A 144,179-nucleotide genomic window follows, 5' to 3' on the forward strand; every position below is an offset into this window, starting at 1 on the left:
TCTCTTGGGTTTTAATCCGTTAGAGAGTTAACCTTGCTCTGATACCAATTGTTAGGATCTAGAGCACTAAGAGGGGGGGGTGAATTAGTGCAGCGGAAATCTTACAGCAATTTAAAACCGAAAGGTACGTTCGTTCAATAAAATCTATTATGATGCAAAAGCCGATTCACAGTTTGTATTTAAGCGCAGTTTGCGTCTAAGCGCAGATTGCGTCTAAGAGCAGTTTACGTCTAAACGCAGTTTGAGTCTAAACGCAGTTTTACGTCTAAACTCAGTTTTACGTCTAAACGCAGTTTTACGTCTAAATGCAGTTTTACGTCTAAATGCAGTTTTACGTCTAAACGTAGTTTTACGTCTAAATGCAGTTTTGCGTCTGAACGCAGTTTTACATCTGAACGCAATTTTCCGTCTGAACGCAGTTTTGCGTCTGAACGCAGTTTTGCGTCTGAACGCAGTTTTGCGTCTAAACGTGGTTTTACGTCTAAACACAGTTTTGCGTCTAAACGCAGTTTTACGTCTAAACGCAGAAACTGAACTTTGAAAATCTTTTTGTGAATGTGTAGAAAGCAGTTCGCAGTTATGAATGGAATCAAAGCGTAAGCGTAAACTGCGATGTAAAGATCGTACGAAAACAACGATTTACGTCTCAATGAAGATTCGGAAAGATCTGAACTTAGAGAATCGTTCGTAAAAGCACAGAGGGCAGTAGCTATGTAGGAGGTTTGCAGTAATGATAAAGTGCTCAAAAATAAACGCAAACCAGAGATTTAGAGTGGTTCGGTCAGTCTTGACATACTCCACTTTTGGCTTCCTCCACCGATGAGGTTGCCGACGTCAACTAGAGGCCTTCCTTCAATAGGCGAAGGCCAACTGCCCTTTTACAGTTTCTCTCCTTTTGACAGGCTCAGAAGACAACCTTTACAAATCCTTTCTCTCCTCTCCTTACAACTCAAGACTTTGAAGAACAGAAAGAGGAGAACTTTTGGACTTTACACAATTTTGAGCTCTTAGAATCACAGAAAAGATCAAGAATTCGGAGTGGATCTGTATCTCTTCTGTGCTGAATGGGTGGGGTATTTATAGGCCCCAACCCAGTTCAATTTTGGAGCTCAAAACGATCAAATCCCGGAATTCCGGGATCAGGCGGTTGCACCTCTTGACTAAAGAGGTTGCACCGCCTGGCAGAGCTCGAAGACTGAGCTCAGGCGGATGCACCTCTCTGTCAGGGGTGGTTGCACCTTTCTGCTAGAGCTCGAAGACCGAGCTCAGGCGGTGCATCTCCTGACCAGAGAGGTTGCACCTTTCTACCAGAGGTGGTTGCACCTCTCTGCCAGAGGTGGTTGCACCTCTCTGCCAGAGGTGGTTGCACCTCTCTGCCAGAGCTCGAAGACCGAGCTCGGTGGTTGCACCTCTTGGCAGAGCTCGAAACTTGAGCTATGGCGGTGCTGCCTCTTGACAGAGGAGGTTGCACCGCCCAGTCTCGCTTGGAGACTGAGCCCTGGGCGGTTGCACCTCTTGGCTGGGGCGGTTGCACCACCCAGTCTCGCTGGGAGACATAGCCTGGGCGGTTGCACCTCTTGGCTGGGGCGGTTGCACCGCCCACAGCAACTTGGGTCCGAATGGGTTGAACCATTCGACCCAATCTGAGTTCTTCAGGGGCCCAATTGCCCCAGGATTAAGCTAATGGGATCACCTCCCATTTCTAACTTAATCAACGTGCTAACTACGATTAAATCTAAGACAATTTCTGCAGCTTTGCTTCGGTACATCAATCGCTTCTTCCGGCGAGTTTCCGGCAAACTTCCGTCGATCATCCGATGAACCCTCGGTGATGCTTCTGCGGACTTCCGGCAAACTCCTGGATTTTGCGACGATCCACTTGGCGAGTTCCGACGAGCTTCGCTTGGCAAGCTTCCGGACTTCTCGGATCTGTTCTCGCAAAACCTCCGATGACTGTCCGAACTTCCGTCGAACTCTCGAACTCCCAATGTGATCATGATCTTGACTCCGGCGCAACTCCTGCTGCTTGTCTGACTTTCATCGTAGTTAATCCTGCACACTTATCTCAACACATAGATTTGACAACAAATGACAATTGACTTCATCATCAAAATCCGAGATTCAACAAACCTCCCCTGACAAGAGGTAGCACCGCCTGAGCTCGGTCTTCGAGCTCTGGTCGGCGGTGCAACCGCCCCAATCAGGAGGTGCAACCGCCTGAGCTCAATCTTCGAGCTCTAGCAGGAGGTGCAACCACCCCTGACAGGAGGTGGCACCGCCCATAGGCTCAGTCTTCGAGCTCTACCAAGCGGTGCAAACGCTCTAGTTAGGAGGTGCAACCGCCTGATCCCGGAATTCCGGGAATTGATAGTTTTGAGCTCCAAATTTGAACTGGGTTGGGGCCTATAAATACCCCACTCATTCAGCACTGAAAGAGCATGAACTAACACCGAAATCTTGATCCTTTCTGTGATTCTTAGAGCTCAAAATTGTTGTAAAGGCCAAAAGTTCTTCTCCCTCTGTTCTTCCAAGTTCTAAGTTGTAAAGAGAGGAGAGAAAATTTCTGTAAGGGTTGTCTCCTAAGCCCATCAAAAGGAGGGAAACTGTAAAAGGGTGGTTAGCCTTCGCCTATTGATGGAAGGCCTCTAGTTGACGTCGGTGACCTCGTCGGTGGAGGAAGCCAAAAGTGGAGTAGGTCAAGATTGACCGAACCACTCTAAATCTCGGTTTTCATTTACTTTGAGCATATTATCTTTACTGCAAACCTCCTCTGAAGCTTACTGCTTTCTGCGCATATACGATCGGGTTTCAAGCCTTTCACTTTCCGAATCAGTGTTTAGACGTAAATCTATTTTTTCGAACGATCATCATATTTCAGATTGCGTTTATGTTTTGAGCTCTACCATAACTGCAAAATGCCTTTATACTCTTGCTTAAACTACATCTTGCATAATCAAGTGATTTACGAATCAGCATTTAGACGTAAATCAGTTTCTTCGTACGAACGTCGTATTTCAGTTTGCGCCTATATTCTGGTTTTCATCATAGCTGCAAACCACCTTCATAGATTGACTTTAACATCATCTTGCTTAGAATCGACTTTCACACAGAAATCGTTTTTATCATTTGAACGCAGTTTCGTTTTAATCGCAGAAAGTTTTCCGCTGCACTAATTCACCCCCCCCCCCCCCCCCCCCCTCTTAGTGCTCTTAATCCAAACAATTTGTATCAGAGCCCGGTATTTCTCATTTCGGATTTACATCCGAGAGAAATGGCTATTCATGGCTTTCAAGAGGGCTTATCAGTTTTTCATCCACCGTTGTTTAACGGATTGGACTACACTTATTGGAAAACTCGAATGAGAGTTTTCTTGATTTCTATGAATTTGGACTTATGGAATATCATTGAAAATGGCTTTCAACTTCCCTCTAAACCGATGAACGAATGGTCGGATTTGGAGAAGAAGTATTTTTCTTTAAACGCAAAGGCTATGAATGTCTTATTTTGCGCTTTGGACAAAAATGAGTTCAATCGGATTTCTATGTGCGAAACGGCTTTTGACATTTGGCGAACACTTGAAATCACGCACGAGGGAACTAGTAGAGTTAAAGACTCGAAAGTTAACATTTTATTGCATGATTTTGAGCTTTTTCGAATGCAACTAAGCGAGACTATAGGCGACATGTACACCCGTTTCACGGATGTCGTCAATAGTATAAGAGCTCTTGGAAAATGTTTTTCGGATTTTGAACTCGTAAATAAGATTTTGCATTCGCTTTCTAAGAAGTGGGATTTGAAAATAACTACAATACAAGAAGCTAAAAACCTAAACAACTTACCACTTGAAGAACTAATTGGTTCGTTGATGACATATGAAATTGTGCACAATGCACATAATGAACATGTTGAACAAAATCACCTTCCAAAGAACAGGAAGGATTTGGAACTCTGGACAAATGAATACCACTTGAGCGATGACTCAAGTGATGAGGACAATGATGAACTTGAACTTCGAACACTAAATCGTAATAAGTTTATTAAACAAAAATCTAAAATAAACAATCAACTTGAACGAAGGAAGAGGCCCAAGAAGAAGAACATAAAGTGGGATGAATCGAGCTCCTCCGAAGACGAGGAGAAAATCAAGAAAGGCGAGGTGGCAAACTACGACTTAACGACATTCAACGATGAGGTAATCAAAACCCCCTTAATTTATTTCGAAATTACATGATGCTCTTCATAATGCATTTTTTTTTTTAGTATAGAATTAAGTTTCCTAAAAATTACATGTTAAAAAAAAATTATGATGAAAATGCAAAATTTATGATCATGCTAGTAGTTCTGAAAATAATCATGAAAAATACATATTTTATGATAAACAAATAAAATGATTTTGATTGAAAATATAAAATCATGCTTGATGATATAATGATGTTTTGATACCATGATTTTATTCTATGCATGAGATTTTAAAAATCGTGTTTATTGGTTTTATAATTATGGATGATGAATCTTGCGATTTTCGATTTTCACGATAATGAAAGTGCCTTATTGATCTTTGTCATAATAAAACTTGCACTTTCGATTTTAAAACATGCTACATGTTTGGCATAGATGAAATAAAATCATATGAATTAAAACAACTAAAAAGAGAAAAGTATTTTTCTTGAAAATTTATTTTTCTCTACCTTATTGACTTTTTCACTAAGAGATTAATAAAATTATCTATGCCATTTTGAATCTCTTGAAAGTAATGTTGAGATTTTGATGATTTGAATTTAATGGGTTTTATCGAAATCATGATCTTAATTTCACATGATTTATAACTTGAAATCATTTATGAATCAAGATCACCTACTTTGTGTTCTTATTGAAATTTATCGAAATGAATCGTGATTTCTTGGAATTATAACTTGAGAATTCTTTTTATAAATCAAAATAACTTACTATGATTCTTTCTTTTTGCTATTTGAGTTATCTAAAAAAGAATCATAATATGTCTCTTAATATTCATAATTTGTCTACATGATTCGTAAATCTCATTACCAATTCTTCTTGATATTCCTTATGTGATGATATGAATACATGAAATATTCATTAATTTATTTTGATGAAAAGTTATGATCATGGTAGGATATAATTTGACAAAATTGATACCATCATGATATGAAACATTTATGATTTGCAATAATGCACGCAATACTTGAGCTTTTTAATTATGATGTGATGTATTGCATATGATGTGAATCATGATTTAAAATGCTATGAGTTGTTGCTAAAATGAAATATTCATGATAAATGATGATAATGTCATGAATGCTCTAAATGATGAATGTTTGGTATCATGATCAAAATGAAGTGATAAATACTTTAAAAATAAATGTTTGTATCATGTTAGATGGTTTGACATATTGTGCATGATAAGCTATAAAGATGATTGAAATAATAGGAATGATGATTTGAAATCATATAATAATGAGTTTATATGTTTTAAAAATATATATGATGATAATGATGCATGTAAAGATGAAATATTCATGATAAAATAATTGTTTTGACATTCAAGACTTGAATTTTCATCAATGCTATTTACCTTTGTCATAATTTAGAAATTAATGTAAAAGGTCTTCCCTTCTTTTTGATAATGACAAAGGGGGAGCAAAACATGCTTGAAAGCTAATTTGCTAGCTCATATAATTCAAAAAGAAAGGAGAAAGAAAATAATTACACTTCTCAAAAGAAAAGGAATTGCTATCTTGAACATCACCAAGAAGTGCTATCTTACAAATCTCAAGATGCACAAATGCAAACATGCAAATTTTGTAATTTTGCACATCATTAAAATTTATGATGCTTTGGTAATTATGCATGTTCTAAAATGTTATAAGATTCACTAGCTTGCATGATGTAGAACTTGCTATATTGAACATCACCAAGGAATGATATCTTGCAGAAGCAAAAAGTTAACTTGCACATGTAGCAAAACTTATATTTCAAGAAGCAAGAGTTGCTTTCTTGAACATCTCAAAATTACTAGCTTGCGTGTCTTAAAATTGTAAACTTGCCATCGTACTACCATGTTGATGAGCATGCCTTATCTTCATGATTGTATTTGAAAAACTATGGCAAAAATACGTCCTAATGATTGAACGTGTTAAAATTATTTTTTGATTAAATGATCAAATCACTTGATTGGCATAATGATTTTACACAATTACATGTTGGAAATTATGTGCTTGAATACAAAACTTCCATAATAACAAGCATGCTTTACCTTCATGATTGTAATTGAATATCTATTGCAAAACCTTGTCTGAATGCAAGAAAGAGTCAAATTTCATTTTTGGATTCTCGTGATCCTAACATATCAAGTTTACTCTCTTCCGAACTTAACAAGCATATGTCATATCAAGTTTAATTCATATCATTGATTTTTGACATATGTAATCAACTAGCAAATACATCTCTCATACACATATCATGTGAAAAATATTTTTTTTGAGAAATGGATTTGATGAATATGGATGAAAGTGTTTTTACTTGCAAGGATTTGTTTCACATACATATCTTGATCCTTGTAAAAATGAAGCATGATTTAATCTCTCATCGATTCTAACTTTATTCGAGTAAGCTCAGAAATAGCTTTCCTCCGTCATGCAAAAAGAAAATAACAAATAAAATGGAAGTAGTTTTCAAAGCTATCTCCATGCCATGTTTTCCTTGAAATGTTTGAATATTTAGTATCTTATCACTTTTTGTTGAAAAATGACATGAACCTGGTTATGGCATCGCACTTATATTTAAAATTTGCTTATATCGTTCTCCTTTTTGTTGACGACAACGGGGGAGAAATATATGAATTGATGCTATGAACACTGATGCTATGATTGCCAAATTTGCATTATGCCATGTCTGCATCATGTGTTAAGATGTCAAGAACTTGTATCGTAATTTTACGCGTTGATATCTTACCATGTGATGAAATGCTACAATTGATAAACACTTGAAATGTTTGCGTTATGATATCACAAGCTTACATCACAATTTTACATGTTGATATTTGATAATAGCAAACTTGCATGATGATAAAACTTGATATTATGTTTTTCATGCAATGAGTTAAACCAATATCACAAACGCTTGATTGTGGTACTTCTCCTTTTTGTTGATGACAAAGGGGGAGAAGTATGATGTTATGCATAAGTTCATCATGACGTGTTGCAAGTATTCATGATGAATATTGCAATGACTTGAATTCAATTTGAATTCAAGGTTTTATCAATATGGCATATTGATAGGGGGAGTTTGTTTAAACTCCGGGAGTTAAGTTTAACTCCGTCATCAAGTGGTTGTCATCATCAAAAAGGGGGAGATTGTTGAATCTCATATTTTGATGATGAAACTACTTGATATATGTTTATGATTTAATCTGCGTTTTGAGTGATGCAGGATGCCTCGATCAGGATAAGACAATTAAAGCAGGAAAATCATGTTATGCCGGAGGAACATGTTAGAAGATTGGACGTCGGGCCAGTCGATCGGTCGACGTATCGACAGAAGGCTTCGGGCCGTGGACTCGGGCATCGGGCCAAGAAGAGCGGGTATTGTGCCAAGGATATCGGAGTTACGGAGCCAACTGGCCGATTGGGCAATAGGCCGCAGGAAAGGACGATGCGCCGAAGAATCGGACGAAGCATCGAGGGACCAATGACATGCCGGACAACTTGGTTAATAGCTTAGGATTAATTGTCTCGATCGAAGTTTTGTTTTACATGTGCAGGATTAACTACGATGAAAGTTAGACATGCAGCAGGAGTTGCGCCGGAGTTAAGACAATGATCACGTTGGGAGTTCGAGAGTTCGACGGAAGTTTGGACAATCGTCGGAGGTTCTGCGGGAACAAATCCGAGAAGTCTATAAGCTTGCCAAAAGATGCTCGTCAGAACTCACCAAGTGGATCGTCACAAGTCCAGGAGTTTACCGGAAGTCCGCAGGAGCATCACTGAGGGTTCATCGGATGATCGACGGACGTTCGCCGGAAGAAGCGATTGACGCACCGGAGCAAGCTGCAGAAATTGTCCTAGGATTTATCGTAGTTAGCACAATGATTAAGTTGGAAATGGGAGGTGATCCCATTAGCTTAATCTTGGGGCAATTGGGCCCCTGAAAAACCCAAATTGGGCCGAATGGATCTACCCATTCGGACCCTGATTGCAGTGGGAGGTGCAACCGCCCAAGCCAGGAGGTAGCACCGCTTGGGCTAAGTCTCCCAGGGAGACTGGGCGGTGTAACCGCCCCAGCCAGGAGGTAGCACCGCCTGGGCTCAGTCTCCAAGCGAGACTGGGTGGTGCAACCTCCCCTGACAGGAGGTAGCACCGCCTGAGCTCGGTCTTCGAGCTCTAGCAAGCGGTGCAACCGGCCCAGTCAAGAGGTGCAACCGCCTGAGCTCAGTCTTCGAGCTCTGGCAGGAGGTGCAACCGCCCCTGACAGGAGGTGGCACCGCCTAGAGGCTCAGTCTTCGAGCTCTGCCAGGCGGTGCAACCGCTCCAATCAGGAGGTGCAACCGCCTGATCCCGGAATTCCGGGAATTGACAGTTTTGAGCTCCAAATTTGAACTAGGTTGGGGCCTATAAATACCCCACCCATTCAGCACTGAAAGAGCATGAACTAACACCGAAATCTTGATCCTTTCTGTGATTCTTAGAGCTCAAAATTGTTGTAAAGGCCAAAAGTTCTTCTCCCTCTATTCTTCCAAGTTTTGAGTTGTAAAGAGAGGAGAGAAAATTTCTGTAAGGGTTGTCTCCTAAGCCCGTCAAAAGGAGTGAAACTGTAAAAGGGCGGTTGGCCTTTGCCTATTGAAGGAAGGCCTCTAGTTGACGTCGGTGACCTCGTCGGTGGAGAAAGCCAAAAGTGGAGTAGGTCAAGATTGACCGAACCACTCTAAATCTCGGTTTGCATTTACTTTGAGCATATTATCTTTACTGCAAACCTCCTCTGAAGCTTACTGCTTTCTGCGCATATACGATCGGGTTTCAAGCCTTTCACTTTCCGAATCAGTGTTTAGACGTAAATCTGTTTTTTTGAACGATCATCATATTTCAGATTGCGTTTACGTTTTGAGCTCTACCATAACTGCAAACTGCCTTTATACTCTTGCTTAAACTGCATCTTGCCTAATCAAGTGATTTATGAATCAGCATTTAGACGTAAATCAATTTCTTCATACGAACGTTGTATTTCAGTTTGCGCCTATATTCTGGTTTTCATCATAGTTGCAAACCGCCTTCATAGATTGACTTTAACATCATCTTGCTTAGAATCGGCTTTCACACAGAAATCGTTTTTATCATTCGAACACAGTTTCATTTTAATCGCATAAAGTTTTCCACTGCATTAATTCACCCCCCCCCCCCCTCTTAGTGCTCTTAATCCTAACAATTGTCACTGTCCTCATCACTTGATGTTCCTTTTAAGTGGTCTTCTTGTGATTTGAGTGTCATATCCTTCATGTTCTTTCGAAGGGGGTTCTCGAGCTCGTCATGAGCTTGACATGTCATTTCGTAGGTCATTAGAGACCCAATGAGTTCTTCAAGAGGGAATGTTTTAAGGTCTTTGGCCTCTTGAATGGCCGTAACTTTTGGATCCCAACTTTTAGGGAGGGATCTTAAGATTTTAGTTACTAGTTCAAAGTTAGTAAAATCTTTACCAAGAGCTTTGAGTCCTTTGATGACATCCGTAAATCGGGTGTACATGTCTCCGATGGAATCACTTGGTTTCATTCAGAAAAGTTCGTAAGAGTGCACAAGGATGTTGATTTTGGACTCTTTCACTCGACTAGTGCCTTCATGAGTGACCTCAAGAGTTCTCCAAATATCAAAAGCCGAATCACAAATTGAAACACGATTAAATTTATTTTTGTCTAGTGCACAAAATAAGGCATTCATAGCCTTTGCATTTAAGGCAAAAACCTTCTTCTCCGATTCATTCCATTCACTCATCGGAAGAGAAGATTTTTGAAATCCGTTTTCAACAATAGTCCGAAGCTCGAAATCCATGGAAATGAGGAAGATCCTCATACGAGTCTTCCAATAAGTATAATCCGACCCATTAAATAAGGGTGGACGTGTGATAGAATGACCCTCATATATGCCGGAGTAAGCTATCTCTCTTGGGTATCAAACCAAATATGAGAGTGAGCGTAGCTCTGATGCCAATTGTTATGATCGGAGCGGCACTAAGAGAGGGGGGGTGAATTAGTGCAGCGGTAAAGTGTGATAAACTTTTGACGATTTAAACACTTTCGGAAACTTCGTACGATAAAAGTAACGTTTTCGTTTGAAACCGTTTCGATTGCATTTTAACTTGAAGAGATAAGTACGACGGAGACAAAGAAATAGAGCATTAAAGTGCAAATGGTTTGCAGTAATGTAAATGACAATAAGTAAATGCAAACCAGAGATCACGCCGATTTTACAATGGTTTGGTCAAATGACCTACATCCACTTGCGAGGCCCCTCTTCGATGAGGCTCCCACCTTCCACTAGCAAATCTCTTGAAGGGGAAGGGTAAATACCCCTCTTACAACTTTTTACAAGTGGTTCACTCTCTTACAGATTTTCAGCAAGAAAGAATGAGGTGAACACTAGCAAATTGAAAACAAGACTAGCAAAGACATTTCTAAGATTTTTCTCTCTAACAATTGCTGCTCAAAAAGTTGTAATCTCAGCTGAGATTTGAAGGGTATTTATAGGCCTCAAGAGGATTCAAATTTGGGCTCCAAAATTTGAATTCTCTTTGGGTTCCCGATGCTGGCGGTGCCACCGCCTGTCAGTGGCGGTGCCACCGCCTGTTACTATCAGACATTGATAGTGCTGGGCGGTGCCACCACCCAGCTCTCGGGTGCTGGGCGATGCTACCGCCAGACCCTTCGGTTGACTTGTTGGGCTTCAATTTAGCCCAAACCAAGTCTAATTTTGGGCCCAGTTAGCCCCTAACCAGGATATAGGATTATCTCTTAATCCTAATCCTAATTACAAGTGAACTATATAACAAAAAAAACATCCTAAGCAAGTTTTCAACTGTGAACGTCGAGTCTTGTTCCGGCGAGCTTTCCGACGGACTTCTTATGACGGACTTCCAGCAAGCTCCCGAACTTGTGATGAATTTATCGAGTAGCCGAGCCTTCTCGGTGATCTCCGTGAACCTCCAACGATCTCTTCGGCGAACTTCCGAAAATTCCGACAGGTTCCCGATTTCTTCTCGGTTGGTTCCGGTAGCATCTCCGACGATTCTTCGGACTCTTAAACGTCCATCGAACTTGACTCCGGTATTCTTGCTTTGTGTTTTCTGGTTATCGTAGTTAATCCTGCACACTTAACTCAATAATATGAATTAGATCAATTAACCCATCAATTGATTTTATCATCAAAATCCGAGATTCAACACTTCCTTCTTTTGTATGAAAGCCATGCGGTTTTAAATGAATGATGAATTTTTTAAATATGATGAATTTCGAATGAATGCTGATTTCTTTCTACTAAAATGAATTTTGGATTCTGTTTAATAAGCTGAAATTTTGTATAATCTTATGAATGCCGAATGTTCAATCTTCATGGTGAATTTTCAATCACAAATTGTATACTTCAAAGTCTCATCTCCTTTTTGTTGATGACAAAGGGGGAGAAGAATGTGCAAAAGATTGATGACTTGTGCAATATATGAATATGTTGTGTAATGCAAATGTCTTATATGCATCGCAAATGTGAAAGCAAGATTTATATGAATTGCAAAAGCTTGTGTAATGCAAATGTCTTATATGCATCGCAAATGTGATAGCATGACTTATATGAATTGCAAAAGCTAATATGTTGTGTAATGCAAATGTCTTATATGCATCGCAAAACATTTTGAGAATATCGCAATATGAAAGATTTTAGATTGGTTGTCGTTTCATCTCATGATCATATGAAATCATGCCTTACATTTATATCATGAGATTTATGTTGAAAGTTCATATCTCTTGTCGAAATGATAATTTTCTTTTATCATTTGACTTAAAAATAATTTTCATAGCTTGAAATCATGAGAAATACGAAGTTTCGTATTTGCTTATGCTTATAGAAAATAACGATAAGTTCAACAGATAGAACTTATCGATTTGGGCTTGAATTCAAAGAAACTGAATTCAAGAGTTTTTATCTTCTCATTATATGGCATGTAGATAGGGGGAGTTATGTTTAACTCCATCATCAATTGATTGTCATCATAAAAAAGGGGGAGATTGTTGAATCTCGAATTTTGATAATGAAATCAATTGATGGGTTAATTGATCTAATCCATATTATTGAGTTAAGTGTGCAGGATTAACTACGATAGCTTAAAGACATAAAGCAAGTCTACCGGAGTCAAGTTCGATAGGTGTTTGAGAGTCCGCCGAAAGTCCGAAGATTCGTCGGAAGTGCTGCCGGAACTAACCGAGAAGGAATCGGGGACTTGTCGAAATTTTAAGAACTCCGCCGGAGAGATTGTCGAAGGTTCGCGGAGATCACCGAGAAGGTTTGGCTACTTGCCAAAGACTCACAAAACTCACCACAAGACTGGGAGCCTGCTGAGAGTCCGCCGGAAGATATTCGAGGGTGTATCGGAAGTCGGCCGGAAGTTCGCCGGAAAGCTCGCCAGAAGGAAACTCGACGTTGCCGGTTAAAAACCTACTTAGAGCTATCTTAATTTCATAGTTTGTATGTAATTAGGGTTAGAATTAAGAGTTAATCCTATAATCTAGTTACGAGCCAACTAGGCCCAAATTTGGACTGGTTTGGGCCAAGTTTGGAGCCCAACCAGTGATCTGAAAAGTCTAGGCGGTGGCACCGTTGGACTGGGCGGTGGCACCGCCCAGCACCCGAGAGGTCTAACGGTGGCACCACTGGACTGGGCGATGGCACCACCAGTACACTGTCAATGTCAGACACTGATAGGCGATAACACCACCACTGACTGGCGGTGGCACCGCCAGCACTGGGAAACCCAAAAACAATTCAAATTTGGAGCCTAAATTTGAATCCTCTTGGGGCCTATAAATACCCCTCAATTCTCAGTAGAGAATACAACTTTTTGAGAAGCAATAGATTGAGATAAAAACCTTAGTAAAGTCTTTAGCAAGCCTTGTTTTTCAATTGCTTGAGTGTTCACCTCCTTCCTTTTTATTAAAAATTAATAAGAGTGTGAACCACTTATAAAAGGTTGTAAAATGGGTATTTGTCCTTCCTCTTCAAAGTAATTTGCTAGTGAAAGTTGGGAGCCTCATCGAAGAAGGCTTCGCAAGTGGATGTTGGTCATTTGACCGAACCACTTTAAATTGGTGTGTTCCTTGAATATGTGAGTACGTACCTTTCTGAAATTGTTATTTACACTGCAGCAAGCTTTCGTTTTCATCTTCTCACTTTACTCAAGTTACTGTCGAATCAAAATCTCCTCGTATTTACGAATTCATTTTCAAACTTACAAGTTTTAATCCACTGCACTAATTCACCCCCCCCCCCCCCCCCCCCCTCTTAGTGCCGCTCCGATCCTAACAATTGGTATAAGACCCAAAAGAGCAATGCTTACTCTCATATTTGGTTTAAGACCCAAAAGAGATGGCTTACTCCAGCATGCAAGAGGGTCACTCTATTACACGTCCGCCTATTTTCAATGGGTCAGATTACACGTATTGGAAGACTTGTATGAGGATCTTCCTTATTTCCATGGATTTTGAGCTTTGGAATATTGTCGAAAATGGATTTCAAAAATCTTCTATTCCGATAAGCGAATAGGATGAATTGGAGAAGAAGGTTTTTGCTTTAAATGCAAAGGCTATGAATGCCTTGTTTTGTGCACTTGACAAAAATGAATTTAATCACGTTTCGATTTGTGATTCGACTTTTGATATTTGGAGAACTCTTGAGGTCAGTCATGAAGGCACTAGCCGAGTGAAAGAGTCCAAAATCAACATTCTTGTGCATTCTTACGAACTTTTCCGGATGAAACCAAGTGAGTCCATCGGAGACATGTACACCCGTTTCACGGATGTCATCAATGGACTCAAAGCTCTTGGTAAAAGATTTTCTAACTTTGAACTAGTAAATAAAATTTTAAGATCCCTTCCAAAGAGTTGGGATTCAAAAGTTACGGTCATTCAAGAGGCCAAGGACCTTAAAACATTTTCTCTTGAAGAACTTATTGGGTCTCTTATGACCTACGAAATGACGTGTCATGCTCATGAAGAGCTCGAGAACCCCCTTCCAAAGAACAGGAAGGATATGAAACTTAGAACACAAGAAGACCACTTGAAAGGAACATCAAGTGATGAGGACAGTGACGATGACATTGCACTTTTAACTGTTAAGACCCTTTTTCTAAGCTTTTAAATAATGTTTATTGAGTCTGTTTAATCCAATTATTTATTGAGTCGGTTTGGTTCAGTTAGAGTCAATTAAAGGTTTATTTAATATTTATTTATTATTAGAGTTCAAGTCCTGATGGACTCTGGGTGGAACTCTATAAATAGGGATATAACTACTTCTTTTCAGTTATCTATGAAAAATGCTATTATGTCTTTTGACAAAACCTAGGAGGTCGATCCCCTCGAAGTGATCAAGGAGGGCCGATCCCCTCGAAGCGATCAAGGAGGCCAATCCCCTCGAAGTGATTATCCCCTTTCTCTTCTTTTTTACGATAAGACTTTAGGGTCTTATCATTTGGTATCAGAGCGACGATAAGACTTTAGGGTCTTATCATTTAGTATCAAAGCAGCGATCCTCGGCGTTCTCGCTATAGTTTGTCATCTCAAAAAAAAAAAAAAATTGTGAGGGCGAAACCGGTAGCCACGCACGCTGTTCCTTCTCAACCAAGAAGGAACATTTGCTTCCTAGCGTCGACCACCCTTGCTTTCCTTCTCCTCCACCACCGGCGCTGCTTCTTGGTCGGCGACCACCGCCGCCGCTGCTCCCCGGCCAATGCCCACCGCTGCCGCTGTGCCCCGGCCAGCAACCTTCTCACCTCGCCTCCTCGCTCGAGCGAGAAGGGCCTCGACCATCGTTTCCTAGCCAGCGGACCACCCATCGTCGCTTCTACCGTTGGCGACGCTACCCTAGCAGCACCGCCATCACTACCTTCCCTTGGTTGCAGCTTCGGCCGTGCGATCTGTCGGCGTCGCTGTTTCTATGGTGCGATAGAAATAGAGCAACCGCCGGTCCCTCTACTGCCGCAGGCGCCGGTTGCCTCTACCACCACCGCTGTTTCTCGGCCACTTCAACGCCAACCCTCTCCTTCGTTGCCGAGCCACCACTGCTGTCAGCCACCGTGCGACGACCGTCGCATGCCTCCCCGCAGTTGATCCTCCTTGCTCTGCATCCGTAGTGCCAGAAACAAGCGCAACTCACCGACAATAAGACTTTAGGGTCTTACCATTTGGTATCAGAGCGACGATAAGACATTAAGGTCTTATCATTAACTCAAAAATTTTAAAAATTTATAAGAACGAATAAAATTAAAAATGACACCAAAAATAAACTTGAACATAAAAAGGACCAAGTAATATGTTACGAATGCAAGAAGCCGGGGCACTTAAAAAATGAATGCTCCCAAGCCAAGAAGAAGCAACCGAAGAAGAAGAAAGCTTTGAAAGCGACTTGGGATGACTCAAGTGATTCCGAGAATGATGAAGCTAGCAACAAAGAGGAGGCAAACTTCACGCTGATGGCTTTAGGAGGAGAGGTATGTGATTTAATTAATGAAGATTTATCTTTCGATGAACTTTCTATCACTTTTCACGAATTATTTGATGAGTGTAGAACTATTAGTAAGAAATTCAATCTATTAAAGAAAGAGCATGCCTTACTACAAAATAAGCTTGATAATCTTCAAACTCCTCTATGCTCTAAGTGTAAACACTTAGAAGCAATAAAAAATGAGAATTTACTACTTAAAGAGACCTTAAACAAGTTTAAGGTCGGTAGCAAAGGCTTGGACATGATCCTTGCAAATAAGGGTCACGTCGCAAATAGAAGTGGAATTAGTTTTGAGAGAGGATCTCACCAAAATCCTACCACCTTCATTAAAGGACTCACATTACATGTTTCACCTCATTTGAAATGCTACTTTTGTTGTAAATCCTGACATATTGTTTACAAATGTCCATTTAAGAAAATTAGCCCACATAAGTTGATATAGGTTCCTAAAGGAACTATAAATAATTCTATGATGAATAACAAATACATGATTAGGGAGCTTTAGTTAATTTTAAACCATAGAGAGCTTTAGTTAATTTAAATACATGATTAGGGAGGCTATTATTTTCAAATCTGGGAGGTTGTTCAACATAAACTTCTTCAGAAATAAAGCCATTAAGAAAAGCGTTTTTAACATCCATTTGAAACAACTTAAAATTATTATTACTAGCATAGGCAAGGAGCATCCTTATGGCTTTTAATCTAGCCACAGGAGCGAAGGTTTCTTCGTAATTGATACCTTCTTCTTGGTTGAAACCTTTGGCCACTAATCTAGCCTTGTTTCTAACTACTATACCATATTCATCTTGCTTGTTTCTAAAGACCCATTTAGTACCAATAACTAAATGGTCATTTGGCCTAGGAACAAGCTTCCATACCTCATTTCTCTCAAATTGATTTAACTCGTCTTGCATTGCGATAATCCATGAATCATCTTTCATGGCTTTGTCAATACATTTAGGTTCAATTTGGGAGAGAAAAGCGGCGTTGAAACAAAAAAATTTAAGAGAAGAACGTGTTTGAACCCCCTTAGATGTGTCTCCTAGGATTAGCTCCTTAGGATGAGCATCTACATACTTCCAATCCTTGGGTAAGGGTGTTTCGGAAGTGGATGCATCTAAGTTGCTAGTTGGAGAAGGGGTTTCATTTAAATTCAAAGAATCAAAATTAACATCATCATCAAAATCATTTTTCTTGATTTCGAAAATCTCATTGAAAACAACATGAATTGATTCTTCTATAATTAAAGTTCTTTTATTGAAGATACAAAAAGCTTTAGAAACCGAAGAATAACCAAGAAAAATTCCTTCATCGGATTTAGCATCAAATTTTCCTAAGGCATCTTTTTCATTCAAGATAAAACACTTAAACCCAAAAACTTTAAAATATGAAACATTGGTTTTTTATTATTCCACAACTCATAGGGAGTTTTGGTGAGTAAGGGTCTTACTATAACTCTATTCAAAATATAGCATGTAGTGTTTACGACTTTGGCCCAAAAATATTTGGGTAGGCTATGTTCATTCAACATGGTTCTTACCATTTCTTGTAAATTTCTATTCTTTCTTTCTACTACTCCATTTTTTTGAGGATTTCTTGGAGTAGAGAAGTTATGGTTATATCCATTAGATTCATAAAATTCTTGTAAATCATGGTTTTGAAATTCACCACCGTGATCACTTCGAATTGATGAAATCATAAAACTCTTTTCATTTTGAACAAGTTTACAAAACTTGGTGAAATATCTAAAGCATTCATTTTTGTGTTTCAAGAAATAAGTCCATGTGTATCTACTATAGTCATCTACAATGACGATGGCGTATTTGCTACCTCCTAGGCTTGATGTAGAGATTGGTTCGAACAAGTCCATATGGATCAATTGTAAGGGCCTAGAGGTGCTTATTTGATTCTTAGATTTGAAACTACCCTTAATTTGTTTTTCTAATTGACAAGCATTACGCACATTATCTTTGATGAACTTAATATGAGGAATTCCTCATACAAGTTCTTTGGATAATATTTGAGTGATTAGTTTCATTCTAGCATGACCTAATCTCGTATGCCTAAACCAAGCATCCTCATTCAAAACCGAGAAACACATTTTATTGCAAAGATCATTGATGTCAATAGTGTATACGTTATTCAGTTTTAATGCAATCATAGATGTGTTTTTGTGTGGTTTTACAATTATGCAACCATTATATTCAAATTTGACGATATATCCTTTATGACATAATTGACTAATACTCAAGAGGTTATGTTTTAAACCATCAACTAACAAAACATTTTTAATAAAGAAGTTGGATTTGTTACCTATGGTTCCTTTGCCAATGATTTTACCCTTGTTGTTGTCTCCGAAGGTGACATAACCTTTGTCTATTCTAGTGAGCTTAGAGAATTGAGATGGATCTCCGGTCATATGCCTTGAGCATCCACTATCAAGGTACCATCTCTTGCTCCTAGCTTGTGATGGTGTATGTCTCTACAAGAAAGGATAATTTTTAGGTACTCATTTGCTTTTGGGTGCCTCAAAAATTGATCTACATTGTTTATCATGTTGCATAGAGTTTATCATGGTTCCTTTATGAACCCAAATTAATTTGTTCGGACTAATTTTCTTGAATGGACACTGATGTATTTTGTGTCCATGTTTGCAACAAAAGTTGCATTTGCTTTGGTGTCGAACATGTAAGATGGGGCCTTTTATGAAGGTGGTTGGATTTTGGTGAGGACTTCTCATAAATCTGATTCCACTTCTTTAGGGAACGTGACCCTTGTTTGCAAGGATCATGTTCAAAGACTTGCTACGAATTTCTTCAAGGTGTCCTTAAGTAGTAAGTTTTCCTTTTAGAGAGTTTCTAGATCATGGCATTTTTCACATTGAGCTAAACTATCATGATATTCAGTTTTTAATTTATCAAAATTGCTAACAAGACTATCATGCTTATTTTTCAATAATTTATATTTTCTACTAATTGTTTTGCATTCATCAAATAAGTCATGGAAGGCATTTAATAATTCATCAAATGATAAATCTGCATCAATTAAATTTGTTACCTCTTCTCCGATGGCCATTAAGGCGCAATGAGCAACTTGCTCGGTGTTGGACTCCTCTTCTTCGGACGCGCTCGAGTCATCCCACATTGCTTTAAGCGCCTTCTTCTTTTATGTTCTCTTCTTGGCTTGGGGACAATCACTTTTGTAGTGTCCCGGCTTTGTGCAATCGTAGTAAATAACTTGGTCATTTTTGGGTTCAAGTTTATTTTTTGTGTCACTTTTAAACTTATTTCTCTTAATGAATTTTTTGAATTTCCTTGTTAGAAGTGCCAAGTCATCGTTACAGTCCTCATCACTTGAGTTTTCTCTCAAGTGGTCATCTAAAGTTCTAAGTGTCATATCCTTCCTGTTCTTTGGAAGGATGTCTTCTTGCTCTTCATGAGCCTTACAAGTCATTTCATAGGTCATTAATGACCCGATTAGTTCTTCAAGAGGGAAGTTGTTTAAATTTTTAGCCTCTTGAATAGCAGTGACTTTAGGATCCCAACTCTTAGGAAGGGATCTTAGAATCTTATTTACGAGCTCAAAATCCGAAAAACTTTTGTCGAGTCCTTTTAGACCAATGACGACATCCATGAAATGGGTGTACATGTCGCCAATAGTCTCGCTCGGTTTCATTCGAAAAAATTCAAAAGAATGTATCAAAAGATTGATTTTTAACTCTTTCACTCTTCTTATGCCTTCGTGAGTCACTTCGAGTGTATGCCAAATATCAAATGCAGTTTCATAAACCGAAACACGATTGAACTCATTTTTATCAAGCGCACAAAATAAGGCATTCATAGCCTTCGCATTAAGAGCCAAAGTCTTCTTCTCCAATTCATTCCAATTGATCATTGGAAGAGAAGACTTCGAAAATCCATTTTCGACAAGATTCCAAAGTTCAAAATCCATTGAAATGAGGAAGATCCTCATTCGGGTCTTCCAATAGGTGTAGTCCATCCCATTGAACATAGGTGGACGTGTAATAGAGTGGCCCTCTTGGTTTCCGGCGTATGCCATCTCTCTTGGGTTTTAATCTGTTTGAGAGTTAACCCCGCTCTGATACCAATTGTTAGGATCAAGAGCACTAAGAGGGGGGGGGGGTGAATTAGTGCAGCGGAAAACTTTCGACGATTAAAACTGCATTCGTATGATAAAATTGATTTTGGTAAGAAAGTCGATTTGTAAATCACTTTAACTTGTGATCAAGCGAGATGTAGTTAAAGCAAATATATAGAGGCAGTTTGTAGTTTAAGATAGACAACAGAATGTAATAGAAAATTGGAATATGACGTTCGTACGATAAAAGCGATTTCGGTATAAAAGCCGATTCGTAAATCACTTTAACTTGTGATCAAGCGAGATGCAGTTAAAGCAAAGATATAAAGGCAGTTTGCAGTTATGATGGAAATCAGAATGTAAGCACAAACTGAAATATGATGTTCGCATGATAAAACTGATTTCCGTCTTAACGCCGATTCAGAAAATACTTAACTATGAAATACGTTCGTAAATGAGTAGAAGGCAGTAAGCTACTGAGGAGGTTTGCAGTAAAGATAAGATGCTCAAAGTAAATGCAAACCGAGATTTAGAGTGGTTCAGTCAATCTTGACCTACATCCACTTTTGGCTTCCTCCACCGACAAGGTCACCGATGTCCACTAGAGGCCTTCCTTCAATAGGTGAAGGCCAACCACCCTTTTACAGTTTCACTCCTTTTGATGGGCTTAGGAGACAACTCTTACAAACTTTTCTCTCCTCTCTTGAAAGATCAAAACTTATAAGAAAAGAGGGATGAGAAGTTCTAGCCTTTGCAACACTTTTGAGCTCTAAAAATCACATAGTAAGATTGGATTTTCGGTGCCCTTTCATGCAGGAAAGGGTGGGGTATATATGGGCCCCAAACTGGTTTGAATTTGGATATCAAAAATGTCTTTTCCCATATTTCCGGGGTCTTGGCGGTACTACCTATTGACTAGGGCAGTACAACCGTGGTAGCTTAGAGACTAAGCCTCTGGGCGGTGCCACCGCCCAGCTTTCCTAGGAGACCATCTCCTGGGCGGTGCCACCGCCGACCCTGGTAGTGCTACCGCCTGGCAGGAATTCTGGTCTGAATGGGTTGATCCATTCGGCCCAATTTGGGTCTATCAATGGCCCAATTGCCCCCAGATTAAGTTAATGGGATCACCTCTCATTCCTAACTTAATCTACATGTAACTACGATATTTCTTAAGACTTTTACTGCAACTTGCTCTGGTGCGTCAATCGCTTCTTCTGACGAGCTTCCGGCGAACATCCGACGAACCTTCGGCGATGCTCCAGCGGACTTTCGGCAAACTCCTAGACTTGCAATGATCCACTTGGCGAGTTCCGACGAGCTTCTTTAGCAAGCTCCTGGACTTTTCGAATTTGTTCCCACAGAACCTCCGACGACCGTTCGGAGTTCCGTCAAACTCTCGAACTCCCAACGTGATCATAGTCTTGACTCTGGCGCAACTCCTGTCTTTCTTTCATCGTAGTTTATCCTGCACACTTATCTCAACATATGGATTAGATAACAAATGACAATTTACTTCATCATCAAAATCCGAGATTCAACAATCTCCCCCTTTTTTATGATGACAATCAATTGATAACGGAGTTAACCTTAACTCCCCCTATCTATATGCTATAATTGAGATAAGTCATTCTTGAATTCAAAGCCTTTGAATTCAAGAGACATATTGATAAGTTAAGATCGTTTAACCTTATCAATACTCCCATCATGATTCCTATCATGATGTATTTCTTTGAAAATTATGTCAAGGCTTGACACCCATTTTCAGGTTTTATATTTCAAATATGAAAGATAGCAATCGTAGCAATTCAACATATGGTAAGATATCAACATGTAAGACTGCGTTGTAAGTTCTTGATATCTTAACATAATACAAACGTTTCAAGGGTTTAGCAATCATAGCATTTCATCACATATCAATTTGTAAAATTGCGATATATGCTCTAGATATCTTAACATAGTGCAAATATGGCATAGTGCAAATATGGCAATCATAGCAATTCAATCACCAATTTATCATATATTTTGATGCAAGATTTTGATACCTTAACATAATTCAAATTCAAATATGGCATTCATAGCATCAATTTATACAGCATTAAATTCAAATATGGCACTCATCAATTCATATATTTCTCATTCAAATATGGCACTCATAGCATCAATTCATATATTTCTCCCCTTTTGTCATCAACAAAAAGCAGAACAATATTAGCAAATTTTAACTAGGTTTATGTCATTTTTCAATAATGAGTGATAAGATACCAGTTATACAAACATCTCAAGGAAAACATGACATGGAGATGATTTTTATTGCTTCTTCCTCTTTATTTGTTATTATCTTTTTGCATGAAGGAGGAAAGTCATTTAAGAGCTTACTCGAATGAAGTTAAAATTGATAAGATCTTAAAGCACACTTCATTTTTACAAGAATCAAGATATGTGTGTGAATCAAATCCTTATACGTAAAACTATTTCTCAAAGGATATATGAAGGAATCATCAAATCCATTTCGCGAAAGATATTTTTCACATGATAAGTCTATGAGAGATGCATTTGCTAGTTGATTCCATATGTCAAAAATAAATGATGTGAATCCAAAACTCGATATGACATTTGTTTAGAAAGTCCGAAAGAGAATAATGTATTGAGAAAATCCGATTGTTAGGATCACGAGAATCCAAAAAATGAAATTTAACACATTCATGCATTCGGACGAGGTTTTGCTATAGATTTTCAAATTCAATCATAAAGTTAAAACATGCTTATATCATGAAAAATTTTTGTATCTAAAACAAATAATTTCCAGCATGTAATTAAGGCATGTAATTATGTAAAATCATCATGGTAATTAAGTGATTTGATCAAAAAAAAATCCGAAAAATAATCTTAACAAGTTCATGCATTCGAACACAATTTTGTAGTGCTCAAGGATTAATAATTCGATGTATGAATCTTCTCAAATCACAATGAGAGTAGAACATGCTCATCATGGAAATCAAGGCACAAGATTTTCAACTTATAAAGTAAGCATGTTATAGAAGCATTCAATCTCAACGTGAAACTTAAGTGATCAAGAAAATTTTGAAAACGAGTAGCGTAAAGAGATTTAAGGAAAATCCGAAAACGATGTTCAATCTACATTAATACTCCTAACTCTGCATATACTCACCAAATAATACATTAAGCAAAATATATCAAGGATTAGTAGTTATCAAGGCAAGGGGCATTGTGATCAAGGTGAGTAGCATAAAGAGTTTACAACAACATAATTATTACAACAAGACAAGAAGAAATTGTGATCACATTTATATATACAAGCTTATTCAGGAGGTGAAAAATTAAAATGTCTAAATAAAGAGTCAAATTGTCGATGAATTTACTGCAGCTCAGATAGCATTTGATCTTGTCGATGTTCAAGCCGATCTTGTCTTTGTTAAAATCGATCTTGTCTTTGTTCAAATCAGTCCATTCGAATCCCTATGTCTTTGATAGATGATGTAAGAGCTTGCTCAAATGGATGTGTTTCCTCAAAGGGATAGATCGGAGGAGATTGAGTACCACTAAAGATTGTTGTTTCTAGTTCAGGTTCAGGTTGAGGGAGATCGGTTCTTCTAGGCATTCTAACCCAATTACTGTTTCTATAAAGACATCTCAATCGGTGAAGTAGATTTTTATTTATTGTGTTAAACCTATCTACTTTTATTACCTCTTCATCGGGTGGTATTGGAATATCGTAGGCATTAAGTATTCTAGTAATTATACCACCATATGAAAGCATCATATCTTTCTTAGATATTTTTATCATGTTCTGTTGGATAAGGTAACCAAAACAAATGTTATGTCCTTTAATGATCCAATACATGGTTCATAACTTTTATCATGATAGTATTGTTTAGGGAGAATGATGCTAGTTAGAATATAATGAAGTACTTTAGTATTTAGTGGTAGTAGATGCTCACAGCTTTTAGGAACTATCACTAAGTTGGGATTACCGAAAATTGTTCCTAAGGCTTCGATGTAGGTTGTCCCAAATGTTTCATCATCCCACAATCCTCTAAAATAAATACCTTTATCTTTTACGGGAATGTCTATTATGTTGCAATCTATCCGTAATAGAAATGTGTTGTCCGAAGAGATAGGTAGACACTCTTTCTTCTTCATCTACTTGTAGATTGTTGTAAAACAACCTAACAAATCTTGGGTAGATGGGTTCACTAATTTGTAGTATTGGGAATAGATCTAAATTTACAAACCATTGAATTGTCTCTAAATTACTTAGTTCATTTAGATCAACATACTTTCCCTTATGGACATTTCTAAATTCTATGGAAACAAATTTTTGGGCATAAGGTTATGAATCGAAAAGGGTGGAATCAAAGTCTTCTTCTAATCTCCTCTTCCCTTTGTCCCAAGAGGATCTTCTAGAGCCCATAACTACTACTATTTAAGAAGATAGTAATGAGCAAGAGTAAACAGAAATCAAAAGCTTCTTAGAGAATACCTTAAGTGAGATCTTCAAGAGAATGAGAGATTATTGATCTTTGCTTTGAAATGGGCAGTATTTGGGCAGCTAAAGAGAAGAAATGGAGGTGGAGAAGTGTTGGAGCTACTAGAAGGAGAGGGGAGCAAGTTGGGGTTGGTTCTACTAGTCATAGGTGCCCAGCAAGCCAATCACGTGAGTGATGGCACGTGTGACTTGATACAGAATCTGTTTGCTTATTATATTTAGGCGCATATCACTTTATAACTATTGCATAAATGCATATATATATATATATATATATATATATATATATATATATATATATATATATATATATATATATATATATATATATATATATATATATATATATATATATTGTGATGTCCTTGGATTTGTGCAATGGGAATCGGATCGTGATAAGTTCACGATAATGAGATCGATTCACCTTTAAACACATATCCTAAATAATCCCGGTCATAGGTTACTCGAGAGAGACATCGTGATAACCGGACAGACTGGTGTGCTGTATACCCGTCCATATGATGGATGCAGTTGGTCTCATAGCTGCTCATGTAGGGACACTAGGGATACAGTACAGGTGCTCATTGGAGAATGAGTTCACTGATTGATCCGCTTACGGAATGCTGGATGGTTGATGATGCCTTATTGTCAGACAGTGATTCCGTAGTCCTAGTGGTGTATCTGGTCCTTAGACTTGAGACACCAAGGATATCCTGTATGAGTGCTCCACTCTTTGATACCAGACTTATAGGTTTGGCTGTCCCAGATCTAGTACAGCTGGTCATTGGAAGTGGTAGTCGACCTTACGAGGGCTATTGAGTGTTGATAGAGGATCATCCACTCTCGGCATCATGAGAGGAATATCCCATGTATTCTTGCTCAAACAAATCTCTGGCCAGGGTCATTCGGGTTGAGAGAGAAATGTTGGGAAATCTTGGGGGCGACATCACAAGCGCAGCGGAAGATCCCCGATTCCCAAAAAGATGTTCGTCGTCGTGCGAAGATTGGTGCACAAAATCCGCGAAACTTAAAACTACGTATAGAGTAGGTTGTGTAACCTAGGGAGATCGTATATCCCTGTTTCCTTCCAAATCCTTAGGAGAGGGTGAAGGAGGTCAAGCGTCCTCCTCTCTAGCGGTGATCCACACAACAGGGTTGCGACAACGCTCCTCAAAACTCCAAGCCTGCTCTGAGGTGGAGAGGAAGAGGAGAATAGGAAAGGTAAGCAAAGGCTCTAGCCTATGAGGCTGTGAATCCCTCCTATTTATAGAGGTCCCCTATCAAACCCTAATGGGTCCTCCCCTAGTGGGTATTGGATCTGCAACCAATAAGACAAAGGCTCCGTCAGATATCTCATATCCGAACCTCAACTCATCGCAATGCCTACCATATGTGTGTGACCCTCTAGGCCCAATTTCAAGCTGGCCATGAGTCATACCTGTCAGAACTCCTTCTAACTCAGTGAATTATTATCTCTGTAATAATTCACTTGACTCATCGATTACGGACGTACTAGACCACTACGCCGTAATCCCTAGACGATACAAGGGAATCCAATCCATTGGACCTGTCTGTCCTCAGTTACAGTGTACCTATAGACCCTCATCTATCTAATATCCCAGAGACCGTATATCGAGCATGGTGTTGTCAGACCCATACGATTTCTACTCGAGTCTCGCTCTAATCGGATTCTCCCGGAGAACTCTTTCTCTCTCAACCCGAATGACCCTGGCCAGGGATTTGTCTGAGTAAGAACACATGGGATATTCCTCTCATGACGCCGAGAGTGGATGATCCTCTATCGACACTCAATAGCCCTCATAAGGTCGACTATCACTCCCAATGACCAGCTGTACTAGATCTGGGACAGCCAAACCTATAAGTCTGATATCAAAGAGTGGAGCACTCATATAGGACATCCTTGGTGTCTCAAGTCTAAGGACCAGATACACCACTAGGACTACGGAATCGTTGTCTGACAATAAGGCATCATCAACCATCCAGCATTCCGTAAGCGGATCAATCAGTGAACTCATTCTCCAATGAGCACCTGTACTGTATCCCTAGTGTCCCTCCATGAGCAGCTATGAGACCAGCTGCATCCATCATAAGGACGGGTATACAGCACACCAGTCTGTCCGGTTATCACGATGTCCCTCTCGAGTAACCTATGACCGGGATTATTTAGGATATGTGTTTAAAGGTGAATCGATCTCATTATCGTGATCTCATCATGATCCGATTCCCATTGCACAAATCCAAGGACATCACAATATATATATATATATATATATATATATATATATATATATATATATATATATGCATTTATGCAATAGTTATAAAGTGATATGCGCCAAAATATAATAAGCAAATAGATTCTGTATCAAGTCACACGTGCCATCACTCACGTGATTGGCTTGTTGGGCACCTATGACTAGCAATCTCCCCCTTGACCTAAAGCCAATCACCTATGTGTCTGATCCCCATCAGACCCCTGTGACGCTCAAAGACAATCTGAGACAACGGCTTTGTCAATGGATCTACAATGTTATCTTCAGATGAAACTCTTTCCACTACTACATCTCCTCGGGTTACGATCTCTCTGATAAGTTGGAACCTCCTCAAAACACTTCTAATGAGACCCGGGTTCCCTTATTTGAGTAATCGCCCCATAGTTGTCGCAATATAAGGAAGTCGACTTCTCACTATCCGGAACGACTCCCAAATCTGTAATGAACTTCTTCAACCAGACTCCCTCCTTTGCTGCATCTGATGCAGCAATGTACTCCGCCTTTGTGGTCGAGTCAGCAATGGTATCTTGCTTGGAACTCTTCCAGCACACTGCTCCTTCATTCAAGTTGTACACATACCCTGAATTCGACTTACTATCATCGACATCAGACTGAAAACTTGAGTCTATGTAGCCTTCAACCTTAAGGCTACTACCTCCATATACTAGTAAAAGATCCTTAGTCCTTCTCAAGTACTTAAGGATGCACTTTACTGCTTTCCAGTGCTCCAAGCCTGGATCCGCCTAATACCTGCTCGTGACACTCAGAGCATGCGCTATATCAAGCCTGGTACATAGCATGGCATACATGATAGACCCTAGTGCTGAGGTATAAGGTATCATATCCATGTTCGCCCTTTCTTGGAATTTTTCATGCCAAACCTTTTGACAATGGTTTCTATGTACCTGGATTGGGACAAGCCAAGCATCCTCTTGGATCTATCTCTATAGATTCTAATCCCCAAGATATAGGATGCTTCCCCTAAATCCTTCATGGAGAAGTGTCTAGATAACCAAGCCTTTACTGTGGATAGCATTCCTACGTCGTTCCCAATGATGAGGATGTCATCCACATATAACACCAAAAAGGTGATAGCGCTCTCACTTACCTTCCTATACACAGAAGGCTCATCTTCGTTCTTAACGAAGTCATAAGATCTGATTGCCTCATCAAATCTTATATTCCAACTTCGAGAAGCTTGCTTTAGTCCATAAATGGATCTAAGCAACCTACACACCTTATTTGGGCAGTTCTTGGACATGAATCCATCAGGTTGCATCATATACACCTCCTCCTCGAGGTTCCAGGAATGTGGTTTTCATATCCATCTGCCAGATCTCATAATCATAATGTGCTGTAATAGCCAATAGAATTCTGATGGATTTTAGCATTGCTACGGGTGAGAAGGTTTCGTCATAGTCAACACCTTGCCTTTGACGATACCCCTTAGCCACTAGCCTTGCTTTATAGGTCTCTACCTTTTCATCTACTCCGATCTTTTTCTTAAAGATCCACTTGCAACCGATGGGTACAATACCTTCGGGCGCATCAACTAGGTTCCAAACCTTATTAGAGTACATAGAATCCATCTCAGAATTCATGGCTTTTTGCCACTTCTCGGGTGTCTATATTCATAATAGCCTCCTCGTAGGTCTGAGGATCAATATCCTCAGCATCCTCTCCTCTAATATGTCTCATATATCTCTCAAGAGGATGGGATACTCTATCAGACCTGCGTAAAGTTAAAACTTGTATATTAGATACCTGAACATACTCGGGCTGTAGAGTGGTGCTTGAGCTTGGTTCTCCAACCTCGCTCAACTCTATCATTCTCCCACTATCTCTGCCAAGAATATATTCCTTCTTAAGGAACACTGTTCTCTTAGCTACAAAGATATTTTGGTTCTCGATATGATAGAAATAATACCCATAAGTTTCCTTAGGGTATCCCACAAATTTGCATCGCTCTGTCCTTGATTCTAACTTATCAAGGTTGTGTCTTTTAACGTGGGCAGGGCAGCCCCAAATCTTAACAACCTTAATATCAGGCTTCTTCCCTTTCTATATCTCATATGGTGTAAACACTACCGACTTAGTTGGAACTCTGTTCAGAAGGTAAGCTGCGGTCTCTAGGGCATATCCCTAGAATAAGATGGGTAGGTCAGCGAAACTCATCATGGACCGTACCATGTCTAATAGCATACGATTCCTCCTTCTAGAGACACCATTGAGCTGAGGTGTATAAGGTGGTGTCCATTGGGATAATATCCCATGGTCCTTGAGGAACTGAGTAAACTATGTACTTAAGTACTCACCTCCTCGATTTGATCGAAGAGTTTTGATACTCTTTCCAGTCTGGTTCTCCACCTCATTCTTATACTCTCTGAATTTCTTAAAGGCCTCAGACTTGTACTTCATTATGTACACATATCCATACATTGAGAAATCATTAGTAAAGGTAATGAAGTAGGAGTAACCACCAATGGCATGAGTTGACATGAGTCCACATACATCACTATGTATGAGTTCCAACAGCTTAGTGGCTCTCTCTCCAGTTTCACTAAATGGAGAGTTGGTTAGTTTTCCACGAAAGCAAGACTCGCAAGTTGCATATGACACATAGTCGAATTGATCTAGATATCCATCATTTAGCAATACTGTTCACCTCATCTCGTTTCCTCTTAGACACTTACAATCATGATATATGGAGTAGTGTCTTGCATAAACAAACCTTTATGCAATATTTTTCTCGTCAATCTCCCCTCAGCTTTGCTAGAATTTACAATAAATTGTAGATGTGATAAGCAATACTGGTATCCAATACCAATGCACTATCACAAAAATCTGACAATTGGAGATTGATCATGAATGTACCTGAAGCTTCTCCAAGCTTCTATTTCGCCCTTTCTGCAATGTACTCTTTGCAGTTCCTCTTCTAGTGCCCATCTTTGCCATAGTGGAAGCACTGGCCTTTGTCCTTTGCTGGGTCTTTCTTAGCAACCTTTGTTTTACCTGGTTTGCCCTTGCCCTTTCCCTTCTTAAGGGACCTTTCTGCTTTCCTTTTCTTTCTGGTCTTACCAGTGTAGAGAACTGGCTTCTCTTTCTTAATAGTACTCTCTGCCTCCCTCAACATATTGAGGAGCTCTCGGAGAGTCACCTCAAGCTTTTTCATATTAAAATTCATTATGAACTGTGAAAAGGAATCTGATAGGGACTGAAGCACAATGTCCACACACAAGTTATCCTCTAGGACCATTCCTAGACCTGTGAGTTTCTCTATCCACTCAATCATCTTTAGGACATGGTTCTGAACCGGTGTCCTCTCAGTCATCCTAGTGCGGAAGAGGCTCTTGGATATCTCATATCGCTGAGTCCTTCCCTGTTCCTCAAACAATTTACGGACATATAGGAGAATGGATCTAGCATCCATCTTTTCATGTTATCTCTATAACTCAGGAGTCATAGAGCCCAATATATAGCACTGAGCAAGAGTGGAGTCATCAATGTACTTCACGTAACGAGCGATCTCATCCTTATTTGCCCCTTCTTTGGGCTTAGGCATCACTGTATCAAGGACGTACACGATTTTCTCTGCTGTGAGAACAATTCTCAAGTTACGGAGCCAATCCGTATAATTTGGACCAGTGAGGCGGTTGACATCAAGTATGTCACGTAAGGGATTTGAAAGCGACATTTTCTAAAAATAAAGATGCAGTAGAAATGAATAACATGCAGATTTTGCAAGAAATAAACTATCAAGATATGGACTTCTATCTTAATATGCTCCCACTATTTTACTAACGAGTCACGCGACACCCTCAGCACGTGAAACGGAAGTCTCCGGCAGACTTCTAGTGGGGATCAGGATCCAATCAGCGTCTTAGTGTAACCTCGAGGGACTCGACCAATCACACTAAGCCTAAAAGGTAGGCAACTCTTGCCGATCACAACTCCTTGTGATTCCCATCCTGTTCGGCCTCCGAATCACCATGGCCTCGAGGGACTCGACCAACCATGATGCTCAGTTAAGTCAACACCTTCGTTACAAGATGAGTCTGATTTGATGATATACCCTCAAGGGACTCGACCAAGCATACCATGCCCTCAAGTCACTGGTGACATCTCTATGTCGTAAGCAAGATAGCGAATCGCGATATAGGTGAGTCTCAAGGGACTCGACCAACTCAACCTACACCGGGAATCGGTTCCTACTCATAACGATGGAAGGCCACGTGGGTCAATCTAATTGCCTCATGTTTACCGACTTAATATTATCGAGAGATATTTCTATAATTTAGTCTCCTAATATGACATGTCACATATATACATATTTAATATATATCTACATCGCATGCAAATATATATACATATCTAGTATGTGTATAAGCAATCACATCAGATGATCATGGACCACAACCTAATATGATTAGGCCCGAGCCAGTAGGCCTAATCACTCACATCAAGATCTATGTGTGCAACGGTGCATCTCCATGCCTTGTGATCGTCCATCTCGTCCTCGTCGGTTCCGTCGACATCTTGATGCATCTCCATGCATCACGATCGTCCGTCTCGTGGGTCCCGCTATCGCATCCACGCTCCCGCTGCACCTCCTCATGTGATTACAACTTAATCATAGGCACGCAGGCCCGACAATAAACGAGAAATATAATGGAGGTTCGGATACCTCAATAATAATAATCACAAGTACACACATCACACGGTCCATGATCATCCGTCCACACATCATACATCACAAGTATAAATAATCATCATCATGTAGGACTACTAGATAATAATAAAAAATAATAATCAACTAAACTTTTTAATTAATTAATATTTTTCTGAAATCAGGGACATGTAGGGAATTTCTCAATTCCTAAGGGTATTTTCGTAATTTGGACAAAAGACGGAAATTGGAATTTCTTAAATTTCGAGGGGCAAAACTGTCTTTTGCCCAGAAAATCCTAATACCCTTTCCCCTTTTCGCTGCTGCCGCCGCCGCCACCCTGCCAGCGGCGGCCTGTGAGGCGGGGCGAGGGCACTGCCCTCGCCTGCAGGCGGCACGCCCGCTGGCGACGATGCCGCTGCGGGTGGGTGCCCCCTTCGGGCACCGATGCCTCCGCAGACGGTGCTGTACCGCCGGGCGGCCGCCCCTGTGGGGGGGGTTATGCCCGCGGGAGCAGCGGCGGCAAGCGCCGCTGCCCTGTGACGCCTCTGCCCGTGGGCTGCCAGCCCGGCCAGCAGCAACCCTGCTGCAAGCAGACCGCCGGCCGGCTGTTGCAGGCACAGCGCTTGCGCATGCGCCGGCGCTGTGCTACCTGGCTGCGGCTGCGGCTGCCGCTGCAGGTGGCTGCAGGCATGCAGATCGAGGGCAGCAACTGTTGCTGCCCTTCCTCGCTTTTGCGTCAACGATTTTGACGTCAATATTCTTCCTAAACACAACACACGCAGTTCAAAACCAATCATTCGCACGAACAACCTGGCTCTGATACCATTGTTGGGAAATCATTGGGGGCGACATCATATGCGCAGCGGAAGAACAAGAAAACAAAAATCCCCGATTCCCAAAAAGATGTTTGTCGTCGTGCGAAGATTGGTGCGCAAAAATCCGCAAAACACAAAACTACGTATAGAGATTGTGTTACCTAGGGAGATCGTATATCCCTGTTTTCTTGCAGATCCTTAGGAGAGGGTGAAGGAGGTCAAGCGTCCTCCTCTCTAGCGGTAATCCACACAGCAGGGTTGCGACGACGCTCCTCAAAACTCCAGGCCTACTCTGAGGTGGAGAGGGAGAGGAGAATAGGAAGGGCAAGCAAAGACTCGAGCCTATGAGGCTGTGAATCCCTCTTATTTATAGAGATCCCGTGTCAAACCCTAATGGGTCCTTCCCTAGTGGGTATTGGATCTGCATCCAATAAGACAAGGGCTCCATCGGATATCTCATATCCGAACCTCTACTCATCGCAATGCCTACCATATGTGTGTGACCCTCTAGGCCCAATATCGAGCTGGCCGTGAGTCATACCTGTCAGAACTCCTTCTAACTTAGTGAATTATTATCTCTGTAATAATTCACTCGACTCATCGACTACGGACGTACTAGGCCACTACGCCGTAGTCCCCAAACGATATAGGGGAATCCAATCCATTGGACCTGTCTGTCCTCAGTTACCATGTACCTATAGTCCCTCATCCATCTAATATCCCAGAGACCGTATATCGAGCATGGTGCTGTCAGACCCATACGGTTTCTACTCAAGTCTCGCTCTAATCGGATTCTCCCGGAGAACTCTTTCTCTCTCAACCCGAATGACCCTGGCCAGGGATTTGTCTGAGCAAGAACACATGGGATATTCCTCTCATGACGCCGAGAGTGGATGATCCTCTGTCGACACTCAATAGCCCTTGTAAGGTCGACTACCACTCCCAATGACCAGCTGTACTAGATCTGGGACAGCCAAACCTATAAGTCTGGTATCAAAGAGTGGAGCACTCATACAGGACATCCTTGGTGTCTCAAGTCTAAGGACCAGATACACCACTAGGACTACGGAATCGCTGTCTGACAATAAGGCATCATCAACCATCTAGCATTCCGTAAGCGGATCAATCAGTGAACTCATTCTCCAATAAGCACCTGTACTGTATCCCTAGTGTCCCTACATGAGCAGCTATGAGACCAGCTGCATCCATCATATGGACGGGTATACAGCACACCAGTCTATCCGGTTATCACGATGTCCCTCTCGAGTAACCTATGACCGGGATTAATTAGGATATGTGTTTAAAGGTGAATCGATCTCATTATCGTGATCTCATCACGATCCGATTCCCATTGCAGAAATCCAAGGACATCACAATATATATATGCATTTATGCAATAGTTATAAAGTGATATACGCCAAAATATAATAAGCAAAAAGATTCTGTATCAAGTCACTTGTACCATCACTCACGTGATTGGCTTGTTGGGCACCTATGACTAGCAGTTGTACTGCCTAGTCTCGCTCGGAGACTGAGCCCAAGCGGTGCCACCGCTTGACCTAGGCGGTTGCACCGCCCAGCTTTCCTGGGAGACCATCTCCTCGGCGGTGCCACCGCCTAGCAGGAATTCTGGTCTGAATGGGTTGATCCATTCAGCCCAATTTGGGTCTATCAAGGGTCCAATTGCCCCCAGATTAAGTTAATGGGATCACCTCCCATTCCTAACTTAATCTACGTGCTAACTATGATATTTCTTAAGACTTTTACTACAACTTGCTCTAGTGCGTCAATTGCTTCTTCCGACGAGCTTCCGGCGAACTTCCGACGAACCTTCGGCGATGCTCTAGTGGACTTCGAGCAAACTTCTGGGCTTGTGATGATCCACTTGGCGAGTTCCGACGAGCTTCTTTGGCAAGCTCCTGGACTTCTCGGATTTGTTCCCGCAGAACCTCCGACGACCGTCTGGACTTCCGTCGAACTCTCGAACTCCCAACGTGATCATAGCCTTGACTCCGGCGTAACTCCTGCTGCATGTCTTTCTTTCATCATAGTTAATCCTGCACACTTATCTCAACATATGGATTAGATAACAAATGACAATTAACTTCATCATCAAAATCCAAGATTCAACAGATAGAATCTTAGAGACTGGGCTCTGAAGGTACCATCGCTTGATAAGGCGATACCATCGCCTGACATCATTAATTGTCAATGGCACCACCACCCAATCTAAGCAATACCATCGCCCAAACCACCTAGGAGGCAAAGCCTCAAAGTGGCTGAATGAGCCATTCAATTAGCCTAATTCAGTCATGTTTTGGGCCTAATTAGCCCCTAATCGAGTTAGTAGGAATTCTCCCAAAACTAATTCCAATTAAAGTCCTAACTACGATAGTTAAAGCTAAAACAATTACGATACAATCAATCTAAATTATCCAACACGTCAATGGTTCAACAAAACTCTCGGTGAATTTCCAATGATCTTCCAGCGAGTTTTAGGCGAACTCCCGACGTGTTAGGATCGGAGCGGCACTAAGAGGGGGGGGTGAATTAGTGCAGTGGATTAAAACGTCGGTTTTGGAAAATCTTTCGTACGATAAAAATCAAACTTGAAAAGCTTAACTTGAACGCGTGTTCGTAAAGGTGTGCAGCAAAGGTAACGAGGAAATAAAGCACGTAAGAAGGTTTGCAGTAATGTAAATAGCAATAAGAAAAATGCAAACCAGAGATCACGCCAATTTTAAAGTGGTTCGGTCAAATGACCAACATCCACTTGCGAGGCCATCTTCGATGAGGCTCCCACCTTCCACTAGCAAATCTCTTGAAGGGGAAGGACAAATACCCCTCTTACAACCTTTTACAAGCGGTTCACACTCTTATAAATTTTCAGCAAGAAAGAAGGAGGTGAACACTCTAACAAATTGAAAACAAGACTTGCTAAGACTTTTCTAAGACCTTTTTCTCAATCTATTGCTTCTCAAAAAGTTATTATCTCAGCTGAGAATTGAGGGGTATTTATAGGTCTCAAGAGGATTCAAATTTGGGCTCCAAAATTTGAATTCTCTTTGGTTCCCGATGCTGGCGGTGCCACCGCCTATCAGTGTCTAACATTGACAGTGTACTGGCGGTGCCACCGCCGGACCTCTCGGGTGCTAGGCGGTGCCATCGCTCAGTCTAACGGTGCCACCGCTTGGTTCTCGGGTTCTAGACGGTGCCACCGCCTAATCTGGCTATGCCACCGCTTACACTATTTCAGCTCACTGGTTGGGCTCCAAACTTGGCCCGAACCGGTCCGAACTCGGGCCCAATTGGCCCCTACTTGAGTTATAGGATTAACACCTAATCCTAACCCTAATTATCATGCTAACTACGAATTTAAAGATATTTTCTAAGCTATTACAAAGTCCGCAAGTCAAGACTTTTTCCGGCGAGCTTCCAGCGAACTTCCGACGGTCTTCCGACGAACTCTCGGAAACCATTCTACGGACTCCCGGCAAGCTCTTAGACTTCACGATTTGATCTTGGCGAGTTCCACTGAGCTTCTTCGGCAAGCTCTGTGAACTTCCAACGAACCTTCCGGCGAGCTTCCGAAAAACCCTTCGGTAAGCTCCCTACTCATTCTCGGCTAGTTCCAGCAGCATTCCCGACGAACCTTCGGACTTTCATCGAACTCTCAAACTCACAACAAATCCTTCGCGCTTGACTCCAACACTTTGTTTTGCTTTATGTCTTCATCATTATTGTAGTCAAGGTTCGCCGTACCGTACCGTACCGGCGTTTCGACCCGGGCTCGGTACCGGTACGGTACGGTATACCGCTCGGTACACCCAGATGTACCGAGCGGTACACTCACGCGTACCGAGCACTGTACACTGCTACAGTGTTACTGTACACTGCTATAGTGTCGGTACGGTACGGAGCGGTCCGCGTACCGCTGGCCTGTCGGACCGGTACGTACCGCCCGTACCGGGCGGTACAGTCCGGTACGGCAAACCTTGATTGTAGTTAATCCTGCACACACAAGCCAAAACTCTACTCCGATCTAGACAATTATTACAAAGCAAATTGACATTCCGTTGCCCGGCACATCATTGGTTGGTGCTTCGTCCGATTCTTCGGTGCATCGTCCTCTCTTGCGGCTTGTTGCCCAATCGGCTATTGACCTCCGTAACCCCGATATCCTTGGCGCAATTCCGCTCTTGGCCCGATGCTCGACGTCCGAAGCCTTCTGCCATCCAATATCCTAACGTGATCTCCTCCGGCGCAACGTCAATTCCTTCTGCGTTAACTGTCTAATCCTGATCGAGTAGACCTGCGTTACTCAAAATGCAGTTAAACATCTAAACATAATCAATTAGTTTCATCATCAAAATCCGAGATTTAATATGACGAACCTTCGACGAACTTTTAGGGAACTCCCGATGAACTTCTAGCGAGCTTTCACTACATTGTTTGATCCTTCGGTATGTCCCCCGATTCATCCGACTCGATGCCCGATCATTGACTTCGGCTCAACATTCGATTCTTTTTTAGTTATTTTACTTTTTTAATGATTGTAGTTAGTTCTACATCACTTATCTCAACACATGGATTAGATCATCAATTCATCGAATGATTTCATCATTAAAATTCGAGATTCAACGTAGTTCATTTTTATCCATAAATATAAAATTTTTCATGAAATGTTGAAGATATAATTAAGCCATAATTGATTATTTTTTTTTTCTATTTTTGGGCTGAAAAAATATATATTTTCAGTTAATTCATAATTTTAATGTTGAAATTACAATTTTTTTCCCAAAAAGTTTTATGGAACCTTGAAAATGTCTTATGAAGTCCTAAATGATTATTTTTCATTTTTAGACTTTTAAAATACATAGTTTTAGTTAATTTAACCCTTAAAATGCTGATTTTTTAATTTTTGGTCAATCTAAGGTTAATTTAGAAAAAAATTGTTCACAAAATCACTTCTACATTATTAGAGAAACTTTTCTAAAATTCAATACCAAAATAATATTTTTTGGTCTCTCTGTATTATAATGCTTTTGAATGGGTTATACTGTATTTCGTTCCCATTCAAAAATAATATGACTTAGTTCTACTTTTATCCAAAACACTAAAATTTTTATTAAACCTTCATAAAGTCAAATGAAGTCCTAATTGACAAAATTTTCTATTTTTGAACCATTAAAAGACCTATTTTCAGTTAATTTTATTATAAAAAAACTGAAATTTTTATTGTTTTACTTTTTTTGCTAATTTAATTTGAAATTAAATAGTCTTTTGAGCAAATTTTCATGAAACCTTGAAATGTCTAATGAAGCTTGAGTGACCATTATTTTCTATTATTGGAGCATTAAAGGACCAAATTTCAATTAATTAAGCACCTAAAATGCTAAAATTTTCTATTTTTAATTTTTGGCCAAAAGTTTCATGAAACCTAGAAAAATCCAGTGAAGCTCTAAATGATCATTTTTTGGCCTTTAAAATATATTTTTGAGTTATTCAACCCAAAAATAAAAGGCTATTTAAGGTTATTTTAGAATATATTTGGCCTTTAAAATAAAAGGCTAAATTTATTTTCTTATTTTTGGTCGATTTAAGGTTATTTTAGAATATATTTGGTCACAAAATCAATTCTAAGTTATCAGAGAAACTTTTATAAAGTTTTGAGATTATTATCTTTTGGCATCTAAGTTACAATATTTTTTCATCGGGTTACACTGTTTTTAGGTCCTTAAAAAATAGTATAAAACTCATTTTAAAATTAGTGTAATTAATGACTATTTTTAATAAAAAACTTGCGAATATATTTAAGCCTTAGTTGACTATTACTTTTATTTTTGAGTCAATAAAAGATATATTTTAGATTAATTTAGTTATTTAAAGATTGAAATTTTCTAATTCTTTCATTTTTTGGCTAATTTTAGCTGAAATTAAAAGGTCTTTGGATCAAAATTTTCATGTTACCTTGGAAATAACTGTGAAGCCTAAATGATCACTGTTTTATATTTTGGACCTTGAAAGTATCTATCTTCAGTTAATTAAGCACTTAAAAGTTTAAAAATTTTATTTTTTTCATTTTTGACCAATTTGAGGTGAAATTCCAATGTTTTTTACCCCAAAGTTTCATAAAACCTTGTAAATGTCTAATGAAGCTCTGAATGACTACATTTTTCTTTTTATTCCTTTAAAAGAACTATTTTTATTCATTCAACCCTTAGAAGGCTGAAAGTTCTTTATTTTACTTTTTTTTTTGCCAATTTAAGGTGAATTTAAAACAAATTTGCTCATAAAAATCACCTCTATTTTTAACTTTATCCAATTTAAGTTAAAATAACTAGGTCTTTTGACAAAAAAATTTCTTTAGGAAATATCTTACAAGCCCTAAATGATAATTTTTTCTATTTTTAGGCCTTCAAAAGCTATATTTCAGTTAATTTAACCCTTAAAAGTTGATTTTTTATTTTTATTTTTGACCAATTTAAGGTGAATTTAGAACAAATTTGACCATAAAATCACTTCCACATTATAAGATATTTTTCCGAAATTTGAGATAAAAAAACTTTTTTTTGGCTCCTAATTTATGATATATATATATATATATATATAAAAGCTTTTCCCTGAAAAAAACCTCATTTTGGGTTTTTCTCAGTGCCTTCAATTTTAGTATTTTTCAAATAGTGCTCCTAATTCATGAAACATGCAAAATACCTCCCATCACATATTCTTGTCAAAATTTTTTGTTAGTTTTCTCGTTATTTTTTAACTGTTATTAGTGTTTTCATTTGACTCATTTATAATATTTTTAATAAATAAAAACACTATGTAATTATTAAAAAATATTGTAAGTAACATCATATTATATTTTTTAATTATCATAGCTTATGGATGGTTACGATATAATATTTTTAGACATATACTTGATTTGATTGGGGTTATGAGTCCATTTAGATTGTTTAAAAATTTTAAAATAGGCTTTATAATATTTTTTATTATGATGGCTAAAATATTATAATAAACTAATTTTTATTCTTATTTAATTGATTTTATACTTAAATTATTATAAATACTTATCTGAATCCTAATATGATATATCAAAAAGTTTCTACTGTGTCTTGATTTTATTGGACTCATACATAATGCTTTTAAGTAGATTTTATAGTAATTTTATTGTGATGAACAAAATATTATAACCAGCAAAAAAAAAAAAAAGGTCAAAACACTTTGATGGACAGAAAAAATATACTCATTTTTTGAGTAATTGTTTGAGTATTTTTAGAATAGGATGTATTACTTAGGATAACAGAAACGATGTTTTAGAAAAATGGGGGTCTCGGAAAATCTCATATATATAAAATCTTAATTTTTCTTAGCCGTAAGTGATTGCACCTGAGCAAGTTTGCATCAAGGTTGCTTTGAGATGCGTGCCAGGGCGCAGTGTGGCGGCTTGGGCCGCAACCTCGACGGCCAGCCGGTGCCGGAGAGTGGGAAGAGTAAATAAATGGCCTCCCACGCCCGCCAAATATTGTCCTCCTCGACCTCTTTCGCCGCGTTCCCCGACTCCTCTCGACTTGTGTCTCTCTCTTTTTCTCTTTCTCTCTAGGGTTTTCTTGCCTCCACCGCTTCCCTGTGCGACTGGGATCCGCCGCTCGCAATGGTGGCTTCGTGCTCGAGGCCCTGGATTTTCGCCGGAGGCGCTGCGAAAGCATCGGATCCGAGTGGAATGTTGCCTCGATTTCCGGCGGTGACGAAGCGTTCTTTGTCACTTGATCGGGGCGCTGTTGCTTGGAGGGACCTGGCTCTAGGCTGTAGGTCCGATCGGCATTCCGGGAATGGATCCGCCGACGAGACCTCCGGCGGCGCGGAGGAAAATGAGCGGTTCGTCGGATGGTTTCGGCAGGCCTGGCCTTACATAAGAGGTCACAGGGGAAGCACGTTCGTGGTGGTGATATCGGGGGAGGTCGTGGACAGCTCTCACTTGGATAGCATTCTTCAGGTACTCGGTGGTTCTTTTTCTTCTTGATGTCCTCTTTTTGATTTCTTTTTGATGACTAACTTTGGGATGAATGAGAATTTTTTTCGTGAAATTTCTCAAAGCACTTATTTCAGTATCACAGCCTAAGCAATTGGATGCTTAGTTGTTATAGTTTTCATAGTGAACTTGATTTCTTTTTCTGTATATTGAATTTTTAAGATTAATTTAGTGAGATCAGGTAGCAGATACCTTAACAAATCTCAACCTGATTGGATTATTGAATGATCTATTATCTTGCTATTTACGTTTTCTTGATAATTATGGAATGCTTAGTTTTTGAATGCTTTAGAAGCGTTAGGCCCAGTAAAGCATGCAGCATTGCATGCCAGTTACATGAGGTAAGAGTAAGTTGGCATTAATAGAAGAAAAAATTTCAACGTGTATTGTATTGGTCTTATTCTGTTTCTTTTACTGTTCATGATCAGTACATTATAATCCTATGCTTCTGTTGCAGGATATTTCACTCCTTCATGGTCTTGGGATCAAATTTGTCCTTGTTCCTGGAACCCATTGCCAGATTGATAAGCTCTTGACAGAAAGAGGTAGGACACTTCTACAATTTTTTTTACACAGATTTTAGTTGGTCTTATTTCTATGGATTGGCTTTAACTCTTTTGATGATCCTTGTTCCTTTGGTTTCTTATGACACCACTATCTCTTCCTTTATGCATATACATAATGTGAGATTTATCTCTTTCTTTACTTAATACATGTTCCTTTTCAAACACTGTTAATGGTCTTCTATCACATAATATTACAACTATTTATTCAAAATTTCCAGCTCTGGCTCAATCTTTTGTTTTGCTAGCAAACTCCATTGCAAGTAGGGTGGATGATTTATTGCATGAATTGGATTTTTTTTTTTGTTTCTTCTGATAGAAATTTAGAGCTAGGGACCTTGCCCACTATGACAACGGCTATTTGCCCAGAGAGTTTGTTATACATGATTAAATGTTTTTTGTGCTTGCTTCCTCAGAAATTATATGATAAAATATTTTGAAATGTGTCCAAATATGACAATATCCTCAATCAAAATTTAACTTATTGACAACACACCAGATACAATAACTGATTATGATCATATGGTCTTATGTTGTACAAGTTGAATATGTGCATGTGCACCTGACTTGGATAACTTGAGTTTCAGATATGTGCATGTTTTACTTAGGACATTATATCTATGCTTAGATGGATAACCTTTTCTATCTATGCCTAGATTGTCATGCATATTTTGACTTCTTATTTTAGGAAGCAAGGGCAGGTATGTTGGTCGATATCGAATTACTGATACCAAGTCACTAGAGGCTGCAATGGAAGCAGCTGGAAGAATTCGACTGATAATAGAAGCAAAACTTTCTCCGGGACCACCTATATTAAGTCTCCGCCGACATGGTGATAATGATCGTTGGCATGAACTTGGCGTTAGTGTGGCAAGTGGTAACTTCCTTGCAGCTAAGGTATTTTTGCATGAAAAAATTTAAAGTGGTTTCTTATCTTTCATCTGTTGTTCCATTATTGAGCACAAAAACAATATTTGATATTAATAGATAAGGTTCGCTATACCGTACCGTACCGGTATTTCGACTCGGGCTCGGTACGGTACCAGTGTACCAGGCGGTACATCAGGGCGTATCGAGCGGTACACCCTGGTGTACCGAACAATTTTTTATTTTTTTTCATATTGTAGCAGTACTACAGTATAGTACTATAGCATTGTAGCGGTACCGGACGATCCACGTACCGATAACCTGTCGGACCGGTACGTACCGCCCGGTACGGGCGGTACGCTTCGGTATGACAGACCTTAAGAAACAATGCACTAAATAGAAGAAACTTAAGAAATGTCAGGAAAATTTAATTTGAGAATGTAAAGATAAAACACAAATCATTTGAGCCAAAGAGTGGATGTTCATTTTTCTTCTGTAAGGTAACTAGGAGATGCTGTTAAGATATCTTTGTAAGCAAGCAATTTAACTACAAAAGTTAGAAGTATCTGAGTAACGAAGCTGTTCAACTCATAGTTATATGGTTTTTCAATGTTGATTTATCCTTATTATTTGGAGAAAGACATATAATGATAGCAAAATGGAGAAGATAGGAGCATGAAGCCACCAAGGCCTTATGACTAATATAATAAAAAAATTCATACACAATGGGTTCAAAGATATTCCCTTGCTTTAAGCTTATTTATGAAGATATGTGAGTGTTAGTCCCTTAAGTTGGCATATGGACCTCGAAGTTGATAAGCTGTATGGGTCAACCTCCATTTCAAAACAGTTGGACTGCCAGAAACCCAATTATTTAATTAAACAAAGGCACTTGGGTACTTAACTATATTATAATGTTCTCTATTAAGAATAAAAGTTCACTGAATATGTTGAGTTACTTGAATCCATGAAGCTATGTTCAGTTTTTTGCTTTATTCTTTTTGAAACAATATCATCTTTTCCAAATTACAATATGAGTAGCTTTGGTAGACCTAGTGCCATGAGGTTAAGAATAAAAGGAAGTGAGACTCAGTATTCAAAAGACAGGATATATTCCTCTCTTTTAAGAGAATTAGCGGGTAGTATAGAAGGTACCTCTCTTGCCTAATTCTAGAGGGACAATGAGTTCTATATAGGTTGACTAGGTGGCTGGGATACTTCTTGGCATAGATGAGTTCTGAGGTCAGAATGTCACGAACGGTCGTCGCGTACCCATAACGACTTTGTTCAATGAATCGTTCGTCGTTTTTGCATACTTGTACAGATGCTTAGCAGCATGTTTTGCCTTGGTTTTGTATGTTTTTGCTTGTAAAAATGTAAGCTCGAACAATTTGCAGTGCTGCAGTGCGACCGCTCGCCACGCTAGGCAAAATTACCCTAAAATGGCTTCGTTTTCACGAGCCATGACCTGTTTTTTACAGACCATAGTTGTATGCGAAACGTCAGCCTTCTCAGCACTTTGGAACCCTTCGGGTGGCACTAGGGGGCATGGGGCTTCGCGGTAGTGTCGGGCGTTGAACACTCTTCACAAGTTCGTATATTAACTTGATGGGAACTTGCCTTTGTGCTCGACACCCAGTGAGCAGTTGTTTGCGGACTTGCAATTGTTCGTTCAACCTTCTAAAGTCTTTGTTTTCTCCTTCTTCTCTTTTCTCTCTTGCACTCAAGGTGCTTGCTGAATTGCTTGTAAAGCTTCCTCTTCGCGAGACGTCGTGACTTGTCCGTCGCTCATTTTCAAATTAATCAACTTGCTATTTTACAGGTCCTTCGGGACCTACACGAGGTTATAACTAGGTTGACCCTTTGCGGATGCATATATCGCAAGGACGCCTCATGGCTTAGGTAATCCCAGCTAAGTCCGAGAAGTTGGCGCAAGGGTGTTTCACGACTTAGGCAACTTCAGCTAAGTCCGTGACAATTACCGCAAGGGTGCCTCACGTCTTAGGTAATTCCAACTAAGTCCGTGACAGTGTGGTATTAGAGCGGGCAAGCAATTTGAGCAAGCAGCGAAGAAACTTTGCAATCTCGCCATAGCAAAGCATCGTGGTGAATCAAGCAAGACGGGGCAAGCTGGACCATTGCCCCAAGTAGTCGCAAGTGGGCTGTAAGTGCAAACTTGCTCTCATGCTGTTGGAGCCGCTCAAGAGGAGTGCGACAACGAACATGATGAGCGAGAAGTTGGCTACTCTCTGCGAGTGGAGGAGGTGTAATCTGAAGCGCCAACCGAGAAAAAGAGCCACAAAAAGAGACTCACTGCGGCAGAAACCCGCCTGGATGTTCTTAAAGTGAGCTTGGAGGAACTTTACTAAGGCCAACAAAGGCTTCTTGGGGTAGAGAGCTTAGAAAAAGAAGCTGAATCTCGAATCGACAAGGTTGAGTCCCTAGTCGATCGACTGACGGAAGACACCAAAGACTCCGTGCAACATCTACACGAAGTCGTGGCAGAACTCACTTATAGAGTGATATTGCTCACAAGGGCACTAAATACGGGAGAGAGCAACACCCGCGTCGCGTTGTCACAAAACTTGAGGGCACCTGAGCATCATTGCTATGGGGGTGCCAGGGACGTAAAGGAGCTCGAGAATTTCTTTTTTGACATAGAGCAATATTTTCGAGCTATAAGGCTCGATTATGAAGATACCAAAGTTTCAATAGCAACAATGTATTTGAATGGGGATGCAAAACTTTAGTGGCGAACCTGTTAGGAGGAGATCCAACAAGGTCAGTGTCGAGTGGACACATGGGAGGACTTGAAGCAGGAGTTGAGAACTTAGTTCTTACCCGAGAACACAGAGTTCATTGCTAGGAGGAAGCTGAGACAACTTTGCCAAAGCCATAGGCACAACAGAAATTGCATCGAAGGAATATCACCGATGTGATCGGGGCGATTGTAGCCACGGAAAGGCTCACTAACTTTGTTTCCTTGGAGGACTCGGGGAAAAAGAAATAATCTTTAGGAAATTGCCCACCGAAATATTCTCAAGTGAAGGAGTGCGGGGGCGAACAGAGGAAGAAGAGTTCCCACAAAGGGCCAAGCTTAAAAGGCAAGCCCCCAAAACCTGGCAGATGTTTTTTGTGCAGAGGATCGCACATGGTTAGGGAGTGCCCATAGAAATAAGCACTCAACACTTTAATAGCTTCAATCCAACCCCCCAAATCAGACAAGGGCAAGGCCGTCGCTCTTAGTTCGAGTAGTTCGGAATCCAGCAGTGACGATGAGGAGTCGCAAGGACCCCGGATGAGAGCAATGCGTTTGTTGAATGCTTTGTGGGGTCAAGTGGGGGAGAACATGAAGGTAAATGATAGAACTCCAGAGGAATTCTATGTAGATTGATCTTTGAGGGAGATCACTCCTTAGAACGCTATAGGGGTTTCACCCTCCTAGAAGTCGGCCAAATGACTGCAATTGTTGATAGATCTTATTCTCAAAGAGATGGAAGCTACATGCTTATATAAGGCTCCAAACCCTAGCCCTAGGGGCTGCTTCTTAAGTGAGTTACCCCTTTTGCCCTCAACCTAACCAACCAACCCAGTAAAAGGGGGCGACGGTTAGGAAGCCCAAAGGCTCAAATATAAACCCTAGCCACTCTTCTTTATAGGATAGAGGTGGCTAGGTGGGGTTTATTACAATCTCATAGGGTTTTATTAGCTGCTTCTTGGTTGAGTAGGACCTAACCTTGCTAGGGTCCTATCAAGCTTGCCCTCTCCAAATCAGCCTTGTCCTCAAGGCTGATGTTCTATGAACTCAGGGAATCGGGTCTTCAGCTCCTCATGTGATTCCTATGTGGCGTCTTCAAGTGGTAAATTATTCCAATGCACTAGTACTTCAATAGAGGGACGTCGGCGACACATCACAATTCTACGACCGAGGATGGCTTGTGGTTGGGCTTGAATATCTCTATCATTAGTGGTGTTGGGCAGTTGGATCTGAGGTGACTCGTGTTCTCCCAACTTGGGCTTCAAGCATGACACGTGGAAGACAGGGTGAATTTTGGCATCCTCAAGCAATTTAAGTCTGTACGCCACGACTCTAATACGCTCTGTGATCTGATAGGGCCCATAAAAACATGGGGATAGCTTCATGGAGGCTCGTATGTCGATGGAGAGTTACTTGTATAGTTGTAGGCGAAGATAAACCCAATCTTCTACTGAAAATTCTCTTTCACTTCTGCGTGTGTCGACTTGCTGCTTCATTCTGGCTTGAGCGATAGAGAGATTATCCTTTAGCAGCTATAGGAGTTTGTCCCTGTCAATCAATTCTTGGTCGACCTAATCTACCTTGGCCGAGCCAATTACATACTTTGGAATCACAAGGGTCGGTCGACCATACAGTACTTCATAACGGGCACATTTTGTAGATGAATGATATGTAGTATTATACCACCATTCAGCCTAGGGAAGCCATTTCGCCCACTCCTTTGGTCGGCCATTGGCGAAACACCGAAGGTACGTCTCTAAACACCTGTTCACCACCTCTGTTTGGCTGTCAGTTTGTGGATGATATGTTGTACTCATCTTGAGTTTGATGCCCTGTAACTGAAATAACTCGGTCCAAAATTTACTGGTGGAGATCCTGTCATGATCACTTACAATGGACCTTGGCATCCCATGCATTTTAACAATATTTTCTATGAAAATTTGGGCAATGCTAGTAGTAGTGTAGGGATTTTGCACAGCACAAAGATGAGCATATTTCGTAAGTCGATCAACCACTACGAGAATTATGCTTTTACCTTTGGAAGGTGGCAGCCCTTTGATGAAGTCCATGGAGATGTTAGTCCACATCGAGTCTGGTATGAATAGTGGTTATAGCTTCCCTGGACTTGCCACTATTTCACCCTTGTGCTGTTGACACACATCACAATGTGCCACATATTCAAAAATAATTTTTTTCATCCCTCTCAAATAAAAATTTTGCTTCACTCTTTTGTAGGTTCTCAGGAATCCGAAGTGCCCTACTGAAGGTGTGGAGTGCATTTCATGCAGGATGATTTTGATGAAAGGGGAGTCGGGTATAAGCACAATGCGACCTTTGTAGCTTAGATCCCTCGAATCCCAAGTGTAGCAGTGGGTTATTGCACTTGGATCCTCCTCCAATTTTTTTATGATATTGCTGATCTTTGGATCCTTCTTCCATTCTTCCCTAATGTCCTTGAGGAAGCTGGTGGTAGGAAGGGAGATGACTAAAAATTTAGCTTGCTTAGGTAGTCGTTAGAGTGCATCTGCAACAACGTTTTCTTTCCCCTTTTTGTAAATAATTTCATAATAAAATCCTAGAAGTTCAGTTACCCATTTCTGCTGTTCAAGGGATGATATCTTCTACTCCAAAAAGTAATTGAGACTTCTATGGTCAGTTTTAATTTGAAATCGCTCGCCGATCAAGTAGGGTCTCCACCTAGTTACTGCGTACACAATGGCGAGCATCTCCTTATCATATATTAACATGTTTTGATGGGAGGGAGACAATGCCTTGTTGGTGTATGCGAGTGGTCGACCCTCTTGCATGAGAACGACTCCAATTCCGACTCCAGATGCGTCGGCCTCAATGATGAAGGGTCGGTTAAAATATAGTAGCGCTAGCACTGGCATCGTCGTCATGGCTGCTTTAAGTTTGTCGAAGGCTGCGGAGGCTTTGTCCGACTATTGGAAAGCGTCTTTTTTCAGTAAAGAAGTGAGGGGTGCACTGATCTTCCTATAGTCCTTGACAAATTTTCGGTAGTAGCCCGTTAGTCCAAGGAACCCGCGTAGTAATTTCACGTTTGTAGGTTTCGGCCAGCCTTGCATTGCTTCAATTTTTGTTGGGTTTACCGCCACTCCTTCTGATATTATGTGCCCAAGGTACTCTACTTTTTGCTGGAGAAAGCTGCATTTTGGCTGTTTAACAGAAAGTGTATTCTCTCGAAGGATCGTCAAAACAACCCGTAAATGCTGAAAGTGAGTCTCAAGAGAAGGGCTGTAAATGAGAATATCATCGAAAAATACCAGCACAAATTTACGAAGAAAGCTCCGAAAAGTATCGTTCATGAGACTTTGGAAGGTTGAACGAGCATTAGTGAGTCCAAAAGGCATTACTAAGAATTCATAATGGCCGTCATGTGTGCGGAATGTAGTTTTTAGAATGTCGTCTTCACATACCCGAATTTGGTGGTAACCAGATCGGAGGTCCAATTTCGTGAAGACTCCTCGAGCTCCTTTTAACTCATCAAGAAGTTCATCCATCACTGGTATTGAGTACTTGTCCTTGACGGTGATGCCATTTAAAGCTCGGTAGTCGATGCACATCCGCCAAGTTCCGTCTTTCTTGCGTACAAGTAGTACCGATGAGGAATAGGGGCTGCAACTTGGTTGAATCACCCCTGTTTCAAGCATCTCCTTTACAATCTTTTCAATTTCATCCTTCTGGAGGTGAGGATAACGGTATGGCCGAGTGTTCGCTGGTGATTTGCCCGGAAGGATTGGAATCCGATGGTTATGTTGCCGAGTAGGAGGAAGACCGTGCGGCTCAACAAAAATGTCGGCAAATTCAGCAAGCAATTGGACGAGATTTTGATCTTCAATTTCTATTTTCTTCCCCTTTGGTTGCTGTTGGAGATGTATCAAAAAGCCACCATTTACCTTGTGTAAAACTTTCTCCATTCGTTGGGTTAAAACGGTGGTTACGTTGCTTTCGCGCTTCCCGCGTAGGATGATCTGTTTGCCTTTGCAGTAGAATTTCATAATTAATTTGGAGAAGTTCTAAGAGACATCACCTGGCATAGTCAGCCATTCTATGCCAAGCACGGCCTCATAGTTATCAGTTTGTAGGAGGAAGAAGTCGGTGATAATTTCTTGGTCTTGCAGTAATAGTTTCACCTGCGGCATCTTTGGTCGCACTTTAGGATTCTGCTGTTGGCGACCTTTACATCGAACTTGCTGCAACCTTCGATGTGGAGCGCCATCCGAGCAGCAACCTTACTGTTTAAGAAGTTATTAGTGCTGCCCGTGTCGATGAGAACAATGATTGGTTGTTGTTTGATAAGGCCTCTAACTTTCATCGTTTGCGGGTTTGAGTAGCCGGCTAGCGCATGTACCATAAAGTCAGTCGGTTGTGGCTCTTCTTCCGCATCTTTTTCTTTATATTCAAGGCTCTCTTCTGGATGTTCAATGATCTCTTCTTCTACTGGTTCAATCACAAGAAGTCTCCCTTTCTTACAGCGATGCTCGCGGCTCCACGACTCGTCGTAATGCCAACATAACCCCTTCGCAGATCGCTCTCGAAGCTCTTCTCTTATCAACCTTTTTGGTCCAGGGGTGTTGGAATTAAACTTGTTTAAGTATCATAAAGAGATTCATTTCATCAAAAGAAAGGTTCATTGCATCAAGAGGAAGATTCATTATATCAAGAAGAAATATATTAAAAGTCTATGGAAGGATAAGTCAAATTGGTTATTGGTTTTTGAAAGGGTTTCTTGAAAGAGAATGATTCATCTTGAATACAATTAATGTAATGTATCTTTGAGGACTATATAAACCTCATATGTTGGGTTATGAAATAGATAGAGTTTCTGAATTTGTCAAGAGTTTTCTTGAGAGAAATATAGAAGATTGAAGCTTGTTCTACTCTTCCTCTGTTTGATATCTCTATCCCTTCTTCCTATCAAGATCAACATTTGGTATCAGAGCATAGGTTAAGCTATGACCTCTTCCTCAAGTACCATCCAACTCTAAATCCCCAGATTGACAAAAGAAAATTATGACATATGGTGCATCCAAATGAAGGTTCTTCTAGGCTCCCAAGATGTATGAGAGTTTGTAGAAGATAGATTTGTTGAACCAAGTCCAACAAAAGGAGCAATGAATGCAGAAGGAAGAAAACAACTCAAAGAAAGAAGGAAGAAGGAGAAAAATACTTTGTTCACGATCTATCAAGGGCTTGATGATACAATGTTCGAGATCATCGCTCCACCAAATACTTCAAAGGAGGCTTGGGAAATGCTTCAAAAAGCATTCGGTGGTGTTGATAAGGTAAAGAAACTTTGTCTACAAGTTTTACGAGCCGAGTTTGAAAAATTACAACAAGGTACTTCTGAAACTATTTCTGATTACTTATCAAAAATTATTTCTATTGTTCATCATATGAGACGAAATGGTGAACAAATAAATGATCAGAGTAATAGAAAAAATACTGAGATCTCTAGATCCAAAATTTGATTTTATTACTGTTGCGATTGAAGAATCTAAAGATTTGAAAAAAATGTCTTTAGAAAAACTTATGGGTTCCCTTCAAGTTAATGAATAAAGGATTACAAAAAGAGGAGAAGACAAAACTATGGAGCAAGCACTATAAACGAAGCTTACTCTTAAAAATAAAGGAGAATCAAATTCTTAAAGAGGAAGAGGACGAGGACAAAGAGGAAGAGGAGGCAGAAATCAGACCAATCAAGAATCTCTAAACAATGAAGGTGGTGGAGAAAATTCTAGCCAAACAGGCCGAGGTTATGGCCAAGGACGTGGCCGAGGCCGTGGATGTGGTAGAGATTATAAAAGGTCTGAAATTCAATGTTATGTTTGCAAAAGGTACGAACATTACTCTTATGAATGTTATTATAATCCTAACAATCAAGGTGATAAGGCAAATTTTGTTGAGGAAGAAAAGAATGAAAATCAAGTTTTATTGATGAGTTATGATCATTTGAAAGAGGATTAATCTATAACATGGTATCTAGATACAGGAGCCTCAAATCACATGTGTGACATCAAAGAGTTATTTTCAGAAATGGATACAAGTTATTTTGGGAACATTACATTTGGTGATTTGTCTCAAAGACCAGTAAAAGGCAAAGGTAAAATTCTCCTTGAACTTAATAATAGCAAAGAATTATGTATTTCAGATGTTTATTATGTTCCTGATATGAAAAATAATATTCTAAGCTTGGGACAATTACTTGAAAAAGGTTTTGATATTGAGATGAAAGATATGGCTCTCTCAATTCGTGACAAGAATAAAACATTGATATCATATGTGAAAATGACAAAGAATATAATGTTTCCTCTGCATTTAAGTATTTTTGATCAATCAAATTGTTTTAAAGTTGATATTGAGAATATTTTTACACTTTGGCATCTTAGATATGCTCACTTAAATTTTGAGGCTTTGAAACTTCTAGAGAAGTATAATATGGTGACAGGAATGCCAAAAATTGATCGCCCAACAAAATTATGTGAAGTATGTGTCATGAGTAAACAAGAAAGAAAGTATTTCAAAATGAGAAGAACAAAAAGAGCATGGCATCGACTTGATCTAGTGCACTTAGATGTTTGTGGCCCTATAAATCTAGTATCACTTGGAGGAAGCAGGTATTTTCTTACCTTCACTGATGATCATAGTGGCAAAACTTAGGTTTACGTGTTAAAAGAAAAGAAGTTATAAGTAAATTCAAAGAATTTAAGGATTTGGTTGAAAAACAAAGTTGTTGTAAGATTAAATGTTTAAGAACAGATAGGGGTGGTGAATATATATCAAATGAATTTGAAAGTTTTTGTAGAAATAATGTAATTCTACATCAATTCACCATGCCATATACACCTCAACAAAATGGTGTCTCAGAAAGAAAAAATAGGACTATCTTTAATATGGTCCGATGCATGTTAAAGGAAAGAAAAATTCCCAAAGAATTTTGGGGAGATGCTGTTGCTTGTGCAGTTTATTTGCTTAACAGGTTTCCGACAAAATGAATTGGTAATGTTACACCAGAAGAAGCATGGAGCTTACAAAACCAAGAGTTGATCATTTGAGGATTTTTGAAAGTGTTGCATTTGCCAAGATACCAGAAGAAAAGGGAACAAAATTGGAGGATAAAAGTCAAAAATGCATTTTACCAGGTTATCCACAAAATTCCAGTGGTTACAAACTCTACAATCCTATCACAAATAAAGTTGTGATGTCAAGAGATGTTGAGTTTGATGAACAACAGATTTGGAACTGGAAAAGTGATGAGCAACATAAGAAGGCTGTAGCTTCAGAAGAAGATGATATAATACAAGCAAGCACCGAAGTGGCTTTGCTAGAATCATCACCTAGATTGGCTAGGTCATATGAGTCAAAAGTCCAATTATAAGAAGGACAAGACCAATTTAGGAGCTATATGATATGACTCGAAGGATTGATACTAATAATGATGAACTTTTTTTATTTTGTCTTTTTGCAAGATATGATCCATTAATCTTCGAAGAAGCTTATAGAGATGAAAAATGGTGACAAGCTATGAATGAAGAGATTCATGCCATTAACAAAAATAATACATGGGAGCTTACTACACTTCCAGAAGACCACCAAGCTATCGGTTTTAAGTGGATCTACAAAACGAAAAGAAATGCAAAAGGAGAGGTGGAGAAATACAAGGTCAGATTAGTTGCAAAGGGATATAAACAACAATATGGGATTGATTATGAAGAAGTATTTGCACCAGTTGCTCGATTGGAGACAGTAAGATTACTTATCTCTCTAGTAGCTCAAATGAAATGGAAAATTTTACAAATGGATGTCAAATCAGCATTTCTTAATGGAGTTCTTGAAGAAGAGGTATATATTCAACAACTTCGAAAGAAACTTGGTATGTTAGATGGAACAAGTTTAAGGGAGGAGAATGTTGGAATCAAACTTGTTTAAGTGTCATAAAGAAGTCCATTTCATCAAAAGAAAGGTTCACTGCATCAAGAGGAAGATTCATTATATCAAGAAGAAATAGATTAAAAGTCTATGGAAGGATAAGTCAAATTGGTTATTGGTTATTGAAAGGGTTTCTTGAAAGAGAATGATTCATCTTGAATACAATTAATGTAATGTATCTTTGGGGACTATATAAACCCTATATGTTGGGTCATGAAATAAATAGAGTTTTTGAATTTGTAAAGAGTTTTCTTGAGAGAAATATAGAAGATTGAAGCTTGTCTACTCTTCCTCTGTTTGATAATTCTATCTCTTATTCCTATCAAGATCAACAAGGGGCTCGGTTGACAATAGGGGGAGCTGAGGGCTTCAATATTGCTGGTCGGGGAGCGACCATAGTCCTCCGGGCTTTATGGTTCAAGCGCTCCTCTTGAAGTCGTGCGAAAGAGATGACTGCCATAAGCGTATACGGTTGTCGCGCTTTAACTTCTCCTCGGATCTCCGGCTTCGAGCCCTCAATGAAGGTCCCCAATAGCTGTTTTTCTGATCAATCACGAGTTTGATTAGATAACCTTTCAAACCTGGTTTGGTACTCCTGAATGGTAGAGGTTTGTCGGATCTTTTCTAGTTGTCCGTCAATGTTCTCTTAATCGGTTGGTCCGAAGCGGATCAGTAGTCCTTCTTTGAATTGTTTCCATGAGAGGACTCCATGAGTGTGTTCAAACCGGTCAAACCACTGTATGACATCCCCTTCAAGATGTATAGCTGCAATTTCCACCATAGATGCGTCAGCAGTTTTGTGGTACCGAAAATATCGCTCCATGCACGAGATCCAACCAATCGGGTCTCCTTCTTCCCATCTAGGGAAGTCCACCCTCATGCGTGGATAGTAGAGATCAGTCATAGAGCCTCCCCTCTCTTGGAAGTCATCTCTTTGGGCTTGGTGTGATTGGTCAAAGCTCTCTCCTTGATGTGATTTCTTCGGACTTGGTGGTCGGCCCAAACTAAGTTCGGTAAAAGAGTCCGAATCTTATTCTCCATTCGCACCTCGAAGGCTTCGAATTTAGCATTGATTGCCTCCTCAGATGCCATAGTATATGCCTCCAAATCTGTAATGTTAAGATCTCTCTTTTGTTGTCGGGTTAAAGGCATGTATAGGTTGAGAGAAGTGGTGGTCGAAAGGATTGGTGGATGTAGGCTGTGGTTTAGGCTTGTTTTGTGGCTGTTTTGGGTGTAGTTTGAGGTTGTGGTTTAGTGGAGTTTTAGGGCTGTGATGGTAGTGGATGAAGGTGAAAAAAAGTTTTAGATCTGTGGTAGATGGCAGCAAAGGTTTGATAGAAATCAGTGGAAGTTGTTGCAGATATGTGTTGTCTTGTAAGAGCAGAATTGTCGTCGAAGAAACAACAGTTTCTCGACGAAATTTCCAGCAAAAACCGAGAGATTTGAGGAGGGAATTTGACAGCAAAATCTCGGTTTAGATTACAGCAATGATGACTAATTTAATCAAGAAAATTTCAGCAGTATAACAGCAAGGAAATTGGTGCAAGTTGTGATAGCAGAATTCTCGTCGAAAAATTCTAGCGGTTTGCGACGAAAGTTTGCAGCAACACAAGAATGTTTTTAGAGATGAATTCCTCAATAGATCAATCTTAGATGGAAGCCAAGATGATCTATGAAGCGTATAAGAAATTTCGTTCAAAAAAGATTGCAAATAGATTCGGTTAAAGGCAACAATATGCGGCTGAAATTTTCTATAGCAATCCTTCGTTCGCAAAGATGGTAACTTTTGCGACGAAAGGAATTCGCAGCACGGGATAGATAAGAAGACTTCTTCTTGGTATTTTGAATGGAAAATTGTAGTTGTAAAATGTATTAGTGATAAGAGAATACCAGATCTTTGATGCAATTGGAGGTGACGTCAGTAGATTGATTTGATCTACGACATAAGATGATGGTGGAGATGGCGACGTCAAGAGCAATTGTTGGAATTGCTTGGCCGGTGGTGGGTGACAGGGATGGCAGCAAAAGCAGCAAGATCGCTGCTCTGATACCAGATAATAGAACCCCAGAGGAATTCTATGTAGATTAATATTTGAGGGAGATCACTCCTTGGAACGCTATAGGGGTTCCACCCTCCTAGAAGTCGGCCAAATGGCTGCAATTGTAGATATATCTTATTCTCAAAGAGATGGAAGCTTCATGCTTATATAAGGCTCCAAACCCTAGCCCTAGGGGCTGCTTCCTAAGTGAGTTAACCCTTTTGCCCTCAGCCCTAACCAACCAGCCCAGTAAAAGGGGGCGGCGACTAGGAAGCCCAAAGGCCCAAATATAAACCCTAGCCACTCTTCTTTATAGGATAGAGGCGGCTAGGTGGGGTTTATTACAATCTCATAGGGTTTTATTAGCTGTTTCTTGGTTGAGTAAGACCCAACCCTGCTAGGGTCCTATTAGTAAAGCCACAGAAAGCAGGGAGCAACGAGTTGATGTACGTGGACATCAAGCTCAATAGCCAAACAACCTATGCAATGGCGGACATGGGTACTACCTACAACTTTATTGCCGATCGAGAAGCAAAGTGACTTGGGCTGATCTTGGAGAAGAACTCAAGTGGGATGAAGGCGGTGAACTCGGAAACCAAGCGAATCTCCGGGCTAGCAAAGGAAGTCCCCATCAAGAACGGAACATGAAGTATAAGCACAAACAAAGGTATACAATTTCGAATGATACCGCTCGGTATGGGCGGTACATATCGGTTTGATAGTAAATCGGTACGTGGACCACTTGCTACCGGACGGTATTACATATATATATAAAGGCGACGTCGCCTCGCCTGGGGAGAAGAGAGGCGACGTCGCACATTTTTTAATATAAATATAAATATATAAATAATAGATATATAAATAAAAGATTATATATATATATATATATATATATGTATGGAGTCGTTGCTCGTACAATAAAGGTCGTGGGAGAGCATTTCCTTAGATTTCATATAAAGCTTATCGGTAGTAGGGGGATTCAGATCAATACTCGTGGTAGTTGATCGATTTTCAAAATATGCAACGTTCATTGCTGCACCCCTACAATATTCAGTGATCGAGTCACGCACAATATTCCCGCATAATATCATTAGTGATCGAGACGCTTGGTTCCTGGGACGATTATGAACTGAGCTATTCAAATTGTTGGGGTCTAAGTTATACTTCTCTACAAGCCTCCACCCTCAGACGGATAGCCAAACTGAAAGAATAAACTCGTTCCTTGAGCAATATCTTCGGCACTACGTGAGTGCCAACCAACGAGATTGGATGAAGTTGTTGGACATAGCCCAATTCTTCTACAACTTGTAGCGGAGCTCTACGTCCAGTAAGAGCTCCTTCGAGATCATTATACGTCAACAACCGTCGACTCACACCTTGGCTATCGGTTATACTAGGACTAGTCCGTCAGCATATCACTTTACAAAAAAATAGCACCGAAATACAGATATTACGCGAGCTTACTTGGAGAAGGCATCCAAAAAGATGAAGTGGGCAGACTTGGGAAGGTGACCGCATGAGTTCAAAGTTGGTGATTTGATATTGGTGAAGCTCCAACCAACATCACTCCAGTTCTTTAGGCACAAAGTGCACAAAGGATTGGTGCGCAAGTATGAAGGGCCCTTCCCAATTATCACAAAGGATTGCTCGCTGAATTGCTTATAAAGCTTCCTCTTCATGAGATGTTGGGACTTGTCCGTCGCTCGTTTTCAAACTAATCATCTTGCTGTTTTACAGGTCCTTCGGGACCTTCACGAGGTTGTAATTAGACTGACCCTTTACGGACGCATATATCACAAGGGTGCCTCATGGCTTAGGCAATCTTAGCTAAGTTCGAGAAGTTGGCACAAGGGTGCTTCACGACTTAGGCAACTCCAGCTAAGTCCGTGATAATTGCCACAAAGGTGCCTCACAACTTAGGCAATTCTAGCTAAGTCCGTGACAGGAAGGTAAGGGGTTTCAATATCAAGGAAGCAAAAGGCAATTGCTTCAATTTTGTAACTGAGAAGATACAGTTTCTAAGTGAATGGTCATTTTTAAGCAGTGAGAGTCTCTTTAATATGAATTCTTTTTCTAATAAGCAGTTACAAAGTTCAAAGGTCTTTGCAATGGAAGGGATCACGAAGCCAGTTCATTCTTTGATATTTCACCTCTTTATGTTTGCTTTGCTTTTTTTTTTTTTCTGCTTGCTATTCTTTTCTGTTTCTTTCTCCTGATCCATCTTCTAGCATTTGTAGTTGTCAAAATGTGATTGCTCATTTGTTGTTAAAACTTGAGATGTCTTTGGTGCTTTGATATATTTAATTGGTGCAACCTGAAGATTCTGGGGTTTTGTTTATGGATTCAGTTGGTTCTAGCAGTCCCCTTTCTGGCTTAAGTAGATTTTTGTTGCTTTGACTGCGATGAGAGCTTAAGTAACTTTTTATTTCTCTTTTATAATTAATATTTAAGAAAAAAACCAAGAGCAGTTCTGGTTATCCAAGTATTCTCACATACCTCTGGATGCTAATGCTACAAAAAAAATGAAATTCTTTCACTAAACATGCTTTTATTCTATGAATTGTTTCTCTTTCCTTTGGGAAATTGGAGGGTAGTTTTCTTTTCAGAATTCTTCTTTTTTCTCATCTTTCCACTAAGTTGGGTAACTTGATCTCCTTCTCACATGGCAGAGAAGAGGAGTAGTTGATGGTATTGACTTTGGATCAACTGGTGAGGTGAAAAAGATAGATGTTCCACGTATACGGGAATGGCTTGACAAAGAATGTATAGTCATAGTGAGCAATCTGGGTTACTCTAGTGCAGGAGGAGTTTTGAATTGCAAGTATGACGATTTATTCTCTCTTTTTCTGAATGGATTTCGATTTCATTTTTGTTTATCTATGCACCTGCATTCCAAACCATGAATATTAACATGTTGGATGCTATACTTTGTCAGATATAATATCTTTTTTCATTCTATTGATCACAAGTCATTTTTTAAAGGTTTATGGTAAACCCCCTCCTTGTGTGCCACATGTGGGAGAAATAATGTGCTTTATAATATCTAGACAGGTGATGTCATATGTATAGTTGATTCATGCTATGTGCTCCTTTAAAACCAAGTCCAACAAGTATCCTTTTTTTATGTATAAGAATGGTACTTATTAGTATTCTAGTAATGATGTGACATCTGGGCCTTGTATTCCCTTTGTAGCTGGTATAAACCTTCTTGGAATCCACTTTTCTATGGTAACTTGTTCGGTATTATGTGTTATAAGCACATGAATTTTGTGATTTCTTTTGATTTTGGGCCAGCTGACCTAAACCTAATTGAGTGCTCATAAAAGGACCTGTGCTAGCTCCATCTAAACCTAAACCTATTTTTCTGACAAAGGTAAGGGACAAAGACGAGATTGATTTGATCCTAGGACCTTTGCTCTCAATTCCTAATTGAGTGCTCATAAAACCAATGCCATCCATCTATATGTTCACTTTTCTTTCATTTTTCTAACAAAGGTAACTGACAAAGACGAGATGCAGGACCTTTGTTATCAAAAATAAAGATTTTTATCAGTTAGGCTTGCCAACATCTTGAAAAATTTATTAGGTGAAATTTTGAACCCCAACCATTGATGCATATCAGCACCAGAACAATGCTAGAATAATGTTTTGAATACAATTCATCAGATGAGCATTCTTTCTTTTTTTTTGATAAATGTGGTTGGTACATGACCACTTATTTAAGTATAATTTAATGGATGTTTCCAAACTCCGAATCAAGAGAGGTCAAGATATTCACACTAGTTTCTTAGCTTTCTTATAAATAAGAATTTTAATACATATTTCAATATTAATTCCAAGGTAAATTTTGATTCATTTATGACTTGGATTATACATTATTAGAAAGCTTATCGAGTTAAAAATGCATGACATTTTACAGAACCTAATTTGACTTTTTTTAGAGCTTATTTCTCTCTATAAAAGTTGTGATGACTTCTATCAAGATTGAAAGAAAGTTCTCACTTTTGGAGTTTAAAGATGGCTTTTAGTTAATCTATGAGCCTTTAATTAGTTTTCATTTATTTTAAATAATTCTAAGATGACTTTTAGTTATTCTATGAGTCTTTAATTAATTTTTATTTATTTTAAATCTTGAAAATAGTGAAGAATTGATTATCTGTGGAGGGTTGTTCTAAGCCTATCAATGTATATATCTCATGTCTTGTAAGCCTCTTAGAGGCATAAAGTATTTTGAATATGTCTCCCAAATTCTTGAGAGGTGTTTTTCTCATACAACTTTATATCTTTTGGTGGATTCCTTGTAGTTTTTCTTAAAGTGGTGAGTTCCTATGCACTCTATCCCTAGTTAGACGACTTGGATGACGTTGTTTGTATTCTTTGGGTGTTGTACTTGGGTGGTGACTTTGTTTATCTACCATTTAGTCTATTTCACTTATTTTCCTCTCCATCTGATCCATCCCGGCATCAAATTGGTATTAGAACAAAGATTATCATGGTTGATCGTTGCCAATGTGCTCCCAATGTCGAAGAACATGTCTCTTATAAAAGAGATCATTGACACATTGAAATTGATGAGTTGAGGAGGCATATACAACAAGTCCAATAACGTTTGGATCAATATGAGTTTTTTCAGTATAACAATTCAAACCATGTTTCTGAAGTTGAAGAAGAGTATATTAATTCTTTTTATTAAAGTCACCCTTCTAGAGATGATTTCATTCCCTCTCCTTGTATACGAAGAAATCATGATTTTGTTTGTGACTTTAATATTAAAATCGATATTATGAAGTTTGAATGATGAATGTAACAAAATGAGTTTCATAATTGGCTTTATGCTATTGAAAGCAATGATTTGAATACCGTATCGTATCGCTCGGTACGGGATGGTACATATTGGTCCACCAACAAACAAGCAAGTGGACCACCCGCTATCGAGCGGTATCAAGTATTTGGCCTTGTATCGGGCGATATGGGGTTATACCAGGTGGTAACGATCAAAATCGACCGTTATCGAATGGTAACAGTGTTCTAACGGTCAATTTCACCGTTGTAGGTCTCCTCAAGGGTTTTTAAACCCTTTCCTCTCTCCTATTTCAATCCATTTCACTAACACTCTTAAACTCTTTTAAACTCATTTGTTCTCACATTCTCTGATCTTCACTCTCCTAAACTCAACAAAGCAACGAATTGTGGATTGAATCCAAGGTATATAGTTTCGAATAATACCGTCCGTATCGGGTGGTAAATACCGGTTTGTCAACTGACCGGTACACGGATCGCTCGTTACTAGACGGTATATATATATATATATATTTTTTTTTTTTTTTAAAAGATGACATCGCGTCGCCTCGGTGATGTCGTCGAAAAAGGCGACGTCGCCTAGAGAAGGAAAAAAAAAAAAAGAAAAAGAAAAAAAAAAAAAAATATATATATATATATATATATATATATTATTAAAGGCGACGCCGCCCGGAGAAGGAAAAAAAAAATATTTTAAAGGTGACGTTGCGTCGCCTCGGTTAACGATCATCTTTCCAATAAGTGAAGATTAACTACTTTTTTACAATATTTTCCTTTACAAGGCTTAAGTGAGAACCTTATATTCAATATTTTATACTAAACTCTCACCTTCTACTACTTAAAATCGCAACGTAACTCAACAAGGACAACTTAACAAAGTAGAGGAGACTTAAAGAAGACTCAAAGAGGGAGTTACAATACTTGCAAACTTAAGAAATGGATTACTTCATTAGCCAAGCCCGAATGTGTTATTTATAGCCCCAAAAGCTTTAAAAGTGGAGCCAAAAAATTTAAATTTCCATGATTTTACGTACGGACTGTCACGGCCTTAGCTGGAATTGCCTAAGGCGTGAGGCACCCTTGCGGCCAAGACGCGAACTTAGCTTGCGTTGCCTATGTCGCGCTTCGCCCTTGCGATATTGCTCCGCAAAGATCAGCCCACTTGTAACCTCTCGCTGGTCCCGAAGGACCTATAAAAGAGAAAGTTGATTAGTTCGAAAGAACGAACGACGGACAAGTCCCGACGTCTGGCGAAAAGAGGGGAAGCTTTATAAGCAATTCAACGAGCACCGTGCGTGCACAAGAGAAAAGAGGGAGAGGGGGAAAACAAGGGCTTTAGCAGGTTGAACGAACAACTGCAAGCCCACAAACAACTGCTCAACGAGTCCCGGGCGCGACAACAAGTTCCCGTCAAAGCGAACGTACGAACTTGCGAATGAGTGTTTAACGCCCGGTACTATACCGAAGTCCCATCCAGCCCTGTGCCACTCGGGGGGTTCAAAGGGGCTGAGATGGCTAACGTTTTGGTGAGCGGAGGCCGATTCTAGAAATCAGCTCGGCACATGAAAGCGGAGCTGTTTTGGGCTGTTTTGGGGCTGTTTTGCTCGGTTCGGTGAGCGGTCGCTTTGTAACGCTGCAGCTTGTTCGAACTTACATTTTTACAAACAAAATGACTCAAAACCAAGGCAAAACAGGCTGCCAAGTAGTTGTACATGTAGATGAGAGCGATGAACGGTTCGTTGAACGGAGTTGTTGTGGGTGCGCGACGACCGTTCGTGACATTCTCCCCCACTTAAACTGTCGATGCCCTCGTCGACTCTTTGTCACGGACTTAGTTGGTTTTGCCTAAGTCGTGCGGCACCCTTGCGTGTCCGTCCGCAAAGGTCAGCCTCCCCGAAGACTCCCATTATCCCTTAGGACCAACAAGAGAGAGAACGGGCTAGAGAGAACGCCTCAATCGGGATCCACAAGCAAACATCTTCGAAAAACACTTCATAGACAATGCAAATTACAAACAGACTTTACAAGCTCTGAACAATGGCACAACAAAGGGTAAAATGGTCTATTATAGACCGAAAATCTCTCGCACATATTCACATGACACAACCTCTATTTACAAGCCTAAAGAGGCCACCAACCCAACTAAAATGGGACTATTAAGCCTTCGGCTGCCCCTTTACATGCTGTACAAGGCATGAACATGCCAAAAGACACGGACATACATAAGCATTACATCAAACACCTTGTTTAGAAGTTTGTCCGTGACATTCTCCCCCACTTATTCCTTCGACGTCCTCGTCGAAGCCTTTGTCGACACTGCAACTCCTCGCCTTTGTTGAGGCTTCAATCTTCTCCTCCAGCTACAATGCGCCTCTTAGCACCTTGCTGCTCTCCGCTGCTGTTTTTGAGTAGTCGAACCTTTGATTCGCCATGCTGCTTCAACTCACCAATGACTCTAACTCTGGTGTGGGGTTGGCTGAGTTGTGTTGATCCTTGTTGATTCCTGTGGATCCCCCAGATGAAGGAAAAGACCATCCTTACTACGCCAGTCTCTCAAATGCCTCATGCTGCTTGAACTGGGTGGATGCTTGTTGGAGATTTAACGAGCATCATCTCGCAAACTTCTGAAGTTTTGGGTTCTTCCTCCACAAAATTTGCTCATTGACTCTTCTTTCACTTAGTTGTCATATCCAAGTAGGTTCGCATCACTTCCGCTTTCGATTGGCATTTCGTTGGGAAATGAAGCGGATAATCTACTCTCAGTAGGACTGATCAACGTTGGTGAGGATTTGACAACTATTGTCTTTCATTATCTTCGAAGGGTCTTTGAACTTGTGCAGAGCTCCTCTGCTGGATAGATAATAGAATTGGGGTACTCGGTTTCGCCCATTCTCTTAAGAGTTGAGAAGGTAATGGTTACTTGACTTCGCCCGCCTCCTCGAGGTTGTACTTCATGCATCGAGCTGGTTACTAGCCTTCGCCTGCTCTTTGCTCACACTTCTGAAGCACTTGAAGTGTTTGCACTCCTTGCGTTGAGTTAGCTACTGTGATTCACCTTCTCAATGCCATCGAACTTCTGGAATGCAGGAAGTTTTCACCCCAACTTGGAGTAATTCTCTCATAGGTTTGGTCGCCTCTGGGATTGTACCGTCTTCTCCATCAACCTTGCCGCCTACTCCACTAAGTAGCAAAGGTACAGCACCGCGTACTGCCTGCTTCGTTCCTTGGTTATGCACTCTTGCATGACCTGAAGTCTTTCACTTTCGGCTATCTTGATGAGAAGCACATTGACACTAGTCTTACGAAGTTCTTCGGCCTCTGCCCTTCAGCCTTGTCTCGGTACTTGGAGATTGCCTCTGCATTCTCCACCTCCTCGGCCCCTTTCACGACCAAACGCTCTCCCTCCATGAGAGCAAGGGATCAATGACTTTCACGGAAGTCCCGCCTCTGCGGTACCATGGCGCTGCCATGCCCATGGCCCTACTATCCGTCGCCTCGCATCTGCATCCCTTTTCTTCGCGATCAGTAGATATGTCTCCGTGGCACTCCTCTGAGTCCACCTCTATTCTAACTGATGCTTGATTTTGGGTAGCTAAGTCCCTCTGGACTCGTCGTCGCTTCCTCGCCCCTTTCGACCCCCTGCTTCAACACCTCTGTGTTCTCCAAGCAGTCCGTTTGGTCGATGGAAAGACAGACTGTAACTCCCATGCATGGCCTCTGCCATCACGTTGTAGGGTTTGCACCGATTCTGTTCTCCTTAGCTTCCTTGGTAGCAACGTTCGCTTACTCGGCCTTGTCCTCTGACTTGCTGGGCTCCCTTAAGCGAATATGAGCTCTGGAGTAGTCCAACTCTCCAGCTGCTTTGATCATACGTCTGCATGATCCAGTCCCTCCCATGGAACTCATTGGTACTTGCATTCGAACTTTTCCCTTGGTGGAACCTAGCCCCCATATACTGATGACCAAGGTTTTCATCCGATGCAAAATTCGATGCACGCCCGGAAGACCCGCCTCTGCGGTACCATGGCCTTCACTCCATGAATCCATAGCCCTTCTTGCCGTCGTGTTGTTCACCGAAGTGGAGCTTTCAGTAGCTCCCGATCATACCTCCATATGATCTAGTCCCTCCCGGGACTAAGTCGTGTGTATCGCATTGCCACGAACTGTTCCACCACGATCCACTGCACCATGTCGCCTCCTGGTGACATCTCTATTGTATTCTGATCCTTGTGGAATAAACTCGAATTGTGAACCCTCCATGTGTGGCCTCTGCCAATACATCGTAGGGTCTCCTCCACCTTCGATTTTGTTCGCTCCTTTGGCAATCGACCTTCATCCACCTACTCTTGGGTCACACCTAGATGAAGCACCGCTCTAGGACAGTCCGTTGCCTAGTAGCTCCCGAAGTCCACCGACTTCACTGTAATTTGTGCACCATTGTTTGGATCCTGGGCCTCTGCCCCTACCAGCACAATCTCCGCTGCACACCGCTTCCTTCATGGCAACTTGAATGGCAACACTGTGGCATATTCTTCAAGAGTACCCACCTCTGCGTCCTCTTGCCCCGTGCTAAGGCCTTCTGAACCCAACTTCGCCTATGCAAATTAAGTCGCCTTAGTTCCTCCATCAAATGCTCCTCCGAGATAAGGTGCATGTGCCCAGAAGCTCCCTTCGTCTTTGGCGCCATGCAAAATGAGTCCGCTCCGTTAGAAAGAAGGACCCATGGAACAACATGATCCTACTCTTGCCTCTACAAGAGTTCATGTCTTTGACCTCTGTCTAAGAAAAGCACTGTGCCTCTGCTCCATGTTCCAACTTCTATGCTGGCTCCCTTCATGCGGCTTGGGTACTTCGCCAAGTTACACCCAAGTTGCTCCGCTCATCGTTTTTGCATTGAGTCGATGGTGGCCCTCGCGCCCACCATTCCACGGGTCAGCCCTCCCTTGAGTCCGATCTCCACATCGACTCCAAGTGTGCCTTCATTTAAGTTGTTTTGGGTCGCTCCCCCACTTGATCTCGCAATGCATCCACCAATGCATTCTCTCAAGCGAGATCATGCGACGACTCCTCGTCGCTTGCTCAGTCCATCAAGCTTCGTGGAGTTGTTGTTTGTTGAGGTACTCCTCCTCAACATGTGAGGTCCGTCTCACATGATTCTCCCTCTGGAGAGCCGGGACTTATCCCTCTTGGATAACTATCCCGTTGGAGCAGCATCTCTCTTCGTTTGGGAGATCACTATCCCCTTGGACTACTCCGATCTGCTGAACAAACTGTGCATTGTTCTGCCTCCTGCAAACGCACTTGCTAGAATGCGACTCCCCGTCAATACAGTCCCCGCTGCACCCTTCAAGGCCTAGCAGCATGCTGAACTCGTTGCACACTTCAGCCTCCGACGGACGTATCCTTCACATGCCGAAGATAAAGTTTCAATGCTCTATGGCACCGAGTTTTGGTCGCCTTGGGATGGCCACGAACATCCCATCGTCCATATACAAGCCCATGCATGAGTACCAAATTCTTCGAGTTAGCAATTCCCCTCACCTCTGTGAGCTTTGCAAAATTCTTTTGGTCGTTGAGCAACTCATTCCACCTTGGATGGTCTCATCCTTTACCAAGCGCCTCGCTTGCCTTGAGCACCATCAAGTATGGTTGTCAACGTTGAGCCGTAGCTCAAACTCAGCCATCCCAACCTTTGTGCGCTCCACATTCTTCCAAGCTTGCCTGTTCTCGTGGTGCCTCTTGCGCGAATGGTTGGCCATTCCTCTGAATGCCAATGTCAGATGCCCGCTCCTTTGAGTGACTCCTTTTCCCTACATCTCCATTCCCGTTTTCCCGCAAACGGTCGCGCGTGTGCTGACTGCCCTCAACGCAGCCCCGCTAGGTCCCCCACGTTTGCATGCTAAGTGTTTCTATAAGTGCTTGTCCCGCTCTGATACCATCTGCCACGGACTTAGCTGGTTTTGCCTAAGTCGTGCGGCACCCTTGCGTGTCCGTCCGCAAAGGTCAGCCTTCCCGAAGACTCCCATTGTCCCTTAGGACCAACAAGAGAGAGAACGGGCTAGAGAGAACGCCTCAATCGGGATCCACAAGCAAACATCTCCGAAAAACACTTCATAGACAATGCAAATTACAAACAGACTTTACAAGCTCTGAACAGTGGCACAACAAAGGGTAAAATGGTCCATTACAGACCGAAAATCTCTCGCACATGTCCACATGACACAACCTTTATTTACAAGCCTAAAGAGGCCACCAACCCAACTAAAATGGGACTATTAAGCCTTCGGCCGCCCCTTTACATGTTGTACAAGGCATGAACATGCCAAAAAACACGGATATACATAAGCATTACATCAAACACCTTGTTTAGAAGTTTGTCCGTGATAGCTTGTTGGTAGTTGTTGATGATCTCCTCTTCATGTCGCAGGGCGTCTTTAGGCTCCCAACTGGCTTTAGTTCGGGGAAGCTTTCGCCACTTCACCAAGTACTCTGTCTGCTTAGCTCCGTTGGGTAGCTTTATCTTGCGGTTCGCCATAATGGTTTCAACTCGCTTCTCGTAGGAGGCTGTGATGGGAGGTAGCCAAGTTGGAACACTTCGGGAAGCATCTTGCGGATCCGAGTGGTTGGTTTTCAGGTTGCTGGCGTGAAGAACGTTGTGAATTTTGAACCACGCCGGCAGCTGCAACTTGTAAGAGACGTTGCCTACCCTGCTGATAATTGGGAAGGGCCCTTCATACTTGCGCACCAATCCTTTATGGACTTTGTTCCTAAAGAATTGGAGTGATGCTGGTTGGAGCTTTACCAACACCAAATCGCCAACTTTGAACTTTTGTGGTCGCCTTCCCAAGTCTGCCCACTTCTTCATCCTTTTTGCCGCCTTCTCCAAGTAAGCCCGTGCAATATCTGCATTTCGATACCACTCCTTTGCGAAATGGTAGGTTGACGGACTACTCCCAGTATACCCAATGGCCATGGTGTGCGGAGTCGACGGTTGTTGTCCGGTAATGATCTCGAAGGGGCTCTTGTTGGATGTAGAGCTCCGTTGCAAGTTGTAGGAGAATTGGGCAATGTCCAACAGCTTCACCCAATCTCGTTGGTTGGCACTCACATAGTGCCGAAGATATTGCTCCAGGAGCGAGTTTATCCTTTCAGTCTGGCCATCCGTCTAAGGGTGGAGGCTTGTAGAGAAGTATAACTTTGACCCCAACAATTTGAATAGCTCGGTCCAGAATCGTCCCAGGAACCGAGCATCTCGATCACTAATGATATTATGCGGGACTCCCCAATACTTCACCACATCCTTCATCATCAGCTTGGCCGCCTCCTCTACTGAACAGTGTAGGGGAGCAGCAATGAAAGTTGCATACTTTGAAAACCGATCGACCACCACGAGTATCGATCTGAGTCTCCCTACAAGTGGCAAGGTTGATATGAAGTCCAAGGAAATGCTCTCCCACGGCCTTTCTGGTATGGGCAACGGCTCTAAAAGTCCCATCGGCTTCCGCTGCTCTACCTTGTCTTGTTGGCAAGTAAGGCATGTTCGAACATATTCCTCTACATCAGTCCCCATCTTCGGCCAGTAGAAGGCCCTCTCCACGAGAGCCAACGTTCTGTGAATGCCTGGGTGTCCAGCCCAAAGGGAATCGTGACACACTTTTAAGAGTTCACGCCTCAAATTCTCTACTCGGGGAACATAAACCCTATTCCCTTTTGTGTAAACAAGTCCCTCCTGGACCCAAAATCGTCGTGCCTTGCCTTCTTTGATGAGCTGCATCAGGATAACTGCTTAGGGGTCACTATACAGTCCATCCCTGATCCTGGAAAGAAAGTTGGAGTGCAACTGACTTGCTTGGCCTCCGCCCTCCAATTGTGCAGTATTCATGCGCTCCACTTTCCGACTCAATGCATCGGCCACGACATTTGCCTTCCCAGGCTTATACTCCATTGCCATATCAAATTCAGCCAGGAAGTCCTGCCAACGCGCCTGCTTTGGGGAGAGCTTCTTCTGAGTTTGGAAATAGCTCAGAGCGATGTTGTTCGTCCTCAGCACAAATCGCGATCCGAGGAGATAGTGTCGCCAAACTCGTAGACAATGGATCACCGCTGTCATCTCCTTCTCATACACTGGATACCGTCGCTCGGTCTCGTTGAGTTTGCGGCTCTCGTAGGCCATCGGATGAGCCTCCTGCATGAGTACTCCCCCAATAGCGAAGTCCGAAGCATCTGTATGGACTTCAAAAGGCTCCCCATAGTCTGGCAATTTGAGCACTGGTTCTTCTAGAACAGCAGCCTTCAGATCTTGGAATGTTATTTCACATTTGTCAGACCACTTCCAAGGCTGCTCCTTCAGCAACTCCGTCAGTGGGGTTGGATGCTTCGAATATCCCGCTATGAAGCGTCGATAATAGTTGACGAAACCAAGGAAGGATCTCAACTCTGGCACCTTCTTTGGAGTTCGCCATTCCGCAACCGCTTGCACCTTCGACTTATCCATCCGAATGGAGCCATCATCGATTCGATGTCCCAAGAATAAGATCTCAGTTTGAGCAAAGTAGCATTTCTCCCTTTTCACGAATAGAGTGTTCTCCCTGAGAACCTTGAAAATTGTCCGAAGGTGTTTGACGTGCTCCTCTAGCGTTTGACTGTAGACGACGATATCGTCCAAGTAGACGACCACGAACTTATCCAAATACTCCTTGAATAGCTGGTTCATGAGAGTGCAGAACGTGGCCGGAGCGTTGGTTAAGCCGAAAGGCATCACCAAGAACTCAAACGCTCCATACCTGGTCACACAGGTAGCCTTCGCTTCGTCGCCTTCAGCAATGTGCACTTGCCAATACCCCGACCGAAGGTTGAGTTTTGAGAAATACTTGGCTTTGCCCAATTGGTCGGACAAGTCCGCAATGAGCGGGATGGGATACTTGTTCTTCACTGTCACTTTGTTGAGGGCTCGGTAGTCGACGCATAATCGGAGGCTCCCATCTTGTTTCTTCTGGAAGAGAACTAGAGCTCCGAAAGGTGCTTTAGAGCTGCGGATGAGACCACCATTTAGTAGTTCACCTAACTGCTTCCTGAGTTCTGCCAACTCTGGCGGGGGCATGCGGTAGGGTGGTCTCGCTGGAGGCTTCACTCCTGGCTCCAGCTCGATGTTGTGATCCATGCCCCTGCGCGGTGGAAGAGTCTTCGGCAACTCGGGTGGCATAACGTCATTAAACTCTTTCAAGACGTTCGCCACCACAGTAGGTTCTTGAATGGCCTTCTCGTCAAGTGGCTCTAACTTCATTGCCGCCACGAAGGTTAATTCACCTTTTTGCACCCCTTTCTTTAGTTGCAACGCCGATATATGTTGCGGTTCCTTGGTTCCTCTCCGAGAGACAGGAACCACGCAGGGATCGTTGCCTCCCATCATACATAAGGAGTTCAAGAACGACATTGGCACCAACTTCGCTGCGTGCATAAACTCCATTCCAAGAATCACTTGGAAGTCATCCAATGGCACTGCCATCATGTTGGTGTTCCTGCTCTATGTCCCGATTTTGATGGGGACTCCCTTCGCCAACCCAGAGATTCGTTTGGCCTTCGAGTTCACCGCCTTTATTCGACTTGGGCTCTTCTCCAAGATCAACCCGAGTCGCTTTGCTTCTCGATCGACTATAAAGTTGTGGGTAGCGCCCGTGTCCACCATTGCACGAGTTGTTTGGCCATTGAGCTTGATGTCAACATACATTAGCTCGCCACTTCCTGCTTTTTGTTGCCTTGTCTTCGGGTTCTCCCCCACTTGATCCCGCATGGCGTTCAACAAACGCATGGCTCCCATCCGGGGTCCTTGCGACTCCTCATCGTCACTGCTGGCTTCAGAACTACTCGAACTAAGGGCGACAGCCTTGCCCTTGTCCGATTTGGGAGGGTGGATGGAAGTTGTTAGCGCATTGAGTGCTTGTTTTTGTGGGCACTCCCTCACCATGTGTGGCCCTCCACACAAGAAGCATCCGCCAGGTTTCGGGGCCTTGCCTTTCGGGCTTGGCCCTTTATGGGAACTCTTCTTCTTTTGTTCGCCCCCGAGCTCCTTCCCTCGAGAATGTTTTGGAGGGCGATTGCTTGAAGATTGTTTCCTTCTCCCTGGGTCTTCGGAGGAAACAAAGTCGGTGAGCCTTTCTGCAGCAGCAATTGCCCCAACCACATCGGTGACATTCCTTCGATTTAGTTCCTGCTGAGCCCATGGCTTCAAACCATCGAGGAAGCTGAACAACTTGTCTTTCTCGGACATGTCCTATATGTCCAGCATTAGTGCATAAAATTGTTTCACATAGTCTCGAATGGTGGAACTCTGGCGGAGTTGTCTCAACTTCCTTCTTGCGACGAACTCTGTGTTCTCAGGTAGGAACTGAGTTCTCAACTCCCGCTTCAAGTCTTCCCATGTGTCAACCCGACACCGACCTTGTTGGATCTCCTCCCAACGGATTCGCCACCAAAGTTTCGCATCTCCGTTCAGATACATTGTTGCTATAGAAACTTTGGTATCTTCAGAATCGGGCCTCGTAGCTCGAAAGTATTGTTCCATGTTAAATAGAAAATTCTCGAGCTCTTTGGCATCTTTGGCCCCTCCATAACCATGAGGCTCGGGTGCCCTCAAGTTTTGTGGTGATGCAACGCGGGTGTTGCTTCCTCCCGCATTTAGTGCTCTTATGAGTATGGCCACCTTTGAAGTGAGTTCCGCCACAACATCTTGTAAGTGTTGCGCGGAGTACTTGGTGTCATCAGACAGTCGGTCGACTAGGGCCTCGACTTTGTCGATCCTGGACTCCGCTTCCTCTTGCGAGCTCTCTACCCCAACAAGCCTTTGTTGGCCACGGTAGAGTTCCTCCATGCTCGCTTCAAGAACATCCAGGTGGGTTTCCGCCGTTGTGAGTCTCTCCTTGTGACTCTTTTTCCCAGTTTGTCACGGACTTAGCTGGTTTTGCCTAAGTCGTGCGGCACCTTTGCGTGTCCGTCCGCAAAGGTCAGCCTCCCCAAAGCCTCCCATTGTCCCTTAGGACCAACAAAATAGAGAACGGGTTAGAGAGAACGCCTCAATCGGGATCCACAAGCAAAATCTTAGAAAAACACTTCATAGACAATGCAAATTACAAACAAACTTTACAAGCTCTGAACAGTTGCACAACAAAGGGTAAAATGGTCCATTACAGACCGAGAATCTCTCACACGTGTCCACATGACACAACCTTTATTTACAAGCCTAAAGAGGCCACCAACCTAACTAAAGTGGGACTATTAAGCCTTCGGCCGCCCCTCTACATGCTGTACAAGGCATGAACATGCTAAAAGACATGGACATACATAAGCATTACATCAAACATCCTGTTTAGAAGTTTGTCCGTGACATTCTCCCCCACTTATTCCTTCGACATCCTCGTTGAAGCCTTTGTCAACACTACAACTCATCGCCTTTGCTGAGTCTTCAATCTTCTGCTCCAGCTACAATGCGCCTCTTGGCTCCCAGCTGCTCTCCGTTGCTGTTTTTCCGTAGTCGAACCTTTGATCCGCCATGCTGCTTCAACTCACCAATGACTCTGACTCTAGTGTGGGGTTGGCTGAGTTGTGTTGATCCTTGTTGATTCCTGCGGATCCGCTAGATGAAGGAAAAGACCATCCTTACTACGCCAGTCTCTCAAATTTCTCATGCTGCTTGAACCGGGTGGATGCTTGTTGGAGCTTTAACGTGCATCGTCTCGCAAACTTCTGAAGTTTTGGGTCCTTCCTCCACAAAATTTGCTCATTGACTCTTCTTTCACTTAGTTGTCACATCCAAGTAGGTTCGCATCACTTCCGCTTTCGATTGGCATTTCATTGGGAAATGAAGCGGACAATCTACTCTCAATAGCACTGATCACCGTTGGTGAGGATTTGACAACTATTGTCTTCCATTATCTTCGAAGGGTCTTTGAACTTGTGCAGAGCTCCTCTGCTGGATAGATAAGAGAATTGGGGTACTCTGTTTCGCCCATTCTCTTAAGGGTTGAGAAGGCAAAGGTTACTTGACTTCGCCCGCCTCCTCCAAGTTGTACTCCATGCATCGAGCTGGTTACTAGCCTTCGCCTGCTCTTTGCTCACACTTCTGAAGCACTTGAAGTGTTTGCACTCCTTGCGTTGAGTTAGTTACTGTGATTCACCTTCTCAATACCATCGAACTTCTGGAATGCAGGAAGTTTTCACCCCAACTTGGAGTAATTCTCTCATAGGTTTGGTCGCCTCTGGGATTGTACCGTCTTCTCCATCACGATCCGCTGCACCATGTCGCCTCCTGGTGACATCTCCATTGCATTTTGATTCTTGTGGAATAAACTCGAATTGTGAACCCTCCATGTGTAGCCTCTGCCAATACATCGCAGGGTCTCTTCCACCTTCGATTTTGTTCGCTCCTTTGGCAATCGACCTTCATCCACCCACTCTTGGGTCACACCTAGATGAAGCACCGCTCTAGGACAGTCCGTCGCCTAGTAGCTCCCGAAGTCCACTGACTTCACTATAATTTGTGCACCATTGTTTGGATCTTGGGCCTCTGCCCCTACCGGCACAATCTCCGCTGCGCACCGCTTCCTTCATGGCAACTTGAATGGCAACACTGTGGCATATTCTTCAAGAGTACCCACCTCTGAGTCCTCTTGCCCCGTGCTAAGGCATTTTGAACCCAATTTCGCCTTCGCAAATTGAGTCGCCTTAGTTCCTTCATCAAATGCTTTTCCGAGATAAGGTGCATGTGCCCAGAAGCTCCTTTCGTCTTTGACACTATGCAAGATGAGTCTGCTCCGTCAGAATGAAGAACCCGTGGAAAAACATGATTCTACTCTTGCCTCTACAAGAGTTCATGTCTTTGACCTCTGTCTAAGGAAAGCACTATGCCTCCGCTCCATGTTCCAACTTCTATGCTAGCTCCCTTCATGCGGCTTGGGTACTTCGCTAAGTTACACCCAAGTTGCTCCGCTCCTCGTTTTTGCATTGAGTCGATGGTGGTTCTCGCGCCCACCATTTCACGGGTCAGCCCTCCCTTGAGTCCGATCTCCACATCGACTCCAAGTGTGCCTTCATTTAAGTTGCTTTGGGTCGCTCTCCCACTTGATCTCGCAATGCATCCACCAATGCATTCTCTCAAGCGAGATCATGCGACGACTCCTCGCCGCTTGCTCAGTCCATTGAGCTTCGTGGAGTCGTTGTTTGTTGAGGTACTCCTCCTCAACATGTGAGGTCTGTCCCACATGATTCTCCCTCTATAGAGCCGGGACATATCCCTCCTGGATAACTATCCCATTGGAGCAACATCTCTCTTTGTTTCGGAGACCACCATCCCCTTGGACTACTCCGATCTGTTGAACAAACTGTGCATTGTTCTGCCTCCTGCAAACTCACTTGCTAGATTGCAACTCCACGTCAATACAACCCTCGCTGCACCACTCAAGGCCTAGCAACATGCTGAACTCACTACACACTTCAGCCTCCTACGGACGTATCCTTCACATGCCGAAGAGAAAGTTTCAATGCTCCATGGCGCCGAGTTTCGGTTGCCTTGGGATGGCCACGAACATTCCATCGTCCGCATACAAGCCCATGAATGAGTACCAAATTCTTCGAGTTAGCAATTCCCCTCACCTCTGTGAGCTTTGCATAACTCTTTTAGTCGTTGAGCAACTCATTCCACCTTGCATGGTCTCTTCCTTTACCAAGCGCCTCGCTTGTCTTGAGCACCATCAAGTATAGTTGTCAACGTTGAGCCATAGCTCAAACTCAGCCATCCCAACCTTTGTGCGCTCCGCATTCTTCCAAGCTTGCCTGTTCTCGTGGTGCCTCTTGCGCGAAGGGTTGGCCATTCCTCTGAATGCCAATGTCAAATGCCCGCTCCTCCGAGCGACTCCTTTTCCCTACATCTCCATGCCCGTTTTCCCCCAAACGGTCGCGCGTGTGCTGACTGCCCTCAACGCAGCTCCGTTAGGTCCCCTACGTTTGCATGCTAAGTGTTTCTATGAGTGCTTGTCCCGCTCTGATACCATCTGTCACGGACTTAGCTGGTTTTGCCGAAGTTGTGCGGCACCCTTGCGTGTCCGTCCACAAAGGTCAGCCTCCCCAAAGCCTCCTATTGTCCCTTAGGACCAATAAAAGAGAGAACGGGTTAGAGAGAACGCCTCAATCGAGATCCACAAGCAAACATCTCCGAAAAACCCTTCATAGACAATGCAAATTACAAATAGCCTTTACAAGCTCTGAACAGTTGCATAACAAAGGGTAAAATGGTCTATTACAGACCGAGAATCTCTCACACTTGTCCACATGACACAACCTTTATTTACAAGCCTAAAGAGGCCACCAACCTAACTAAAGTGAGACTATTAAGCCTTCGGCCGCCCCTCTACATGCTGTACAAGGCATGAACATGCCAAAAGACATGTACATACATAAGCATTACATCAAACATCCTGTTTAGAAGTTTGTCCGTGACAAGTTGGCGCTTTAGATTGCGCCTTCTCCGCTCGCGGAGAGTAGCCAACTTCTCGCTCATCATGTTCGCTGCCGCGCTCCTCTTGAGCGGCTCCAATAGCATGAGAGCGAGTGTGCACATGCAGCCCACCTGCGGCTGCTTGGGGCAAGGGTCCGGCTTGCCCCGTCTTGTTAGATTCGCCACGATGCTTAGCCATGGCGAAGTTGCGAAGTCCCTTCGCTGCTCGCTTGAAGTGCTTGTTCGCTCTGATACCACAATGTCACGACCTTAGCTGGAATTGCCTAAGGTGTGAGGCACCCTTGCGGCCAAGACGCGAACTTAGCTTGCGTTGCCTAAGTCGCGCTTCACCCTTGCGATAATGCTCCGCAAAGATCAGCCCACTTGTAACCTCTCGCAGGTCTCGAAGGACCTGTAAAAGAGAAAGTTGATTAGTTCGAAAGAACGAGCGACGGACAAGTCCCGACGTCTCGCGAAAAGAGGGGAAGCTTTACAAGCAATTCAGCGAGCACCTTGCGTGCACAAGAGAAAAGAGGGAGAGGGGGAAAACAAGGGCTTTAGAAGGTTGAACGAACAGCTGCAAGCCCACAAACAGCTGCTCACCGAGTCCCGAGCGCGACAACAAGTTCCTGTCAAAGTGAACGTGCGAACTTGCGAACGAGTGTTCAACGCCCGGTACTATACCGAAGCCCCATCCAGCCCTGTGCCACCCGGGGGGTTCAAAGGGGCTGAGATGGCTGACATTTTGGTGAGCGGAGGTAGATTCCAGAAATCAGCCCGCGACACACGAAAACGGAGCTGTTTTGGGCTGTTTTGGGGTTGTTTTGCTCGGTTCGGTGAGCGGTCGCTTTGTAACGCTGTAGTTTGTTCGAACTTACATTTTTACAAGCAAAATGACTCAAAACCAAGGCAAAACAGGCTGCCAAGTAGCTGTACATGTAGATGAGAGCGACGAACGGTTCGTTGAACGGAGTTGTTGCGGGTGCGCGACGACCGTTCGTGACAGGACGTTGTAATTGCTGACCATGGGCGGTACTACTATTGTAAGCTTTGACATAAAGTTGAAAAGGTTAAGTTTGACAGTATCACCATCGTTATCGTGTCATGGATCAATGCAATCAATATATTTGATGTTTGTTCATGATTGTTTTTGGTTCTTGTTTTTGTCTTTTTTTTTGGTATTTTTGAGTGTTTTCTCGTAGGCAATATGTACGGGGCTGAATTTACCATCATTAGCCCCATTTTTGTTTGTTGCCAGTGTTTTTGTTTTATGTTTCTATCATGTGAAACATGAAAAATGTTTCTCGTTATGACACCATCTGAAGGGAAAAATAATGGCAAAATAGCCCTTTTCTTGTGTGCTATGGGCTCATTTTTTGCTGACGACCTTGTAGTATGAAACATCAATTGTCTTAGCACCTTGGAACCCTAGGTGGCATCTGGGTGGATGAGGCCTTGGGTATATGTCCGAGGGGTGATGCAACGTCTTTAGTGTCCCCGTTTTCTATTTGACGAAAGTGTTATGTGCATATTGGGCCTATATCTACCTTTGGAACCCCCTTTGTGTGCGCTCATTTAGCTTTTTTTCGATATCCTTTTGTGCTTAATAAAAGTTGCCTGCTTTGTGTTGCTTACGATCTTGGTTATCTTAATATACCACTGTCCTTTTTGTTCGGGACAGTGGTATATTACTTGCACATACACCTTTCTAACCTTTTCTTCTCTGTGTAGGTCCTTTGTGGATTACACGAGGTTAAAGGCTGACCCTTGCAAACGAGTATTGCTTGGGTGTTGTACGCCTCAAGCAATCTTGGCTAAGGACGTGATAAAGTGGTATCAGAGCGGGTTAAGCAAACATCGAATTACCATGGCAGAGTAGCATGACAAAACTAGCACTGCTATACAAGATGGACATCAACAATACTTGATCGTTTCGGAGAAATTGATGAGCACTCTTGTGAAAACTAGTAAAGTCGCTTTAGAGGAGCGTGGCATTTATAGTGATGTTTCCACAAAGCCAGTGTTTTTAAATTAGTAGACGCTGAGGTCCCAAAACGCCTAAGGCATCTCACCTAGGCGCCCATTTGAGCGAAGCGAATCGCTTCAGAATATAAAAATATAAAAATATAAAAATATAAAAATATATATTATGATTGATAAATATGATTATAAAAAAAATATCACATCAAATAAAAATCATATAAAGTGTTAAATCACATTGTCCATCTTCTAATAACAAAAATATGTTACAACAGTAAAGTTTCTACATCAAATTCAATGATTATCATAATCAACATCATCATTCTCAAACTTATCATTATCCTCCTCTTCTTCTTGTCCATCTTTATCAAAATAAGTTTCCTTCTCTTCAATAATAGATTATGATAAGCTTGAAGCTTTTGCACTTATTTTTTCTTTCATCATTTGTCTTGTGTATGTCTGCGATTCTCTAACACTTCAGGTTTTTACCACATCTTCCCATGTCAAACTATTATCTTCAAATACAATCTCAACTTTGCCATCTTTAAAAGTTTGCACCCATTTTCCCTACAACCACTTATTTGAATCATCAATGTCTTATAATAAGATTAGATTACTACTATTTCACAAATCATAACGAGCCTTTAGCGTTTGATTATGCTTTATATACTAGGCCAAGAGTCCATCAGGTCCTTTGTGGACTGTAGAAGGTTAAGGTGTAGGTTGACTCTTGCGGACGAGTATTATTTAGGCACCATATGCCTTTGGCAATCTTAGCTAAGGATGTGACAATAGGTGGTGGTACCACCATTGCAATTGCAGGGTGTTAGCGATGCTTGTCGGTTGACTTAGGCAGTACCACCGACCCTAGGCAATGTTAGGCCCAATTTGAAGTCCAATGTCAGTATCAACAGATAGGCTCTGTTTCATCCCAATTCGACCCAAAATGACTTTGACCAAAACAATTTCTCATCCATGGTTCATTCAGCACATAATCAAAGCTTTCGACATGTTGTCACAACTTTTGACACATTATCATCATGTCCAACACGTCATCCTATCCTTCAACATGATGTTCGATTACTGGCACGTCAACTAATCCTTCATCTTGATGTCTAATTTCTTGGCTCAATGATCTTTTAACATAATCGATTCTTTGGATCAACGTTCGACTCGACTCGGTGATCTTTCGGCACGATGACCAATTTTTTCCATCCGATGTTTGATTTTTTGGCAGTTTAAATCGTTAGTCGAAGTGTATTTTGTGTCACTGATCTTAATAACAAATTAGTTCCTCAAATTCATTAATTGAATTCATAGTCAAAATCCAGAATTCAACATACATGGTATCTGAAGCTTTCATGGTCTTGCCTCTTTTATCATCGATTTATAAAAGTATTCAGTTTTATTGTGACTTTAATCACTGAATGCTTGAAAGGATATAGTTTCAAATGGGCAAATGAGGCCCAGAAGAACTTTAAGATTATAAAAAACAAGATAATTGAAGCTCTTATTCTAAGACCAAGGTTTGCAATTTCGGTCCATACCGAGGTATCGAGCCTTGCTCGGTACGGTATGTACCGAGGCGTACCAACGGTATACTAGGGCGTACCGAGCGATACGCCTAAAATAGCTAAAAGGTCAGTAATGGTTAAAATCGACCGTTACTACCCGGTATAGGTTGGTAACGTTTGAAATCGATTGGTCCTGATCGAAATTTTGATCATTACTACCAGATACAACCCTGTATCGTCCGATACGGAGCTAAAAATTTGCTACCGCTAGATACAACCCTGTATTGCCCGATACGAAGCTAAAAATTTGCTACCGCTTGGTAGCGAGCGATCTACGTGTCGAGAGGCTCTCAGACCGATACATACCGCCCGTATCGAGCGGTACACATCGAAATTAAAAACCATGCCTAAGACCAAGGTCTGCCATACCGAATCGTACCGCCCGGTATGGGCGGTACATACCGGTCTGACAAGCTACCGGTACGCGGACCGCCCGCTACTGTGTGGTACATTAAAAAAAACCCCATATCGGATGATACGGGGTAATATAGGGCGGTAACGGTCGAAATTTCGACCGTTACCGCCCGGTACCACTCGGTAACGGTCGAAATCGATCGTTACCGCACTGTAGCAGTGCTACAGTGCTCCAACGGTCAATTTGATCGTTGGAGCCCTTTCTCATTCTATTTAAGCCATTCTTCTCTCCCTTATTTAAGCCAAAGGGGAAGGTAGTAGCATCAATTGCATCGTTGGAAAGAATCGAGTCGGGCGACGAGACACCTTCACAATCACATTCTCTTTCTCACTCGGTCTAGAGACATGACAGCAACACGGACAACAGTGCCTTGATAGATGATGGCGGTGATGCCGGGCAGTCGTTGGTCTCGTCTACACAACTTGAGGGTGGTGAATGGACTGAGGAGCAATATTTTACACATGCCACTTAAGATTCAGATCATGGAACTCGACAAGGTACTGGTCAAGTTTATGCGCGGAAGGGGAAGGGGAAGGGGAAGGCAGTGGATGAATATGAACAAATGCGACAGAGCATATATGATATAGACATAGAAAGAGGCTCATCGTATTCACAACCATCGTATTATGGAGAATCATACGGGCAACAACAGTATGGTGATAGTTGGTCATCTTTCTCTGAGCAATAGTATGATACAGAACATCAGATCAGTAGCGAAAGTAGAAGCTCTGACATTCACCAATATATGCCTCAAGAGTTGCCTCGGACAAATATGATTCATGACGATCAGTCTACGATCAGCACCACATTGATGCATCAATGGCATACGGTATATCAATACACTATGTCATGGGATCAATTTCATGATTGGGTCCAACATACGTATCATATTGATATGTAGATATATCGGATTGAGGACCCCGATCCACCACCCGTGGAGGCCCGTCGTTCGTTTTGGTGGTAGAATCAAGTAATCAACAATCAGGTATATCTACATATGTGATTATTTAATTCATTTGAATTTTAGAGTTTATATTGTAATAAAATAGTCTAACAATTCAACTGATTTTTCTGTAGATATTTCAATCTATAACGGGCTGAAATACGAACCTCGAACAAGACTACCTCAAAGTTCGAAAAAGATATGTGATACTATTCTTACCTAATTTACATTGATTTTGCTAAACTTATACTATTACTATATTTATTTGTAACTTGAAAACCTTATCCTAACTTATTTTTTTAATTTTCAGGTATTTTCGGAGGGTTAAATCTGTGAAATCAGGTGTTCCGCTCGGTACACCGTACCGTACCGTACCGAGCCCAGGTCGAAACGTCGGTATGGTATGGTAATGCGAACCTTGCCTAAGACTACTAAATTTTGACTAAGTTTTAGAAGTTGAGTACAATGCTTCCAACATGGGAATTAGTGCTATGCTTTATCAAGATGGTAAACGAGTTGCCTTATTTGGTGAAAAGTTGAATGATTCTCACAAGAATTACTCTACTTATGCTAAGGAATTCTATATGATCTACCAAGCTTTTAAATCATTAGAATCATTACCTACTTCCAAAACTATTTGTGCTTTACGTTGATAATGAAGCTTTGAAATACCTTGATAGCTAACAAAAACATAGCAGGTGACATGCTGCATGGGTTGAGTTTTTACAAGCCTATAATTTTATTATAAACTATAAGTCTGATGTTGAAAATATTGTTACTTCAAGCAGAAAATACTCGTTTAAATGCAAGTAAAGGCCACGGGATTTGAAAGTCTAAGAGAGTTTTATAAAGATGGTCCTTATTTTAAGGAAATTTTGGAAAAGTGTGAAAGTGGCTGCCATAATCATTTTCTACTTCGTGATGATTATTTTTTCAAGGTTAATCATTTTTGTGTTCCTCAAGGTTAATCATTTTCAAGGTCACTTTGGAAGGGACAAAACTATAACACTTGAACTGGAAAATTTTTATTGCAAAAAAATGAACAAATATGTGAGAAGATATATGGAACATTACAAAATAGGTCATATTATAAAAAGCCAAGTCATAAGTAAAATCAAGGTTTTTACACTCGACTAACTATTGCTAATACTCCTTGGGAGGATGTTAGTCACGATTTTGTTGTAGGTCGACCTAGAACCACAAAGGAACAAATGTTCTATCATTTTGTTCCTTGCCACAAAACATCTGTTACATCTTTCTTATATTGCTGGCTTATATTTTCATGAAATTATGAAACTCCATGGTATTTCTAAATCTATTATTTCTGATAGAGTTTCAAACTTCTTGAGTCATTTTTGGCATACTCTGTATTCTTTAGTGTAGATTAGGAAGAGATCTTCTTTCCATATACAAGCTGACAGACAATCTTTTAAGAAGTTGTCAATCTAAGTATGGAAAATCTTTTAAGAAGCTATGTGGGCAAAAACATTCATCAGTGGAATCTTATTTTCGCTTTACTTAAATTTGCATATAATCCTCTGCTAGCCAAACTATTGGTTGTAGTCCATTTCAAGTTATGTATGACCAAAATCTTATAAGTCCTTTGAATTTGGTTCCTCTTCCCATTGATCATCATTTTAATGGAGATGCAGAGGAACAAGTAAAGATCATCAAAATGTTACATGAAAAAGTTTGAGAAAAGATTCTTAAGCAAAATGAGAAGTACATGAAGAAAAGTTGGATACAAGATTTTTAAGCAAAATGAGTTGTACAAGAAGAATGCTAACAAGCATCAAAAGCATGTTGAATTTCAAGGAGACTTAGTTTAGGTTTATCTTCGAAAGGAATGGTTTCCTCAAGGAAAGTATAGGAAACTTCATCCTAGAGCTAATGGACTTTTCAAAGTTCTACATTGTATTGGTAAAAATGCATACAAAGTTGATCTTCCTCGTAGTTATGGTATCTCAAATACTTTTAATGTTGCTGATCCTTTACCATGGTGAGAACAATAGTCTAGGTCTCGAGAATGAGTCTTATTCAATCAGGGGAGATTGACCTAGGAGTGTCTTCGAACTCTAAATCAAAAGAAGTCAAGATAGTCACACTAGTTTCTTAGCTTTTCAATAAATTAGAATTTTAATACTTATATTACATTAATTCTGAGATGAATTTTTAGGCATTTATGACTTGAATTATACATCATTGGAAAGCTTATTTAGGAATCGAAGACATTTTACAGAATTTGATTTGAAGTTTTCCAGAGAAAGTTATTTTCTCTCTACAATGCACCCGATGACTAATCTACCGAGAGCTAAAGAAAGTTCGTCTTACCTTTTGGAGTTCCAAGATGGCTTTTTTGATCACCATGGTTGGAGAGCTGTTCCTGTATACGTACATGTATATGTACATATACACATATACATGTACATATGCATGTACATGTACATATACATATACTTGTACATATATATATATATGTACATATACACACACACACACACACACACACACACACACACACACACACACATATATATATATATATATATATATATATATATATATATATATATGGACATACATGTAATGTCTTGTAAGCCTTGGAGGCATAGAGTGTTTTAAATACAAGTCTTGTTTCTTGAGAGGTGCTGTCCTCGTACAAAGTTCTATCTCGATTTGTGGAATCCTTAGAGACGAGTTCCTAAACACTGCATTCCTAGTTAGACTCTTTAGGTGGTGATATCTGTATCCCTTGGGTGTTTTACTTAGGTGGTGAGTTTGTTTATCTAGTGTTTCAATCTATTCCACTTATTTTTTTCTCCATCCCGATGTCAGTTTTTTTCAACTGTCTTTTCTGCAAAGCTAAGTGGTGAAGAAGAGATTCAATCTTAGGACCTTGCTATCAACCAGTAAGGTTTTTACAAGATAAACTAGCTAATATCCTAACAAATTTATAAGATGAGATTTCAAACCCTTAATTTTTGATAAATGGATTTGATATGCAGAAACTTGTTGGATGAGGTTTCGAATCCTCAACCTTTTTCTTTCACTTTGTTTAAGCATGAGTGTTGTTACAACAAAGAGGAAGATGACTTCAGTCCAAGTGTTGTCACAACTAAGAGGAGGACTATTTCTGTCCATCTGTAGAGGGATTGCTTCCATCCATGGATAAAAGGCTGGCACTAACATGCAGGCCAGAGTAATCAAGCATAGGATAATCCTCTTAAACTCTAGCTCATTAACCACATCTGCTTAATCACACAAGTAAACATCTCAACATTAATAAGTCTTATATCTCATTACAACTCATACATTAGGCTAAGCCAAATCAATTTGTCATGAACTTTTTCAAATGTGTTTTGAAGTTCAAAGTATACTAAATAAAAAGTAAATTTGTATGTAACAATCTGATTAATTTTCCATCACAAAGTGTTAAGCACCAAGCTCCTACTAACAATATAATATATCATAGGGTGTCTAAATATCATAGTAAGTACAGAACAAAATTCATAATCATTTCTTGGTCCTAAAACAAATTTCCAAGACCTGAACAAATGACTTAAATTATATACATCAAGGACGAAAGAACATGCAATCAATTGACCAACTGGTCTACCAACTCACATTGTACAAACAGTGTCACCAACATCTTCTTGCTATGATGCTGCAATATCTCACAAGTCTCATGGTCTTTCATGTTACTGAGAGAAGACATATTACATATCAATGTGATAAACATAACTGAAGTTGGAGTCTAAGAGAAAATGCAGTTAATTAGTTAGATCAGTGGCAATGTATAGAAAAGGGAGATCCAGTTAACAATGTAAGGCTCTGTTTCTTTGAAATTTTCCTTCTTTATCCAACTCTTGGAACAATTGTGGATCCCCATCACGGAGGATAGATGATAACTGAGCGAAAGGACAAGTTGCACAATAAGGTTTTGGAGAAAGATAAGGTGTGAGACAAGCATACCAATCGGGAGAATATTTTGGGAAGTAAAAGGAGAGGGCCTCAAAATAACTTGTCCTCTTGTATACCCAAAAAAAGGAAATTGCTGGTAGTGAAATTGGTGCTAACATCCCATAGTTGCATATTGAAGCATATTTGGTTGGGTTGTCAAACAGATTGGTTGAGGTTTATATTGTTCATCACATATGTTGAGAACTTTCAATTGTTCTTGATTTTTTTTCAAAAAAAAAAAAAAACTGTCCTTGAATTTATCAACTTATCAAGAAATTATTTAGATTTCTCTTCAGAATCATTGTGGAAAGAATCTGAATCAAACAATATCCTTTTCTCCCTTGTTATTTTAGTTGTCTATCAAGGAACCTCCTTTTGATAATTCACTATGCCTGTACTTCTAGTTCAAACATGATTGATTTCCATGAGGACAGTCCCTGTTAGATAAGCTAGCATTTCTCTGGACATTCATTCTTCAAGATCTTCCTTTATGGCCAGAAGTTGGCAGTTGCCTTTGGGTGTTCAGATTTGGTGGATATGATTTTCAAGACATGTACACATGTAGAAGAGTTGAGTCATTACTTCAGGTTGGTTGATGTTTCTGCTTATTGATTGCTATCATGTAACTGATTAGAATTTTCTTGTATTATAATGCATCTAAACTAGGGAAGTTAGTTCAGGAGCACATTGTGCTTATGCTTGTGAAAAGTAATTATTATATCAGAATTTCTCTTGTTTAGTCAACATCCATAGTTGTGGCTATTATATATACTAAGATCTTTTGGCTATAGTCTAAGATCTTTTTTCTCTTGACTTTCCATCACATATTATATGCTACTAGTCTGACTGAGCTGCTTAAGCTTTACATCTCTTGTGCTTCACTAGAAGATTCTTGACTCTGATTCTTTATTATGATCGAGATGTGATATTTTTTGTTTGTTAAATTTTTGCAGCACTTATGAAGTTGCTACTGCTTGTGCCTTAGCTATCAAAGCAGACAAACTGATCTGTATTACGGATGGTCAGATTCTTAATGAACAGGGACGGCCTATTCGTTTTTTAACCCTTCAAGATGCAGATATGTTGATTAGAAAACTCGCTAAGCAAAGTGAAATAGCTGCAAACTATGTCAAGGTTGTAGGTGAAGAAGCCATTCCTTCCAAATGCTATATTGATTCACACGAAGATGGCAATCTGCCATGGGACGAAAAAGGCTATAAAGGAAGGTGCAATGCAATGTTTCAGAATGGTGTTGGTTTTGACAATGGAAATGGTCTATGGTCTGGAAAACAAGGATTTGCCATTGGTGGTGAAGAACGGTTGAGTAGATTAAATGGTTATCTCTCAGAGTTGGCTGCTGCAGCATATGTTTGCAGAGTAAGTTTGTCAAGATGTGATTACATTCTTCGTTCTGTAGACTCCAATTTTATATGCGTTCTTTGTCTGTATATGCTGTCTGGTACCTTCTTTTTTCTGTCTAGGATATATAAGCCTAGGCCCTTGGCATGCTTGAAGCATATGCACCATGCTATTTCATACATGAAAAACACTTGCAAGGTTCTCATGTATGATTCATATTTTATTGTTGCACTCATGTAAGATATAACCATGTCTATCAACCATCTATTTGATTCCAGTGTATCGCAGTTGTTAAGTTACTAATTAGAACCCTTCCTTAAGTGATTCCTTGATGAAAAATGAGGTTTGAGATCATGAAAATTGTTCAATGATGGATTGGGTTATACATAGGCTACCTTATTTTTTATGTCTTTATTCTGGTATTCAATATGATATTTTGTATTTGTAGGTTGGAGTTCAAAGAGTTCATATAATAGATGGTACACTTGGTGGGGCCTTGCTGCTAGAATTATTTACAAGAGATGGTGTGGGGACAATGGTGGCTAGGTGTGTATCCCTCCTGCCAATCCATTTAAGTGCCATTTTGCTGGAATACCAACATAGTAATTTGCAGATTATTGCTTGATTTAAGTGGTTTCGGCTTAACTTTTTGGCTTTTTAGATAGAGTTAATGGTTTATTCTATCAAGCATACTTATTATGATCATATTTCTGGAAATCTGAGACATTTAGGCACGATCAAAATTATGTTGGTGAATTCTATCTATTTATCATTCTCTAAGGACTTAGGCTCCATTGAGATTTAGTATATGGATACTGTTGGCAGTGTTATGTGGTAAGGGTAGGTCAATGCAGATATGGATTAATAAAAAGACCATCTTGCCTTTCTGCTTGATTACTGAAACAGAAGCATGATGGGACTGAAAATCTTAATTTTCATTTGCCTTGTTAAGTTTCCAGAGCAGCTTGACATTTTGCTTGAAGATTCTATTGACTGCTAATTGACACCAATGCAGTGGGTTTTAGGGTGAAAAATTATAAGCCTAATATTGCCATTTGTTCATCACATTAATTGACTCCCATGAAGTTGATTTTGGACAAAAAAGTTTACTTTTGTCTCTCATTTATATGCTTGTTTTGTTCATAAAGCTCCAACTTTTGTGCATCTGATGGTGACAACCTAAATTATTTTAACCAAGTTTTTAACATCTAAAAACTTGATCTGCTTTCTGAGTTAAGGGAGATGACTTAATTCATGAAAAGGTTTTGTCTAGTTTAAGAGACTAATTGACTTCTGAATCCGTTAATGATGTATTTCAGTGATGTTTACGAGGGAACACGATCAGCTAGAGCAGCAGATCTTCCAGGCATTAGAAGAGTTATTCAACCTTTAGAAGAGTCGGGTGCACTGATTCGGAGGACTAATGAAGAGGTTTACTGTGTCTTCTGTTTTTCCTTCAATAATAGTAATGCTAAATAGTTGAGTTACACATCGTTCATATCGTTCATACCTCTTGTTTGTGTACATAAAAAGAAAATTTCTGGCACCTAATGTATTAAAGTTAGCAATAAAGTTGTAGTGCTTTTAACATGATTTATGTCCTCAGCTTCTCAAACAGTTGGATTCATTTATGGTTGTGGAAAGAGATGGTTCAATCATTGCTTGTGCTGCCCTTATCCCCTTTTTTGATAATAATTGTGGAGAAGTTGCTTCTATTGCGGTGTCCCCAGAATGCCGTGGACAAGGACAGGGGGATAAACTGTTAGGTATGCTTCGTTGTGCATGCTGTAGTTTCAAAAGAATATGACTCGTTCTTATATTTGATGATCAAAATTAAGGCCATGGACTTGAGTTACTTTAAAATTGAATGAGAACAGTGGACCCACATAAATTAGGATATAATTTAACAGCTGTTATTTCATCTTTTATGCTTTTTTTTATCTGGAAGTTGGAACCATTAGAATGTGACTGAGGAGAAAAGAAGATGAGATCTAATCAGTGCACTTTTGGTTCATGTAATGTGGATTAATAGTCAGCCTTACATCATTGCTATTTAGCCTGCTTGATTATCATATTGTCAGTTCTCCCAAATGGACCAAATTTTATATTAAGAAAGCATTTTTCATCTTTTTTGTAATTTGTATAAAGTTCTTCTTCGGTCCTTTTCCATCTTAGGCAGCGTTTTTCACTTCTATAGATGATCATCACATCAGTTATTGAATCCCAAATGCAACTCGAGTCCCCCTCATGGCAACTTTAGTACAGTTAGCTGCATCAATTTTTGAGTTAAATTCCTGGCTTATGAAATCCATTATAGGTCATGGTTCACTTTATTCTCATTTTTAACTATCTGTCTAGGCCTCGGACAAAATTGGTATCAACAAAACATTTTTTGAGTTTTGGCCTTCTGTGTTATTTTATGATTACCCCCTTAAGTTCCTATGACTGTATTTTCTGATATATCTTTACATTTATCTACTTTGCCATTTTGCTCGAATCCTTCTGTGATCTCCTGGTAGTAGGTGCTGCATAAAAAGCAATATGATGTGGATAGTTTATCGATCTTCATTTGACAAGAGAGGTACTGAGGAGGCTTATTGAAGTTGAAAATAAATGATCCAATAGCATGACCAGGTCCAACTTTATTTTTGGTTGTAACAAGTCATAAAGAGAGTTAACCAAAGTCATTTTCAGGATTGTTTTGTCATTTGACTGCTAAAAAACACATGCCAATTTAATGAGGTAACCCTGATGCTAGTGATTAATCAGCCAATGTGATTTTCCTTTTTTCTAGCTTATATTTCCAAATTTATGTTTATTTGCATATAAACCCCATCGGTTTGGCATTTCAGAGAACTCAGATATATGTGCAAGTTGATTAGCTTTTCCTTTAGCTCACAAATAGGTTCCTGCTGTCAGTTAGGGCCAACAGTATTTGTTCATTGTTTTCGTTTTGTATCTAATTTGATAATAAAATAACTGAATTACCCTCTTCATTCTTCTGTTCATCCTATAGACTCATCATCATTAGTGGTGGTGGGGTACTGCTATCGTAGTGATAGAGGAACAATGATGTAGGCTTGATGGTGGCAGCAGTGAAATAGAAAGCATATAGTCATGGTAGGGGCATGGTTGGCCAATGAGAGATAGTGGACATGGCAACATGGTGATGGCAGTAGCGCAACCATGATGCTGTGGAGATATATGAGGGCGATGTGAAGTTGGTATTGGTGGTGACACACTTCAGGATGGTGGCAGTAAGTCTGGTTGTGGAGGCAGTGACAGTGGATGGTTGCAGCTGGAGTATGAAAAAAAATTCATTTTTCTTAACATCTAAATAAATTTATAACGAAGAAAGATAAACTGTAGCATTCTTCACTTGCTGCACAATTTTGTTGAAGACACTGGACAAAAGCAGGATAGTGCGAGTATTAAGGCTTTACTTTTGGTTTAATTTGCAGACTTCATTGAGAAGAAGGCATCACTGCTTGGACTAGAGAAACTTTTCCTGCTTACAACTCGTGCTGCAGACTGGTATGTAATGCATTTGATGACATGCATTTAATTCTGTACCACTTGACAACCATGTACTTGTAAATGTTAAGACCAAGTATCACATCATTATGTTACCCCCTGCAAGCTGGCAAGTATTATGCCACTAGTGCACTGGAGCTGGGCAATAATGCTTGATGGTTGCTACTTACCATTTTAAATGATATCAGATATCTGATTTGTCTCACAGCACAATAATATGCTGTGCATTGCTGGAAGTATACAGTATGGCAATCCTTGATCCAAGCTGATCTATTTATACTTCTAGTTTATAAAAATCATAAATGGATAGTTTTGATGCCTTGGACCAGAGAACTTTTTGTGTGAACTTGTGCTGCATGCAATATCTTTATGGTACAGACATTTGCTTTTACAACTTCTAATGACCATGAAACTATTAAATAGTCAACCTGTCATATGGATATATCTAATTTTGTCTTGGTTATCATGAAATTTTATTTGAAATGTTCAGTATTTCTGTCTGGTAGTGAGAACTAATGTTTTCTGTGCTACAACTGAGAAAGACTTGGTAGCTGGTCTAGGTCTATGCCATCTTTTTAGTCTTTACACAATCTTGGAGTACTTTGTCGTAAGAGCTTACTGATAATTCAATAAAGATGAATGTATGGATTAGTTTCTATAAGATTAATCAATGGAAAAATCAGATTAATTTTCTAGGAAAACACATGAAACTGGATACTTGAAGCTCATAGCTTATTGATCATACCAACAAGCCAACAAAATTATGAAAACTCTTGCATAGCATTTTATACAAAAAATTTCATCTTTAAAATCTAATTTCAAACTGGCATACAATGATATCAACTCCTTTTGTTCTTATTCCTTGATATGCTGGGCAAACCCCATTTATGAAAATATGCTAGCAAAAGTGATAAATAATTATAAGTTTATAACCATGTGTGATCAAATTATACCTTGGAATTAACATGGGAGAGCTTCTAGTCGAAAACATACAATAAGACAGACATATAGGGAAATAAAATGAAATTTTTATAGTTGTATGTTGCAGTTTCCTATGTAATTGGATAAGTGGTACTTGTCACCAAGTGATAAGCATAGCAAATTATGCAAGCACTTTTAATTTTAGGAGGGCCTGATCTGCAACATGATGAACATATTTAGGTACGATAAATGTTTCTTTTTTAGTTATGTTTTTATCATTCTAGTGCTTCTCTTATTTGCTTTAGCAAATTATGATCCTTCTTTGAATTTGTCAGCTATTGCACTAAAGCAATTGGAAGGTTTTTAATCTTGTGTAGAAACTAATAGAGGACCAGTTGCATAGTTTTGGGCTTTTGCAATGAAGATCTGACATCCACTTTAAAGGGCAAATTTGTTGTGGATATTAAGAGAAAGATTAAAAGAATGCTTTAGTAGAAGTCAAGAAACATTTGAAAGGGAAAAAAACAGTCATTGATGGAATTTGATATGACCCTTGAATTAAAAAATAAAAAATAAACAATAAACAATAAAAAAAGATGTGACACTTGAATAATCATATTGAAGGGAATTATTGGCTCCAATATTTTGATCGTGCTCTGTTGGTTATGGCTATGAACATGGTAGGATTAAGCAATATCTCTTTGTTGATAAACTAAAGTGATCATTATCTGAGAATCATCTAACAAAAATCTGTGGCAGCAAAGTTATAAATGCATTTTTGTTTAAATTATATATAAGCAGATTAATCAAGTACTGTTAATTGAAGATATGTAATTGAATTTGTCATATGGTCAATGGAAAGTTCTTACAATTCATGGTTTCTCTTTTTCACCATGACTGAAGTTCCAGAAGATGGTTTGTTTTTCATGTGGAAATGTTTCAGAGGAGAATTTAAAACAGAGTGCAATAACCTGCATAAAACAAAAACGTTCCAGAATATATTGTTCCAGAAGATAGTGGATTGCATTAACTTTCTAGAAAAGCATAGTGCACTTACACTTGAAACAATGGTTGCTAGTTACTGCTTAGGAGTCACTATCAAGGAAGGTAAGATCTCTTGGAGTCCAGAAGGAAAAACACATCTTTGGTTCCACTTCTTTGCAATAGACCCGCATATGAGCACATGCATTATCTTGATGATTATTTGTTATATTCCTAAGAGCTTGTTTGATGAATCATACTTAAAGAAAGGCCTTCTTGTTTCTTGTTAAGACAATATAGGTTTTGCTGGCTTGATGTTCTTTTGTGAACTCCTATCCTTTTTGTTCATTATAGGTTTGTGAGACGTGGCTTCACAGAGTGTTCTATTGAGTCCATTCCAGCAGAGAGGAGGAAACGAATTAATCTGTCACGTGGATCAAAATACTACATGAAGAAGCTACAAATGGAGGAAGGTGGTATTAGCATAAACAAAATTGCATCAGGTAGTACATAGCTTGTATTTTTCTTGCTAAGTTTGCTAAGTTATTTGGCTATATTAGTTCATAATTGTCTGGTGTTGTATTAAGCATATTGTTTGTTATTTAGTAAAGCACAAACTGGGAGGCATAATTATGGCCGATGTGATCAGGGAATTATCCAATAGTCTTGATCTTGTGGATATCATATCTGATCTAAATAATAGCGTCCACACCGTATTCGAGCGCAGGTTGTTAGCTTTGACACCTCCAGATATATTATATTTGTACACAGCTAATAATTGGGTGTTGCAAATCTAATGGTTCGCAAGCCTACAATATATTATTACAAGTAGCTCAAGCTCTTTACATAATTTCCCTATGTGATTTTCTTGTCATAATATGTTTAAACCATCACTCTGCTGACTTGGTGATAACTAAATATTTTTTTTGTTGATCTAGTGCCGACATGAACCTTATGATAGAGTAGCTGATTTGATTGAGCATCATCCCTGTTTTTTTCTATCGTCAATCAATCTATGATTTGAGGATCAATCATGGATTTGAGTAGTTGATCTGATTGTGTGATTTGAGTGATTGATCGAGGAAAATCTTTTTCTCAAAATCTATATAAATACTTATCACCTCAATGAATAAAATCTATCTTTTTCGTAGCATATTTTTCAATTTTACATGGCAAAAGTTTTCTTTTCTCACCGTCCGACGACGGTAGTTCCTTATCTCTGCTAATCTGTCGTTGGTTTCCTTTGAGCATCCTTTTTTGCTTGGCGATAGTCTATGCTTGTAGCTGTAGCTGATCTAATCGGTGAACTTCAAGCCACCAACGACATCATCACTAAAGCAGCAATAATGATTAGTTTCAATCGTTCTTTGGGCTTTCGAATCGAGGCGGACGGAGGTGTTTTCATAGAGGACTTGATCGTTCTTCATCCGTTGTCCCAAGTGTTGTCGCCAACGAGCTCACCTTTGTCGCCATCCCCACATCTTCCTCATCGACGAATCATAGGAGGCGGACTTCAAGCCACCACAGTCGTTGTGCTGCCTCTCCTTCATAGTTGTTCCTTATAGTGTCGAACTCCGACCATTGTTGATTTCCTCTTCTAGTCTTCACTGATCCTCTATTGCTCCTCTACTGATCTATTGCCAATCGGCGGACTTCAAGCCACCATGATCGCCTATTGTAGACTTCCTTATTTTAGACTTCGCTACCTCTTTTAGACCGTTGTTGATTTGCACCGAGTGATCACTCCTCCTCTCTATGACCACTTGCTTCGATAACCTCCTTATCTCAATAGCCTCACTTCGCTTTATCTCGCCACCAACCTCTTATTGCTACTACTCTTACGGCAGCCTCCTCTTGTGGGTTGACTTGTTGTTGTTGCCACCATCCTTCTATTGCTACTGCCATCCATCGATCATGGGCCGACCTCCATTGAGTTCTCCAGTGCCCAAGTTGCACAATAAGAAGCTGAGCACCTGCTGTCTCCTCTCAACCCTCTCATCCTCGGAGGTGTATAGTGTCATCAACTTCGACGACCCTCCTGATGTTCACAGTGCTCTAGAAATCAAGCTAATGGACTTCAACCAGATCATAGCATCCGCTTGCCAACTTGATCCACTAGATTAATGCATATTCTTAGCATATCCTTCTCATCTATATCTGACGATCCAATTATTATTCAAACAAGAAACAATAGTTCTTCTTAATATACATGACTTATACCCATCAATGCTGTAACTTTAATCTCTATCTTGGCAAGCATAATTCTCCAATCTCCTTTTGGATATGATCTATTAAGTTATATTGACGGCTCTTTCAATTATCTACTAGAAAAGATCCAAATACCAGGAGAACCCAATCGAATAACAAATCTTGATCATAAGTTATGGCTACGATAGGATCAACTTATTGTACAAGTAATTCAAGTCTCAGTTGTTGGTTCTATAGCACCATTGATATCTTCATGCAACACTATAGTAGAAGCATGGTCAAAGTTACAATCTACCCCTACTAATCGCTCTTGCACTTGCATGCTAAGTCTCTTATCTATCCCGATGAAAACAATACAAAAGGGAAGTATTATTGCTGATTATGTGTAAAATATAAAAATTATTATAGATGACTTAGTTTTAATAGGTAGTGATAAAGAAATCATTGTTTATTCTCTCAATGGTCTAAGAAACGAATATAAGGAACTAGTAGCAATAATTTGGGCATGAGACTCACCAATGTCATTTGAAGAACTATATTACAAGTTGATTGATCATAAAACATATCTGAAAAGAGAAGAGAGTATGATAGGACCAACTATCACAGCTTAATTTAGTCAAAAATCTAAAAAAAGAGTAATTAAAGTAATAAGAATTTCAATAAAGGACTGGACAAGATATCTCCTGACAACATGGGTAACACTCATAGCTATCATCATCTATTACACTATCAACCCTTCAATCATAGTAGTAACTTCAATCCAAACAACTTAGGAAACAACTTATACTATAATTATCAATAGCTTTGGTGTCCCAATAATAATAATCAACAAGTCATCTGTTAGCTCTATGATAAAATTGGACACACAACAAGTCTACCGGTCCTAACCCAAGCCTACTGTTGTTAGGAACAAAATCAGCACTAAGAGAGGGGCGGGTTGAAATAGTGCTTTCATAAAATTATGTAGATTTGAAAACTTCATTTGACGAAAATGATAATGAAAGCATGTTTGACTTAAGAGTAAGTGAACTAGGCAATTAACTTAGAATGTAATAGTAATGAAATGAAGAAAGAAAGTGCAAACCAGATTTATAGTGGTTCGGTCATCGTGACTTATGTACACTCCCAATTCCTCCTCCGTTGAGGCCACCGGCATCCACTAATGGTCTTCCTTCAATGGATGAAGACCAACTACCCTCTTACAACTCTTTCTCATTTTCACAGTTTTAGGAGACAACCTTTATAAGCCACTCACCCCTCTCTTAAACTGAAATCAATACTTAGAGCTAAAGGAGGGGAATTCTCACAATATTACAACAATGTTTTCCCTAATTTTTGTTCTCAGTTGATGTGTTAATCGAGTAGGGATGAGTGGGGTATTTATAGGCCTCAAATAGATTCAAATTTGAGCCAAAATTGTCTCATCCTGGGTTTTTAGGGTACTGGCGGTACCATCGCTAGTACTGGGCGGTACCACCGCTTGTCAGTCTGACATTGGGTGGTACCACTAGACTGGTACTGCCAGTACCGGGCGATACCATCGCTTGTTAGTTTGACATTAGGTGGTACCATCACCTAGTCTGGTGGTACCATCGCTTGACACACTAACACTAGGCAGTACCACCACCCAATCTGGTGGTACCATCACCTGACATAGTCTGGGAGACTATGTCTGGGTGGTACCATTGCTTGGGCCAATTATGGGTCAGTGCATGGGCCTTCCACTTGGTCCAAAATAGCCCTAATTCGGGCCTAGTTGGCCCCTAATTGAGTTGGCATTATTTCACCCCAATACCGACTCAATTAGGCCTAAACTAACTCGATCTAGACACAATTGATTACAAGTATGAATCCTATATTTTTCGACATGTCATTATTTCATCTAGCGCTTAGTTTGATCCTTTGGTGCATCGTCCTCTTCTTTAGCGTATTGCCCAATCGACATGTTGACTCTCGCAACTTCCGATCTTATTTGCGCAATGTATGATCCTTTAGCCTAATGCCCAAACTCATGGCACAAAGACCTTTTGCCGGTACGTCGACCGATCCTCTAGCTCGACATCCAATCTCCTGACATGTTTCATTTCGGACCAACGTTCGATTCCTCCTAGTTTAACCAATTTGTCTTTTCTGATCGAAGTTAGTCCTACATCACTCATTTGATCATAAACTCATTAATTGATTTCATCACCAAAATCTAAGATTCAACAATCTCCCCCTTTTGATGATGACAACCAATTGACGACATAGTTTAAACTATACTCCCCCTATCAATATACCATATTGATAGAACTTTGAATTCAGAAAATCATATGCATAATTTCAAATTATCAAGGTATAACATGCATGATTTATACATTCATATCATCATCATAACTTGTTCTCTTTGTCATCAACAAAAAGGAGAAATGCTACTAGCAAGTTTTTGTGATATGATAGTAATTTAGCAAAATTTTCATCACTTTAGAACATTCAAGCTTACAAGTTTTAGAGATGTGCAAGTTTAGAAATTCATTGCTTCTTGAGATGGGCAAGATAATACTTTTGCTTCTCTTGAGATTGCAAGCTAGCAATTCTTGCTTATCTTTTGAGATAAGTTTGCAAGTTTTGCATCTTGAGATGGGCAAGATAGTAATTTTTGCTTCCTTTTGCAATGTGTAAGCTAGCAAATTTTTTTTTCTTTGCGACGTGTAAGCTAGCAAGACTTTCTCCCCCATGTTATTGTCAAAAAGAAGAGAAGAATACAATGTTATAATTCTTTTCCCTTTACATTAATTTTTAAATCATGACAAAGATAAATAACAAAGATAAATTTACATCAATATTTCATTCATAAAAAATAAAAGATCAAGTCATGAATTTCGAAAAAGATATTATCTTTAATAAATAACAAAAAAGAACATAGAAAAATAAAAGATCTTGATTCATATATAAGAAATCTCAAGTTGTTAAGATCATGATTCATATATTAAAAAAAATCTCCTCTTAAATAATAGAAAGGAATGATACGGGAATACATAATAAGATATATTGATTTATAAAATATTTTAAGTTATAATTATAAGGAATCAAGAGAAAAATCATCATTCATTTAGATAATACTCCTCTTTAGTAAATAATGAAAAGGAATCTTGGGAGATCAAAGATCTTGATTCATAAAAAATCTCAAGTATCAAGTTCATGATTCAGATAAAACTCATTCAAATTTAATTTATCAAATCATCAAAATCACTTTTAAGAGATTCAAAATGACATAAATAGATTTATTAATCTCTTATTGAAAAATCAATAAGATAGAGATAGAGAAAATTTTAAGAAAAATACATTCCCTTCTTATGTGTTTCAATTTATGAGATTTATTTCATACAAGTATGTCTTTGTCTTTTATGCCAAATAGAAACATGCATCATTATTTAAAACCAAAAAATAAGATTTATCACAAGAGTCATCAAGATCAATAAATCATAAATCATAAAAATCATCGTTACTTCAAATCATCATACATAATTAAATCATTAAATTATCAAACATGATTTAAACATAGAGTATTTTTAAAATTATTTTGTTTCGGCTAATGAGCTTTGTGAAGTGTGTTGGTTCTCCTATCATAAGCCTTGAGCATCCACTATCAAAATTTTATTTTTGCTCTTAGCTTTTGATTATAGATATTTCTACTAGAAGGGTGGGTTTGTTCTAGATACCCATTTAGCTTTAGGTTCCTAATGATTGGATCTACCTATTTTAATTTTTGGCATTAAGACATTCATGGTTCCTTTAGCAACCCAAACCAATTTATATGAGCCGTATCTTTTAAATGAACATTTATATGCAAAGTGACTATGTCTACCACAAAAATGATATTTGTTTTCAAGGGAAACAATTAATGTGGGTCCTTAAAAAAATGTGATTGGCTTTTGTTCAGTGTTGCTACTTACAAAGCCAATTCCTTATTTTCGATGAACATGAATCTTATTGGCAATAATCATGTTTAAAGATTTTGGAAATGAGCACACTAGAATTTATAGTGGTTTGATCATTGTGACTTACATCCACTTCTGATTCATCCTCCATTGAGATTACTGGCATCCACTAATGGTCTTTCTTCAATAGAGAAGACCAACCACCTCTTTACAGTGCTTTCTCCTTTTCACAGGTTTAGGAGATAACCTTTACAAGCCTCATACCTCTCTTGAATAATCTCAACACTTAGAAAGGTAGGAGGACTTGCACTTTTACAACACTTTTAACACCCCAAGAACTCAAGATTTTGTTCACATTTTTGTTCCCTTTCATGCAAAAAAGGGTGGGATATTTATAGGCCCCAATGGTTACAGAATTGGAGCTAAAAAGTGTCACATCCTCGGATTTTGGGGTACTAGCAGTACCACTGCCATTATTGGGCGGTACTACCGCCTGCTGACTGACGCTGGGTGGTATCATCACATAGTCTGGGCAGTATAACTGCTTGATAGAGCTTAGAGAATGAGCTCTGGTGGTACCATCGCTTAATAGGGTGGTACCACCCCCTGACAGCATTAACTATCGGTGGTACCACCGTCCAAAGCACTTGGGAGTGTTGAATCTCATATTTTGATGATGAAACCAATTGATAAGTATTTATGAATTGATTTGCATTTTGAGTGACGCAGGATGCTTCGATCAAGATGAGACAATTAAAGTAGGAAGAATCATGTTGGGCCGGTGGAACATATCAAAAGATTGAATATCTAGCCGGAGGATCAGATGACGTATCGACAGAATGCTTTAGGCCTTGGATTCGGGCATCGAGCTAAGAAGAGCAGAAATTGTCCCAAGGATATCAGAGTTGCAGAGGACAACTGGCCGATTGGGAAATATACCACATGAGAGGATGATGCGTCGAAGAATCGGATGAAGTGTCGATAGATCAATGACATGCCGGACAACATGATTCATGCTTAGAAATAATTGTTTAGATCGAAATGTGTTTTTACATATGCAAGATTAACTACGATAGTAAGGAATAAAGCAAAATGAAGTCCCAGAGTCAAGAACGTGATTTCATTGGGAGTTCGAGAGTTCATCGGAAGTTTGAACGTTCATCGGAAGTTCTGTCGGAATTGACCAAGAAGTCCCAAAGCTTGCCAAAGAAGCTCATCGGAACTTGCCAAGAAGATCATCATGAAGTCCAGGAGATTGCCGGGAGTCCGCTGGAACATTTCCGAGAGATCGTCGAAAGTTCGCCGGAAGCTCACCGGAAGAAACCTAGACTTACATATTTTGTTTAGCTTAGTAAATGTCTTAAAATTTGTAGTTAGCACATAATAGGAATTAGAATTAGGCTAACCCAATTAGGGGATAGTTGGGCTAAGTTTGGGCTGTGTTGGGCCAAGAGAAAGGTCAAAACAATGACCAAACAAGTGAAACCATCGTGGCACAGTCTACGAGACTGTCAGGCAGTGGTATCGCCAATCTAGGCAGTGGTTCTACCCAAACTCAGTCTCTAAGACTGTCTGGGCGATGGTACCACCCAGTGTCAGGCCGCAAGCGGTGGTACCGCTCATACCCTGAAATTTTGGGAGTTTAAATTTTGGGCTCCAAATTTGAATCCATTTGGGGCCTATAAATACCCCATCTATTCATACATGTATTAGCAAGAAATATTGAGAAAAACCTTGTGATTCTAAAGTTATAAACCTTAGAAAGTTGAGTTCCCTCCTCCCAAAGCTTAGAGAGAGTTCTAAAGGAGGTATGAGAGGGATACCTTGTAAAAGAGGGTTATAAAAGTTGTCTCCTAAACCTGTGAAAAGGAGAAGAGGGGTGTAAAAGAGTAGTTGGTCTTCGCCCATTAAAAGAAGACCGATAGTGGATGCCGATGGCCTCGACGGAAGAGGAATCAGTGAAGTGGATGTAGATCACAACGACCGAACCACTATAAAAATCTAGTTTACGTTTCTCTTGTGCAATTTACTTTATTGCAAACCACTTTACTTGCTTTACATCTATTATGCTCTTTCGTACTCTTTCAAAGTTAATACCTTTACGAAATGATTTTTCGTCGGAAACGAATTTAATCGCAACGAAGTTTTGAACCGAGGTAATTTTTACCGCTGCATTAATTCACCCCCCCCTCTTAGTGTTGGGAAATCTTGGGGGCAACATCACATGCGCAGCGCAAGAACAAGAAAACAAAATCCCCGATTCCCAAAGAGATGTTCATCGTTGTGCGAAGATTGGTGCACAAAATCCGCGAAACATAAAACTGCGTATAGAGTAGATTGTGTTACCTAGGGAGATCGTATATCCTTGTTTCCTTGTAGATTCTTAGGAGAGGGTGAAGGAGGTCAAGCGTCCTCCTCTCTAGCGGTGATCCACACAGCAATGCTGCGACGACGCTCCTCAAAACTCCAGGCCTGCTTTGAGGTGGTGAGGAGGAGGAGAATAAGAGAGGCAAGCAAAGGCTCTAGCCTATGAGGCTCTGAATCCCTCCTATTTATAGAGGTCCCCTATCAAACCCTAATGGATCCTCGCCTAGTGGGTATTGGATCTACATCCAATAACCCAAGCCTTTTAGATTAGTGGATCTCTATCCAATAATCTCTCATGGGCTTTTATTGGATCTCATCCATGGGATCCAATAATTCAGGGGCTTATTGGATATCCAATAAGACAAGGGCTCCATCGGATATCTCATATCCGAACCTCTACTCATCGCAATGCCTAACATATGTGTGTGACCCTCTAGGCCCAATATCGAGCTAGTCGTGAGTCAAACCTATCAAAACTCCTTCTAACTCAATGAATTATTATCTCTGTAATAATTCACTCGACTCATTGACTACGGACGTACTAGGCCACTACGCCGTAGTCCCCAGACGATACAGGGGAATCCAATCCATTGGACCTGTCTGTCCTCAGTTACCGTGTACCTATAGTCCCTCATCCATCTAATATCCCAGAGATCGTATATCGAGCATGGTGCTGTCAGACCCATACGGTTTCTACTCGAGTCTCGCTCTAATCGGATTCTTCCGGAGAACTCTTTCTCTCTCAACCCGAATGACCCTGGCCAGGGATTTGACTGAGCAAGAACACATTGGATATTCCTCTTATGACGCCGAGAGCGGATAATCCTCTATCGACACTCAATAGCCCTCGTAAGGTTGACTACCACTCCCATTGACCAACTGTACTAGATTTGGGACAGCCAAACCTATAAGTCTGGTATCAAAGAGTGGAGCACTTATATAGGACATCCTTAGTGTCTCAAGTCTAAGGACCAGATACACCACTAGGACTATGGAATCGCTGTCGGACAATAAGGCATCATCAACCATCCAGCATTCCGTAAATGGATCAATCAGTGAACTCATTCTCCAATGAGCACCTATACTATATCCCTAGTGTCCCTACATGAGCAGCTATGAGACCAGCTGCATCCATCATATGGACGGGTATACAACACACCAGTCTGTTCGGTTATCACGATGTCCCTCTTGAGTAACCTATGACCGGGATTACTTAAGATATGTGTTTAAAGGTGAATCGATCTCATTATCGTGATCTCATCACGATCTGATTCCCATTGCACAAATCCAAGGACATCACAATATATATATGCATATATGCAATAGTGATAAAGTGATATATGCCAAAATATAATAAGCAAAAAGATTATGTATCAAGTCACACATGCCATCACTCGCGTGATTGGCTTGTTGGGCACCTATGATTAGCAATCTCGCACTTGACCTAAAGCCAATCACCTATGTGTCTGATCCCCATCAGACCCCTATGACGCTCAAAGACAATCTGAGACAACAACTTTGTTAGTGGATCTGCAATGTTATCTTCGGATGTAACACTTTCCACTACAACATCTCCTTAGTTTATGATCTCTTTGATAAGCTAGAACCTCCTCAGAACACTTCTGATAAGACCCGGGTTCCCTTATTTGAGTAATCGCCCTATAGTTGTCACAATATAAGGAAGTCAGCTTCTTGCTATCCGGCACGACTCCTAAATCTATGATGAACTTTTTCAACCAGACTCCCTCCTTTGCTACATCTAATGCAGCAATGTAGTCCGCCTTTGTAGGTGAGTCAGCAGAAGTTTCTTGCTTGGAACTCTTCCAGCACATTGCTCCTCCATTCAAGGTGTACACATACCCTGAATTCGCCTTGCTATCATTGACATCAAGCTGAAAACTTAAGTCTGTGTAGCCTTCAACCTTAAGTCTACTACCTCCATATACTAGTAAAAGGTCCTTAGTCCTTCTCAAGTACTTAAGGATACACTTTACTGCTTTCTAGTGCTCTAAGCCTGGATCCGCTTGAAACCTTCTCGTGACACTCAGAGCATGTGTTATATCAGGCCTAGTACATAGCATGGCATACATGATAGACCCTGTTGCTGATGCATAAGGTATTATATCCATGTTCGCCCTTTCTTCTGGAGTCTTTGGGGAAATACTCATAGAAAGCGATATCCCATGTCTCATCGGTATGAGACCTCTCTTAGAATTTTCTATGCCAAACCATTTGACAATGGTTTCTATGTACCTAGACTAGGACAAGCCAAGCATCATCTTGGATCTATCTCTATAGATTCTAATCCCCAAGATATAAGATGCTTCCCCTAAGTCCTTCATGGAGAAGTGTCTAGATAACCAAGCCTTTACTATGGGTAGTATTCCTACGTCATTCCCAATGATCAGGATGTCATCCATATATAACACCAAAAAGGTGATAGCGCTCCCACTTACCTTCCTATACACACAAGGCTCATCTTCGTTCTTAACGAAGTCATAAGATCTGATTGCCTCATCAAATCTTATGTTCCAACTTCGGGAAACTTGCTTTAGTCCATAAATGGATCTAAGCAACCTACATACCTTATCTGGGCAGTTCTTGGACACGAATCCCTCAGGTTGCATCATATACACCTCCTCTTCGAGGTTCTCATTGAGGAATGTAGTTTTCACATCTATATGCTAGATCTCATAATCATAGTGTGCTGCAATAGCTAATAGAATTCTGATGGAATTTAGCATTGTTACGGGTGAGAAGGTTTCGTTGTAGTCAACACCTTGCCTTTGACGATACCCCTTATCCACTAGCCTTGCTTTATAGGTCTTTACCTTTCCATCTACTCCAATCTTTTTCTTAAAGATCCACTTGCAACCGATGGGTACAATACCTTCGGGCGCATCAACTAGGTTCCAAACCTTGTTGGAGTACATAGAATCCATCTCAGAATTCATGGCTTCTTGCCACTTCCTGGAGTCTATACTCATAATAGCCTCCTCGTAGGTCTGAGGATCAATATCCTCAACATCCACTCCTCAAATATGTCCCACATTTCTCTCAAGAGGATGGGATACTCTATTTGACCTACGTAAAGTTGAAACTTGTGTATTAGGTACCTGAATAGACTCGGGCTGTAGAGTGGTGCTTGAGCTTGGTTCTCCAACCTCGCTCAACTCTATCATTCTCCCACTATCTCCGCCAAGAATGTGTTCTTTCTCAAGGAACATTGCTCTCTTAGCTACAAAGACCTTTTGTTCCTCGAGATGATAGAAATAGTACCCATAAGTTTCCTTGGGGTATCCCACAAATTTGCATCGCTTTGTCCTTGGTTCTAACTTATCGGGGTTGTCTTTTAACGTGGGCATGGCAGCCCCAAATCTTAACAACCTTAAGATCAGGCTTCTTCCCTATCCATATCTCATATGGTGCAGACACTACCTACTTAGTTGGAATTTTGTTTAGAAGGTAAGCTGCGGTCTCTAGAGCATATCCATAGAATAAGATAGGTAGGTCAGCGAAACTCATCATGGACTGTACCATATCTAACAGTGTACGATTCCTCCTTCCAGAGACACCATTGAGCTGAGGTGTATAAGGAGGTGTCCATTGGGATAATATCCCATGGTCGTTGAGGAACTAAGTAAACTCTGTACTTAAGTACTCACCTCTTCGATCTGATCGAAGAGTTTTGATACTCTTTCCAGTCTGGTTTTCCACCTCATTCTTATACTCTCTAAATTTCTCAAAAGCCTCGGACTTGTACTTCATTAAGTACACATATCCATTCCTTGAGAAATAATCGGTAAAAGTAATGAAGTAGGAGTATCCACCAATGGCATGAGTTGACATCAGTCCACATACATCACTATGTATGAGTTCCAACAGCTCAGTGGCTCTCTCTCCATTTCCACTAAATGGAGAGTTGGTTAGTTTTCCACGAAGGCAAGGCTCACAAGTTGCATATGACACATAGTCGAATGGATCTAGATATCGTTCATTTAGCAACTTTTGAATCATTCCCTCATGGATGTGACCTAGCCTACAATGCCATAGGTATGCACTGTTCACCTCATCTCGTTTCCTCTTAGACACTTACATTCATGATATGTGGAGTAGTGTCTAGCATAAACAAACATTTATGCAATATTCCTCTCACCAATCTCCCCTCGGCTTTGCTAGAATTTATAATAAATTGTAAATGTGATAAGCAATACTGGTATCCAATACCAATGCACTATCACAAAAATCTGACAATTAGAGATTGATCATGAATGTACCTGAAGCTTCTCCAAGCTTCTTTCTTTCTGGTCTCATCAATGTAGGGAACTGGCATCTCTTTCTTAATAGTATTCTCTACCTCCCTCAACATATTGAGGAGCTCTAGGAGAGTCACATTAAGCTTGTTTATATTAAAATTTATTATGAATTATGAAAAGGAATCTGGTAGGGACTGAAGCACAATGTCTACACATAAGTTATCCTCTAGGACCATTCCTAGACCTGTGAGTTTCTCTATCCACTCAATCATCTTTAGGACATGGTTCTGAACCGGTGTCCCCTTAGTCATCCTAGCGTGGAAGAGGCTCTTAGATATCTCATATCGTTGAGTCCTTCCCTGTTCCTCAAACAATTTACGGACATGTAGGAGAATGGAACTGGCATCCATCTTTTCATGTTGTCTCTGTAACTCAGGAGTCATAGAGCCCAACATATAGCACTGAGCAAGAGTGGAGTCATCAATGTACTTCACGTAGCGAGTGATCTCATCCTCGCTTGCCCCTTCTTCGGGCGCAGGCATCATTGTATCAAGGACGTACACGATTTTCTCTACCGTAAGAACAATTCTCAAGTTACGGTGCCAATCCGTATAATTTGGACCAGTGAGGCGGTTGACATTAAGTATGCCACGTAAGGGATTTGAAAGCGACATTTTTCTAAAAATAAAGATACAGCAGAAATGAATAACATGCAGATTTTGCAAGAAATAAACTATTAAGATATGGACTTCTATCTTAATATGCTCCCACTATTTTACTAACGAGTCACGCGACACCCTCAGCATGTGAAACGGAAGTCTCCGGCAGACTTCTAGTGGGGATCAGGATCCAATCAGTGTCTTAGTGTAACCTCGAGGGACTCGACCAATCACATTAAGTCTAAAAGGTAGGCAACTCTTGCCGATCACAACTCCTTGTGATTCCCGTCCTGTTCGGCCTCCGAATCACCATGGTCTCGAGGGACTCGACCAACCATGATGCTCGGTTAAGTCAACACCTTCGTTACAAGATGAGTTTGATTTGATGATATACCCTCGAGGGACTCGACCAAGCATACCATGTCCTCAGGTCACCAGTGACATCTCTATGTCATAAGCAAGATAGCGAATCACGATATAGGTGAGTCTCGAGGGACTTGACCAACTCAACCTACACCGGGAATTGGTTCCTACTTATAACGATGGAAGGCCACGTGGGTCAATCTAATTGCCTCACGTTTACCGACTTAATATTATCGAGAGAGATGTTTCCATGATTTGGTCTCCTAATATGATATGTCACACATATACATATTTAATATATATCTATATCGCCTGCAAATATATATACATATCTAGTATGTGTATAAGCAATCACACCAGATGATCATGGACCACAACCTAATGTGATTAGGCCTGAGCTAGTAGGTCTAATCACTCACATCAAGATCTTTGTGTGCAACGGTGCATCTCCATGCCCTGTGATCGTCCATCTCAGCCTCGTCGATTCCGTCGACATCTTGATGCATCTTCATGCATCGTGATCGTCCATCTCGTGGGTCCCGCTATTGCATCCACGCTCCCACTGCGCCTCCTCATGTGATTACAACTTAATCATAGGCACGCAGGCCCGACAATAAACAAAAAATATAATGGAGGCTCATAGACCTCATATAATAATAATCACAAGTACACACATCACATGGTCCATGATCATCCGTCCACACATCATACATCACATGTATAAATAATAATCATCATGTAGGACTACTAGATAATGATAAAAATAATAATCAACTAAACCTTTTAACTAATTAGTATTTTATGAAATCAGGGACATATAGGGAATTTATGAATTCATAGGGGTATTTTCATAATTTGGATAAAAGACAAAAACTGGAATTTCTCAAATTCATAGGGGTAAAACTATCTTTTTGCCTAAAAACCCTACGCCCCTCTCCCTCTTCGCTACTGCCGCCGCCACCCTACTAGTGGCGGTAGGTGCAACGGGGCCGGGGCGTCGCCCCAACAGGTGGGCGCCGCCGTGGGTAGCGTTGCACAAGCGGGCGGGCGCCCCTGTGGGCGCCGCCCTTTCCGCAGGCAGTTCTGCCTACGAGGCAGCGCCCGCAGGCGGTGCTGCCTCACCGGGGTTTTGCCCGCGGGAGTAGTGGCCACAGGCATTGCTGCCCTGCGTGAGCAGTGGCCGCAAGCGCCGCTGCCCTATGGTACCTCTGCCCGCTGGCTGCCAGCCCCGCCGGCCGCAAGACTGCTGTAGGCACAGTGCTTGCGCCGGCGCTGTGCTGCCTGGCTGCGGCTACCACTATAGGTGGCTGTAGGCACGTAGATCGAGGGCAGCAACTATTGCTGCCCTTGTTTTTGTGTCAACGATTTTGACGTCAAAATTCTTCCTAAACACAACACACGCAATTCAAAACCAATCATTCGCATGAACAACCTGGCTCTGATACCACTGTTGGGAAATCTTGGGGGCGATATCACATTTGTAGCGGAAGAACAAGAAAACAAAATCCCCGATTCCCAAAGAGATGTTCGTCGTCGTGCGAAGATTGGTGCACAAAATCTGCGAAACTTAAAACTACGTATAGAGTATATTGTGTTACCAAGGGAGACCGTATATCCTTGTTTCCTTGCAGATCCTTAGGAGAGGGTGAAGGAGGTCAAGCATCCTCCTCTCTAGCGGTGATCCACACAGCAGGGCTGCGACGACGCTCCTCAAAACTCCTCGCCTAGTGGGTATTGGATCTGCATCCAAAAACCTAAGCCTTTTAGATTAGTGGATCTCTATCCAATAATCTCTCATGGGCTCTTATTGGATCTCGTCCATGGGATCCAATAATTCAGGGGCTTATTGGATATCCAATAAGACAAGGGCTCTGTCGGATATCTCATATCCGAACCTCTACTCATCGCAATGCCTAACATATGTGTGTGACCCTCTGGGCCCAATATTGAGCTGGTTATGAGTCAAACCTATCAAAACTCCTTCTAACTCAATGAATTATTATCTCTGTAATAATTCACTCGACTCATCGACTACGGACGTACTAGGCCACTACGCCGTAGTCACCAGACGATACAGGGGAATCCAATCCATTGGACCTGTCTGTCCTCAGTTACCGTGTACCTATAGTCCCTCATCCATCTAATATCCCAGAGATCGTATATCGAGCATGGTGCTGTCAGACCTATACGGTTTCTACTCGAGTCTCGCTCTAATCGGATTCTTCCGGAGAACTCTTTCTCTCTCAACCTGAATGTCCCTGGCCAGAGATTTGTTTAAGCAAGAACTCATGGGATATTCCTCTCATGACGCCGAGAGTGGATGATCCTCTATCGACACTCAATAGCCCTCGTAAGGTCGACTACCACTCCCAATGACTAGTTGTACTAGATTTGGGACAACCAAACCTATAAGTCTGGTATCAAAGAGTGGAGCACTCATATGGGACATCCTTGGTGTCTCAAGTCTAAGGACCAGATACACCACTAGGACTACGGAATCATTGTCTGACAATAAGGCATCATCAACAATCCAATATTCCGTAAACGGATCAATCAGTGAACTCATTCTCCAATGAGCACCTATACTGTATCCCTAGTGTCCCTACACGAGCAGCTATGAGACCAGCTGCATCCATCATATGGACGGGTATACAGCACCCACTCTGTCTTGTTATCACGTTGTCCCTCTCGAGTAACCTATGATCGGGATTATTTAGGATCTGTGTTTAAAGGTGAATTGATCTCATTATCGTGATCTCATCACGATCCGATTCCCATTGGACAAATCCAAGGACATCTCAATATATATATGCATATATGTAATAGTTATAAAGTGATATATGCCAAAATATAATAAGCAAAAAGATTCTGTATCAAGTCACATGTGCCATCACTCATGTGATTGGCTTATTGGGCACCTATGAATAGCAATCTCCCACTTGACCTAAAGCCAATCACCTATGTGTCTGATCTCCATCAGACCCCTGTGATGCTCAAAGACAATACGAGACAACGACTTTGTCAATGGATCTGTAATGTTATCTTCGGATGGAACACTTTCCACTACTACACCTCCTCGGGTTACGATCTCTTTGATAAGCTGGAACCTCCTCAGAACACTTCTATTGAGACCCGGGTTCCCTTATTTGAGTAATCGCCCCATAGTTGTCACAATATAAGGAAGTCGGCATCTCGCTATCCGGCATGACTCCCAAATCCGTGATGAACTTCTTTAACCAGACTCCCTCCTTTGCTGCATCTGATACAGCAATGTAGTCTGCCTCTATGGTCGAGTCAGCAATAGTATCTTGCTTAGAACTCTTCCAGCACACTGCTCCTCCATTCAAAGTGTACACATTCCCTGAATTCGCCTTGCTATCATCGACATCAGACTGAAAACTTGAGTCTGTGTAGCCTTCAACCTTAAGGTTACTTCCTCCATATACTAGTAAAAGGTCCTTAGTCCTTCTTAAGTACTTAAGGATACACTTTACTGCTTTCCAGTGCTCCAAGCCTAGATTCGCTTGATACCTGCTCGTGACACTCAGAGCATGTGCTATATCAGGCATAGTACATAGCATGACATACATGATAGACCCTATTGCTGAGGTATAAGGTATTATATCCATGTTCGCCCTTTCTTCTGGAGTCTTTGGGGACATTCTCGTAGAAAGCGATATCCTATGTCTCATCGGTATGAGACCTCTCTTGGAATTTTCCATGCCAAACCATTTGACAATTGTTTCTATATACCTGGACTGGGACAAGCCAAGCATCCTCTTGGATCTATATCTATAGATTCTAATCCCCAAGATATAGGATGCTTCCCCTAAGTCCTTCATGGAGAAGTGTCTAGATAACCAAGCTTTTACTATGGATAGTATTCCTACATCATTCCCAATGATCAGGATGTCATCCACATATAACACCAAAAAGGTGATAGTGCTCCCACTTACCTTCCTGTACACACAAGGCTCATCTTCGTTCTTAACGAAGTCATAAGATCTGATTGCCTCATCAAATCTTATGTTCCAACTTCGGAAAGCTTGCTTTAGTCCATAAATGGATCTAAGCAACCTACACACCTTATCTAGGCAGTTCTTGGACACAAATCCCTCAGGTTACATCATATACACCTCTTCCTTGAGGTTCCCATTAAGGAATGCAGTTTTCACATCCATCTGCTAGATCTCATAATTATAGTGTGCTGCAATAGCCAATAGAATTCCGATGGAATTTAGCATTGCTACGGGTGAGAAGGTTTCGTCGTAGTCAACACCTTGCCTTTGACGATACCCCTTATCCACTAGCCTTGTTTTATAGGTCTCTACCTTTCCATCTACTCCGATCTTTTTCTTAAAGATCCACTTGCAACCGATGGGTACAATACCTTTGGGCGCATGAACTATGTTCCAAACCTTGTTGGAGTACATAGAATCCATCTTAGAATTCATGGCTTCTTGCCACTTCCTAGAGTCTATACTTATAATAGCATCCTCGTAGGTCTTAGGATCAATATCCTCAACATCCTCTCCTCTAATATGTCTCACATATCTCTTAGGAGGATGGGATACTCTATCAAACATACGTAAAGTTGAAACTTGTGTATTAGGTACCTGAACAGACTCGGGCTGTAGAGTGGTGCTTGAGCTTGGTTCTCCAACCTCGCTCAACTTTATCATTCTCCCACTATCTCCACCAAGAATATGTTCCTTCTCAAGGAACACTGCTCTCTTAGCTACAAAGACCTTTTTGTCCTCGAGATGATAGAAATAATATCCTCAAGTTTCCTTGGGTTATCCCACAAATTTACATCGCTCTATCCTTGATTCTAACTTATCGGGGTTGTGTCTTTTAACGTGGGTAGGGCAGCCCCAAATCTTAACAACCTTAAGATCATGCTTCTTCCCTTTCCATATCTCATATGGTGTAGACACTACCGACTTAGTTGCAACTCTGTTTAGAAGGTAAGATGCGGTTTCTAGGGCATATCCCCAGAATAAGATGGGTAGGTCAGCGAAACTCATCATGGAACGTACCATGTCTTATAGCCTACGATTTCTCCTTTCTGAGACACCATTGATATGAAACTTTCCACGGAGTTCCTTTGTGGGAGCAGTTCAAAAGAGGGCTTCTTGTTCGCTTTGGCCCATCCTAATATGAGAATGTTGATTACCAGCTCGCCAAAATTCGTCAGACTTCTACAGTGTTAGAATATCAGAGTAGGTTTGAAAGATTATAAAATCAAGATAGAGATTGGTCGGACCGACAACTTCTGGATACATTTATTGAAGGGCTTATTCCAGAGATCCGGTGTTAAGTTAAGGCTTGTCAACCCCGCACTATGATAGCTGCGATCTCATTTGCAAATCTACATGAGAAAAAAATTAGCAAGGAAAGATCAATAAGGGGTTTATACTATGATAAAAAATGGTGTATGGAGTACCGATGTAAACAAGGGCAACTTCTGATGATTGAACTAATTGGAGAGGAGCCGAAAGCTAAGAATGTGGACTTCGATCATGAAGGTATAAATTCTAATGAAGACGTTGAACCTACCGTACATACAATGCATACATTAGTCAACTACTCTAACCCGCAAACTATGAAAGTTGCCGGAACTCTAGAGCATCAACCTATTATAGTTTTGATTGATACTGATAGTACTAACAATTTTATGGATAGTGAGACTGTTGACCGATTGGCCCACCACATTGAAGACTATGACATATTCGAAGTAAAGATCGTTGATGGACGAATTTTCACTTGTGATAGCAAAGGTTCAAAGATAAAATTGATTATACAGGGCTAGAAGTTTCATGCAACGATTACTACACTGAAAGACCGACTAGTTGCTTACATTATCAAAAAGTGGAGACCATACTTACTTGATCGTTGTGATGTGTTGCAGATAGTCTATGGCTCAAGTGCTAAAAGAGAAGCTCCCCGAGATTGATACTGCTCAGCCTTAAGGACAAGGCTGATTTGAAGAGGGAGGAACTGTTAGGACCATTTTTCTGAGCTTTTGAATAATGTTTATTGAGTCTATTTAGTCCAATTGTTTATTAAGTCTATTTGGTTCAATTAGAGTCAAGTATATGTTTATTTAATATTTATTTATTATTAGAGTTCAAGTCCTGATGGACTTTGGGTGGAACTCTATAAATAGGGATATAACTGCTTCTTTTTAGTTATCTATGAAAAATACTATTCTATCTTTTGACAAACCCTCAAAGTGATCAAGGAGGCCGATCCCCTCGAAGTGATCATCCCCTTTCTCTTCTTCTTTTTTACGATAAGACTTTAGGGTCTTATCATCTCCACGAACCTCCGACGATCTCTCCGGTGGACTTCCGAAATCTTCGGCAAGTCCCTGATTTCTTCTCGGTTGGTTCCGGCAGCACTTCTGATGAATCTTCAAACTCTCTACGGACTCTCGAACACCCATCAAACTTGACTTCGGTAGACTTGCTTTATGTCTTCAAGCTATCATAGTTAATCCTGCACACTTAAAACAAAACTTCGATCGAGATAATTAATCCTAAGCAATTAATCAAGTTGTCCAGCATGTCATTGGTCCCTGGATGCTTCGTCCGATTCTTCGGCACATCGTCTTCTCTTGCGACCTATTGCCCAATCGGCCAGTTGGCTCCGCAACTCCGATATCCTTGGCACAATCTCTATTCTTCTTGGCCCGATGCCTGAATCCATGGCCCGAAGTCTTCTATCGATATGTCGATCGATCCACCGGCCTGATATCCAATCTTCTGACATGTTCCTCTAGCACAACATAATTTTCCTGCTTTAATTGTCTCATCCTGATCGAAGCATCCTATGTCACTCAAAAACATATATTAAATCATAAACATATATCAAGTGGTTTCATCATCAAAATACAAGATTCAACAGTATTTCTCATTTGGTTTAACACCCAAGAGAAAACTCGAATGAGTGTTTTCTTGCTTTCGTTGGATTTGAATTTATGGAATATTATCGAAAGCAGTTTTTGAAGGTCTTCTCTTCCAATGAACCATTAGAATGATTTGGAGAAGAAGACTTTTTTCTTAAATACTAGAGCTATGAACGCTCTATTTTGTGCTTTAGATAAAACTGAGTTTAATTGGATTTCTACTTGCGAAACGACTTTCGAAATATGGCACACTCTCGAAATCACACACGAAGGCACGAGTAGCATAAAAGATTCTAAAGTCAATATTTTAATGTATGATTTTGACCTATTTCATATGAAACCAAGTGAAACCATTGGAGACATGTACACCTATTTTACAGATGTCGTCAATGGTTTAAAAGCACTTGGTAAAAGTTTTTCGGATTTTGAACTCGTTAACAAGATTTTACGATTGCTTTCTAAAAATTGGGATTAAAAAATAATGGCAATACAAGAATCAAATAACTTGAACCATTTTCCAATTGAAGAACTTATAGGGTCTTTGATGACCTACGAAATAACGTGCAATGCACGTAAAGAACTTGAGAACCACCTATTAAATCTCAGATTTTGATGATGAAACCAAGTGATAAGTGTTTATGATTTGATTTACATTTTGAGTGATGCAGGATACTTCAATTAGGGAGAGACATTTAAAGCAGGAAGAATCATGTTGGGCCGGAGAAACATGTCAGAAGATTGGACATCGCGCCGAATGATCGGTCGACGTATCGATAGAAGGCTTCAGGCCATGGATTCGGGCATCAGGCCAAGAAGAGTAGATATTGCACCAAGGATATCAGAGTTGTAGAAGTCAACTGGCCGATTGGGTAATAGGCCGCAAGAGAGGACGATGCACCGAAGAATCGGACGAAGTGTCGATGGACCAATGACATGCCAGACAACATGATTCATGCTTAGTATTAATTGTCTAGATCGAAGTATATTTTTACATATGCAGGATTAACTATGATAGCAAGGCATAAAGCAAAATGAAGTCCTGGAGTCAAGGACGCAATTTCGTTGGGAGTTCGATAGTTCATCGGAAGTTCGGACGTTCGTCAGAAGTTCTGTCGGAACCAGTCGAGAAGTCTCAGAACTTGCTAGAGAAGCTCGTCGGAACTCGCCAAGAAGATCATCGTGAAGTCTAGGATCTTGCCGGGAGTCCACTGAAATATTGCCGAGAGATCGTCGGAAGTTTGCTAGAAGCTCGTCGGAAGAAATTAGACTTACAGACTTGTTTAGCTTAGGAAATGTCTTAGATTTCATAGTTAACACGTAATTGGGATTGGATTAGGCCAACCCAATTATGGGATAATTGGGCCCATGTAAGGACTATGTTGGGCCCAATGAAATGCCCAAACAGTGACCCAAGAGATGGCACCGTCGTGGCATAGTCTTCGAGACTGTGTCAGGCGATGGTCCCGCTAGTCTGGGCGGTGGTACCGCCTAGTGGCCCAGTGCTAAGCAGTGGTACCACCAATTTGGGCGGTGGTACTGCCCAGTGCAGTGTTAGTGTCAGACTGACACTAGCGGTGGTACCGCCTAGTACAATGTCAGTGTTAGACTGACACTAGCGGTGGTACCGCTCAACACAAGCAATGGTACCACCCGGACCCAAGAAACCCGGGATGAGATGTTTTTATGTTCCAAGTTTGAATCAACTTGAGGCCTATAAATACCCCTCTCATCCCTAGTTAACAAACACAAGCATAGAGAATTTAAAAAGGAAAAAATGCTGTTGTAATCTCTTATGAGAGTCGTCCTCTTCAAAGTTCTAAGTGTTAGAATAGTTTGAGAGAGGAGTGAGTGCTTGTAAGGGTTGTCTCCTAAACCCGGTAAAAGGAGAAGAGGGGTGTAAGAAGGAGGTTGATCTTCGCCTATTAAAGGAAGATCAATAGTAGATGCCGGTGGCCTCGACGAAAGAGGAATCGGCGAAGTGGATGTAGTTCACGACGACCAAACCACTCTAAAATCTGGTTTGCATTTTACTATGAGCAATTTATCTTTACTGCAAACCACTTTACCTCCTTACTTGATTTACATTCAGTACGCTCTTACTTTGATTTCAACGTTAAGCATTTCTGAAATCGGTTTTATCGTACCGAAATATTTTTCGAAACCGATTTGAAGATGTATTTTACCACTGCACTAATTCACCCTCCCCCCCCCCTCTTAGTGCCGACTCTTTTCCTAACATCACCTTCGAAAGAACATGAAGCATTTTAGAGTTAAAACAATTGAAGACCACTCGAGCATAAACTTAAGTGATGGTGAACTTGAACTCCTCATTAAATTTATAAAACAAGAATCAAAAATTAAAAATGAACTTAAAAAGAAGAAGGCAACTTTGAATGAATTAAGCTCATCCGAAGACAAGAAGAAAATCAACATAGGCATGGTGGCAAACTACGCTTTAACGGCATTCGACAATGAGGTAAACAACTCAAATGAAACTCCTTTAATTTATTTTGAAATTACATAATTTTTTTCATGAATTTTTCTTAAATTAGTTTAGAAAAATTATATATTTTTTGAATTACATGTTTAATGAAAATACAAAAATAAAATTGGATTATGCTTACCTTTCTAGTGATTTTAAAAGTAATAATAAAAATTATATATTTTATGATAAACAAACAAAATGATTTTGATTAAAAATGCCTTATGAAATCATGCTTGATGTTTTAATAATGTAATAGAATGTTAGATATAAATCTAATGCTTCTACACCTAACAAGATGAATCATATTGTTTCTTGATTTTGATTGAAGATGCTCTACGATTAATGAAATTATTTTTTATTTGAAGTAATGATTTGATATCATGCTTAATAAGTTTATGTTTCGAATTTATGCATGATGATTCTTGAAATTTATGGATTATCGAATTTTACGATAATGAACGTGGCCTTTTCAATTTAAAACTATGATGTATGTTTTCATACGAAAAAAAAAAAAAAAACTTGATCATGCTTATATGAAATCAATCACTTATAGGAAAATATATCTTATTGAAAATATAATGATAACTTGAAAGCATGGTTAACAAGTTTATATTTCGAACTTATGCATGATAATTTTTGCGATCTTTTGAAAGTTCTTTTTTGGTGTTAATGAATGATGCATCGATTTGAAAGAAAAGAACATATATGTATAAAATCAATCAATAAGTTGAAACAAAAGGAGGAAAGCATTTTTTTAAAATTTTCTTTTTCTCTATCTTATCGATTTTTCATTAAAAGATCAATAAAATTATTTATGCCATTTCGAATCTCTTGAAAGAAATATTGAGATTTTGATGATTTTGACAATCTGAATTTGAATAAGTTTTATCAAAATCATGATCTTGGTTTATTGGAATTACTTAAAAAATTTTTAAAATCAAGATCTTTTCTTTGTACTCCTTTGATTTTTTTTGGTATTTTACTAAAGAGGAGATTTTTCTATGTAAATCATAAGATTTCTTTCGCATGAATTGAAATATTTTTCTCCTATGTTTCCTTTTGCGATTTACTAAAGAGAATATCTTTTTCAAAATTCATGATTTAAAAGTTCATTTGAATATCTTTTTTGAAATTCATGACTTAAAATTTCATTTGAATATCTTTTTCAAAATTCATGACTTAAAATTTCATTTGAATATCTTTTATTAATTGATCTCCTAAGATTTCTCTTTGAATATTTAAGAGGAGATTTGTCAAAATGAATCATATCTTTTGGTATTCACATGATCTCATCCTTCATGATATGATTTTTTGGCTTTGTATAATTCCTTGTATTCTTGAAGTATATCTCATCACCTAATTCTTCTTTATATTCTTCATGTGATGATATGAATACATAAAACACTCATGATATTGTTTTGATGCTCTAAAATGATATAAATTTACTAGCTTATCAGTATCATGTATAATATGATGATTGATTTATTTTTAGTATCATGCAGAGTAAGGATGATATGTAAAGTTTTAAAATTATGCATGTTGTAAATTGAAACTATAATGATGAATGAGCATATTGAAATAATGATTGTAACATTGATGTAATTATGAATGATGATTTGATATTATGTATTAAATACTTCAACTTATGATAATGATGCATGCAATGCTAAAATATTCATGATGAAAAATTATTTTGACATTTATGACTTGATTTTTCATCTATGTTATTTACCTTTGTCATAGTTTAGAAATTGATGTAAAGGGAAAAAAATATATAAATTATATTCTTCCCTTATTTTTGACAATGATAAAGGGGGAGATAGCTAGCTTGCATACTTCAAAAAGAAGCAAAAAGCTTGCTCATCTCAAAAAGATGCAAAAATCTTACCAACTTTCATATATGTAAAATATGCTAGCTCACAAATTGTAAAGAGAAAAACTTGCTTGCTTGCTAGCATATCTAAAGAGAAGATGCAAACATACTTCATGTAGCTTGCTTCATGTAAAACATTGTATATTGGTAACTTGTTATCTTGCATTATTTTTCAAAAAACTTGTTAGCCTTTATACTTCAAAGAGAAGTAACACTTGCCAAATTGCTAGCTTGCATGTTGTAAAATAATGTAAAATTTGTTGAATCTCAGATTTTGATGATGAAGTCAATTGTCATTTGTTATCTAATCCATATGTTGAGATAAGTGTGCAGGATTAACTACGATGAAAGACATGCAGTAGGAGTTATACCGGAGTCAAGACTATGATCACGTTGGGAGTTCGAGAGTTCGTCGGAAGTCCGAACAGTCGTCGGAGATTCTGCGGGAACAAATCCGAGAAGTCTAGGAGCTTGCCAAAAGAAGCTTGTCAGAACTCACCAAGTGGATCATCGCAAGTCCAAAAGTTTGCCGGAAGTCCGCAGGAGCATCACCGAGGGTTCATCGGATGATTGACGGAAGTTCACCGGAAGCTCGCCGAAAGAAGCGATTGACGCACCGGAGCAAGTTGCAGTAAATGTTTTAAGAAATATCGTAGTTAGCACGATGATTAAGTTAGAAATGGGAGGTGATCCCATTAACTTAATCTTGGGGCAATTGGGCCCTTGATAGACCCAAATTGGGCCGAATGGATCAGCCCATTCGGACCCAGATTTCTTGGCCAGCGGTGGCACCGCTTGGGTTGGCGGTGGCACCGCCCAGGGCTCAGTCTCCGAGCTAGGCTAGACGGTGCAATCGCCCCTGACAGGTGGTGGAACCGCCTGAGCTCGGTCTCACTAAAATCCAACCATCTTCATAAAAGGCCCTATCTTACATGTTTGACACCAAAGCAAATGCAACTTTTGTTGCAAATATGGACACAAAACGCATTAGTGTCCATTCAAGAAAATTAGTCCGAATAAATTAATTTGGGTTCCTAAAGGAACCATGATAAACTCTATGCAACATGATAAACAATGTAGATCAGTTTTTGAGGCACCCAAAAGCAAATGGGTACCTAAAAATTATCCTTTCTTGTAAAGACATACAGCATCAAAAGCTAGGAGCAAGAGATAATATCTTGCTTTTTGGGTACTCGATATTCATGACTTGAGATCCAAAAGAACACGTAATGCTCTCTAGCCTAAATAGTAAAAAGAGGATTAGAAAATTAATATTGCAGAGTGATACTAATACAATCCTGTTTAATCCCTCAGATTTTGAAACTCATAATTCTCCCTTCACATACCCTCTAGATTTCTGAACTCATCGAATTGATTTCTTCTTTACCTTCGGATCCAACTATATCATGAACTTACGTCTTGCAAGCAAAGTTTGTCATAAACTTGCGAAGCTTACCAACTTGGATAATAAGTTATCTCTTGCTAGTTTGGCATTTTGCTAGCTTGCACTTTGCAAAGAAAGCAAATATGACACTTCTCAAAAGAGAAGAAAGAGCTTGTTATCTTGAACATCACAAGCTTGCCAAACAAAAATTGCAAAAGTGCTATCTTGCCTATCTCAAGAAGCAAAGCTTGCAACTTGCACACTGCAATAGGAAGCAAAAATCATAAGCTTACACAAGAAAGCTATCTTGCATTTGCTTTCAAAATTTTTGCTAGCTTGTATGTAGTAAAACTTGCATATCGTAAAAATTGCTAGCTTGTAGTATAAAGAGAAGCAAATAGTTGCTATCTCAAGAAAATTAAACATGCTAAACTTACACCTTGCAATGGAAGCAAAATTGCGAGCTCAAACATTGCAAAGGAAGCAAAAATTTGCTAGCTTGCAACTTGCATATTTCAAGAAGCAAGAGTTGCCTTCTTGAACATCTCTAAATTGCTAGCTTGCAAGTTCTAAAATATTTTAACATTGCTAGCTTGCATGTTCTAAAAGTGCTATCTTGTATGCTGTAAAACTTGCATATCTAAAACTTGATAGCTTGAATGTTCAAAGCATGATGTAACATTTGCTAAATTTTCTGGCTTCAAAACTGCATGATGATAAAACTTGATATTATGTTTTTCATACAATAAGTTAAACTAATATTCCAAACACAAGAATAGTTGGACTTCTCCTTTTTGTTAATGACAAAGGGGGAGAAGTATGATGTTATGCATAAGTTTATGCATAAGTTCATGATGACGTGTTGCAAGTATTCATGATGAATATTACAATGACTTGAATTCAGTTTGAATTCAAGATTCTATCAATATGACATATTGATAGGGGGAGTTTGTTTAAACTCCGGGAGTTAAGTTTAACTCCGTCATCAAGTGGTTATCATCATAAAAAAGGGGGAGATTGTTGAATCTCGTATTTTGATAATGAAACTACTTGATATATGTTTATGATTTAATCTGCGTTTTGAGTGACGCAGGATGCTTCGATCAGGATGAGACAATTAAAGCAAGAAAATCATGTTGTGCCGGAGGAACATATCAGAAGATTGGACGTCGGGCCGGTGGATCGGTCGACGTATCGACAGAAGGCTTCGGGCCATGGACTCGGGCATCGGACCAAGTGTTAGGATCGAGAGCACTAAGAGGGGGGGGGGTGAATTAGTGCAGCGGAAATCTTACAGCAATTTAAAAACGAAAGCTGCGTTCGTCCGATAAAAAACGGTTTCGATATAAAAGCAGAATCACAGTGCAGTTTGTGTCTAAGCGCAGTTTTGCGTCTAAGCGCAGTTTGCGTCTAAACACAGTTTGCGTCTAAGCGCAGTTTGCGTCTAAGCACAGTTTGCGTCTAAGCGCAGTTTGCGTCTAAACACAATTTGCGTCTAAGCGCAGTTTGCGTCTAAGCGCAGTTTGCATCTAAACTCAGTTTTACGTCCAAACGCAGTTTAACGTCTAAACGCAGTTTTGCGTCTAAACGCAGTTTTACGTCTAAATGCAGTTTTACGTCTAAACGCAGTTTTACGTCTAAACGCAGTTTTGTGTCTAAACGCAGTTTTACGTCTAAACGTAATTTTATGTCTAAATGTAGTTTTGCGTCTAAAAGCAATTTTGAACCTGAAAAAGCGTTTTACGTAAAAAGCAATTTGCAGTTATAAATGGAATCCGAATGTAAGCGTAAACTGCAGTGTGAAGATCGTACGAAAACACGATTTACGTTTGAATGCAGATTCTGAAAGATCAGAGCTTAGAAACTCGTTTGTAAAGGCGCAGAGGGCAGTAGCAATGTAGGAGGTTTGCAGTAATGGAAAAGTGCTCAAGGTAAAAGCAAACCAGAGATTTAGAGTGGTTTGGTCAGTCTTGACCTACTCCACTTTTGGCTTCCTCCTCCGACGAGGTCACCGACGTCAACTAGCTGCCTTCCTTCAATGGGCGAAGGCTAACTGCCCTTTTACAGTTTCTCTCCTTTTGACAGGCTTAGGAGACAACCTTTACAGATCCTTTCTCTCCTCTCTTTACAACTCAAGACTTAAAGAACAGAAGGAGGAGAACTTTAGGACTTTACACAAATTTGAGCTCTTAGAATCACTGAAAAGATTAAGAATTCGGTGTGGATCTATATTCTTTCAGTGTTGAATGGGTGGGGTATTTATAGGCCCCAACCCAATTCAAATTTGGAGCTCAAAACGATCAAATCCCGGAATTCCGGGATCAGGCAGTTGCACCTCTTGACTGGAGAGGTGGCACCGCCTGGCAGAGCTCGAAGACTGAGCTCAGGCGATTGCACCTCTCTGCCAGAGCTCGAAGACTGAGCTCGGTGGTTGCACCGCCTGGCAGAGCTCGAAGACTGAGCTCGGTGGTTGCATCACCTGGCAGAGCTCGAAACTGAGCTCAGGCTGATGCACCTCTCTGCCAGAGCTCGAAACTTGAGCTCTAGCGGTGCTACCTCTTGACAGAGGAGGTTGCACCGCCCAGTCTAGCTCGAAGACTGAGCCCTGGGCGGTTGCACCTCTTGGCTGGGGCGGTTGCACCGCCCTGTCCCGCAGCCCTGGCGGTTGCACCTCCTGGCCTAGGCGGTTGCACCGCCTGGTGCAATCAGGGTCCGAATGGTTCGCTCCATTCGGCCCAATTTGAATCTTTTCAGGGGCCCAATTGCCCCAAGATTAAGCTAATGGGATCACCTCCCATTTTCAAGCTTAATCATCGTGCTAACTACGATTAACTCTAAGACAACTTCTGCAGCTATGCTCCGATGCGTCAATCGCTTCTTCCGGCGAGTTTCCGGCGAACTTCCGTCGATCATCCGATAAACCCTCGGTGATCCTTCTGCGGACATCCAGCATACTCCTGGACTTTGCGACGATCCACTTGGCGAGTTCCGACGAGCTTCGCTTGGCAAGCTTCTGGACTTCTCGGATCTGTTCTCGCTGAACCTCCGACGACCGTCCGAACTTCCGTCGAACTCTCGAACTCCCAACGTGATCATGATCTTGACTCCGGCGCAACACCTGCTGCTTGTCTTACTCTCATCGTAGTTAATCCTGCACACTTATCTCAAACACATAGATTAGATAACAAATGACAATTGACTTCATCATCAAAATCCGAGATTCAACAATCTCCCCCTTTTTGATGATGACAATCAATTGATAAAGGAGTTGTCCTTAACTCCCCCTATCTATATGCCATAGTTGAGATAAGTCAACCTTGAATTCAAGACCTAAGAATTCAAGTGACGTATTGATAAGTTAGATCAGTTAAACTTATCAATGCTCCCATCATGATGCCCATCATGATGTATCTCTTCAAGAATGATGTCAAGGCATGACATACATCATCAAGTTTGTATGATAGTGTTTGTAACTTATTCATCATGTAATCATATAAAGCTATGAAGGACTTTTACATGATGCACACATTTGAGATTTTCTAGTAAGTTTGCATATACTTCACAAGATAGAATATCAAATCAAGACATGATGCAAACTATAGCACATGTTCACATATCTCTTGGTGATGCAAGGATGGCATAACTATAACATTGTTTATAGCATCACTCAAGTATTTGCAACTATGACATAGACATGATTATGGCAGTTCAGCTATGACATAGTGTTTATCAATTCATATGTTTCTCCCCCTTTGTCATCAACAAAAAGCATGATAGCATTATCAAGCACATAAAGGAAGTCATGACACATATAATTCTTTGAATATCTCTTTATTGTTTGTTGCTTGAAGGAGGAAAGTCATTTTTCAAAAAGTTTTCATAAGAGTGTACAGGAAAATCCCATTTTTTGCATACAAACCGAAAAATGAACTTCTTACATGCATTTGGTTAAAAATATTTGTCACATAATTTGCAACATGTTATTTGATCAAGCGATGTCAAGGCATGTAATAATTTTAACTAGTTTAAGTATTCGGACACATCAACATTCCTAATTCTCTTCTTATGTAATCAAATTGTTCTTCACATAGGGGTTTTGTAAAGATATCAGCTAGTTGATGTTTGGTATCAATAAACTCTATGGTTACATCATGATTAGTGACATGATCTCGTATAAAGTGATGTCTAATATCAATGTGTTTTGTTCTTGAGTGTTGTATAGGATTTTTAGTTAAGCATATTGCACTCGTGTTATCACATTTAATGGAAATATCTTTAAGATTCACTTTGTAATCTTCTAAAGTGTTTTTCATCCATACAACTTGTGCACAGCATGCACTTGCTGCAATGTATTCAGCTTCGGTTGTTGATAGAGCAACCGAGTTTTGTTTCTTAGATGACCAGGATACAAGGGCATGTCCTAAAAATTGACATGATCCTGATGTGCTTTTTCTGTCTAGTTTACAGCCAACGAAGTCCGCATCAGCATAAGCTGTTAATTCAAAATTTTCTGATTTTGGGTACCATAACCCTAGATTGGTAGTTCCATTAAGATATCTGAGTATTCTTTTGACTGCTTTGAGATGAGATATCTTAGGGTCTGATTGAAATCTAGCACAAAGTCCTACACTGAACATGATGTCTGGTCTGGTGGCAGTGAGGTAAAGTAAACTTCCTATCATACCCCTATAGGTTTTTTGATCGAAGCTTTCTCCATTCTCATCAATTTCTAACTTAGTGGAGGTGCTCATAGGAGTGTCAATGGCTTTTGATTTATTCATTTTGAACTTCTTTAGCAAACTCACAGCATATTTGGTTTGACTAATAAAGATGCCATTGCTTAGTTGTTTGATTTGTAGGCCTAAGAAGAATGTTAACTCTCCCATTAGACTCATTTCGAATTCACGACTCATAGTTTTCGCAAAGTATTCACAAAGAGATTCATTTGTAGAACCAAAGATAATATCATCAACATAAACTTGAACAATGAGAAAATTGTTTTCAAAGTTCTTGATGAATAATGTAGTATCAACCTTGCCTTTTATGAAATTATTTTCAATAAGAAAAGAACTAAGTCTCTCAAACCAAGCCCTAGGAGCTTGTTTTAAACCATAGAGAGCTTTAGTTAATCTAAACACATGATTAGGGAGACTATTATTTTCAAATCCAGGAGGTTGTTCAACATAGACTTCTTCGGAAATAAAGCCATTAAGAAAGGCGCTTTTAACATCCATTTGAAACAACTTAAAATTATTACTGCTAGCGTAGGCAAGGAGCATCCTTATGGCTTCCAATCGTGCCACAGGAGCGAAGGTTTCTTCGTAATCGATACCTTCTTCTTGGTTGAAACCTTTGGCCACTAATCTAGCCTTGTTTCTAACCACGATACCATTTTCATTTTGCTTGTTTCTGAAGACCCATTTAGTACCAATAACTAGATGATCATTTGGTCTAGGAACAAGCTTCCACACTTCATTTCTCTCAAATTGATTTAATTCATCTTGCATTGCGATAACCCATGAATCATCTTTCATGGCTTCATCAACGCATTTGGGTTCAATTTGGGAGAGAAAGGCAGTATTTGCACAAAAGGTTTTAAGAGAAGATCGTGTTTGAACTCCCTTTGATGTGTCTCCTAAGATTAGCTCCTTAGGATGAGCATCTACATACTTCCAATCCTTGGGTAAGGAAATCTGAGAAGTGGATGCATCCAAGTTGCTAGTTGGAGACGAGGTCTCGTTTAAATTTAAAGAGTCAAAATTAACATCATCGTCAAGATCATTTTTCGTGATTTCAGAAGTCTCATTGAAAACAACATGAATGGATTCTTCAATAATTAGAGTTCTTTTATTAAAGATACGAAAGGCTTTAGAAACTGTAGAATAACCAAGAAAGATTCCTTCATCGGATTTAGCATCAAATTTTCCTAAGTTGTCTTTTTCATTCAAGATAAAACACTTACACCCAAAGACTTTGAGATATGAAACGTTGGGTTTTTTATTGTTCCATAACTCATAGGGAGTTTTGGTTAGTAGAGGTCTCACTAGAACTCTATTTAAGATATAGCATGCAGTATTTACGGCTTCGGCCCAAAAATATTTGGGTAGGTTATGTTCATTCAACATGGTTCTTGCCATTTCTTGTAAATTTCGATTTTTTCTTTCTACAACTCCATTTTATTGAGGGTTTCTAGGAGTAGAGAAATTATGGTTGTATCCATTGAGTTCACAAAATTCTTGGAAATCATGGTTTTGAAATTCACCACCATGATCACTTCTAATTGACGAAATCATAGAACCTTTCTCATTCTGAACGAGTTTGCAAAACTTGGTAAAAGATCTAAGGCATTCACTTTTCTGTTTTAAAAAGTAAGTCCATGTGTATCTGCTATAGTCATCTATGATGACGAAAGCGTATTTGCTACCTCCTAGGCTTGATGTGGAGATGGGTCCGAACAAGTCCATATGGATCAATTGTAAGGGCCTAGAGGTGCTTACTTGATTTTTAGATTTGAAGCTACTCTTAATTTGTTTACCTAATTGGCAGGCATCACATACATTATCTTTGATGAACTTGATATGAGGAATTCCTCTTACAAGTTCTTTGGATGATATTTGAGTGATTAGCTTCATGCTAGCATGACCTAATCTTCTGTGCCATATCCAAGCATTCTCATTTAAAGCAGAAAAACATGTTTCATTACATAAATCATCGATGTCAATAGTGTATACGTTATTTTGTTTTAATGCAATCATAGATATGTTTTTGTGAGGTTTTTCAATGACGCAAGCATTAGATTCAAATTTGATGATATATCCTTTATCACATAATTGACTAATGCTTAGGAGGTCATGTTTTAGACCATCAACTAGCAAAACATCTTCAATAGAAAAGTTGGATTTGTTACCTATGGTTCCTTTGCCAATGATTTTACCCTTGTTGTTGTCTCCGAAGGTGACATATCCTTCGTTTATGCTAGAGAGCTTAGAGAATTGGGATGAATCTCCGGTCATATGCCTTGAGCATCCACTGTCAAGGTACCATCTCTTGCTCCTAGCTTGCGATGGTTTAGTTTTCTACAAGAAAGGATGATGTTTAGGTACCCATTTGCTTTTGGGTTCCTCACAAATAGATCTACATTTTTTATCATGTTGCATAGAATTTGTCATGGTTCCTTTAGGAACCCATATCAATTTGTTTGGACTCCATTTCCTGAATGGACAATAATGTGTCTTGTGACCAAACTTGCAACAAAAGTTGCATTTGCTTCTAACATGTAAGATGGGGCCTTTTACAAAGGTAGTTGGATTTTGGTGAGGACTCCTCACAAATCCAACCCCACTTCTTTTGGGAGCATGACCCTTGTTTGTAAGGATCATGTTTAATGACTTGCTATCAACCTCGAATTTCTTCAAGGTGTCCTTAAGTAGCAAGTTTTCTTTTTGACAGATTTCTAGATCATGACATTTTATACATGAATTTAAACTATCATGATATTCGATTTTTAACTTATTAAAATCACAAGTAAGACTATCATATACCTTTTTTAGCAATTTGTATTTTCTATTTATAACTTTGCATTCATCAAATAAATCATGGAAGGCATTTAATAATTCCTCGAAAGATAAATCAGCATCTAATAAATCCGTTACCTCCTCTCCGATGGCCATTAAGGCGTAATGAGCAACTTGCTCGGTGTTGGACTCCTCTTCTTCAGATGCGCTCGAGTCATCCCATGTTGCTTGAAGAGCCTTCTTCTTTGATGTTCTTCTTTTGACTTGGGGACAATCATTCTTCTAGTGTCCCGGCTTTTTACATTCGTAGCAGATCACTTGGTCCTTCTTGGGTTCAAGTTTATTTTCACATCGTTTTTAGACTTGTTTCTTTTGAGGAATTTCTTAAACTTTCTTGTCAAAAGTGCCAAGTCATCATCACAGTCCTCATCACTTAAGTTTTCTCTCAAGTGGCATTCAGAAGTTTTAAGTGCCATATCCTTCCTGTTCTTTGGAAGGATGTCTTCTTGCTCTTCATGAGCTTTGCAAGTCATTTCGTAGGTCATTAATGACCCGATTAGTTCTTCAAGAGGGAAGTTGCGCAGATCTTTTGCCTCTTGAATGGCAGTGACTTTAGGATCCCAACTTTTAGGAAGGGATCTTAGTATTTTATTTACGAGTTCAAAATCCGAAAAACTTTTTCCGAGTCCTTTTAGACCGTTGACGACATCCGTGAAACGGGTAAACATGTCACCAATGGTTTCACTCGGTTTCATTCGGAAAAGTTCAAAAGAATGCAGCAACAGATTGATTTTTGACTCTTTCACTCTACTTGTGCCCTCGTGGGTCACTTCAAGTGTGTGCCAAATATCAAATGCAGTTTCACAAGTTGAAACACGATTAAACTCGTTTTTATCAAGTGCGCAAAATAAGGCATTCATAGCCTTTGCATTAAGAGCGAAAGCCTTCTTCTCCAAATCGTTCCAATCGATCATTGGAAGAGAAGACTTTGAAAATCCATTTTCAACAAGGTTCCACAGTTCAAAATCCATAGAAATAAGAAAGATCCTCATTCGGGTCTTCCAGTAGGTGTAGTCCGTTCCACTGAACATGGGTGGACGTGTAATAGAATGCCCCTCTTGGTTTCCGGCGAATGCCATCTCTCTTGGGTTTTAATCCTTTAGAGAGTTAACCTCGCTCTGATACCAATTGTTAGGATCGAGAGCACTAAGAGGGGGGGGGGGGTGAATTAGTGCAGCGGAAATCTTACAGTAATTTAAAAACGAAAGCTGCGTTCGTCCGATAAAAAACGGTTTCGATATAAAAGCAGAATCACAGTGCAGTTTGCGTCTAAGCGCAGTTTTGCGTCTAAGCGCAGTTTTGCGTCTAAGCACAGTTTGCATCTAAACACAGTTTGCGTCTAAGCGCAGTTTGCGTCTAAGCGCAGTTTGCGTCTAAGCGCAGTTTGCGTCTAAGCGCAGTTTGCGTCTAAACACAATTTGCGTCTAAGCGCAGTTTGCGTCTAAGCGCAGTTTGCGTCTAAACTCAGTTTTACGTCCAAACGCAGTTTAACGTCTAAACGCAGTTTTGCGTCTAAACGTAGTTTTACGTCTAAACGCAGTTTTACGTCTAAACGCAGTTTTACGTCTAAACGCAGTTTTGCGTCTAAACGCAGTTTTACGTCTAAACGTAATTTTACGTCTAAATGTAGTTTTGCGTCTAAAAGCAGTTTTGAACCTGAAAAAGCGTTTTACGTAAAAAGCAATTTGCAGTTATAAATGGAATCCGAATGTAAGCGTAAACTGCAGTGTGAAGATCGTACGAAAACACGATTTACGTTTGAATGCAGATTCTGAAAGATCAGAGCTTAGAAACTCGTTTGTAAAGGTGCAGAGGGCAGTAGCAATGTAGGAGGTTTGCAGTAATGGAAAAGTGCTCAAGGTAAAAGCAAACCAGAGATTTAGAGTGGTTCGGTCAGTCTTGACCTACTCCACTTTTGGCTTCCTCCTCCGACGAGGTCACCGACGTCAACTAGCTGCCTTCCTTCAATGGGCGAAGGCTAACTGCCCTTTTACAGTTTCTCTCCTTTTGACAGGCTTAGGAGACAACCTTTACAGATCCTTTCTCTCCTCTCTTTACAACTCAAGACTTAAAGAACAGAAGGAGGAGAACTTTAGGACTTTACACAAATTTGAGCTCTTAGAATCACTGAAAAGATCAAGAATTCGGTGTGGATCTATATTCTTTCAGTGTTGAATGGGTGGGGTATTTATAGGCCCCAACCCAATTCAAATTTGGAGCTCAAAACGATCAAATCTCGGAATTCCGGGATCAGGCGGTTGCACCTCTTGACTGGAGAGGTGGCACCGCCTGGCAGAGCTCGAAGACTGAGCTCAGGCGATTGCACCTCTCTGCCAGAGCTCGAAGACTGAGCTCGGTGGTTGCACCGCCTGGCAGAGCTCGAAGACTGAGCTCGGTGGTTGCATCACCTGGCAGAGCTCGAAACTGAGCTCAGGCTGATGCACCTCTCTGCCAGAGCTCGAAACTTGAGCTCTGGCGGTGCTACCTCTTGACAGAGGAGGTTGCACCGCCCAGTCTAGCTCGAAGACTGAGCCCTGGGCGGTTGCACCTCTTGGCTGGGGTGGTTGCACCGCCCAGTCTCGCTGGAAGACATGGCCTGGGCGGTTGCACCTCTTGGCTGGGGCGGTTGCACCGCCCAGTCCCGCAGCCCTGGCGGTTGCACCTCCTGGCCTAGGCGGTTGCACCGCCTGGTGCAATCAGGGTCCAAATGGTTCGCTCCATTCGGCCCAATTTGAATCTTTTCAGGGGCCCAATTGCCCCAAGATTAAGCTAATGGGATCACCTCCCATTTTCAAGCTTAATCATCGTGCTAACTACGATTAACTCTAAGACAACTTCTGCAGCTATGCTCCGATGCGTCAATCGCTTCTTCCGGCGAGTTTCCGGCGAACTTCCGTCGATCATCCGATAAACCCTCGGTGATCCTTCTGCGGACATCCGGCATACTCCTGGACTTTGCGACGATCCACTTGGCGAGTTCCGACAAGCTTCGCTTGGCAAGCTTCTGGACTTCTCGGATCTGTTCTCGCTGAACCTCCGACGACCGTCCGAACTTCCGTCGAACTCTCGAACTCCCAACGTGATCATGATCTTGACTCCGGCGCAACACCTGCTGCTTGTCTTACTCTCATCGTAGTTAATCCTGCACACTTATCTCAAACACATAGATTAGATAACAAATGACAATTGACTTCATCATCAAAATCCGAGATTCAACACCAAGAAGAGCGGGTATTGTGCCAAGGATATCGGAGTTGCGGAGTCAACTGGTCGATTGGGCAATAGGCTGCAAGAGAGGACGATGCGCCGAAGAATCGGACGAAGCGTCGAGGGACCAATGACATGCCGGACAACTTGGTTAATTGCTTAGGATTAATTGTCTCAATCGAAGTTTTGTTTTAAGTGTGCAGGATTAACTACGATGAAAGTAAGATATGCAGCAGGAGTTGCGCCGGAATCAAGACAATGATCACGTTGGGAGTTCGAGAGTTCGACGGAAGTTTGGACAATCGTCGGAGGTTCTGCGGGAACAAATCCGAGAAGTCCATGAGCTTGCCAAAGAAGCTCGTCGAAACTCGCCAAGTGGATCGTCGCAAGTCCAAGAGTTTACCGGAAGTCCGCAGGAGCATCACCGAGGGTTCATCGGATGATCGACGGAAGTTCGCCGGAAGCTCGCCGGAAGAAGCGATTGACGCACCGGAGCAAGTTGCAGTAAATGTCTTAGGAAATATTATAGTTAGCATAATGATTAAGTTGGAAATGAGAGATGATCCCATTAACTTAATATTGGAGCAATTGGGCCCCTGAAAAACCCAAATTGGGCCGAATGAATCAACCCATTCGAACCCTGATTTCTGCCAGGCGGTTGAACCACCCCAGCCAGGTGGTGGCACCGCCTGGGCTCAGTCTCCGAGCGAGACTGGGCGGTGCAACCGCCCCTGACAGGAGGTGGCACCGCTTGGGCTCGGTCTCCGAGCTCTGGCTGAGCGGTGCAACCGCCTTAGTAAAGCGGTGGCACCGCCAGAGCTCAGTCTTCAAGCTCTAGCAAGAGGTGCAACCGCCCCTGACAGGAGGTGGCACTGCCCAGAGGCTCAATCATCGAGCTCTGCCAGGCGGTGCAACCGCCTCAGTCAGGCGGTGCAACCGCCAGATCCCAGAATTCCTGGAATTGACAGTTTTGAACTCCAAATTCAAACTGGGTTGGGGCCTATAAATACCCCACCCTTTTAACACTGAAAGGGCACCTAGAAACCACCGAAATTCTGATTTTACTTTGTGGTTTGTAGAGCTCAAAAGTGTTGTATGAGTTGAAAGTTCTTCTTCCTCTTTTCTTCCAAGTTCTAATCTGATAAGAGAGGAAAGAAAATTCTGTAAGGGTTGTCTCCTAAGCCCGTCAAAAGGAGTGAAACTGTAAAAGGGTGGTTGGCCTTCGCCTATTGAAGGAAGGCCTCTAGTGGACGTCGGTGACCTCGTCGGAGGAGGAACCCAAAATTGGATGTAGGTCAAGATTGACCGAACCACTCTAAATCTCGGTTTGCATTTACTTTGAGCATCTTATCTTTACTGCAAACCTCCTCAAAAGCTTACTGCCTTCTACGCATATACGATAGTGTTTCAAGCTCTGCATTTTCCGAATCGGCGTTTAGACGTAAATCGTTTTTATCGTACGAACATCATATTTCAGTTTGCGTTTACGTTCTGATTTCTATGATAACTGCAAATTACCTTTATATCTTTGTTTTAACTGCATCTTGCTTGGTTACAAGTTAAAGTGATTTACGAATCAGATTTTCTACCGAAATCGCTCTTATCGTACGAACGCGATTTTAATCGTCGAAAGTTTTTTACTGCACTAATTCACACCCCCCCCCCCCCCTCTTAGTGCTCTTGATCCTAACAAATTGGACTCCTACTAAAGACTCTTATTCCTTTACAACTCCTTATTCTTCTATAAGAAATAACCTCCTAACCCTAGCCGGCCACTTCATCTCTTTAATAGGGGTCGGCTTAGGTAGGTTTTACATGAATGTCCCTCTCAATTAGGACTCTCCTAGCTAGAGTCCTAACACATCATCACTTGAGTTTTCTCTCAAGTGGTCTTCTTGAGTTCTAAGTGCCAAATCCGTCATCTTTTTTAGAAGGTTGTTCTCAAGTTTTTCATGTACATTACATGTCATCTTCTTGAATTGTAATTACTTTAGGATCCCAACTCTTTGAAAGGGATCTTAATATCTTATTAACAAGTTCAGAATTAGGAAAATTTTTACCAAATGTTTTTTGACCATTGATGACATCCATAAACCGGGTATACATCTCTCCAATGGTCTTGCTGGGTTTCATGCGAAACAATTCATAACTATGAACCAAAAGATTGATTTTTGACTCCTTAACCCTACTCGTGCCTTGTGTGTGATTTTAAATATATGTCAAATGTCATAAGTCGTTTCATAAATAAAGACCCGATTGAATTTATGTTTTCCCAAAGCACAAAATAAAGCATTCATAGCTTTGGCATTCAAAGAGAAAGTCTTCTTCTCCAAATCATTCGAATTGTTCATCGGAAGAGAAGACTTTTGAAATCTATTTTCAATGATATTCCATAACTCGAAATCCATAGAAATCAAGAAAATCCTCATTCTAGTTTTCCAATATGTGCAATATGTTCCATTGAACATGAGAGGATGGGTGATAGAATGACCCTCATGATTACCAACAAAAGCCATCTCTCTTGGATTTTAAACCAAATTGAGAGTAACCTTACTCTGATACCAATTGTTAAGATCAATTTGACACCAAAAGGGGGAGGTGAATGTTGAATCTCGGATTTTGATGATGAAGTTAATTGTCATTTGTTAGCTAATCCATATGTTGAGATAAGTGTGCAGGAATAACTACGATGAAAGTAAGACATGCAGCAAGAGTAGCGCCAGAGTCAAGACTATGATCACGTTGGGAGTTCGAGAGTTCGACGGAAGTCCGGACGGTCGTCGGAGGTTCTGCGGGAACAAATTCGAGAAGTCCAGGAGCTTGCCAAAAGAAGCTCGTCGGAACTCACCAAGTGGATCATCGCAAGTCCAAGAGTTTGCTAGAAGTCCATCGGAGCATCACCGAAGGTTCGTCGGATGTTCGTCGGAAGCTCGCCGGAAGAAGCGATTGACGCACTGGAGCAAGTTGTAGTAAATGTCTTAAGAAATGTCATAGTTAGCATGTACATTAAGTTAGGAATGGGATGTGATACCATTAACTTAATCTGGGGGCAATTGGGCCCTTGATAGACCTAAATTGGGTCGAATGGATCAACCAATTCGGACCAGAATTCCTGCTAGGCGATGGCACCACCAGGGTCGGCAGTGGCACCGCCCAAGAGAGGGTCTCCCAGGAAAGCTGGGCGGTGCAACCGCCCCAGGCAAGCGGTGGCACCGCTTGGGCTCAGTCTCTGAGCGAGACTGGGCGGTGCAACCGCCCCTAACGAGTGGTGGAACCGCTTGAGCTCGATCTCCGAGCTCTGCCAAGCGGTGCAACCGCCCTAGTCAGGCGGTGCAACCACCTTAGTCAAGCGGTGCAACCGCCCTAGTCAGGCAGTGGCACCACCAAGGCTCAGTCTCTGAGTGAGACTGGGCGGTGCAACGACCCCTATCAGGCGGTGGCACCGCTCAGAGGCTCAGTCTCCGAGCTGCCAGGCGATTGTACCGCCCTAGTCAGGAGGTGGTACCGCCAAGACCCCGAAAATCCAGGAAAAGACATCTTTGAGCTCCAAATTCAAACTAGTTTGGGGTCTATATATACCCTATCCTTTCCTGCATGAAAGGGCACCGAAAATCTAATCTTACTCTGTGATTTTTAGAGCTCAAAAGTGTTGTAAAGGCTAGAAGTTCTCCTCCCTCTTTTTCCATGTTTTGATCTTTCAAGAGAGGAGAGAAAAGTTTGTAAGGGTTATCTCCTAAGCCCGTCAAAAGGAGTGAAAATGTAAAAGGGTGGTTGGCCTTCGCCTATTGAAGGAAGGCCTCTAGTGGACGTCGGTGACCTTGTTGGTGGAGGAAGCCAAAAGTGGATGTAGGTCAAGATTGACCGAACCACTCTAAATCTCGGTTTGCATTTACTTTGAGCATCTTATCTTTACTGCAAACCTCCTCAATAGCTTACTGCCTTCTGCTCATTTATGAACGTCTTTCATAGTTAAGTATTTTTCGAATCAGCGTTAAAACGAAAATCGATTTTATCATACGAACATCATATTTTAGTTTGCGCTTACATTCTGATTTCTATCTTAACTGCAAATTTCCTTCCTTACTTTACTTTAAATACGTTTCCGTAAGCTTTCAAAGTTATTATCTGCACGAAATGACTTTTACGTCGGAATCGGATTTCAACGTATGAACGCAGTTTTAATCGTCGAAAGTTTTCCACTGCACTAATTCACCCCCCCCCCCTCTTAGTGCTCTTGATCCTAACAATTGGTATCAGAGCGAGGTTAACTCTCAAACGGATTAAAACTCAAGAGAGATGGCAAACGCCGAAAACCAAGAGGGCCACTCTATTACACGTTCACCCATGTTCAATGGGACGGACTACACCTATTGGAAGACCCGAATGAGGATCTTCCTTATTTCAATGGATTTTAAACTTTGGAATCTTGTCGAAAATGGATTTTCAAAGTCTTCTCTTCCAATGATCGATTGGAATGAATTGGAGAAGAAGACTTTTGCTCTTAATGCAAAGGCTATGAATGCCTTATTTTGTGCGCTTGATAAAAATGAGTTCAATCGTGTTTCGGTTTATGAAACCGCGTTCGATATTTGGCATACACTCGAAGTGACTCACGAAGGCACAAGTAGAGTGAAAGAGTCAAAAATCAATCTTTTGATACATTCATTTGAACTTTTTTGAATGAAACCGAGCGAGACTATTGGCGACATGTACACCCATTTCATGGATGTCGTCAATGGTCTAAAAGGACTCGGCAAAAGTTTTTCAGATTTTGAGCTCGTAAATAAGATTCTAAGATCCCTTCCTAAGAGTTGGGACCCTAAAGTCACTGTTATTCAAGAGGCTAAAGATTTAAACAACTTCCCCCTTGAAGAACTAATCGGGTCATTAATGACCTATGAAATGACTTGCAAGGCTCATGAAGACCAAGAAGACATCCTTCCAAAGAACATGAAGGATATGACACTTAGAACTTTAGATGACCACTTGAGAGAAAACTCAAGTGATGAGGACTGTGACGATGATTGGCACTTCTAACAAGGAAATTCAAAAAATTCATTAAGAGAAACAAGTTTAAAAGTGACACAAAAAATAAACTTGAACCCAAAAAGGACTAAGTTATTTGCTACGAATGCAAAAAGCCGGGACACTACAAAAGTGATTGTCCCCAAGCCAAGAAGAGTACATCAAAGAAAAAGGCGCTCAAAGCAACGTGGAATGACTCGAGCACGTTTGAAGAAGAGGAGTCCAACATCGAGCAAGTTGCTCATTACGCCTTAATGGCCATCGGAGAAGAGGTAACAAATTTATTTGATGCAGATTTATCATTTGATGAATTATTAAATGTCTTCCATGACTTATTTGATTAATGTAAAATAATTAGTAAAAAATATAAATTGCTGAAAAATAAGCATGATAGTCTTGTTAGCAATTTTGATAAATTAAAAACTGAATATCATGATAGTTTAGCTCAATGTGAAAAATGTCATGATCTAGAAACTCTCCAAAAGGAAAACTTGCTACTTAAGGACACCTTAAAGAAATTTGAGGTTGGTAGCAAGTCTTTGAATATGATCCTTGCAAATAAGGGTCATGTTCCCAAAAGAAGTGGAATCAGATTTGTGAGAAGTCCTCACCAAAATCCAACCACCTTCATAAAAGGCCCCATCTTACATGTTCGACACCAAAGCAAATGTAACTTTTGTTACAAATATGGACACAAAACGCATCAGTGTCCATTCACAAAAATTAGTTCGAACAAATTAATTTGGGTTCCTAAAGGAACTATGATAAACTCTATGCCACATGAAAAACAATATAGATCAATTTTTTAGACACTCAAAAGCAAATGGGTACCTAAAAATTATCCTTTCTTGTAGAGACATACACCATCACAAGCTAGGAGCAAGAGATGGTACCTTGATAGTGGATGCTAAAGGCATATGACCAGAGATCCATCTCAATTCTCTAAGCTCACTGGTATAGACGAAGGCTATGTCACCTTCGGAGACAACAACAAGGGTAAAATCATTGGCCAAGGAACCATAGGTAACAAATCTAACTTCTTTATTGAAGACATTTTGTTAGTTGATGGTTTAAAACATAACCTCTTGAGCATTAGTCAATTATGTGATAAAGGATATATCATCAAATTTGAATCTAATGCTTGCATCATTGAAAAACCATATAAAAACACATCTATGATTGCATTAAAACATAATAACGTATACACCATTCACATCAATGATCTTTGCAATGAAATGTGTTTCTCAGTTTTGAATGAGGATGCTTGGCTTTGGCATAGGAGATTAGGTCATACTAGCATGAAACTAATCACTCAAATATCATCTAAAGAATTTGTACGAGGAATTCCTCATATCAAGTCCATCAAAGATAATGTGTTCGATGCTTGTCAAATAGGAAAACAAATTAAGGGTAGTTTCAAATCTAAGAATCAAATAAGCACCTCTAGGCCTTTACAATTAATCCATATGGACTTGTTCAGACCAATCTCTACATCAAGCCTAGGAGGTAGCAAATACGCCTTCGTCATTGTAGATGACTATAGTAGATACACATGGACTTATTTCTTGAAACACAAAAATAAATGCTTTAGATATTTCACCAAGTTTTGTAAACTTGTTCAAAATGAAAAGGGTTTTATGATTTCATCAATTCGAAGTGATCACGGTGGTGAATTTCAAAACCGTGATTTCCAAGAATTTTGTGAATCTAATGGATACAACCACAACTTCTCTACTCCAAGAAATCCTCAAAAAAAATGGAGTAGTAGAAAGAAAGAATAAAAATTTACAAGAAATGGCAAGAACCATGTTAAATGAACATAGCCTACCCAAATACTTTTGGGCCGAAACCGTAAACACTACATGCCATATTTTGAATAGAGTTCTAGTAAAATCCTTACTCACCAAAACTCCCTATGAGTTGTGGAATAATAAAAAACTCAATGTTTCATATATTAAATTTTTTAGTGTAAGTGTTTTATCTTGAATGAAAAAGATGCCTTAAGAAAATTTGATGCTAAATCCGATGAAGGATTTTTTCTTGGTTATTCTTCGGTTTCTAAAGCTTTTTGTATCTTCAATAAAAAGAACTTTAATTATATAAGAATCCATTCATGTTGTTTTCAATGAGATTTCTGAAATCAAGAAAAATGATTTTGATGATGATGTTAATTTCGATTCCTTGAATTTAAATGAAACCCCTTCTCCTACTAGCAACTTGGATGCATCCACTTCCGAAACACCCTTACCTAAGGACTGGAAATATGTAGATGCTCATCCTAAGGAGCTAATCCTAGGAGACACATCTAAGGGAGTTCAAACACATTTGTTTCTTAAAAATTTTTGTGCCAACGCCACCTTTCTCTCTCAAATTGAACCTAAATGTATTGATGAAGCCATGAAAGATGATTCATGGATTATCATAATGCAAGATGAGTTAAATCAATTTGAGAGAAATGAGGTGTGGAAGCTCGTTCCTAGGCCAAATGACCATTTAGTTATTGGTACTAAATGGGTCTTTAGAAACAAGCAAGATGAATCTGGTATCGTGGTTAGAAACGAGGCTAGATTAGTGGCCAAAGGTTTCAACCAAGAAGAGGGTATCGATTACGAAGAAACCTTCGCTCTTGTGGCTAGATTAGAAGCAATAAGGATGCTCCTTGCCTATGCTAGTAATAATAATTTTAAGTTATTTCAAATGGATGTTAAAAGCGCTTTTCTTAATGGCTTTATTTCTGAAGAAGTTTATGTTGAACAACCTCCCTGATTTGAAAATAATAACCTCCCTAATCATGTATTTAAATTAACTAAAGCTCTCTATGATTTAAAACAAGCCCAAAGGGCTTGGTATGATAGACTTAGTACTTTTCTTATTGAAAATAATTTCACAAAAGGCAAGGTCGATACTACATTGTTTATCAAAAATTTTGAAAATAATTTTCTCATTGTTCAGATTTATGTTGCTGATATTATCTTCGGTTCTACGAATGAATCTCTTTGTGAATCTTTTGCTGAAACCATGAGTCTCGAATTTGAAATGAGTTTGATGGGAGAATTAACCTTTTTCTTAGGCTTACAAATTAAGCAACTAAGCAATGGCATCTTTATTAGTCAAACTAAATATATCTTAGATCTGCTAAAAAGATTTAATATGAATAGCTCAAAAGCTATTAACACTCCTATGAGCACCTCCACTAAGTTAGAAGTTGATGAAAGTGGAGAAAGCTTCGATCAAAAAACTTATAGGGGTATGATAGAAAGTTTACTTTACCTCACTGCAACTAGACCAGATATCATGTTCAGTGTAGGACTTTGTGCTAGGTTTCAATCGAACCCTAAGATATCTCATTTTAAAGCGGTTAAAAGAATACTTAGATATCTTAAAGGTACCACAAATCTAGGATTATGGTATCCAAAATCCAAGAATTTTGAGTTAATTACATATGCTGATGCGGATTTTGCTAGGTATAGATTAGATAGAAAAAGCACATCAGGATCATGTCAATTTTTGGGACATTCCCTTGTTTCCTGGTCATCTAAGAAATAAAACTCGGTTGCACTATCAACAACTAAAGCTGAGTATATTGCAGCTAGTGCATGCTGTGCACAAGTTGTGTGGATGAAAAACACCTTAGAAGATTATAAAGTCCATCTTAAAAACATTCCCATTAAATGTGATAATATAAGTGCAATATGTTTAACAAAGAATCCCATTCAACACTCAAGAATAAAACATATTGATATTAGACATCACTTCATACGAGATCATGTCACTAATCATGATGTAATCATAGAGTTCATTGATACTAAGCATCAACTAGTTGATATTTTTACAAAACCTCTAAGTGAAGAACAATTTGATTTTATTAGAAGAGAATTAGGAATGTTAATGTGTCCGAATGCATAAATTTGTTAAAATCATTTTTCGAACTTTATTGATTGAATGATCAAATCACTTGATTGTCATTACATGCCTAAAATTACATGTTGGAAATTATGTTTTTTGGATACAAAAATTTCCTAAACAATGAGCATGTTTTGTCTTCATGATTGTATTTGAAAATCTATAGCATAGTCTTGTCCGAATGCATGAAAGTGTTAAATTCATTTTCGGATTCTCTTAACTAGTGGTATCCTAACAATCAGATTTTCTCGATACATTATCCTTTTCCGAACTTAATAAGCATATGTTATATCGAGTTTGATTCTCATCATTGATTTTTGACATATGGAATCAATTAGCAAAAACATCTCTCATACACTTATCATGTGAAAAATATTTTTTTGAGAAATGGATTTGATAAAATTATTCCTGCTTGTAAATTCCTTCTTGAAATATGGATGTTAGTGTTTTTACTTGCAAGGATTTGTTTCGCATACATATCTTGATCCTTGTAAAAATGGAGTATGATTTAATCTCTCATCGATTTTAACTTCATTCAAAGTAAACTCACAAGTAGCTGGTATCACAAATAGCCTTCCTCCTTCATGCAAAAAGATAATAACAAATAAAAAGGAAGAAGTATTAAAAGCTATCTCCATGTCATGTTTTCCTTGAGATGTTTGCATAATTGGTATCCTATCACTCACTGTTGGAAAATGACATGAACCTAGTTATGGCATGAATAAATACCGCACTTATGCTTAAAATTTTCTTTATATCGTTCTCCTTTTTGTTGATGACAAAGGGGGAGAGATATATGAATTGATGCTATTAGTATTGATGCTATGATTATGCCATGCTTGCATCATCAAAAATATATGAATTGATGATAACTATGATTACCATATTTGCATTATGCCATATTTGCATCATAATTTTACGTATTGATATCTTATCATGTGATGAAATGCTACGATTCCTAAACACTTGAAATGTTTGCTTTACGTTAAGATATCAAAAGCTAAAATTTTAATTTATATATTGATATCTTATGTTGAACTGCTACCATCATCCATATTTGAAATGTAAAACTTGAGAATGGATGTCAAGTCTTGACATCATAAGATACAACATGATAAGAATCATGATGGGAGTAATTGATAAGGTTAAGAGTTCTTAACTTATCAATAAGTCTATTGAATTCAAAAGCCTTGAATTCAAGAATGACTTATCTCAAGTATGGCATATAGATAGGGGGAGTTAAGGTTAATTCCGTTATCAATTGATTATCATCATCAAAAAGGGGGAGATTGTTGAATCTTGGATTTTGATGATGAAGTCAATTGTCATTTGTTATCTAATCCATATGTTGAGATAAGTGTGCAGGATTAACTACGATAAAAGTAACATGCAGCAGGAGTTGCACCGGAGTCAAGACTATGATCACGTTGGGAATTCGAGAGTTCGACGGAAGTCCAGACGGTCGTCGGAGGTTCTGCGGGAACAAATCTGAGAAGTCCAGGAGCTTGCCAAAAGAAGCTCGTCGGAACTCGCCAAGTGGATCGTCGCAAGTCCAGGAGTTTGCCAGAAGTCCGTCGGAGCATCGCCAAAGGTTCGTCGGATGTTCACCAGAAGTTCGCCGGAAGAAGCGATTGACGCACCGGAGCAAGTTGTAGTAAATGTCTTAAAAAATGTCATAGTTAGCATGTAGATTAAGTTAGGAATGGGAGGTGATCCCATCAACTTAATCTAGGGGCAATTGGGCCCTTGACAGACCCAAATTGGGTCGAATGGATCAACCAATTCGGACCAGAATTCCTACTAGGCAATGGCACCGCCCAGGAGAGGGTCTCCTAGGAAAGCTGGGTGGTGCAACCGCCCTAGGTAGGCGGTGGCACCGCCTGGGCTTAGTCTCCGAGCGAGACTGGGCGGTGCAACCGCCCCTGACAAGCGGTGGAACCGCCTGAGCTCGGTCTTCGAGCTCTGCTAAATGGTGGAACCGCCTGAGCTTGGTCTCCGAGCTCTGCTAGGCGGTGCAACTGTTGAATCTCGGATTTTGATGATAAAATCAATTGATGGGTTAATTGATCTAATCCATATTATTGAGTTAAGTGTGCAGGATTAACTACGATAACCAGAAAATATAAAACAAAAATACCGGAGTCAAGTTTGGTGGACGTTTAAGAGTCTGAAGAATCATCGGAGATACAGTCGGAACCAACCGAGAAGAAATCGGGAACCTGTCGGAATTTTCGGAAGTTCGCCGAAGAGATCGTCGGAGGTTCGCGGAGATCACCGAGAAGGCTCAACTACTCGTTGAAGTCGTCAGAAGATCGGGAGCTTGCTGGGAGTCCGTCGGAAGAAATCCGAGGGCATATCGGAAGTCCGCCGGAAGTTCGTCGGAAAGCTCGCAGGAAGAAGACTCGACGTTTGCGGTTAAAAACTTGCTTGGGATGTTTTTAGTTATGTAGTTCACATGTAATTAGGATTAGGATTAAAAGATAATCCTATATCCTGGTTATGGGCCAACTGGGCCCAAAATTAGACTTGGTTTGGGCTAAATTTAAAGCCCAACCAGTGAACTGAAGGGTCTGGCGGTGGCACTGCCAGACTGGGCGGTGGCACCGCCAGTACACTGTCAGTGTCAAACACTGACAGGCGGTGGCACCGCCACTAATAGGCGGTGGCACCGCCAGAATCGGGAACCAAAGAGAATTCAAATTTTGGAGCCTAAATTTGAATCCTCTTGAGGCCTATAAATACCCCTCAATTCTCAACTGAGGATATAACTTTTTGTGAAGCAATTGATTGAGAGAATGGTCTTAGAAAAGTCTTAGCAAGTCTTTTTTTCAATTTGCTAGAGAGTTCACCTCCTTCTTTCTTGCTGAAAATTTGTAAGAGTGTGAACCGCTTGTAAAAAGTTGTAAGAGGGGTATTTGCCCTTCCCCTTCAAGAGATTTGCTAGTGGAAGGTGGGAGCCTCATCGAATAGGGCCTTGCAAGTGGATGTAGGTCATTTGACCGAACCACTTTAAAATTAGCGTGATCTCTAGTTTGCATTTTATTATCGCTATTTACATTACTGCAAACCTTCTTATGTGCTTTATTTCCTCATTACATTTGCTGCATACCTTTACGAACACATGTTCAAGTTAAGCTTTTCAAGTTCGGTTTTTATCGTATCGAAAGATTTTCCAAAACCGAAGTTTTAATCCGCTACACTAATTCACCCCCCCGCTTAGTGCCGCTCCGATCCTAACAGCAACCACCCCAGTCAGGCGGTGGCACCGCCAGGGCTCAGTCTTCGAGCGAGACTGGGCGGTGCAACTGCCCAGAGGCTCAGTCTCCGAGCTGCCAAGCGGTTGTACCGCCCCAGTCAGGAGGTAGTACCGCCAGGACCCCGAAAATCCGGGAAAAGACATCTTTGAGCTCCAAATTCAAACTAGTTTGGGGCCTATATATACCTCACCATTTCCTGCATGAAAGGACATCGAAAATCCAATCTTATTCTGTGATTTTTATAGCTCAAAAGTGTTGTAAAGGCTAGAAGTTCTCCTCCCTCTTTTTCCAAGTTTTGATCTTTCAAGAGAGGAGAGAAAAGTTTGTAAGGGTTGTCTCCTAAGCCTGTCAAAAGTAGTGAAACTTTAAAAGGGTGGTTGGCCTTCGCCTATTGAAGGAAGGCCTCTAGTGGACGTCGGTGACCTCGTTATTGGAGGAAGCCAAAAGTGGATGTAGGTCAAGATTGACCGAACCACTCTAAATCTCAGTTTGCATTTACTTTGAGCATCTTATCTTTACTACAAACCTCCTCAATAGCTTACTGCCTTCTGCTCATTTACGAACGTGTTTCATAGTTAAGTATTTTCTGAATCGGCATTAAGACGGAAATCGGTTTTATCGTACGAACATCATATTTCAGTTTGCGCTTGTATTCTGATTTCTATCTTAACTGCCAACTGCCTTCCTTACGTTACTTCAAATACGTTTCCATAAGCTTTCAAAGTTATTATCTGCACGAAACAACTTTTACGTCGGAATCGGATTTCAACATACAAACGCAGTTTTAATTGTCGAAAGTTTTCCGCTGCACTAATTCACCACCCCCCTCCCCTCTTAGTGCTCTTAATCCTAACAGTGAATTAATGCAGCGATAAAAATTATGGTTGCAATTCTAAATCTTTCTGAGTTGATAAAAACGTAACAAAGAAATCATATTAAGAAGATATCGACTTGAAGTATATGAATAATGCTGAGTGTGGCTAAGTAATGAAAGTAAGTAGTAAGGAAAGAACACACCAGATTTATAGTGGTTCGGTCATTGTAACCTACGTCCACTTTTGATTCCTCCTTTGTCGAGGTCATCGGTGTCCACTAATGGTCTTCCTTCAAAAGGCGAAGACCAACCACCTTCTTACAATACTTTCTCCTTTTTTGGGTTTCACCTCACTTGAATGATCACAAGACTTAGAAAGGGAGGACGAGGACACTTAGCACTATTACAACACTTTCACACCTCAACAGTTCAAGATTTTATTCACACTTTGTTGCTTCCTCATGCAGAAAAGAGTGAGGTATTTATAGTATAACATCCCCCATTTTTTAAAATTTAGTAAATGCTTGTTTGTAAATATGAGGATTATTTAATTTTTTTTACATTAAATAATATTATATTAAAAATTTATGGCTAGGGACCTAAGAGTAAATATTAAAAATTTAATATAATTTATGTAAGATTCATATTTAAGTTATATATATATATATATATATAGGACATGTGTCACTAGCTAACCTAAGTATGGTGCCACCTATGTTGGTTCTATGGATGACACATAAGCCCTTTCATGCATGCTTGACACCTTGCAACCCTTATATTAGCTAAACCCAAATAATTAGATGAAAGATTAAAGAAAACAACACTTAAGTTTCTGCAATCAGCGTGGGTTTGAGAAGAGAAGGGAAGAAGAAGAAGAAGAAGAAGAAGAGCTTGAGGTTTTGCATCAATTTTCCCATATTTGGGAATCAAACTTTTCTATAGCAAGTATTCTAACCCCATCCCACATAAATCCTAATCTCTGTTTTCATCTTCATCCTACATAATTTGAAATATTTCAGCTTAGAACCATACATTTCTTTCGTTTTGATACAAAGCCATGAATCTTTAATTTTTTGGTAATCTGACCTCTATGTACTATTTCAGACCCAAATTTTAGCACTAAACTCTGATTTAAGTAAAGCCTAATCAATTTGAAAGTAGACTCAAATATCTTTATTTTATACTGAGATTGAATGATTTGGAGTTTAAATGCCTACTAAGACTTCTGTTTCAATTAACCCTACAAATTCTGTAAAATATGGACTGTAATTTCTGACCTCTTGTTGCTTAACTACTTATAACTTTCTACTGATAACTCAGATTCATATAAAGTATGATTTATTGAAAACTAGACTCAAAATTCCTTTTGTTCTTACTTGATTTGAAATTTTTGGAGTACAATTGCAAACCGAAACATCTATTTTCATCGACCTTGTGGACTCAATAAAATATAGCTAATGTTTTCAGACCTTTTGCTATGAAATTATTTTTAACTCCCTGTAGTAAACACCAATTCATGTAAAATTTAATTTATCTAAAACTAGATTGACACCTATTTCAAATGACACCTATTTTGTAGTAACGCAGGAGGAATTGACGTTGCGCCGGAGGAGATCACATCAAGATATTGGACGGCAGAAGGCTTCGAACGTCGGGCATCGGGCCAAGGAGAGCAAAATTACGCCAAGGATATCGGGGTTGCGGAGGTCAACCGCCGATTGGGCAACAAGCCGCAAGAGAGGACGATGCACCAAAGAATCGGACGACGCGCCAACCAATGACGTGTCGGGCAACAGAATGTCAATTCGCATTGTAATAATTGTCTAGATTGGAGTAGAGTTTTAGCTTGTGTGTGCAGGATTAACTACGATAACGACGAAGACATAAAGCAAAACAAAGTGTCGGAGTCAAGCACGAAGGATTCATTGCGAGTTTGAGAGTTCGACGGTAGTCCGAAGGTTCGTTGGGAATGCTGCCAGAACTAGCCGAGAATGAGTAGGGAGCTTGCCGAAGGGTTTTTCAGAAGCTCGCCGGAAGGTTCATTGGAAGTTCGCGGAGCTCACCGAGAAAGATCGGAGCTTGCCGAAGAAACTCATTGGAACTCGTCAAGATCAAATCGTGAAGTCTAGGAGCTTGCCGGGAGTCCGCAGAATGGTTTCCGAGAGTTTATCGGAAAACCGTTGGAAGTTCGTCGGAAGCTCGCTGGAAGAAGTCTTGACTTACAGACTTTGTAATAGCTTAGAAAATGTCTTTAAATTCATAGTTAGCATGTTACTTAGGGTTAGGATTAGGTGTTAATCCTATAAACCAAGTAGGGGCCAATTGGGCTATAGTTCGAACTAGTTTGGGCCAATTTTGGAGCCCAACCAGTGAGCTGAAATAGTGTAGGCGGTGGCACCGCCAGATTTGGCGGTGGCACCGCCTAGCACCCGAGAGCCAGGCGGTGGCACCGCCTGGGCTAGGCGGTGGCATCGCCCAGCACCCGAGAGCTGAGCGGTGGCACCGCCAGCATCGGGAACCAAAGAGAATTCAAATTTTGGAGCCCAAATTTGAATCCTCTTGAGGCCTATAAATACCCCTCAAATCTCAGTTGAGATTACAATCTTTTGAAAAGCAATAGTTTGAGTTAAGAGCCTTAGAATAGTCTTTGCAAGCCTTGTTTTTCATATTGCTTAAGTGTTCACCTCTTCCCATCTTGTTGAAAAGAATTGTAAGAGTGTGAACCACTTATAAAGGTTGTAAGAGGGGTATTAGTCCTTCCCCTACAAGAAATTTGCTAGTGGAAGTTGGAAGCCTCTTCGAAGAAGGCTTCGCAAGTGGATGTAGGTCATTTTGACTGAACCACTTTAAAAACTACTGCGTTATCTGGTTTGCATCCTACTCTTGCCATTTACATACTGCAAACTTCTCTACTTAGTTACTATGCTTCTATACGTTTCTAAGTTATCAAGCTTCTAAAATCGGTTTCCATTGATATTGCTTTTCATCGTACGAAAGATTTATCAAAACCGGAGTTTTAATCTGCTGCACTAATTCACCCCCCCCCCCTCTTAGTGCCGCTCCGATCCTAACAATTGGTATCAGATCCCGGTATTTCTCATTTCGGATTTACACCCGAGAGAAATGGCTCTTTATGGCTTTTAAGAGGGTTTATCGGTTGTTTGTCCACCGTTGTTTAACGGATTGGACTACACTTATTGGAAAACTCGAATGAGAGTTTTCTTTATTTCTATGAATTTGGATTTATAGAATATCGTTGAAAACGGTTTTCAACTTCCCTCTAAACCGATGAACGATGGTCGGATTTGGAGAAGAAGTATTTTTCTTTAAACGCAAAGGCTATGAATGCCTTATTTTGCGCTTTGGATAAAAATGAGTTCAATCAGATTTCTACGTGCGAAACGGCTTTTGACATTTGGCGAACACTTGAATTCACGCCCGAGGGAACTAGTAGAGTCAAAGACTCGAAAGTTAACATTTTATTGCATGATTTTGAGCTTTTTTGAATGCAACCAAGCGAGAATATAGGCGACATGTACACCCGTTTCACGGATGTCGTCAATAGTTTAAGAGCTCTTGGAAAATATTTTTTGGATTTTGAACTCGTAAACAAGATTTTGCGTTCTCTTTCTAAGAAGTGGGATTCAAAAGTAACTGCAATACAAGAAGCTAAAAACCTAAACAACTTACCACTTGAAGAACTAATTGGTTCGTTGATAACATATGAAATGGTGCACAATGCACATGATGAACATGATGAACAAAATCACCTTCCAAAGAATAGGAAGGATTTGGAACTCCGGACAAATGAATACCACTTGAGCGATGACTCAAGTGATGAGGACAATGTTGAACTTGAACTTCGAACACTAAATCTTAATAAGTTTATTAAACAAAAATCTAAAATAAACAATGAACTTGAACGGAGGAAGAGGTCAAAGAAGAAGAAGGCAACCAAGGATGAATCAAAAACCTCCAAAGGCGAAACGGCGAATTGGGCTTTGACGGGCTTCGACTACAAGGTGAGTAACTCAACTCTCTTGAATTATTTTGAAATTACTTAAAGCCCTTCATGAATGTTTAATTTAGATAGTAGGAATAGGAAATAAAAAAAAATTGTTTTTCAAAAATCATATCATGTTTTTCTTTGTAGCATCTTTGAAAAATTAAAAAATTTGATCATGAAAAGTATATTGCAAAGGTTTCATGCATGTTATGTTTTGAAATGTTGAATGATGCAATATTATGGATGATAATATGATATATGATAATGCTTAGGATTAATCCATACATATGTATACGTCATGCATGAGTTTTTGAAGTAAATGTTGATTTGAACCTCTCATTTTAGATTAATTTGCTTTTGGTCTAATCATTTTTATGATGAATTAAGATGACATTCTTATGACATATTAATATGACATAGTACATGTACATCTATATATGAATTTCTTGATAGTCTTTTGATGATAGACGTGATATCATGATGTGTTTGGTCTTAACGGCTTCATGACGAAACTTACGTTTTCAATTTTAAATGATGATACTTGTTTTCACAAAAAGACTTGAATACCCTCGCATGAAATCAATTGTATGAAATGGAAATAATTTTCTATCCTATTGAGATTAATGAATTTATTTTACCAATCTTGTGAATCTC

General features: G+C 40.2%; 1 protein-coding gene across 3 annotated transcripts; it reads left to right on the forward strand.

Annotated features, from left to right (window-relative positions):
• The first annotated feature begins 39,530 nt into the window (after nucleotides 1-39,530).
• LOC135674046 (probable amino-acid acetyltransferase NAGS2, chloroplastic) lies at nucleotides 39,531-89,944 on the forward strand. Of its 3 annotated transcripts, none has more exons than XM_065183457.1 (11): nucleotides 39,531-40,149; nucleotides 40,643-40,730; nucleotides 41,437-41,645; nucleotides 57,032-57,183; nucleotides 78,870-78,965; nucleotides 83,473-83,896; nucleotides 84,327-84,424; nucleotides 85,198-85,309; nucleotides 85,485-85,644; nucleotides 87,340-87,412; nucleotides 89,669-89,944. In XM_065183457.1, the coding sequence occupies exons 1-11, from the start codon at nucleotides 39,808-39,810 to the stop codon at nucleotides 89,826-89,828; spliced, it is 1,914 nt and encodes a 637-aa protein (XP_065039529.1). In that variant the 5' UTR covers nucleotides 39,531-39,807; the 3' UTR covers nucleotides 89,829-89,944. The 3 variants fall into 3 exon arrangements, with proteins under 3 accessions (XP_065039529.1, XP_065039530.1, XP_065039531.1); XM_065183458.1 differs by having other exon boundaries at nucleotides 78,870-78,960; nucleotides 83,546-83,896; XM_065183459.1 differs by lacking the exon at nucleotides 78,870-78,965 and having other exon boundaries at nucleotides 39,532-40,149.
• Nucleotides 89,945-144,179: the final 54,235 nt, after the last annotated feature.

The sequence above is a fragment of the Musa acuminata genome, chromosome BXJ1-5 (assembly GCF_036884655.1).
Source record: "Musa acuminata AAA Group cultivar baxijiao chromosome BXJ1-5, Cavendish_Baxijiao_AAA, whole genome shotgun sequence".
In the NCBI taxonomy this organism is placed as follows: domain Eukaryota; kingdom Viridiplantae; phylum Streptophyta; class Magnoliopsida; order Zingiberales; family Musaceae; genus Musa; species Musa acuminata.

Bases quoted from the DNA above. Each gene is read 5' to 3' on its own strand.
- LOC135674046 (XM_065183457.1), top strand. From the start codon at position 39,808: ATGGTGGCTTCGTGCTCGAGGCCCTGGATTTTCGCCGGAGGCGCTGCG. The intron at 40,731-41,436 runs GTAGGACACTTC...TTCTTATTTTAG, and splicing joins TAAGCTCTTGACAGAAAGAG to GAAGCAAGGGCAGGTATGTT. The intron at 57,184-78,869 runs GTATGACGATTT...TTTAATTTTCAG, and splicing joins GGAGGAGTTTTGAATTGCAA to GTATTTTCGGAGGGTTAAAT.